Genomic DNA, 144,179 nt, shown 5'->3' on the forward strand with positions numbered 1-144,179 from the left:
TGAGGTAATGGACTAAGTCATTTAAAACTCTTCCTAGGGACTTTTCTGATGGCACAGTGGTTAAGAGTCTGCGCTCCCAATGCAGGGGACCCAGGTTTGATTCCTGGTTGGGGAACTAGATCCCACATGCATGCCACAACTAAGAGTGCCCATGCTACAACTAAGGAGCCCACGAGCCGCAACTAAGACCTGGCACAACCAAATAAATAATAAATAAATATTTTTTAAAACCCCAAAAAACAAAAAAAAACCTCTTCCTTACCCCACCAAAGAGCTCTACACAAATAGAGTATATTATTAAATTAAATTAACCTCATATTTTGAATAGGTACAAAATATGGTACATGGTACACAATTCAAATTATAGCAAAAGGTGAGCAGGGAAGGGCTAATTCTCCTCTCACATCTCTTCCCCAGCCGCCTACCCAGTTTCCTTCCTAGGAGACAAACAATGCTAACAGCTTCTCCTATATCCTTCTGGAGAGGTCTTCTCTATACACATGCAAGCAAGAACTTGTGTATATACATTATTCTCAAACGGTGGCATGCTTTACACACAGTTCTACAACTTATTGTTACACTTATTAATGTACTAGTTTGATCGATGTGAAATTACCGATATTCTACAATTTTGACCTACAAAATTTATTGGAAGTCTTTCAATACCAGCCCATAAGGAACTCCTTCAGTCTTTTTCTTTTTTAAAATAAAGTGTAACATACATAAGACTTCACAAATCTTAAGTGTACTCACCCCTGTGGAACCAGCATCCAGATGAATAATTAGAATATTACCAGCACCCAGAAGGTCCTTTGTGCCCCCTCCCAGTCACTACCTCATTTTGAATTCTATATCAAAGGTGTCATCCAGTATGTACTCTTATATGTCCACTTTTTTGTATTGGTTGCACAATAGTCTATTTTTGGAAGTCCCTTACTTTAACCCTATCGATGCCTAGTTGATGGATGATAAGGCTCTTTATACTCTTTTTGCTATTCCAAGCAATGGGAGCAAGGAATAACCTTGTAAATATAATATATTTTTAAAATATTTTATTATGGGAAATGTACAACACATATAAAGTAAATAGAATAGTATAATGGTCACTCAGCTTCAACAACTATCAACATTTTGCCTTTCTCGTTGAATGTATTTTCATAAGTAGGATTCCGTTTACTTACAAAAAAAAAATGCCCTTTAAAAAGGCTATATATGCAGACTTTGGAGTCTCAGCGGTATCAACGAATAGCTGTGTGGCCATGGGGAAGTTACCTAACCTGTCTTAACCCCCTCCAATACAATGGAGGTAATAATTCCTACTGCACAGAGTTATCATGAGGAGAAAGGACCTCATCAGTGCTTTCCCAGCTGGAGGTAGGGCTGTGTTGAGGAGCCCAAGGGAAGATGCAGGTGGGGAAGCAGGGGCTTGGACTACTGCCAATCCATTTTCGTCTTTTAAAGAATAGTGTCTTCGGTAAGATTTCATTTGATAAAAAGGGATCTAATGCTTAAAAAAAAAAAAAAAAAGGGAAAAGAAAGAAGGAAAAAGAAACAGTGTGAAACCACCAATACAACAAATGTAAAGGACTTAGCAAAGAGCTTTTGTTATTATTATTATCCATCATTCTGCTTTCCCTGACTGTCCTTTTGTCTTTTCAAATCACCTTGTTACTTGTTAAAATCACTTTCAAGCCAAGGGACACTTTTTTTTTTCAATTAAAAATGTTTGTCCAGCTTTATTGAGATATCATTGACATATAACATTGTGTAAGTTTAAGGTGTACAACATGTTGATTGGGTCCATGGACAATTCTTAAAGCAAGAACAGGCCCCTGAGAATCAGGGGATGAGGGCGGGCCGGGGAGAGTGTCCTCCCCAAGGTTTGCGTTGCACAAGCTGACGTCTTGAATAAGTGTCAGCCAATTTCCATCCTCCTCCTCTTTCCCACCCCCTCAGGCTCTCCACCCCTTCTTCTGGAAAACCGTGTCTCCTGCCGCTTACCCCAAGCCTCTGCTTCATTGGGTCTGGTTTCCCAATAAATCAAAAGACTCTAGACCCTGTCGCTGTGTTTGTCATGAGTTCAAGTCCTTCCTCTCCCAGAGGGGAATAACTTTCATGGGTGTCCCAATGCCACGACCAAGTGCAGATGCTCTGGATCCCCGCCCCCGCCTCAGCCACGACCGCCCAGCCTGGGGACCTCCTCCCCGGGTGGGAAGTAAAGGGTCAACAGGTCCTCCCAGCACCCCACCCCACAGCGCACCCCACCCTCCTGCACTTGCCCGCCAATCGCCTCCCGTAGAGATGCTGGGAGCCCGAGAGTGGCTGCTCTGCCGCCCGGGAAAGGGCTCTCCTCCCAGCGCTGAGCACTTGGTCCTGGCAGACGCCCCAAGATTGTTGTGAGGAGTCTAGCCAGTTGGTGAGTGCTGTAATCTGAACCAGCTGTGTCCAGACTGAGGCCCCATTTGCATTGTTTAACATACTTAGAAAATGAAGTGTTCATTTTTAACATTCCTCCTCCAATTGGTTTAATGCTGAATTACTGAAGAGGGCTAAGCAAAACCAGGTGCTTTCTCTGTCAGCTCTCCAGTGGCTCGGAGGACCCAGGCTCTCCCCTTGTCCTCTCCTCGCCTCGCTCGTCCCCCCCGGAATAAAAGTATCGGCGAGCCCCACAGGCCCAGAGGAGGCCGAAGTTCAGGAACTGCTCCGAGGGTCCCGCGCTGAGAGCTCTCCCTCTTTTCCCCCTTGCTTCTCCTGCCCACGCATCTTGGACATGCCAGGATTAAAAAGGTACGTTCTCTGCTCCGGACTTTTTCCTCCAGGGTCTGGAAACCTTACTGAAAACCCGATGGGTGGAAAATGGCTATGGCCGTGATTCAGGCTGTGTCAGGATGTTGGAAAAGACATTAGCTAGTGATGCAATGATATTGTTAATTGTAAAAAGCTGCGCCTCTGTAATTTCCATCTTGAAGCCTTCTTTTGGGAGTGGGTATTTTATAAGACAGTTTCAGAAGCCAGCATCCGACAGAGGTCGGCAAAAATCTCAGAGCCTGATTCTTTCTTTCTTTTCCGAAAGGGCAGCAAATTTGTGTGCCGTTTAAATTTTTTTTTTAAGGTTTTTTTTTTTTTTTTTTTTTTTTTAATTTGAGAGATCAATTACTAGTTCACTAGCAATTATTTTGCTGCATCGGCTGTTGGACAAGCGAACGGGCTAGCTGCACATCCCGGGGCTGGATTTGCTCTATGTCTGTGTGGGATTCTCAAAGGGCATGCGACCCAGAAGTCTCGAGCCAATGAAAAGTGGGGACTGCAGACAGAAATGCATGTAAGCAAACATTTTGATATTCCTTAAGGAAATTGAAGTGCCAGTCAAGTGATCGTTAAAGCTTGAAGAATTTTATCTAGATTACATCTGCAGTTTTTATCCAGCGCACTCTTGAAAACGTAGCTGCTTTAGACAAAGTGTGTGCGTGCGTGCGCGCGTGCATTCGTGCGTGTGTGTGTGTGTGTGTGTGTGCTGAAAACGAAGCTGTAATCCTGTCATCCTGGATCGGGGACCAGCACTTCTCTGACAGACAGCCCTGTGAGATTCAGTTGGTCCCCCACCTCCATCCCCACGCCCACCCCTGCCCAGCTTTCCTCCCACTTGAGGATGGAGCCCAAAATAGGTGGACCCACCTGCTTTTGAAAGTTCCGGGGACCAGTTATGAGCATCAAAGGATCCCCAAAATTCTTATAGTTAATTTATTTTGGAGTTTTCTAGAGTTTTTCATGACAAAGTGCAGCTATGGGTGACGCTGTGAGAGCAGCAATGCCTGAATGTTATGTCATTTTCGGGAAGCCGTCTCAGTTAGGCCTGGAGTTTACTTGGCCCCCAGGCCCCAGCTGTGGCCCTTGCAGGAGGCCGGGCTTGAGATGGGGTTTCTCAGAGGAGACCTGTCCCAGGACTGCCCTCTAGCCAAAGGGAGTAGGGGAGGCGGGGTAGGGGGAGAAATGGGTTAGCATGCCTTTTCCACTAGGTCTTGAAGTCCACTGCGTTCAGTCAGCCTGTCCTGTCTCCAACAAAAACGAGACAGGGTTTTATAACCAACCAAAAGGAAACTTCATGTGAAGAAACAGGAAAACGTTGAAATTCATAATATACAGCCTGGAAAATAAATTTGTTATTGTTCTTTCATTCCTTCCAGATATAAATCTGGCTGTTGCAAATATCAAAAAGCCCTGGGATTTGGCTCTGCACTTTATAAGGTCAGAGCTGTCTCCAGTGTTCTAGAATCTGGCTCACGCAGGCACTCAGATGAAAGGAAAACTTGTGGGCTTCCAGGGTCTTTATTCTTTGGATTGAGGACTAGATGAAGGAAGTGGGCTTGCCTCTCCCAACACCACATTAGGGTCCTGTTTCCTCTGGATGTCGCCTTGATTCTGGGGCCCTCCAAGTACCCCGGGGTTGCTGATTCATATGAGCCTTCTGTCATGGACTGAGTGAGTTTTGCAGTCTATTGAACGCTCTTTTTCTGAAGGGAGGGATTGTAAAGTGAAGGTGTACATTGACAGTAACAGGTCACTAAATCCAACCAGGTCCCAGGTCCACTGAATTACTGAAGAAGGCTTTGAGATCACCTCCTCCAGGAAGCCTTCCCTGACCTTCCATTCCCTACCCCCTGCCTGGCTCCCCTGGCACTCAGTGGGCATTTCTATCAGTGCCCTAACCAAAGGGTGTAGACATTATTGGTTCATGTGGCTCCCCCACCAGCTCTCCAGGGCAGCATCTGGGTCATAGTTTTGTAGTTTTTCTGCCTACCTAGGGTCCATGCTCGCAGCTAGGAATTACTCAGATAAACCCCTGTTTAACTCAATAATAACAGCACAAAATAAAGCTCTGTGTTTGCATAGATTTTTTTAACCACCTTAACAATTTTCAAGGGTCCAGTTCAGTAGTGTTAAGTACATTCACAGTGTTGCGCAAGCAATCTCCAGAACTCTTTTCATCTTGAAAAATTGAAATTCTATACCCATAAACACCTCCCTAATCCCTCCTCCCCCTGCCCCTGACACCCACCATTCTGCTTTCTGTCTGTAATTTTGATTGCTGTCAGTCCTTCATATAAGTGGAATCAAACAGTATCTGTCTTTTTGTGGCTGGCTTATTTCACTTAGCATAATGTCCTCAAGGTTCATCCATGTTGTAGCACTTGTCAGAGTTTCTTTCCTTTTTAAGGCTGAATAGTATTCCATTGCATGTATATAACACATTGTTTATTCATTTGTTGATGGACACTTGGGTTGCTTCCACCCTTTGGCTATTGTGAATAATGCTGCTATGAACACGGGTGTACAAATATCTCTTTGAGACCCTGTTTTCAAGTCTTTTGTATATATACCCAGAAGTGGGATTGCTGGATCATATAGTAGATCCATTTTTAATTTTTTGAGGAACCTCCAGACTGTTTTCCATAGTGGCTGCACCAACGTACATTCCCACCAACAGTGCACAAGGGTTCCCAGTTTCTCCACACCCTCACCAGCTTTTGGCTCTTTTGGTTGTAGCCATCCTGTTGGATGTGAGGTGGTATTGATTTTGTATCTTTAAAGCTAATTGGCGACCACGATTTTGTTGGATAGCAGCTTGTGAATGATGAAGAGTAGAAATCGCAGGTTCAGGGGCTGGTGGCTTATGCAGAAGCACAGTTTCTTGACACCTCCTCCTAAGTGTCAGCTGTGCTCCTTCTTGGGGCTGCCCAGGACCCCGCGTCCTCTCCTCCATCAGGGTCTGTGTGAGGCGCGCCCTGGGAGCACGTGCATTCTTTCCCCGTGACACCTCTGTTCCGTGGAACTCACGTGCTTCACGTTTGTACTTTCCTTTCCTCTCATCATCCGAGGGCACGACGGCTCCTTCACACTGTAGTCATTTCAGAATGAAGACGTTCAAAACTCAGGCAGGTCCGCTTGTGTCAGGAGTAAAGGCCAAGCAGCTGGTGAATACATTGTTAATACCATGGCGGTGGGCGTTAGATTTGTTCTTTGAAGCAGCAAGACCCTTTATCTAAAAATATGCCCCCTAACACATTATCCCAACATATGAAACCAGTGGAGGGGGCACGGTTCTGTTTGGGGTGGTTGGGGCATCTGGAGTTTCCCCGGCCTCTCTGGAGCGTCGCCCGCCATCCCCCTGCCCAAAGACAAGCACAAGGTGAAGTCATCATTGTAAACACACAGGCAGCGCGAGAGGCACATGTTACCCCAGACCTGGGTCCAGGGAGTGTCCTGAGCATTTATATTGACTTCTTGCTCCTCCACAGGATACTCACTGTGACCATTCTGGCTCTCTGTCTTCCGAGTCCTGGGAATGCACAGGTAAGACTTTTATTTTGTTACTTATCAGGAAGTGTGTTAAAAACCAGGGCGAGGGTGTCCAGCCACGCATTGTGTTGTTTACCTAAACCGAGCTCTTCACTGTACAGAGATTAAAGCTGGGGCTCAGGGAAGTTGAGACTTGCCCCAGGTGACGTAGTATATAAGCGGCAGGGCTGGACCTCGGTGTCCTGGTTCCCAATCCAAGACTCTTATAATCAGATCATGCTGCCTCATTGCTGTCCCTTTGGTGGGGCTGGGGGGTCTTGACTTAGTGTAAGTGTTAAAAAGTCAAGCGTGTTCTAATGTTTCTGGGCAATGGTGCCCCTTCGGTGCCTGCATGTGGCCCACGTGGGTGTGTGTGGCCGACATGCAGTTGTGAGGCATCTCAGCGCCCAACCCGTGAGGACCCACCTCTGGCCCGGGCCCCTGGGAGGAGTGTGTAGGGGGAGCTTGGGCTCCTGGGAGGCTGTGCAGAGAAGCCTGCACCGTCCCTGACTTTACAAAGTGACGGTTGTGTCAGCCCTTGAGAAATGTGGACAGATCCCTCCTGAGGAGCCCAGGGCAGCCCCTCTGCATCTCTAGCTCAGAAATGAGAGAAGCCCCACCTCTGAGCAGGGCTGAGGGGCCATGTAGTCAAATGGAAACGCACATTCATTTGCATGAACATATAGAAGACATTACAAAGTCACCAACACAGCCTCTCTAACAGTGGGTTACAGCTCAACAGTTCAGAGCCCTGAAATGGAACCAACAAAAATCTCACTAGGTAGACTGATGGTCTCCCAAACTTTCAGGGTATAAGAGGGAAATCTTAGAATTTCAATTCATATTTATTTTGATCACACCCTTTAAATGTTTTTTCCCTTCATATTAAGAATTTTGAAATATATTTCATTGGAGGTGGAAAGAATCTTGGGAAGAGTACCAAAGACTTTTAGACCTTGGAAGGACCTTGGCGTCCTCTGATCTAGCTCTGTGGTGACAGTTAACATCTAGATCCAGAGAGGGCGCGGGTTATAGTATAGTGTTTTTTGCACTATAGGCACTTTACGGGCACTAACAATTTACTCCTTACAACCACTCTGAAGTAAGTAGTATCCTCTCCATTTTACAGGTGAGGAAACCGAGGCATAGAAAAGTTATGCAGTGAGTAGGGGCTAGAGTGAGAATTTGAAGCCAGGCAGTGGACTTGAACCCACACCTGCACTTAGTTGGTGAGCCAGGGCTGCAACTCGAGTCTCTTGGTTTCCTGAACTTTATGGCACCACCTCCTGGCTCATCCGCTCCATTTCTTTTGCCCCAAGGTCCTAAGGTGCCTGAACCCACTCCCAGGAATGCAGGCTAAATCTATCATCTCCACAAACCAGCGCATAGCTCAAGGAAGTTGAACCCCATAAACCATAGGGAAGGCCAGGGAAGGGACCCCCACAGGCAAAACCACACCTCCTTGACTTATTCCTAAAACATGTCAGCTCTAGGGGTGATTGTTGATCCCATGAGATTTTTTTAAATGCATGAAGTTGTAACTCAAGTTGTATGTGAAGCCTGAAGCCCTCAGGGACTTTTGAGACCTGGCAGTCTCTGGAAGCATCTCATCTTTGTGTAATTGTCTTCCTGAGGTTAAAATGGAAGAATTTCCCCAATTCTATTTTTCTTAGAAAACTGACTACATCACTGTGCAGATTTATTTTATACACAGACCTCGTAATCAGGTCGAGGATTTCATAGGGGGCAAAGAATTCATGCCGGGCGCTGAAAAGGGGTTAAATAGCACCCAAAGAAAGAGAGTGGTTGCCCTTAAAAGCAGTCCTATCCTCTCTCAGAAAGGGCTGAGCACAGGGCAAGCCTCACTGGGCAGATCAGATGCGATTAATATTGCTCTTCATGACCAGAGCAGGAAGAAGTCCCCATAACCATCTGCTAAAAATGGGCGTTTTGAAGCAATGATGCAGGGGCTTAAAAAGTAATGCTAAAGTGTAAAATGATTGTAAGAAAATACCCAAAAAAGGGACAAATAGGGGTTATAACACAGATGTTGGTATTATAAATGCCTTGTTTCTTTAACCATTTTCCGTACCTCCTGTGATGCAGTTAGAATACTTTTATAGTGAAAGAAAAAAAAAAAAGGTAAGTAAGCAAAATGACCTCTCCTGTTTCTCTCTCTCCCTTCCTGCAGCAACAATGCACTAACGGCTTTGACCTGGACCGCTCGTCAGGACAGTGTTTAGGTAGGAGGCCACTGAAGATCCTTCTCTGGGTGGGGTGCAGGGACAGCCCGATCACAGGACCATTTCTGTCTCAGCCGTCATTCAGTATTGTCAAATCTGTATCAGCCTTGCCCGTGGAAGAAAACAGTGCCACGGGATGGTTGAAATCAACGACACCCTTCCGTTGATCACCTTCTTTGTGCCTGGCACTGGGTAAGCCCTGCGACAGGGCAAAGATGAGGAAGAATTGATCCCCAGCCTCAAGGAGCTCTCCATCTGTATCAGTTTCCTAGGGCTGCCTTTACAAATTGCCACAAGCCTTAGTGGCTTAAACAACACAAATATATGATCTCACAGGTGCGCAGGTCAAAAGCCCGATGGGAGTTCTACCAGGCTAACATTGAGGTGATGGCAGGGCGGTGTTCTTTTCTGGAGGCTTGAGGGAAGAATCCATTTTCTTGCTCATGCATATTGTTGGCAGAATTCAGTTTCTGTTTTTAAAAAATTGAGATGTAATTGACATACAACACTGTGTAAGTTTAAGGTGTGCAATGTGTTGACTTGATACACTTATGTATTACAATGTGATGACCACTGTAGCTTAGCTCACACCTCCCTCACATCACATAATTACCATTTCTTTTTTGTGTTGAGAACATTCAGGATTTACTCTCTTAGCATTTTTCAAGTATGCAATACAGTGTTGTTCATTATAATCACAATACTGTGCATTATTTCCTTAGAAGTTATCTTCTAACTGGAAGTTTGTACCCTTTACATCTCCCCATTTCCCCCACCCCCCAGCCCCTGATAACCACCATTCTATTCTCTATTTCTGTAAGTTTGGCTTTTTGGATTCCACACATAAGTGATATCGTGTAGCATTTGTCTTTCTCTGTCTGCCTTATTTCACGTAGCATAATGCCCTCAAGGTCCTTCCATGTTGCTGCAAATGGCAGGTTTTCCTTCTTTCTCATGGCTGAGTAATATTCATATGATTATTATTAATATTATATTATTCATATGATGATAATATTAATATCACATCTATCTATCTATCTATCTATCTATCTATCTATCTATCTATCTATCCGTCCCAAATCTTTATCCACTGATGCACATTTAGCTTGTTTCCATATTTTGGCTATTGTGAATAGTGCTTCAATCAACATGGCAGTACAGATATCCCTTCAAGATTCTGTTTTCATTTCCTTTGGATATATACCCAGAAGTGGAATTGCTGGATCATATGGTATTTCTAGGTTTAATTTTTGGAGGGACCTCCACACTGTCTTCCATAGTGGCTGCATGGATTTACATTCCCACAGAACTCAGTTTCTTGTGGTTGTAGGACTAAGGCCCCTGGTTCCTTGCTGGCTATCGGCTGAAGACCTTTCGCAGTTTCTAGAGGCCACCCTCTTCCTTGGCTCATGGCCCCCTCCTCCATCTTCAAAGCCAGCAAGTTAAGTCCCTCACATGTTTCTGTTATCTCATCTCTCTGACCAGTCCTTCTGCCTCTTCTTCTATTTTTAAGGATTTGTGTGATTTCACTGGGCCCACTCAGATAATCCCAGATAATTCCCCCATCTCAAGCTCTTCTTTTTTTTTTTTTAAGATTATTATTATTATTTTTAAGAGAACCCTTTTTAAAAAAATTTTGTTTATTTTTGGCTGTGTTGGGTCTTCGTTGCAGCCCGCCGGCTTTCTCTAGTTGTGGCTACTCTTTGTTGCAGTGCGCGGGCTTCTCAGTGCGGTGGCTTCTCGTTGCGGAGCACAGGCTCTAGGCGTGCGGGCTTCAGTAGATGTGGCACGCAGGCTCATAGTTGTGGCTCACGGGCTCTAGAGCACAGGCTCTGTAGCTGTGGCGCACGGGCTTAGTCGCTCCGTGGCAGGTGGGATCTTCCCAGACCAGGGCTCGAACCTGTGTCCCCTGCATTGGCAGGCAGATTCTTAACCACTGTGCCACCAGGGAAGTCCCCATCTCAGGGTCTTCTGATTAGCAACTTTAATTCCATTCCATCCATACCTAATTCCCCTTTGCCATGTAACCTAATGTAGCCACAGTTTCCAAGGAAGAGGACAGACATTTTGGGGCTGTTCTCCTAGCTCTCCATCTAGTGTGAGAGGTAGGTCTAGATGGAGTAAACTGTACAGGGTAGAATAAAGTCACTGTCAAGATGAGGTAAAAGCAATCAGCCCTGCAGAAGTAGGGGAGAGAGTGATGCCTTATGTCTGAGGTCAATAAAGAAAGCCTTCACAGAGGTCACATTTGAATTGGGTATTGAAGGATGAATAGGATCCTGAGAAATAGCGTTCCAGGTAGTAGGAACAACATAAGCAAAGACCAGGGCATTGAACAGACATTCAGAGTATAGACTAGTTTGTTGTGGATGGAGCATAGGGTATAGAAAAGGAATAAGGCTGTCCCCTCGGGGATATATTTACCTTTTTAATGATATTTGATTTAGGCCAAATCATTTGTAGTCTCTGAGCTTAGTTAGGGTTGAAAAGAATGATGGGTGGTGGGGAAAAAAGCCTCGCCTTGGAAGCTCTAGGCTCGCACTTTGACTTAAGGTGAAGGGGGTTGAGATTGTGCCAAGGGATGCAGAGAGGGGCGGCAGCCGTCTTTTGTGGCCCACCAGTTTTAATGACGCTTTCAGGCTTACAGCTGGAAAATGGGACTCCACGCTTCCCTTTCCCGAGGCGGGAGTTGGCACGAGTCTCAGATGAGGTGGCTGGGGTGAGCGGTCAGGGTTCCGGCCTCTCTCTCCCAGCCTCCAGCCCCGCATGGAGCAGACCCCAAGGCTGGTGGGAGGCCCCGGTGCGGGGGGTCAGGGCAGCTGCTCATGCTGGCGCCTCAGTTCAGGCCTCCCCTGTCCCTGGCCCCGCAAGGCTGATTTTCTAGAGAACCTACCCCCCTGCCACTCCCACACCCCACTCTAGACACAACAAGCAGAGCACCAGCCTGGCTGGAAACGGGCCCTGTTTGTTGGCACGGTGTGAGTCGACTCTCAAGTAAGCCTCTGCTTTCCTAATAAGAAACTAGCTCTCGGCCAAGCCTTGTCTTTCTGGATGCAGCGGACTCTTTCTCCCTGCCCAGCCGTTATTTGGAGTAGAAGTGGGTACAATTATTAGGTCCATCCCAGCGTTTCCCGAGTGTCATATGGACACAGAAGAGTACCTGAGATGTTTTTAGGTGATACATCCACAGGTAAACAATCTTTGTTTTGATAGTTATATATTTATTTTTACCTACCTTCTATTTTTGATCATTGATAGGGTTTTTTTCATTTGCTGTCGTGATGTAAGATGAACAAAATACGTTTACTTGGGTTTTCTTTTTCTTTCTTTTTTTTTTTATGTGGCCCATTTTTAAAGTCTTTATTGAATTTGTTACAATATTGCTTCTGTTTTATGTTTTGGTTTTGGGGCCCCGAGGCCTGTGGGATCTTAGCTCCCTGACCAGGGGATTGAACCCACACCCCCTGCACTGGAAGGCGATGTCGTAACCACTGGACCGTCAGGGAAGTCCCAACTTGGGTTTTCAATGTGGGTTCATTTAAGAGAAAAGTATTAAGCATGTGACAGTACAGGTTTTGGTAGCTATGGCCCAAACGTCATGATGATGGTATTTGATGGCTGATGTCTGGGTGACACTTGTCAATTTGATTCAGTTCAGCCAGTATTTGGGGAGTAGCTGCCAGGCACAGCCCTACATGTTCGGGAGCAGATTCTGGTAAAGAGTGTTTTGGGGTCCTTCATGGCGTTCTTGGTACAGAGATCTGCTGAAATTTGCACAATGTGGCCAAGGGGCCATTAACGCCTGTCCTTTCTGTGGCCCTTGCAGATATTGATGAGTGCCGGACCATCCCCGAGGCCTGCCGAGGAGACATGATGTGTGTTAACCAAAACGGCGGGTATTTATGCATCCCCCGAACAAACCCAGTGTATCGAGGGCCCTACTCCAACCCCTACTCCAACCCCTACTCAGGTCCGTACCCAGCAGCTGCACCCCCGCTGTCAGCTCCAAACTACCCCACGGTTTCGAGACCTCTCATGTGTCGCCTTGGATACCAGATGGATGAAGGCAACCAGTGTGTAGGTGAGTAGCCCAGCGTCCTAGGCTTCCTCTCCATTGGTGAAGGCATCGTCCTAGTGTAGCAGGTCAACCCCAAATGGGAAGTCAGTTCCCATGCAGTGAACCAGTGAAACAACCTACGTTCTACATGGTTCTTTCACTCTTAGCAGCCTGTGTCTCTGGGTACCCTCCCACCTAGGGAGGAGTTTAGTTTGCTGTCTCATTGACAGTCCTCCAGAAAGCCAATTTGTTTTTTCTTTATTTTCATCTATCTATCTGTCTATCATCTATGTATCTATCTATCGATCTATCTACCTATCATCTATCATCTATCTGTCATCTATCTATCAATCATTCATCTATGTATCTGTCTATCTGCCTTTAGATCATATCTATCATCTATCTGTTTGAAGACCAAGGTCATGTTTTCTCTCTTCGATAACAAATATATCTGGTCAGATGTAGTAAGTGAATCCCAGAGAGAAGATCTAGAAAGGACCAGCTTTCTAGGGTCTTCAGCATCACTCACCCTCGACTGGAACGTTTGCTCCTGAAACAAAAGAAGACTTGAGGGCCAAGGCCAACTGTTCTGGAAAGAAAGTGGGTTCCTTGGGTGGGGACCAGGGTTCTTTTGACCAAAAGGAACCTCGCTGATGGGAGCTCGTAGCAAGAGTGGACCTTGGGGAGGAAGGAGACGCCATATGCCATGATGTCCCCAGGCTGTTGGCAAGTGGTGTGACAGGTGCCCTGGTATGCACTGGTGCTCTGTTGGCCAGTGTGGCCTTGGTGGAGGTTTACCTGGGATCCTCCCTTGTTGCTTCAGCTTTGGTTGGACCAAAACTTTGCAACTGTCTCCAGCTTTGGGAGATGGTCTAGAGTGATGATGGCTCCAAAGTTTTTTGATCATGCACCCCATCTGCAAAATCTTTCTGAGCCTGGACCCTTACTATATGCATGTTTATAAATTACATGCATATCCTGTTATTCTGATATGGTTGGAGGAGTGTAAAGTATATGTAAGAGACAGAAAAATTTAAAGGATGTGATCAAAATAAATATGAATTGAAATTCTAAGATTTCCTTCCTATACCCTGAAAGTTTGGTAGACCATCAGTCTACTTAGTGAGATTTTTGTTGGTCCCATTTCAGGGCTCTGAAGTGTTGAGCTGTAACCCACTGTTAGAGAGGCTGTGTTGGTGATTTTGTAATGTCTTCTATATGTTCATGCAAATGAGTGCATTTCCATTTGACTACATGGAAATAATGTGCAAACAAGTGTCATTCAGAGCTAAAAGGGAAATTGGATACACCTTAACTAAACTTCTCTATTCTTACTGGTCTCAAGGGGTGTGTGTGTGTGTGTGTGTGTGTGTGTGTGTGTGTGTGTGTGTGTGTGTGTGTGTGTGTATATGTGTGTGGGGGGGGGTGGGCAGGGAGCTGGCCGATGGTCACTTTGAACATATATGAGTGTTCACGGGAAAGAGTAGACTGAATCAAGCCGTGGACTGAAGTGCTGGTGGGGAAGATAGTAACGTACTTCCTTACAACCAGTAGGACAATAGACCACTGTAACTGGCAGGGACTTTAACAGTCTTTAACTGCAGCCTCTTCCTTTTATAAAAAAGGGAATGTGAGCTCCACCAAGTTAGGTAATTACGGGAGTCCAGCTCTCCTGACAACCAGCCTACATTTTCCTAACTCGCCCATGTGACCTCTCTCGTTTGGTAGAAAAGAAATGATCCCGAAGCAAATGCAGAGAAAGAGAGGTGGGAGGTGGGGTGATGCTCTTCCAAGATGTCCTGTGGGGCTGGATAAGCTGAGTGACCATGTGCACGTCTTGAAGTGAGGAAGGGGGTGGAGTGACCCGCCGAGTCACCCCAGGGTTTCGGGAGGGGCTTCGGGTGGCTGTAGGGCTCCCTGATGTCTTGGGCAGTCCTGCAGGCCCCTTTTGGGGAACAGCCTGGTGTGGCCACGGAGCTCTCTGAAACACCCCCTCCCTCCCACAGCCCTCTTTCCAGGATCCCAGTGCCCTCGAGAATAAGATGCGGCTGGGAACCCTGTTCATCTCCTGGTCCCTGTGACATCATGCACTTTTACAGGCCCCCAACCTGTCACACGGGAGATGTGGAGTCTTCATAATGGCCCTTTTGTAAGGAGAATACGATCCAGGAACCCTAGGAGTTCTGGCACCCGGCCCGTCCACTTCCAAAAAGTTCAGCCTTATGCATTCATAAGTCCCGGGTTCCTTCCAACCTCCCTTCACCCCACCCTGCCTTTTCTGGTTTACACAGGTCCTTCTGGGCATTATGAGAGGGGAAGTCATGGGGAGGGGGCCCCAGAAGGGCGGGAACAGGGATGAGAGAGGTGGGCCTGGGAACAGGCCACAAGGAAGCAGGGCTCAGAGACGGAGGAAGAGGGGGGAGGAACCAAAGGAACCGAGAGGGGGACATTGTTGAGAAAGGAGAAGGAGGTGATTGGGGTTGTCACTGCCAGAGAAGGAGTGTCCCTGTTTCCCAGAATGTAGGTCTGATCCTGGGGAGGAAGCTGGAGTGAGCAGCTCCAGTGTGATGGGGAGAATTGGGAAACGCTTCTAAAACTTGGGTGCTCTGCGAGAGGAGGACCACATCTCCAGGGGGCCTTCTCCTCCTCCTTCTCCTCAATGTAGAAAATAATCAACAACAGTAATGATGCCAGCAGTAGGAATAAAACCAAACACGTAGTGCTGCATGCCAGGATCTTTACCTGAATGAACATGTTGAATCCTCACCACAACCCCTGCGGTAGGACTATTGTTGTTCCTGTTGGCCCTGAAGCACAGAGAGGTTAAGAATCTGTCCAAAGTCACACAGCAAATGAGGGCCGAGCCAGGATTTGAACCCATTCAGGCTCTGGATGAGGAAACTGAGGCTCAGCGAGGTAAAAGTTTGTTCAAGCCTCTCAAGAGTTAGTCCTGGAGCCATGATGAAAAACTAGGGCCTTCTCTTGCCTTCTTTTTTTTTTGTAAATAAATTTTTGTTCTGTAAAACTTTGAACCTAGACAAAAGCAGAGAGATCATAATGAACACTTGTCTACTTTTCACCCAGTTTGGTAATTGTCAACACAGACCCACTCTCATTTCTTCTTTACTCTGACCCAGTGGATCAATTTAAAGCAAATCTCAGGCATCAGATCATTTTATCCTTAAATACTTCAGAATGTATCTCTAAGAGATAAAGCTTCTTCAAAAAATCATAGTCACAATACCGTTATCAAACCTACAGAAATCAACAATAATTCCTTTTTATCGTTAAATATCTGGGTGGGATTCAACTTTCCTTGCTCATTTCATAAATGTCCCCTTTCTATTGTTTTCTTTTAGAATCAGATCCAAACAAGGTCTACAGATTGCATTTAGTTGACAAATCTCTTAACTATCTCTTAATCTTCTTTGTCTCTCTTACCACGTGTTTGTTGAAGAGGCTGAGTCGTTTGTCCTGTAGAATTTCCTACATTTGGGATATTGCTGCTTGTGTTCTTGGGGTGGTATTTAACGTATTCCTTCAACCCCTCTATTCTTCCGTAAACTGGTAATAGTTAAATCTAGAGACTTGATCCAATTGAAGTTTAAATTTTTGGGCCAACTGTTTCCTACGTAGTGCCCTTGCTCTTTTGTCCTATCCATGCCCTGGTTTCTTCCCATAAACTGTAAGTAAGTCTGCCTTAAAAAAACCAAGTGGACACTTTTCACTGAGGCTTACTCTTTCTGGGTTTTGGACCCACTTTCAAGGCAGCAACTTCCTGCCTTGTCCCCTGCCTCTGCAGGCTGGGCAGGGCCAGGCTCAGAGCCCGGGTCCCCTGAAGCCCTGAGCTTCCTTCTTGACCTCTCTGTTTGGTGTTCCACTTGGGAGGTGACTAGACCCTGCTCTTTCTGGAACAAAGTCTGGCCTCAGATTTGAGTCCACAAGCCCCAGGATGTAAATCTGGATCACTCAGGACCTTTGCAGGCAGAGTGATGCAGGCAGTAATCCAAGAATTACAGTTCAGGAACCAAGAAAATCTTTGTCATCAAGAAAACTGGCATCTTGGCTTGGGGTTGCTCAGCACCAGGGCAACTTCCATGAGGGTGGTGGACTCATGGCTGGTTAGAATGTGTCCCCCAGATGCTGGCCCCTTGGGAGATCTGGTGGTCAGCATCTCAGAGGATGGAGAGCCAGATAGACATGGTTACTGGCAACCAGGAAAGGGCTGATGCAGGAAAAGCAGAATGCTGTGGAGTTAACAGTGTTGGTGCTGAAGACTCGGGGAAGGGCGAGCTGAGCAATTGGGGCACCTGGGATTTGAACCCCTGTTAAGGAACCTTTCTATTATCGTACTGCCTCTGAGAATAGGACCTTTGACTAGGGTCCCTGAATGTTGATGCCACTTGTTTATGCGTATTTGTCCCGTTTGGGGCTCAACTCGTCACCACTCTGGGTGGACATTCTTCGTTCTGGCTTTGCTAATCAGCTTGGCTCAGTGTCAAATCTAAGGGACTCCACCAATAACTAATGCTCGTGAAATGTTTCACAACTGAGAAAGCAGCCTTTTACTAGAGCCGCGCTACCCCAGGGACTGAAGGAATTCCTCTGGTCATTTGTGAAGTTACAAGCAATATCTTTATACTCCCTCCTGGCCTGGGGTTTTCTCATTGATCAAAGCGCCTGGGCGGGCAGAGAGGAACACAAATGGATCCTTTTGGAAAATGAATGGCATTGGCCTGAGGCTTTCTCTTGAGTTATTTTTCCTGAAAGCCTGCCAACGTGTATTCAGTCACTGTTTATAGAGCACCTCTTTGGTGCCAGGCTCTGGCTTAGGCACTGAGGGGGCAGGGAGTCTGGGCACAGCCGTGGGGCTGTCTTCAGAGCTTTCCGTCAAGGAAAGGAGATTAGTCATGGAACAAGCAGCTGAACTACTAGGCGGCCTCTGATTGATTCCTGAGAAGTTCGAAGAGAAGGCAGAGATGGGAAGGCTGTGTGTGCTGGAGTGGAGAGGGCTGGAACTGGGAAGCCAGCCAGGCCTTGATTCTCACCTTGGTTTGGCCACTTCCTGGCTGTGAGACTGGAGCCTCAGTTTCCTCATCTGTAAAATGGGTACAACAATGCCTACCTCACAGATAACACGTGAAAATATCTCGCCCGGTGTCTGCACGGAATATCACGTGGTAAATGTTAATTGAGAAAGATTCTAGGGTCTTGAGATAACCTGTAGAGAGTCATCGAGTCTGAAAATGTATTGAGGGCCTAGTTCTTGAAAACTTTTGAAATGACCTAAAACCGAGCGTGGTACTCACCCACCTTGCAGACCTTGCTGGGCTTTGCCCAGTTCAGTGCTTAATGAGACTTCAGTCAGATGCTTCGAGATGCCAGCAAAGGCTAGGTTTATTTAATTGTGGAACAAAACAATTAACTACCCAGCAGGTAAGACAAGGGCAAGAGTGTTTGGATGGGGCAGCCGCCTGCAGGCTTTTCTTCTTACTTTTTTAATACAGGTTTGAAACCAAGTCCTCCGGATGAGACTGGAAAGAGAGTACAGGAAGCAGAAACCACTCGGTTCTTTAGCTGCTACAGGCATCGGGACCAGGCAGGCCTGGTGAGGAGGGGGACCCAGGATTGAGGTGGGACACAGTCAGGTTTGCTCAGATGTCCTTGTGAACTGGGCCTCAGCAAGCCTGTTCACATGCGGCACCCCCACTCAGGTTGTCCCATCTTGCTTCAGGTCTCTCCCAATCATTGGCTGGGACGGTGAGCAAGCAGCTCAGCCTCTCTGAACCTCAGTTTTTCCATCTGTAAATAGGGATGACAGCATTAACTATTAGTGTAGGATATTTGTGAGAATTCAATGAGATAGTCCATGTGCCTGGTCTAGTATGGAGTCTGGCTCTCAGTAGGGGTTAATAACAGTTAGTTGTTATAATGTTATTTTTACTGTGTCAGATCTCATCATTCCGTGATGAATTCTCCTACTCTAAACGCCTAGTCCTGTTATTCTGTTATTGTTTATTCTTTCCTCTGGGAATTAGACTTAAGAATGCAAGGCTTTTAGAGGGTTGAGGGTTGAATTCTTGCCGCTTTCAGTGGCAGGGGTTGGGGTTACTTGTGCTTCCAAGGAGAATGCAGCAGAGAAGGGGCTCCAGGAGGTTGTTCAGAGCAGCTCTTCTTAGACGTGAATGTGCCCCTGAGTCACCTGGGGAAATGCAGAATCTGACTCTGCAGGTCTGGTCTGGGGCCTGAGGTTCTGCATTTTGCAGAAGCTCCTGGATGGTGTGACGCTGCTGGTCCAGGAAGGCTCTTGTCCATCTGTCTACTCTTAGATAGGCCTGCATGTAAAGAAAGGGAGAAACTTTATTTTTTAAATGAAATTCCCATATTATATGAATCTGTTAGAAGAATGTATTACTTTTGTTTAAAAACAAAACCAAAAAAATCCAAAAGAAATGTTTTTAAAGCCTAAATTGAAGCAGCATGCTGTAGTGGTAAAGACAGGACATCAGTAAGGGCTGAACTCTGATCCCAGATTAGCTGTGTGCCGTTAAGAAAGTCACTTGGCTTCTCTGGCCTAAGGTTTATTATCTGTAAAAAGAAGGGATTAGGGGTCTTAATATGGGGTCTGTGGATGGAATTTAGGGGATCCATTTTCGTCTTTTTTCTCTACTAACTTCTAATGAAATTTAGTATTATTTTTCTTTATAGAGGCAGTTAAGCCACAGGACTCTTAGCAATACCTGTGGCAGTATTAACAAGAGAAACACAGATATTTATACATCACATTACAGCTCTACCAGTTATTCTGACACATTTTGAAGTTTTTGATGTATTTTGAAATATTATTTTGAGGTATTCTCACTTACCGTTACTTCAAAATTGTAGGAGATATTAGACCTGCTGTCCAATCTTGTCATTTCTAATTTTTGTCACTGATAAAGAAGCGTGTATATTACTATACATATTACACATTTGTTTAAAAAATATTTTGATAACTGTCTTTCAGTGTAGTTGGGTTCTTTCATAATCCTGTGAATTTAATGTATGCAATTAAAAGCATTATTCTGAGAAAGGGTCCATGGCTTCATCGGTCTGCAAAACACATTCCCTGGACCAGATGATTTCTTCAATTCCCAGTCCTTAGGAAAGATAATGTTTGTTTCCAGACAGCCTGGGTTTTCTGTTAACTCGTGCTCACCTGGATCACTCGTGATGTCGTCCTTCTCTACTTGTGTGTTTCAACCAGCCCACGTGCTTGGTGACATCTTCGGCTAGGACCATGTCAGTCCTCCACTTATGAGGAAGCCCGAACCACCCACAGTTGGAGCCGCCCATGGGGACTGGCCCAGGCCTGTGGTGAGGTCCAGGACACTGGCCAGCCTCCGCGCTGGGTGGGAACCCACCGTGGGGCACGCCCGGCCCTGGGTGCCTTTGTGTGTGGAATAGGCACTTCCCCACTGCTTAGCGTGGCAGTTTTCTCAATGAACCACAACTTTTTCTTGGCTCTCACCTTATGTTCCTTGGTCTGGTCGTGTTCCTTTTCAATATGTTCCATTCTGGGATTAGCCAGTTGTGTGTGAAGAGCAAGTGTGGGTGTTGCAAGAGGATGGAGAAGTGGGAACTTTGAGCAGCAGCACGATCCAGCTTTGCTTTTGATGGTTCCAGTGAAGGCAGGTGTTAAGGCCACATCTCCAGAGAGCCCCTCCTGGAGGACCGTTGCAGCCCGTTTAGCCACGTGTGCTTGAAATTAGTGGGAGGTTCATGTTACGATGCTTCTCAGAGAGGCGCAGTGGTTCTGGATGTGTGGGAAGGCGTCTGTACCTCCTCCTCTGTTGTCGAGACTGGTTGTAGATTTCTTTTCAAAGACCCTTTTGATGAAGGGGGGTGAGCACACCACAGGCAAACTTGAGAGCAGAACTGCTCGCATAGGTTCTGTGCCCGCCTTGGCAGCTTCTGCAGGAGCTCTGCATGGCTCTGATCTGCGTGTGTGCATGGTGTCTGCGGCTCCTGCTCCCACCCCAGCGTGATGCAAGAAACAGAGTGATTTGGGAACTCTCTGTGCTATTAGGAAAGGATTAAATGAAATAAAGAAGTAAAAATACCATATGAAAGCAAAGTATTAGTGTCATGGAGAGTGTGTGCATGCGTACTGATTGAAAACCATATGAAACTGATCAGTATGGTCAGTTTCAAAATCAGTATGAAACTGATTAAAACCATAAATTAGGAATCATATTTAATGTTGCCAACAACAGCCTCAAGTAAATATCGTCTGCGAGACGCAAGTTATATCTGCTGTTACCCAAAGAAAGGGGATCTTTGTTTTCTCAAAGGCCTGGAGGGAGTCGGTGACTAGGCCAGGGAGTGGTGGAAGGCAGTTGGATGCGTGGGGAGAGCGTGGGCTCTCGATTCAGAGATGCTGGGGTTTGAACCCCATCCCCGCACAGGTGCCTGGCTCCGAGCGGTAAACCCTTTGAGTGGCCTGTCTACCAGATGGGATGATAGTACTTACCTTGTGGGGTTGTTTTTAGCAAAGGATGTGCCGAGTGTCTGATAGTCCTGTCTGCAACCCCTAAGCAATTGCTGCTGTCACTCTCCCTACCCCTTCCCAGAGGGGCAGCAACTCTGTTGCGTCATATCTTACCAATCCCTGCCCAGCCACAGTGGCAGACAGGGGGCAGGTGCTTGCTGGCAGCTTATCCCTGGTGGGGAGGTTTGAGGCGGGAGAGGGAAAGGGGAGGAATTCCCTGGCGGCCCAGTGGTTAGGACTCTGTGCTTCCACTGCAGGGGGCACGGGTTCGATCCCTGGTCAGGGAACTAAGATCCCGCATGCCAAGCGGTGTGGCCAAAAAGAAAAAGATGGCGAGGGAAAGGCACTGCCTTTGGGTTTGTGACGACGTGCTGATTCTTCTCCCCGGCTCCACTCAGCCAGAGGGCCTGCCTTTGAGCTGTTCTCTGGGGCCCTCTTACCCCTGGGGGTGCCTAGGAGGCAGATGGGTACATTCATTCTCTTCCTTTGGCTGCCATCCTCTTTGGACACATGGACACGCAGACAGACAGAAAGACAGACTCCAGGCCACGCTGGCCAGGCAGGCAGTGACTGGGAAGTGCTGGTGAGCTGGTCTGACCCGTCATCAGAGAGACCCCTGAGTCAGATGACCCCCGAGCAGTCTGGCTGGTCTCCTGCTTGGAGGCAGAAAGGCCGCGGCTTCCCGGCAGCCCCCAGGTGTGTGACAGAGGGCAGGCAGGTGCCCACGTGCTCTCACCAGGACGTGGGTGTTGGGAGTTGGGACTGTGGCAGGAGGGTTCCTTGGATGCAGCCACTGTGCCGGCATCCGCCGTTTATCCTCAGCATCTGGCAGCGTGAATTCTCAATAAGCTATTGACAACTAATGAATGAATGAGTGAAGGGATGAATGGAAGGAGAGTGTGGGCACCGTTCAACTCAGGCGAGTGGAGGTACCTTCACTCACTTCCACACTCGGTCTCTCATCACCCCTCAGAGCCCACCCCTGACCGGCCCCCGCTGTGCTGGGTGCCGAGGGAGGACCAAGATGACCAAGTGTCTCTCTGTTCCTTGAACGCCAGGGCCGTGGTTACTGTGTGTGCCCCCGCACCTGGCATGCTTCCTTGGACCACCGGCACTCGGTGGGTGTTGAACTGAATTGAATTTACACTGTAGCTGAGGGGCTGATGGGAAAAGATGCTTGTGAAGAACCATCTGTTCAGACTGATTTACGAAGAGACCCACCTCCACCACCCTTTCCGCTTTGGGCTGTGCCACAGGGGAAATCTGTGGTAGGCTGTGTTCTTTCCACCTTGGACCTGGGACTTTGTTTCTCTGCCCTGGGAGGGATTGGCTCTCAGGGATCCGCCTCCAGCCAGGGTCAGCTCCTCACAAAACTCCAAGGGGCGCCATTCAATTGTATGACATGCCGTTGGCATCCCCTGGAGCCCAGCAACCAGCAGGAGACTCCTGTTTGTCTTGGAAACAGAGGTGCATGCTTGGGGAAGGGTCCCCGGGCCATCTCCTTGGGGGCTGGCAGGGAAAGGACATTCACAGGATTCCTTCCCTCCAGAGGGACTCAGACATCAGACTGGATGTTAAGGACTGACCTCCCATTCCCCTCGGCTTGTCGGAGCCGGGCCAGAGGGGAGATGGGGACAGCCAGCGCTGGGCCCTGCCCCAGGCAGCCAGCATCCACAGGCTCCAGGGGACGCGGGCGGGTTGGGGCTGGGAGGCGGTGAGGCGTGGGGGACTTGTCAGTGTGAACTGACTTTCCTTCAAGCTAAAACATTTGCAGAAACCCAGCCAGAGTTGATTTATGAGCCCCACATATTTCACAGGTCTTAACGCATCCCCCAGGAATCAATGAGGTCAGACAGAACAGACTTTGCATCCGGAATCAGTATGAAATTGGCATCTTCAACAGTTCCCATGGGAAGCAAGGGATAATAATTTAAGGGAGATTATATTAAATATTGCAAAGACACAAAAAACCTGGACTCTGCTTCATTCCCGTTGGGGAGAAAGACAAGTCATCTGTTTTCTGCATCTGAGCTGGATGAGGGGTGGCCATTTCTGCTGAAGCCACTGTGACCAAAATGAAGCATGATGGGAGGGGGGCGCTAGGGCGGGCGATGAACTCAGAGCCAATTCAGCAGTGACCACAGCATCCTGTACTGTGTCCTCTGCTGCATGCTCTGTAACTGTGATAAATAGACATTTGTGATTATTTATTTAATGTCTCGCTGTCCAGCAGGAACTTTCTGTCTTGTTCACCATTGTATTTTTAGCACCTGATAAATATTTGTTGAACAAGCAGGAAAGCGACATGCGGTGAATTGTATGTATAGTGTTCAGATGAGTGAGAGAAACTGATTACATCTCAGGTACAGTTGTCCACGTAGATTAATTTATTACCATTAATGGACTTCATTCATTTATCATTTCCATGCTGGGGTCTGTGCTGTGCACACAAAGATAAATCAGGCATCATCACCACCTTCGGGAATTCACACTCTCTTGCCAGGAGTTGAGGTAGGTTGGTAGGACGTAGGGAACCCAACGCATACGTAGTTACAGCCCAAGGTAATGGGACAGCAGCCAAAGCAGGTATGAGGCTCTGTGTTGGCCCTGGCTGGAGTGATCATAGGATCCTTCCATAAGGACAGGTGTTACACATCTGTGCATCCATTTGATTATTACAGATATTCACTGAGCACGTCGCTGTGTCAGACACTGCCAAGTCCTGGGAGGGGATCTAAAGATGAATAAGAGTTGGTCCCTGCCTTCAAGATCTCACAGCTGAGCAGATGTGAGTGGGAGTTGGGGAAGGGTGCGTGCACATAACTCATCAGTGTCTTTACATGAGCCAGAGTGTGAGAGGTGGTGAGAGCAGTGTGGCCGGGTGCTGTAGGGGTGCCCGCAAGGAATAGGGATTCTGCTCTGGCAATGGATATGATGGCCTCTAAGTCGATGTTCGGAGGCTTGAGTAGAATTTTCATGTGGGAGGTGGGGAAGGGCTTTCTGGGTTGAGGGAACAGCCTGGGCAAAGACATGGAGGCCAGAAACTTCACGGCACATTGAGGACTACCGGTGAGGACCAGCTTTGGTCATGAGCCCATTGGTCACCTGCCCATTTACGACAGCCAGTGCGTGGCTGCAGCATGGACATGGGGTGGGGTCGGGGCAGCCATAGAGTGAGAGATAAGGCTAAGGAACTTGGCAGGAACTTGGCATGGCCTTGAATGCCATGCCAATCTCTTGGGCTCTGTTCTGTAAACACTGGTTTTTAAGTGGTGTCTTGACATCTGTTTGAAGAAGATTCCTGGTTTAGGAGCCCAGGAATTAAATCAAGACTGGGGTCTTGATTTAATCTCATCACTGCAACAAGCTCAGTGGGGGGTCGTGGCTCCTGTTCCCTCTCTTTCGGGGTTCCGTTTCCCCATCTATACAAGAGGGGCTGGACCAGTCTCCAAGGCTCCCTCCAGCCCTGACCACTCAGGATATGGACATGCTTGTGACAACTAGGTGAGGGTACCTTCTGGAGGCAGGTAGATTCTAGAGATAGTATCTTTTCACTGGAGGCAGTGATTTTGCAGTAAGTCTAAACTAATGATTGGACCACCTCTAATGATATCGCCTCCATGCTCTCTAAGAGTCCTGGTTGGAGCCTTCTTTTAAGCTTGAGGCAGAGATGAGCCCTTTTTTTGAGTCTCTCCAGGAAAGGGGCATCAGTGGATGATGATGAAATTAGCTCTGACTGTGATGATAGCACATGGCCTGGTCCTGTTAGAAATCTGGCATTGCCTTTATAACACCTGGGGAGAGTTTGCAAGCAGCTGGAGCAAAACACAAATTCCTTGCAGAGCCAAGAATCTCCTTAGATTGACCAACGGGCTAAGAATGTAAGAGTTCCACAATCAGAACTTTCTGGGAAATCCCCACCTCAGACCTTCTAAACAGACCCTTTTTAAAGGATCGTCTCAATCTCATTTAGCTCTAGAGAGCAAGAGCTGGCCCAGGACCAGGTGGCGCTGGCCTGTGGTCTGATGGCTACTCACTGTGGGAAGCTGGATCCTATAGTTACATCCTTAAGGGACTCCCTTAATTATAATAATTCCCACTTGAACACTGCCTCTCGCTTTTCCAAATGCTTTCGCATCCACTGAATTCTCAGACAGCCCAGTAGGCAGGCTCAGGATCGTTTTCCCCATTTTAGAGAATACTTGGAAGGGCTCTGTGACTGTCCCAATATCCCACAGTTTGTCCGTGGGAGAGGCCGACCAGAGTGTAGACTTGCTGACTTTCAGACCCTCCTCCTCTGGTGAGATGGGCCAGATGCTCTTTACTGATCACAGGCTACACTGGCCTCCTTTGTCTTCTCAAACAGAGCGTCCCTACCCCAGGGCCTTTGCACTTTCAAGTCCCTCTGTTTGGAACTCTCTCTGGTTCATTCTCCTCTTTCAGGCTTCAGCTCGGTAGATGAAACCTTCTTAAAGAGCCTGTCCCTGACCAACCTGTCCAAAGTCACCCTGCAATCATTCTCCGTCACAGCCCGTATCATTATTATTTGTCCCAAACTTGAGAGTGTGTAAAATCATCTGGAGGGCTTCAAACACAGATTGCTGGTGCCCACCCCCAGAACTTCTGATTCAGTTGGTCTGGGGTGAGGCCTGGGCTTTCAAGTGATGCTAATCCTTCTGGTCCGGGACCTTACTTTGAGAACCACCGATTGATGACTATCTTTTAGTTAATTAGTTTCACTGAGGCATAAGTGACATGTAACATATTAGTTTCAGGTGCACAGTATAATGATTCAGTGTATATATTGTATCCCCACAATAAGTCTAGTTAACATCCATCACCACACATAGTTAAACATTTTTTTTTTCTTGTGATGAGAACTTTTAAGATCTACTGTCTACATGAAAATGCAGTATTATTAACTATAGTCACCATGAGATATATTACATCCCTATGACTTATTTATTTTATAACTGGGTATTTGTACCTTTTGACTCACTTCACCCATTTTGTCTGCCCCTACCCCCTACCTCTGGCAACCACCGATCTGTTCTCTGTATCTATGAGCTTTTTTTCCCTTAAGATTCCACATATAAGTGAGGTCTGAGGAGCTGGTCTTTCTCTGACTTATTTCATTTAGCATAATGCCCTCAAGGTCCATCCATGTTGTAGCAAATAGAAAGATTCCCCCGCCCCCCTTTTTTTCTAAATTTATTTGTTTTATTTATTTATTTTTGGCTGTGTTGGGTCTTCTTTGCTACGTGCGGGCTTTCTTGAGTTGCAGCGAGCGGGGGCTACTCTTCGTTGCGGTGCGTGGCCTTCTCATTGCAGTGGATTCTCTTGTAGCAGAGCACGGGCTCTAGGCGCGGGGGCTTCACTAATTGTGGCACGCGGGCTCAGTAGTTGTGGCTCGTGGGCTCTAGAGCACAGGCTCAGTAGTTGTGGTGCATGGACTCAGTTGCTCCGCGGAATGTGGGATCTTCCTGAACCAGGGCTCGAACCTGTGTCCCCTGCACTGGCAGGCGGATTCTTAACCACTGCACCACTGGGGAAGCCCAAGATTTCCCTTTTTTATGGCTGAATAGTATTCTATATTATGTATATACCACATTTTCTTTATCCATTCATCCACAGATGGACATGTGAGTTGTTTCCATATCTTGGCTGTACTTATTTGTTTATTGTCTATTCCATCTCTTATCTTGTTTCTGCTCTATCCCTAGTGCCTGGTCCATCATTTGTATTTGCCAAATGAGTACTGACTGAAGACTCAGTCGGACTCCTTGCTTTATAATCATCCCACACCTAAGAAGGAAGGTCAAACATTGACAGAAACCCTGGGATTTATTTGGTCTGATCTCTTCTCCCCACTACCTTTTTCTTTAACTTTTTTCACACTCAAGTTTTTTCTAAGGGTCATTATTATTATTATTATTTTTATTGAAGTATAGTTGATGTACAAAATTATATGTTACAGGCGTACAACACAGTGATTCACAACTTTAAAGGTTATACTCCATTTATAATAATTATAAAATATTGGCTATATTCCCTGTGTTGTACAATATATTTTTATAGTTTATTTTATACATAATAGCTTGTACCTCTTGATCCCCTATCTCTGTCTTGCCCTTGCCCTCCTTCTCCCCACCGGTAACCACTAGTTTGCTCTTTATATCTGTGCGTCTGTTTATTTTTTTGTTATGTTCACTAGTTTGTTGTTCTAAGGGTCATTATTAAATTTATGTATAGATTTCATGGACGATTTTTATAAAATTCCAATGAATTGCGCTGTCTGGGTTCAAGGAGGGCTGTCCCAAATCCAACCAAGCCATAGGGCATCCGGCCAAGTGTGGCTCCCTGAGTCTGCCGTGTCTCTGTGCTGTACTTACACCTTGATACTCACCTCACCTGTCAGCAGGGGGGAAGAGCCCACACATCCTCCCTCTTCCCCCTTGGAACAAATTACAGGCGAGCTAGCTGCGACTGGGGTGGGAGGGAGGACACAGGTTAGGACTATGACTCAGGCTTTTCCCTTTGTGACGAGCCGATTGGCCCTAAGGGAAGAAACCTTGATCTTCGGCTTGTCAGCACTTTGTTCAAACAAACTGCAACCCAGCCCAGATGCCACAGCTGTAAACCTCTTGGGAACTTTCTGGGTAAATGAATTAGAATTTTATGACTGGCTTGCGTAGAACACTTCTCCTAACTCCCAAAGTGGTACTTTCAGAACCCTCAAGTGTCTGACGCCTCTCCTACCCTGACATTTCAGAAGAACAAAGTTGAGATTTTGCCAGACTGGAATTGGGTTATTTTGTTGTGTTTTTTTTTCACTAGTGCATTTTATTTTATTTTATTTTTAACATCTTTATTGGAGTATAATTGCTTTACAATGGTGTGTTAGTCTCTGCTGTATAACAAAGTGAATCAGTTATACATATACACATGTCCCCATATCTCTTCCCTCTTGTGTCTCCCTCCCTCCCACCCTCCCTATCCCACCCCTCTAGGTGGTCACAAAGCACCGAGCTGATCTCCCTGCGCTATGCGGCTGCTTCCCACTAGCTAGCTATTTTACATTTGGAATTGGGTTTTAAATGTAAAATTTGATCTTCCCTGTCTAAGGGGAGTTGAAGATGAGGTCTGAGGTGTTCATGGATCCTCCCAAGGTAGCACTGTGGTTGGGGGAGTGCTGAGAATGGGCTGGGGCCAAGCTGGCCCAGGCTTCGTCCTTTAGTTGGGGGCAGGGCTCCTTTGAGGACCCAAGGGAAATGGAGTGTGTGTGTGTGTGTGTGTGTGTGTGTGTGTGTGTGTGTGTATCCGCGGGATGGGGGGTTGCCAACTCTTTTGGAGACCACCACATGGCTGCCCTGGAATAAGTATCGTGGGGACAACTAACTCTGCCCAAGAGAGTCAAGGAAGTCTACCCAGAGAAGGGACGGTCATAGTTGAGTTGGGAATCTGGAGACCAGGGATGGGAAATAATTTGTCCAAAGTCACCTTTCCTGTCATTTGCAGAGCTGGGATAAAGCCCAAAGTCGCAGGATTCCTAATCTCAGGAAACTGTGTTGTACTGTGGAAAGAGACTGGATTTGGAAGCTGAGTGACCTTGAACAAGTCCCTTCTTCTCCGTGGGCCTCACAGAGGAGCGTGATCTGTAGGATTAGTTAGGTGCACTCACTCACTGTGGGGATAACAAATGAACAACACAGGATCTCAGATGGACAATTGCGGGAGCTCTGAGTCTGGTGCCCGTGTTAACTTTTATATTCTAAGCAGTTTGGTCAGGCTAGTGTTTGTCAGGATAAGGTGAGTCAGGGCATTAAATTGAACTGTCTTTCTAAAGTGGGCTCATTGCATCAGCCTCAGTTCCTTTCACTAGAGTTTGGTTTCACAGGAATTCTGCCTCAACTCAGCTGCATGGGCAGGCCAAGCCAAATCTGCTTTGTAAGTCATACAGCTCTGTTCTTGCCACATTCAAGCTCCGTAGAGTTGTAAATGGAATAAATTTGGCTGTTAGCATGATCTCTCTCTGAAGATGAAAAAAAAATTAAAAGGAGGCAGGAGACCCTGGTACTTCAGAAGCGGACGAATCACAGAAGGGTTAATAAAATAGAAAGCGATTAAGACAGTAGGAGATAGTGTGACTTGGGTTTTAGCTCTCATGAGGAGGACAGGCTTGCCAGGATCGCGTTCCACGGCAGCCTACTGACCGCGAGGAAGAATGTGTGCGGTTCCAGAGTTGAGCCCAGCGAGCCACAGCCACACTGAGAACCCTGAGACCAGGCGGGGGAGGGAGGAGGGCAAGCCGGTCATGTCCCTCTGGGAGGCTGGGGACAGTCTCCAAGGTGGGAGGTGTTCAGGGCCAGGGCGAAGCACACAGAAAGTCCGAGTGTACTCGGGTTGCCATAACAAGTACCACAGACTAGGGGGCTAGGACAACAGACATCTATTTTCTCACAGTTCCAAAGGCTGGAAGTCCAAGATCAAGGTGTAGGCAGAGCTGGATCCTGCTGAGGGCCTCAAGGGAGAGGTCTGTTCTAGGCTTCTCTCCTTGGCTTATAAAAAGTCATCTTCACGTCGTCTTCCTTCTCTGTGTATCTCTGGGTCCAAACTCCCCCGTCTTATGCGGATGCCAGTCACATTGGGTTAAGATCCACCCTAATGACTTCAGTTTAATTTAATCACTTTGAAAGACCCTATCTTCAAAGACAGTCGCATTCTGAGGTACTGGGGGTTAAAACTTCAACATATGAATTTTAAGGGACACAATTTGACTTCAACGTATGAATTTTGGGGGGACACAATTCAGCCCAAAACACAGGACACAGTCCCTTTTCTTCCGGGAGGGGGACCCATGTGACATCAGAAGCCACTGGGAATGCCATTTTTTGCTCTTATCCTTAACGACCCAGGCCTTAGGTGATTTCCCTTAGGAAGCCTTCTTAGATGTTTACCGCCCTGTCCAAGCCCATTGGACTCCCTCCCCACCTCCCCTCGAGTTCTCCAGACACTTAGCTGGTACCTCTATTGGGGCATTTATCATCATCTACCTTAGACTTAATTAGAAATGTGTCTATGCCCCTGACTTATTGAAGCCTCATGTCTTAGGCATCTTTGTGTCTCTCTCATATCCCCTGCCTCCTGTCTTGCATATAGAGCAGGTTTGATAATATTTGTTGGCTTGTTGATGGGCCGGCTGTCCAAGAAAGTTGGGTAATAAGTGCTGGATAAACAGGAAGATGCAGCTATTAATAAAACAGCAACAGCAACGTGCCTTTCCTTAGAGTCTTTGCACTCGCGGACAAAGTCAAGCTCCTGGATTTATAAAGAAAAGAAGCTCCTTCCACCCTTCTAACCTTGTTTGACCTAAAGGGTCAACAGAAGAATCTGCCAACTGGGTGCTCAGCGTTCTTAAACCCCCAGAGTTCAAAGAGGATGACTCCTGTGGCCAGTCTTGAAGAAACTCTTCAATCATTTCTTGAATAATGGCATTCGTTTGGCCCGGCTCTATGGATACTCCTCCTTCCACCCCCAGTTCAGTGACCTTCTGTCCCCTTGTTTCTTGGCTGAACGTCTGGGTCTGCTGTAGAGAGCAGAAGCAGTTTCATCAGAGCGAGGGTCCTTCCCACGAATCCAGAGCCACACAGCCCAGAAAGCCTGACTGTGTGGAAACAGCTGGGTTTTGGCAGGCTGGTTTTGAAAAACAGTGCTAATAATTGAAAATCACTTTGTTTCAGAATGGTGTATGGAGGATGAAGAATGTACTGTTAGATAAGGCAGGTCACCCATCTTGTTAAGAGAAGACTCATTTGAGGATTTGCTCTGAAATCCCTACCTTTACTTTCCCTCACCTCCTACCTTTACTTTTTTCTAGTAGAGCTTCCCACCTGGTCCCTGGGAGGTAGGTGTGCCTGGGGATCGGTCCCTTCAGCTCTTGGGATGGTTGGCAAGGGCTTGGGATGCTTGAGTCTTTGGGCCAATTGCCTTTGCTTTCTCCATTGTGCCTTACACACTTCTAGAATTTTCTGTGTGTGCCCCCAAATGGAAAAGGTTGGGGAGGACTGCTTTAGACTGATGTATTCTGCAGAGATTTCTAGGATCACAGAGCAGGTTTCTCAATATTTACCTTTTCAAATGAAACACATTCACTTATTACTCTTGGTGCTCTGGCTTTGGACAAAATGAATGCCAATATTAGGACTCTGTGGTTCAGTAAAGTTGTAGGGAAATTGGATTACGTTCAATGTATTAATCATCGGGACTCTTGTGGTTGCAAGTAACAGAAACCCAGCTCAGAGTGGCTTAAGCAAAAAAATAAATAAAACAACAACAACACACACACAAATACAACTGCATGACCACATAATTTATTTTTTCATAACTGAGAAGTCCACGAGTAGAATGAGCCCTGGATGACTGGATCATATCATATGGACTTGGTTTTTTTCTCTCTCCATCTCCTGTCTCCAATACAGAGGCTTCTTCATTCTCAGGGCAGGCTCTCTCAAGAGGTAGCCCCTGGCAGCTGCAGGCTTTTCTCTTACCAGGTTAGCAACACAGAGATTGCCTCAATCTTTAGAGCTCTTTTAAAAGGATGAAGTCAGACTCTGTTAGCTAGTTTGGGTCACGTGCCCATTCCTAAACTCATCACTGTGACCAGACACATGTGGGGTTTTGATTTACCAAACCTCCATCACAGGTCCAACGCCGGAGCCAGTAGTGGATGTAAAGCTATCTGGAACACACTTTCCATGCTAAAGGTGAGGAAATATGGTTTCTCAAAGGAAAATCGGAATGCTGTTACCTCCTGAAGGGAGTTTGGATGTTGAGTGGGCAAGAGCTACACCTGGGATCCCGGCTTCCACGTGGAAAAAGAGGAAATGGAAGGACTCTTGTTTGCTCTGAGCCAACAGTGACAGATAATGGACAATGTGCTCCCCCAGCTGATTCAGTGTCCTTCATACATGCACTCTTCTGTGACACTGGGGGATGGTCACCAGTAAAGAAGGCAGGGGCCCGGAACTGTTATTTATGCTGCCCATCTGTCCTCATGTAGGCAGCTATCCACACTGTCCCTCAGAGACAACTAACTCTCTTGTTCATTAAAAATTGTCAGGGAGATAATACCATGAAGTCTCTTTATAGAAATATCAGGCTGTTATAATTCTTCGAGTCAAGAAGAAATGCCTAGTACCTTGCTTGAATCACTTGTGCTATTGTCTTTCTTATCCTGCCCTTAGGAAAGACAAAAAATAAAAAAACAAAGAATGGTAGATTAGTACTGTGTATAACCATCATCATCATTATCATCATCATTATGATCATAATCATCTCCACCATCCCACATCAAAGCACCTATGTGTCCCTGATTCCATTTTTATTTTAATGGTGGTGATACGTTAATTGGTCATGTACGGTAACTGCCAACACTCACATGTGCAGAGCTGTTGGTCATTCTTTTATCTCCTGGCCCCTTATCATAGTAAATCTTGGCAATGGCCTTGGTTTTCTTATCTATAAAATGAGGATAATACCTATCTCATAAGTTTTTCCGTGAGGATTAAAAGAATATATATAAAGCACGTGATGTTAAAATAAGTAAGATGCATAGCTATATGTAGCCATATGTTCCCTAAGACATGCTTCATTATAGTAATTAACTTCTGCCCTTAAAGAAAAACCCCACTGGTCACTTACAAAGTGCGGATAGCTTCTAAGAGCTTTTGAACTGGAATGATGGCCCAGGGATGCACCACTGCCCCACGACCAAGAAAGAAAATCTGAAGAAATTGAATAATGCTTTTCTGGAAAAGGATCAGAGTTATGCTCAGGGCATAGTACTGAGATGTCAGAAATAGACTAGAATATTCCCTCCAAGTGTTTAATGGAGAAGCATCCATAGGAAGACCTCAGGGTCAGGGCCAGGATATCTGGACATGATTCCAGTTCTGCCCTGCACTAGCTGTGTGACCTTGGATATGTGTCTTAAACTCTCTGAATCTGTTTTCTCTTCTGTAAAATGGGGATAACAATTCCTGACCTGCCTACCTCACAGCATTATTAGTGAAACAGTAGAGACTTTAGTTCCTATAAAATCTGCAGAATTGTTTCCAGAGCATTAAAATAAATTGCTCCATTATATTTATCAGAATGCAGTGTACTTGTTGTCATGCTGTCTCAGTAAACCGTGAACTAAACTGGGAAAGGACTTATGCAATATTTGATATACCCACAGAATTATATGTAACATATGTAAGCCAGATGTTTATTAACTATGCATATGGGAGAACCCAGCACCCAACCTAAGAACCTGTGGGCTTCTCCACCATCACAACTTGTATCTCCTTTCAAGGTCTTCTGAGACTTGCTTATTTCATTCAATGTTATATTTCTAAGATTCCCATCCATGTTGTTGAGTGTAGCTGCAGTTTATTTTTTGCTTTTGTATACTTTTCCACAATGAGACTCTACTGTATCACAGTTTATTAATTAATTCTTTCATTAAAAGACATTTGGGTTGTTTTTAGTTTTTTGTTATTACAAAGGATGATACTATGAACATTCTTCTGAGTGCCATACACCTGTGCTGTAAGGTATGGAAATTTCAACTTTACAAAACAATGCTTTGTTGTTTCCCAAAATAGTTATACTGGTTTACACACTAAGCAGTGATTAAGATTTTCTGTTGCTCTTCAGTCTCACCAACACTTGTTATTGATAGACTTCTTAATTTTTTGCCAATCCAGTAGTTGTAAAATGGTAGTTTTCGTGTTCTTAATTGCATTTCCCAGGTTACTAATGAGGATAATCATATTTTAGTATATTTATTGGTCATTTGTGTTTCCTCTTTTGTGAAATTGTCTGATCATATCTTTTGCCTGTTTTCCTATTGAATTTTCTTTCCTTTTTGTACTTGTGATTTGTATGAATTTCTTTATATATCTAGATACTAATCCTTTTTCAATTGTATGGGTTGCAAATATCTTCTCCCAATTTATGGCTTATCTTTTCAGTATCTTCATGGTGTTTTTTGAGCTACAGACATTCCCAGTTTTTTTTTTTTTTTTTTTATGTTTATTTTTGGCTGTGTTGGGTCTTCGTTTCCGTGCGAGGGCTTTCTCTAGTTGCGGCAAGCAGGGGCCACTCTTCCTTGTGGTGCGCAGGCCTCTTCACTATCGCGGCCTCTCTTGTTGCGGAGCACAGGCTCCAGACGCGCAGGCTCAGTAATTGTGGCTCACGGGCCTAGTTGCTCCGCGGCATGTGGGATCTTCCCAGACCAGGGCTCGAACCCGTGTCCCCTGCATTAGCAGGCGGACTCTCAACCACTGCGCCACCAGGGAAGCCCGACATTCCCAGTTTTAATGTAGTTGAATGTTTTTGTGGAGGCTTGCTTGAAAAATCCTTCGCTACCCTAAGATCATAAATATGTTTTCTTATATTGCCTTTTAAAAGTTTTAAGACTTTGCTTTTCACATATAACTCTTGAATCTATTTGGAATTTGTGTATATGGTGAAAAGTATAGATCCAGTTTCACTTTTCTCCATATGGACAATCACCTACCCTAACACCCTTTATTGAGTAGCTCCTCCCCTCCCCATTGCTCTGTAATGTCCCCTCATTTACTTATCAAGTGTCTACACCTGTGCTGTATCTGTGTTCTTGCTACTTTCTTCCATTGTTAGTTTTTGCACCAATACTCCTCAGTGTTTATTATTATAGCTCATTAATAAGTCTTACTATCTAATAAGACAGACTCCTTTTACTTTCTTTTTCAGGAGTGTCTTGGCTATTCTTGGGCCAAGTGCCTTAAAAAAAAAATTGTTGAAGTCTCATTCTATTGAAAATGGGCACTGTTTTTCATGGGGCCCATAAGTTGTTAATGTGGCTACATTGAGAACACAGGTTTTGCTTCCATCACTGTAATGTTATTGCAGTGGTGACAGTGAGACCTGTAACATTTTTTTTTTTAAAGAAAAAACTTGTTGAAATTTTGGTTGCAATTCAGTGAGTTCTTAGATAAATTTGAAGAGAACTGACATCTTCATTTTATTGAATCTTTTTATCCATGGACATTAAATCTCTTCCCTTTTTGCACATCTTTGTCTAGATTCATTCCTAGGAAGTGTTGTATATATATGTGTATATATATATATATATTTTTTTTGCTATGTTTATGATATCTAAAAATTCAGTGTTTCTTTTGTTGCTAGTATACAGAAACACAACTTATTTTAATATATTGAGCTTATATCTAGATGGCTTGTGAAATTCTCATAGTCTTTCCAATACTTTGTAGAGTCTTTTGGGTGATTCTGACAAACACACTATCTGTGAATAATGAGAATTTTGTTTCTTTTCTTCTCTAATTTTTATACCTTTTATTTATTTTTCATGTCTTACAGCACTGGCTGGTACCTTTAGAAATATGTTGAATATAGGTGTTGACAGTGGAATCCTTGTCTCTTTTCTGGTGGTAAAAAGACTGTGTCTAATGTTTCCTCACTAAGAATGAGTTTTGCTGAGTTTTCTTTTTTTTTTTTTTAATAATTAATGGGTATTGAATTTTATCAAATGCTTTTCTACAACTATGAGATAATTATAGGCTTTAAAAATCTGCTTTTATGGGGAATTACAATGATGGATTTTCTTATTAAACCACCTTTCATTCATTCCTAGTATAACCAACTTAGTCATGATATAGTATAATTTGTTTAAAGTAAACTGCTGGATTTGTTTGGCTCATATTTTGCTTAGGATTTTTTTCATCACTGTCTATATATTAAAATGACACATCACTTTTCTTTTTTAAAATTACTCTTGCTGGGTTTGGTGTCAACATATTAGCTTGATACAGTGAGATATTCTTCCTTTTCTATTCTCTGGAAGGCTAGAATGATCTATTCATGGAAGGTTTATTGGAATCTTTCTGTAAGATCATTGAGGTCTGATTTTGTGTGTGTGTGTGAGAGAGAGAGAGAGAGAGAGAGGGAAGATTTTTAGCTACTGATATAATTTCTTTAACAGTTATGGACTGTTAGGACTTTTTACTGCTTCTTAAGTCTGTTTTGCAAAGTTATATTTTTCTTGGAATTTGTCCATTTAAGTTTTCAAATTAATTTGCATGAGCTTTTTCATAGCATTCTTTGCATTATCTTTTAAATCTCTACTGAATCTGTAGTTCTATTGCTATTCTCATTTCTAATATTTTTGTGCTCTTTAAAAATATGCTAAAGTCATATCTTTTATTAGTCATTTTCGAAGAACCAGTTTTTGGCTTTGTTGATATTTATTTCTTTTTTTTTACTTTTTGCTTTTTATTTCATTAATTTCTGCTCTTATCTTTATTATCTTCTTTCTAATTTTTTTTTTTTTTTTTGGATTTCTTTGTTCCTTTTCTAATTTCTTATGCTGGATGCTTAGCTCATTAATTTTAAACCTTTCTTCTTTCCTAATATTTAAGACTATATATTTTTCTTTGTGTTTTGCAAATTTGGATATGTAGTGTTTTCATTGCTATTAAGTTCTAAGGATTTTCTGATTTATTGTGACCACTTCTTGTGGTCCATGATTTATTTAGTGATGAGTTTTTAAATTTTACATATTTATGGGGGTTTATCTTTTTTGTTGTTGTTGATTTCTATTTAATTGCATTGTCATCAAGGAATATGATTTGTGTGATACTGATTCTGTGAAATTTGTCTGGAACATGATTTATTCACTTTGTATCCACAATACCTAGCATAATGCCAAGAATGTGGAAGTTGTTTGGTAAATGCCGATCTAATGAATGACAGATGAATCAATGTCTAGTGACCAGGCATTAGAGGAATTATCTCTTTATACTCAACCAAGATGTCCAATCCTGCCAGCTACATCTTATTCCAAAATACCCTTGCAAGTGCACACTAGGAATATAACGGCCCGCCAAAATTGTCTTCTGTCCTGCTCACACCCTTCCTCCTTTGGCCCAGGAAGCAGACACTGAGTGGCTGGGTGAGAGGTTGCTTTCAAAACCGATAGTGTGAGACTATCAGACCCAGTCTTAAATGTAATAGAATTAGATAATTGCTTTGCATGTATTTCTGGAGAAAAATATTTCTTCTATATAACAGTAATAGTTGAAAATATGTGTAAGGTGGCATTTCCTCCAAAGGAAACTCCTATCTCATTGAGTCCCTGAAAGTAGTTAGACATAATACCCCCATTTTAAAAAAAGGGAAAACTGACATAAACCTAGTTAGTGGAGAAGCTGGCATATGAGTTAGTGGAGAAAAGAATTAATTATTAGCTTCTCTGTCTTTTCCTAAGACCCTGAGAAAGGCCTTTTGAAGATGCCTATTCAACAAGTCTTGAAAGAGGTCCAGAGGGAAATATGAGAACTTCCTTATTTCAGGGTAAATCTCAGGAAAGATGCCAATGTTTATACATTACATGAGCATTCGTATATTGTAACAATATTTGCATCATATTATGATAATGTTCATATGCTATAACAATAGTCATACATGATAATAATGTTTATATATTATAATAGACACTTGACATGGGGCCAAAAAAAAGTAGAAGATAACTCAGTTGTGCTCCCCAAGAGCATCAGATAAGAAGCCCTTCCCCATTCAGGTTACTCTCTTACCCTACGTTTTCTCCCTACTTTGTAATAGTCTGTTCTACAAGGTCATGTCCTAATTTTGTATGCTGAGTCAAATTGTGAGCAGCTCCTGGCCACGTTTATGTCTTTTCCTCTTGCGTCCTCCAGAGGGCCTCCGCAGCCCTGCATAGGTAAGAGGTATAGACAGTGAGTGATGAGAGTAGGAAACTCGTCTGGAGCAGAGAGGACTCAGATTTATCAACCTTTCCAGATGGAGGGGACCTCAGACCTTGTTTTTCAGAGGAGGAAACAGGGTGAGAAGAACTTGCCTGGGGCCACCATTGAGCTAGTGGGAGGTTCTGGACTAGGACCTGGCTTTGAATTCCTAGTTTTTTCTCTTCTTTTAGGAGGCGGGCTCCCCTCCTTCTCCCATCCCTCTCCTCCCCTTCTTCTTCCTCTTACTTTCTGACATGAAGCTGGAGCAATCAACCTTGACTGAGGGCCATTTCTGTGTCGGGCACTGATTTACAGGTTTTACTTACATAGGATCCTCACAAAACCCCTTGAGTAATGTACCATCACTAGCTCCTTTTACAGATGAGGAAACCAAGGCTTTTAGGGGCTAAGAAATAAACAAACAAAAAACAAGAAAAATACTTGTTTAAAATCACACAGCTAAAAAACTGGGGGTGGCAGGATTTGAAACAGGTCTGACTCCAAAGCCCATATTCTCACCAACCTCTGTTGTCCTTTGAACCTAGTTCACAGAAGTATGAGATGCCCCATGTCATAGTCCAGACCTCTTTTTTCCTGCTTCCCTGCTTACCTCCCCATCTCTCTATGCCTTCATCTTTCTCCCCCTCCATCCTTGTTCTCCTGATTCTCTACTCCCATCCAGGGATACTCAAGTCTTAATTCCGTTGTGGAGAAGGGAGCTACAAAGGGGATGCGGGCTGTTTGGGCAGAGAGTTAAGCTCCTCAGAAGCACAGGATGCTGCCATATGCGTATTCTCTGGGATTTTATTTCAGACCACAGGTCAAGTATGTCTTCAGGTAGGAAAAATTGATACAATTTAGAATGGAATTCAATGAATATGCTTTGATTTACAGATATTAACTTTATTGGGGTAAAAATACATAACATGAAATTTACCATCTTAACCATTTTTAAGTGTATAGTTGAATGGTGTTAAGTATATTCATATTGTTGTGAAACAGAACGCCAGAACTTTTTCATCCTGCAAATCTAGAACTCTATACCCATTAAACACTAACTCCCTTTTTACCGCTCCCCTCAACCCCTGGTAACCACCATTCTGCCTTCTGTTCTCTATGAATTAGACTACATTTAGATACTTCATATAAGTGGAATCATCAATATTTGTCTTTTTGTGACTGGCTTATTTCACTTAGTATAATGTCTTCAAGGGTCGTTCATGTTGTGGCACGTGTCAGAACTTCTTTCCTTTTAAATGCTGAGTAATATTCCATTGTATGTGTAGACTACATTTTGTTTATTCATTCATCCATCAATGGACAGTAGGGTTGCTTCCACTTCTTGGATACTATGAATAATGCTGTAACCACCCACCCATAATGACTACCCATAATGTGTCCTGACCCACCCATACTGACTACCAGGATACCCTTAGGGAAGACCCCAAACCAGGGGAGGGTGGGATCATGGAAGCCTAATGAAGAAAGTCTTTAAAGAAGAAGGGAGAGGATGACTGCACCAAATGTTGCTGAGAAGTAACAAAGGATAAAGACTAAACCATTGGATTTGACCTTGTGGAAATCATTGGTGACCTTGACCAGAGAGGCTTTAGTAAAATCAAAGGGATAGAAGTCTGATTGGAGCAGGTTAAAGAGAGAGTGGGAGGTGTGGAGGCAGAGCAGCGACTGTAGACAACTACTTCCAGGAAGTCTGTGGCAGAGGGACCCAGAAAAATGCGGTGGTTATGGGGAGAGTTACATTGGGCCATTTGTTTTCATTATTTTTTGTTAGCACTTCCTCCACTACTGCTACTAACTCTTATCAAAAAACCTGATTAAGAATGCAGTTGAAGAAAACCCACAGAATGGGAGAAAATATATGCAAACGAGGTGACAAACAAGGGGTTAATCTCCAAAATATGCAAACATCTCATGCAGCTCAATATCCAAAAAACAAACAACCCAATCAAAAAATGGGCAGAAGATCTAAATAGACATTTCTCCAAAGAAGACATACAGATGGCTAAGAGGCACATAAAAAGATGCTCAACATCACTAATTATTAGAGAAATGCAAATCAAAACTACAATGAGATATCACCTCACAGAGGTTAGAATGACCATCATCAAAACATCTACAAACAATAAATGTGAGAGAGGGTGTGGAGAAAAGGGAACCCTCCTACACTGTTGGTGGGAACGTAAATCGGTACGGCCACTACAGAGAAAGTATGGAGGTTCCTTAAAAAACTAAAAATAAAGCTATCATATGATCCAGGAATCCCACTCCTGGGCATATATCAGGAGAAGACCATAATTTGAAAGGATATATGCACCCTGATGTTCATTGCAGTGGTATTTATAATAGCCAGGACATGGAAACAACCTAAATGTCCATCGACAGAGGAATGGATAAAGAAGATGTGGTACGTATATACAACGGAATATTACTCAGCTGTAAAAAATAATGAAATAATGCCATTTGCAGCAACATGGATGGACCTAGAGATTGTCATACTGAGTGAAGTAAGTCAGACAAAGACAAATATCATATGATATCGTTTATATGTGGAATCTAAAAAAATGGTACAAATGAACCTACTTACAAAACAGAAATTGAGTCACAGATGTAGAAAACAAACTTATGGTTACTAAGGGGGAAAGTTGGCAGGAGGGATAAACTGGGAGATTGGGATTGACATAGACACACTACTATATATAAAATAGATAACTAATAAGAACCTACTGTATAGCACAGGGAAGTCTACTCAATACTCTGTAATGGCCTATATGGGAAAAGACTCTAAAAAAGAGAGGATATATATATATATATATGTATGTATAACTGATTCACTTTGCTGTACAGTGGAAACTAACACAACATTGTAAATCAACTATATTCCAATTAAAAAAAAAAAAAAACCAACTGAGCAGACTCTTGACCCAACCATTTAGCATCAGAAACTAAATTTTTTTTGGCAGGGGGCAGCAGGGCTCAGCTTATTGTGGCTTTAAAAAAAATATGTACATTAATATTTTCTGATCAAACCTAACTCAGCTCATCAAGACATAAAACTTGATGCTAATTGCTGCAGAACTGCAAAGGGCTAGGACTTTTGTGGGGGTTGACTAAGAACCAATACAAGTTCCCACATGCAGGAGAGGATGACTGGATTTATCCTCCCCTCTCTCCGCCTTTGCCCTCCTCATCATCTCTTCATTTTTTTCTTTTCTTTTACCCTTTCCTGTTCTTTCTGCTCCCCTTCTCTTCTTCTTCCTCCAGTATCCTTAGCTTGGCACATGATCCTTTTACAAATGGGCTCCGATTCCTCCTTCCCTCCCTTTCACTCACCCACATATGTCTGCTTGTGTTAACTGCTGTTGGCTTTCTGAATGTGCTATGCCTCTCATGCCTCAGTGCCTTTGCACATGCCATTCCCAACCTACTTGTTTTGGCTAACTCCTACTCATTTGTATTAGGGTGCAAGCTAAGCTACTATAACAAAGAGACCTTCAACACACTGGTTTAGATAGGAGGAATTAAAATTCTCTCTCATGGTACAGTCCAGAGGCAGGTGGTTCAGGGATGGTAGGGTGGCTAGACCAAACTCAATGTGTGGCTTTCACCTCTGGATCCAAGACAGCTGCTCCAGCTCTCACCATCACACCTACATCCCAGCCAGAGGGAGGAGAGAAGCGACAAGGGAACCACACAGTCATTCTTTTAAAGCATGACCCAGAAGCTGTAACACATTATTTTTACTTACATCCCACTGGCCAGAATTTAGTCACATAGCCACACTTCACTGTAAGGGAAGCTGAAAAATTCAGTCTTTAGTTGGGAGAATGGATATTGGAGGGCAATATCCAATTGTGGCAGCCTCTGCCACATCATCTGTCTAGATTCACCCAAATATCTTCTATTCCAGAAAGTCTCTTCTTCCTGGAAATGCCCTCATTCTTTTCTCCGGGTGACACTTACCATACTGAATTGGGATTATCTGGTCCCTTATCTGTTGCCTGCTAGACTGTAAACAGACATGGCCCACGTGTCATTTATCTTTGAATCCCTAGTACCTACCGCAGTGTTGACTCCCAGTGAATGGGTGTGGCGTAAATGAATCCTGAATAGCTGTGTTATTGGCCCTGGGATTTGGGTGCTGTGCTCTTTATGGTGGGAGGGAGAGCTAGACTGGTCGGTAGGTCAGCTAGTTGGCTGGCCCTGCATGTAGCTCCTTCACCTCCTTGCCGTCTGAACTAGAGAAATCCAGATGTCTGCTAGTGACCACAGAGTGGGGGATGGAAGAGGGCAGCCCCTACTCCATCAGCTAGATAAACATGCAATCCTGAAAAGTGTTTAATCAGTTCAAATATTTATTTTAGGTTTAAGTGATACAGTCCAACTCTTACCAAGTCCAAAGAGTGGTGGGGAGCATGTGTGGCTCTTTCAGTTCTGTACCATTTGGGGTGGGGCCCTCACTTCCAGACTCTCAGGACATGTGGCCCCGTCAGCCGGCAGACAGTATCCCTCAGACTCTCTCTCTCTCTGGCATCCTCTCCCCTACCTTCAGGGTCCCTACCTGCTTTTCGCCTCTTCCTCCCATCCCCTGAAGTTTCACCTCCTCTTCAGTTGTAGCCTCAACAGTTATTCTCTGATATGCTGAGGTCATCGGCTAGTGATGGGGAGCTGGGAGCTTTGGACCATAGCAGGGTAGAGGGATGGGGTGCAGGAGAGACCAGCAGAGGGTGTTGGTCGCAGGATGAAATATCTATATTCTTTTATTTTTTTGGACCATTTTATTTTATTTTATTTATTTTTAACATCTTTATTGGAGTATAATTGCTTTACAATGTTGTGTTAGTTTCTGCTGTATAAGAAAGTGAATCAGCTTTATGTATACATATATCCCAATACCTCCTCCCTCTTATGTCTCCCTCCCACCCCTCTAGGTGGTCACAAAGCACCGAGCTGATCTCCCTGTGCTATGCGGCTGCTTCCCACTAGCTATCTATTTTATATTTGGTAGCGTATATATGTCCATGCCACTCTCTCACTTTGTCCCAGCTTACCCTTCCCCCTCCCCATGTCCTCAAGTCCATTCTCTACGTCTGTGTCTTTATTCCTGTCCTGCCCCTGGGTTCTTCAGAACCTTTTTTTTTTTTTTTAGATTCCATATATATGTGTTAGCATACGGTATTTGTTTTTCTCTTTCTGACTTACTTCACTCTGTATGACAGACTTTAGGTCCATCCACCTCACTACAAATAACTCAATTTCGGTTCTTTTTATGGCTGAGTAATATTCCATTGTATATATGTGCCACATCTTCTTTTTTTTTTTTTTTTTTTGAGGATACAAGAAAAAAATGACCTAATTTTATTGCATAGAGTTACAGAGATAAGCAATAATAAGCAAGAATAATAATATAGATGTCAAAAATAAAAGAAGTAGGTTGGGGTGGGGGGACCATAATAGAGAGAAACCCTCCTCTCATAGCAAGAATCTACAGAAAATGCCCAAGTTCTCAGATCAAGAAGTGAATATAAAAGAATATCATTAACTATTATAGTGATAATCACAAGAACTAAAAACAGAAACGATTTAAAGTTTTACATGTTTTGGGGGAGGCTTGATTGTAAGCAGAAATATTGGTTAAGTACTTTTTAACATGCATTTCTGTATTATATTTTGCATCATTATATGAATGTACAGTTTCAGTTTTAAGAATTGAATTGAAAGAATTTATGTCTATTTTGCAATGAACAAAACTAGGTATTATATATACTTGAATAGACAAAAAAATATGACTTTCAAAATATAAATAAAATGCAATGTTCCAGTAGGAAATAAATACCATTCAATAAAATAGCACTGTTTTAGAAATCAATCATAAGGAATAAACAGACAGAAATGCAGACAAATATGTATATATAGTAATGTTGTTTGCTCTAACAAATATTAAACTAAATGTTCAACAGTGAGGAAATTGTTATACTATGAAATACTGTGCAGATCTTTAAAGTTACATTTTTTTATCACATTTTTTTTTATTCAAACAGAAAGTCACAAATATTATAATCATCCTCATCAGTTCACTGAGTCCCATGTAATTAATCTTTTTTTGTCTTGATCTTTTGTTAGCACTTTTATGAATTCATCAGTTTTCCATTAGAGTTCTGAAAATGCTTATTCACTCAGTTCAGCAGTATAGTCAGTTACCAGAAACCTGTACTTGTCAGAGTCTTTTCCATGAATTCCTTGAAGATGAAACCCTTTTATAGGAACATTTTTGCAAAAGCATCAGAGTACACCCAGAACTGTCTGTAAATGACAAAAGACTTAAAAATGACCATGGTTAAAGATTTGATGAAAGTTCATAATAATGCAATTGACAAGGAAATTTAGTTATTTCTGAGATATACATTTTAAAGTAATAACTAGAATTATGACTTATAACATTATACCAGAACATATAAGATTTTTAGGAATTTCATGTAATGTCTGAAACATTTATATTAACATATTTCCATACAAATAATGCAAAGAAAGTTTAGTATTAGTTTTTTTTCTAATTTTTGAATTTTATTTTATTTATTTTTTTATACAGCAGGTTCTTATTAGTCATCAGTTTTATACACATCAGTGTATACATGTCAATCCCAATCGCCCAATTCAGCACACCACCATCCCCACCCCCCCGTGGCTTTACACCCCTTGGTGTCCATACATTTGTTCTCTACATCTGTGTCTCAACTTCTGCCCTACAAACCGGTTCATCTGTACCATTTTTCTAGGTTCCACATACATGTGTTAATATACAATATTTGTTTTTCTCTTTCTGACTTACTTCACTCTGTATGACAGTCTCTAGATCCAACCATGTCTCAACAAATGACTCAATTTCGTTCCTTTTTATGGCTGAGTAATATTCCATTGTATATATGTACCACATCTTCTTTATCCATTCTTCTGTTGATGGACACTTAGGTTACTTCCATGTCCTGGCTATTGTAAATAGAGCTGCAGTGAACATTGTGGTACATGACTCTTTTTGAATTATGGTTTTCTCAGGGTATATGCCCAGTCGTGGGATTGCTGGGTCATATGGTAGTTCTATTTTTAGTTTTTTAAGGAACCTCCATACTGTTCTCCATAGTGGCTGTATCAATTTACATTCCCACCAACAGTGCACATCCTCTTTTCTCCACATCCTCTCCAGCATTTATTGTTTGTAGATTTTTTGATGATGGCCATTCTGACTGGTGTGAGGTGATACCTTATTGTAGTTTTGATTTGCATTTCTCTAATGATTAGTGATGTTGAGCATCCATTCATGTGTTTGTTGGCAATCTGTATATCTTCATTGGAGAAATGTCTATTTAGGTCTTCTGCCAATTTTTGGATTGGGTTGTTTGTTTTTTGGATATTGAGCTGCATGAGCTGCTTGTACATTTTGGAGATTAATCCTTTGTCAGTTGCTTCATTTGCAAATATTTTCTGCCATTCTGAGGGTTGTCTTTTGGTCTTATTTATGGTTTCCTTTGCTGTGCAAAAGCTTTTAAGTTTCATTAGGTCCCATTTGTTTATTTTTGGTTTTATTTCCATTACTCTAGGAGTTGGGTCAAAAAGGATCTTGCTGTGATTTATGTCATAGAGTGTTCTGCCTATGTTTTCCTCTAAGAGTTTTATAGTGTCTGGTCTTACATTTAGGGCTTTAATCCATTTTGAGTTTATTTTTGTGTATGGTGTTAGGAAGTGTTCTAATTTCATTCTTTTATATGTAGCTGTCCAGTTTTCCCAGCACCACTTATTGAAGAGGCTGTCTTTTCTCCATTGTATATTCTTGCCTCATTTATCAGAAATAAGGTGACCATATATGCATGGGTTTATCTCTGGGCTTTCTCTCCTGTTCTCCATTGATCTATATTTCTGTTTTTGTGCCAGACCCGTACTGTCTTGATTACTGTAGCTTTGTAGTATAGTCTGAAGTCCAGGAGCCTGATTCCTCCAGCTCCATTTTTCTTTCTCAAGATTGCTTTGGCTATTCGGGGTCTTTTGTGTTTCCACACAAATTATGAAATTTTTTGTTCTAGTTCTGTGAAAAATGCCATTGGTAGTTTGATAGGGATTGCATTGAATCTGTAGATTGCTTTGGGTAGTATAGTCATTTTCACAATGTTGATTCTTCCAATCCAAGAACATGGTATATCTCCCCATCTGTTTGTATCATCTTTAATTTCTTTCATCAGTGTCTTATAGTTTTCTGCATACAGGTCTGTTTTCTCCTTAAGTAGGTTTATTCCTAGGTATTTTATTCTTTTTGTTGCAGTGGTAAATGGGAGTGTTTACTTAATTTCTCTTTCAGATTTTTCATTGTTAGTGTATAGGAATGCAAGAGATTTCTCTGAATTAATTTTGTATCCTGCTACTTTACCAAAATCATTGATTAGCTCTAGTAGTTTTCTGGTAGCATCTTTAGGATTCTCTGTGTATAGTATCATGTCATCTGCAAACAGTGACAGCTTTACTTCTTCTTTTCTGATTTGGATTCCTTTTATTTCTTTTTCTTCTCTTATTGCTGTGCCTAAAACTTCCAAAACTATGTTGAATAATAGTGGTGAGAGTGGACAACCTTTTCTTGTTCCTGATCTTAGAGGAAATGGTTTCAGTTTTTCACCATTGAGAACAATGTTGGCTGTAGGGTTGTCATATATGGCCTTTATTATGTTGAGGTAAGTTCCCTCTATGCCTAATTTCTGGAGGGTTTTTTTTTTATCATAAATAGGTGTTGAATTTTGTCAAAAGCTTTTTCTGCATCTATTGAGATGATCATATGGTTTTTCTCTTTCAATTTGTTAATATGGTTTATCAGGTTGATTGATTTGCATATATTGAAGAATCCTTGCATTCCTGGGAAAAACCCCATTTGATCATGGTGTATGATCCTTTTAATGTGTTGTTGGATTCTGTTTGCTAGTATTTTGTGGAGGATTTTTGCATCTATGTTCATCAGTGATATTGACCTGTAGTTTTCTTTCTTTGTGACATCTTTGTCTGGTTTTGGTGATGGTGGCCTCATAGAATGAGTTTGGGAGTGTTCCTCCCTCTGCTATATTTTGGAAGAGTTTGAGAAGGATAGCTGTTAGCTCTTCTCTAAATATTTGATAGAATTCACCTGTGAAGCCATCTGGTCCTGGGCTTTTGTTTTTTGGAAGATTTTTAAGCACAGTCTGAATTTCAATGCTTGTGATTGGTCTGTTTATATTTTCTATTTCTTCCTGGTTCAGTCTCAGAAGGTTGTGCTTTTCTAAGAATTTGTCCATTTCTTCCAGGTTGTCCATTTTATTGGCATATAGTTGCTTGCAGTAATCTCTCATGATCCTTTGTATTTCTGCAGTGTCAGTTACTACTTCCCCTTTTTCATTTCTAATTCTATTGATTTGAGTCTTCTCCCTCTTTTTCTTGATGAGTCTAGCTAATGGTTTATCAATTTTGTTTATCTTCTCAAAGAACCAGCTTTTAGTTTTATTGATCTTTGCTATTGTTTCCTTCATTTCTTTTTCATTTATTTCTGATCTGATGTTTATGATTTCTTTCCTTCTACTAACTTTGGGGGTTTTTTGTTCTTCTTTCTCTAATTGCTTTAGGTGTCAGGTTAGGTTGTTTATCTGAGATACTTCATGTTTCTTGAAGTAGGATTGTATTACTATAAACTTCCCTCTTAGAACTGCTTTTGCTGCATCCCATAGGTTTTGGGTCATCGTGTTTGCATTGTCATTTGTTTCTAGGTATTTTTTTATTTCCTCTTTGATTTCGTCAGTGATCTCTTGGTTCTTTAGTAGTGTATTGTTCAACCTCCATGTGTTTGTGTTTTTTACAGATTTTTTCCTGTAATTGATATATAGTCTCATAGTGTTGTGGTTGGAAAAGATACTTGATATGATTCAATTTTCTTAAATTTACCAAGGCATGATTTGTGACCCAAGGTATGATCTATCCTGGAGAATGTTCCATGAGCACTTCAGAAGAAAGTGTATTCTGTTGTTTTTGGATGGAATGTCCTATAAATATCAATTTTGTCCATCTTGTTTAATGTGTCATTTATAGCTTGTGTTTCCTTATTTATTCTCATTTTGGATGATCTGTCCATTGGTGAAAGTGGGGTGTTAAAGTTCCCTACTATGATGGTGTTACTGTTGATTTTCCCCTTTTATGCCTGTTAGCATTTGCCTTATGTATTGAGGTGCTCCTATGTTGGGTGCATAAATATTTACAATTGTTATATCTTCTTCTTGGATTGATTCCTTGATCATTATGTAGTGTCCTTCTTTGTCTCTTGTAACATTCTTTATTTTAAAGTCTATTTTGTCTGATGTGAGAATTGCTGCTCCATCTTTCTTTTGATTTCCATTTGCATGGAATATCTTTTTCCATCCCCTCACTTTCAGTCTGTATGTGTCCCTAGGTCTGAAGTGGGTCTCTTGTAGACAGCATATATATGTGTCTTGTTTTTGTATCCATTCATTCAGTCTATGTCTTTTGGTTGGAACATTTAATCCATTTACATTTAAGGTAATTATCGATATGTATGTTCCTATGACCATTTTCTTAATTGTTTTCGGTTAGTTATTGTAGCTCTTTTCCTTCTCTTGTGTTTCCTGCCTAGAGAAGTTCCTTTAGCATTTGTTGTAAAGCTAGTTTGGTGGTGCTGAATTCTCTTAGCTTTTGCTTGTCTGTAAAGGTTTTAATTTCTCCGTCGAATCTGAATGAGATCCTTGCTGGGTAGAGTAATCTTGGTTGTAGGTTTTTCCCTTTCATCACTTTAAATATGTCCTGCCACTCCCTTCTGGCTTGCAGAGTTTTTGCTGAGAGATCAGCTGTTAACCTTATGGGAATTCCCTTGTGTGTTATTTGTTGTTTTTCCCTTGCTGCTTTTAATATTTTTTCTTTGTATTTAATTTTTGATAGTTTGATTAATATGTGTCTTGGCATGTTTCTCCTTGGATTTATCCTGTATGGGACTCTCTGTGCTTCCTGGACTTGATTAGCTATTTCCTTTCCCATATTAGGGAAATTTTCAACTATAATCTCTTTAAATATTTTCTCAGTCCCTTTCTTTTTCTCTTCTTCTTCTGGGACCCCTATAATTCGAATGTTGGTGCGTTTAATGTTGTCCCAGATCTCTCTAAGACTGTCCTCAATTCTTTTCATTCTTTTTTCTTTATTCTGCTCTGCAGTAGTTATTTCCACTATTTTACCTTCCAGGTCACTTATCCGTTCTTCTGCCTCTGTTATTCTGCAATTGATTCCTCCTAGAGAATTTTTAATTTCATTTATTGTGTTGTTCATCATTGTTTGTTTGCTGTTTAGTTCTTCTAGGTCCTTGTTAAACGTTTCTTGTGTTTTCTCCATTCTATTTCCAAGATTTTGGATCATCTTTACTATCATTACTCTGAATTATTTTTCGTGTAGACTGCCCATTTCCTTTTCATTTGTTTGGTCTGGTGGGTTTTTACCTTGCTCCTTCATCTGCTGTGTATTTCTCTGTCTTCTCATTTTGCTTATCTTACTGTGTTTGGGGTCTCCTTTTCGCAGGCTGAATGTTTGTGGTTCCCGTTGTTTTTGGTGTCTGCCCCCAGTGGCTAGGGTTGGTTCAGTAGGCTGTGTAGGCTTCCTGGTAGAGGGGGCTGGTACCTGTGTTCTGGTGGATGAGGCTGGACCTTGTCTTTCTGTTGGGCAGGACCATGTCTGGTGGTGTGTTTTGGGGTGTCTGTGACCTTATTATGATTTTAGGCAGCCTCTCTGCTAATGGGTGGGGTTGTGTTTCTCTCTTACTACTTGTTTGGCATAGGGTGACCAGCACTATAGCTTGCTGGTCATTGAGTGGAGCTGGGTCTAAGCGTTGAGATGGAGATCTCTGGGATAGCTTTCGCTGTTTGATATTACATGGAGCCAGGAGGTCTCTGGTGGACCAATGTCCTGAACTCGGCTCTCCCACCTCAGAGGCACAGGCCTGACACCCAGCTGGATCACCAAGACTCTGTCTGCCACATGGCTCAGAAGAAAAGGGAGAAAAAAAGAAAGAAAGAAAGAAGAAATAAATAACTAAAAATAAAATGAAGTTATTAAAATAAAAAATTATTAAAAATAAAAATAATTAAGAAGTAATTAAAAAAAAGAAAGAAGAGAGCAACCAAACCAAAAAACAAATCCACTGATGATAACAAGCACTAAAAAGTATACTAAAAAAAACCCAAAACACGGACAGGCAGAACCCTATCAAAAATGGTAAAAGCACAGCTATACAGACAAAATCACACAAAGTAGCGTACATATACACACTCACAACAAGAGAAAAAGGAAAATATATATATATATCTATACATAAAAATAAAGGAAGAGAGCAACCAAATCAATAAACAAATCTACCAATGATAATAAACTCTAAATACTAAACGAAAATAAACATAAAACCAGAAACAAATTAGATGCAGAAAGCAAACCCCAAGTCTACAGTTGCTCCCAAATTCCACTGCCTCCATTTTGGGATGATTCGTTGTCTATTCAGGTATTCCAGAGATGCAGGGTACATCACGTTGATTGTGGAGATTTAATCTGCTGCTCCGGAGGCTGCTGGGAGAGATTTCCCTTTGTCTTCTTTCTTTGCACAGCTCCTGGGGTTCAGCTTTGGATTTGGACCCATCTCTGCGTGTAGGTCGCCTGAGGGCGTCTGTTCCCGCTCAAACAGGACGGGGTTAAAGGAGCCGCTGATTCGGGGGCTCTGGCTCACTCAGGCTGGGGGGAGAGAGGGGTACGGATGGGGGGTGAGCCTGCGGCCGCAGAGGCCAGCATGACGTTGCACCAGCCTGAGGCGCGCCGTGCGTTCTCCAGGAGAAGTTGTCCCTGGATCACGGGACCCTGGCAGTGGCGGGCTGCACAGGCTCCCAGGAGGGGCGGTGTGGAGAGTGACCTGTGCTCGCACACAGGCTTCTTGGTGGTGGCAGCAGCAGCCTTAGCGTCTCATGCTCGTCTCTGGGGTCCGCGCGGATAGCCGCGGCTTGCGCCCGTCTCTGGAGCTCGTTTAGGTGTGCTCTGATTCCCCTCTCCTTGCGCACCCCGAAGCAATGGTCTCTTGCCTCTTCGACAGCTCCAGACTTTTTCCTGGACTCCCTCCCAGCTAGCCGTGGCGCACTAGCCCCCTTCAGGCTGTGTTCATACAGCCAACCCCAGTCCTCTCCCTGGGATCTGACCTCTGAAGCCGGAGCCTCAGCTCCCAGCACACCCCCACCCTGGCGGGTGAGCAGACAAGCCTCTCAGGCTGGTGAGTGCTGGTCGGCACCGATCCTCTGTGCGGGCATCTCTCCACTGTGCCCTCCGCACCCCTGTTGCTGTGCTCTCCTCCGTGGCTCCAAAGCTTCCCCACCGCCCACCCCTCCCCCGTCTCCACCCACGAAGGGGCTTCCTAGTGTGTGGAAACCTTTCCTCCTTCACGGCTCCCTCCCAGAGGTGCAGGTCCTGTCCCTATTCTTTTGTCTCTGTTTTTTCTTTTTTCTTTTGCCCTACCCAGGTATGTGGGGAGTTTCTTGCCTTTTGGGAAGTCTGAGGTCTTCTGCCAGCGTTCAGTAGGTGTTCTATAGGAGTTGTTCCACATGTTGATGTATTTCTCATGTATTTGTGGGGAGGAAGGTGATCTCCATGTCTTATTCCTCCACCATCTTGAAGGTCTCTCGAAATATTTATATTTATAAATATTTATATTTTATTTATAAGCAGCTGGCCTGCTGCTTGTAACTTGTTATGTTGAAAGAGCCATCTGTCACTCCCCTCCCTTGTCCTGGGGTTCCAGGAATGGGTGTATGTGAAGGAAGTGTTCCCCTATGTCACTGTCCATGGGCAAGACCTGGCCTCACCTCCCAGATGTGGGACACTCGCTGTTATGTGTTCCCATAGCCTCTGCAGTGCCCTCCACACTGGTTTCTGTTCACCGCCTGCCTTCCCCACTAGCCTGCAAGTCCTAGGAGGGCAGGTGATGGTGGCCCCATTTCAGAGGCAGGGGAGCAAATGCAGGCCAATGACATACACATGGGTGCCCTGGTTAGTTAGTGATGGAGTCAGAAGTGGTAGCAGAGTCTCTGACCCTGGCGTGGGGAGGAGAACACGTGCAGATTCCGTTCTCGTGCTCTGAGAGGGACTGGCGGGGAGTGTTTGCTGCTGACGACAGGCTGATTGATTCCTTGGGGTGAATTTGCATACCCGGGTAATCTCCCAGCCCCCACCAGGCCAAGGGTTTGGTCCTGAGCCTGCAAAAAGGATTGGGCTGGTTGTGCCCTAAGGGATCCTGCTGGTGCCCATTTTCAGGCCAGGGAAAGGTGTTTTTTTTCTCTCCTCCGATGTTCCTCCCTCCTGTGATTGTTGAGAATAAAATTCTTCCTCGTCTGAGATGTACGGCTCTTTAGGAGGAAAGAGGAAACATAATTCACTCCATCAGGCCAAGCACATGGCGTGTCAAAGCCTCTGGAGGTTGAGGACACTCTCAAATCAGCCCTGGGCAAAGGCTGGGGCGGGGATGAGGCCCCGGGCACTACAGGTGGGGGCCTGAGGCTCTGCTGGGCAGGCGCTGTTCCCAGACATCCTCCCTCCCACGGCGTGAGACGTGGGGCCACCCAAGAGGTGGTTGGCCGAACTGCCTTCCTCTCCTGTCCTGTGGTGTAACTGACTTCCCCCTCTTGCCTTCAGAAAAGTCCAAGGACAAAGTATCTTCATTTCCAGTCTCATTCACTTCCATGCTCTCCATCACACCAGGCACTATGTTAGGTGCTTAGGACACAAATGTGAATGAGACCCATTTCTCGTTTTCCAGGAACTTGCGGTTTGGTGGAGGGAGATGGAGCCCTGCACAGCTAATTCTGTCATACAGTGTGAAATGCTATAAAACCAGATGTGTTTAATTAGCACATGTGTGAGTATAAAATTAGGCTTGACGTGCTCTGTTGCCGAGGTGTAAAAAGAAAGCTGTGTGGTTTCTAAGGAGGGGAGTGAAGTGTTGAGCAGTGAGACCATATGATCGTTTCCATGTCTTGGATGATTCTGGAGGTTGTGTTTCATTTGCTTCCAGCGGGAGAGGCTGGAGACCGGCAGCCTAGTACGGAGTTATTCCAACCGTTTAGAGAAAAGACAGCAAGGCCTTGGAATATTGGGGGGTAAGGGATGGAAGGAAAGAATTTACAAAATTTCCAGAAGGCAAATTGTGTGAGAGTAGGAGGTGGGGGGAAGGACTTAAGGATGACTGAGTTTCTAGCCCCAGGTTCAGGAAAACGGTGACACCGTGAACTGAGACAGCATCAGGAGAGAAGGGTATGGGGGAGAAATATGCTCAGAGGGAACCGGGAGCCGGAGCCTATGGGGAGATGCAATGGAGATGACGTGATTTAAGAGCTATAGTATTTATAGACTGCGTTCCTGAACAAGGGATGGTCTGTATTGAAGGAAAAACATTGTCTTTGCTCCTAATTGGAATCTTTTGCAGTTTTTGTCATCACTTTGGGGACAGTATTGCCAAAATCTTAGTTAAGATTCAGGGAACTGAGTTAACTCTTAGGAAATCAAAACACCACCAGCAAACTGAAAGGAAGAGAACCTTCTGAAGGTATACAGTGCTCTGGGCCCAGCCACTGCAGGTGGACATGAGTAATGGCTGGGTATGTAGCCCCAGGAAAGCATTTTTTAGACTGTGGTTTAGGCTGCGCTGAGAACTTCTTGAATAAGACTAAAAATCACAATACTATTGTAACCAGCAGGTTTGATCTTAGAGAAGAATCTGGTTAGGGATTGCCAGCTTGATTTTTGAACACTTAATTCCCTCCTAGACTCTCCTGAACAGCTTCTTAAACTCTGAGTAGGTTGCATGGGTACAGAACCAAACATCACCCACAATAATCTAGCACCTTGCCTCTCGAAGTGTGGTTCCTGGGCCAGCAGACTTGGAACTTAGAAATGCAGAATTGACCAAATTAGTGCCTGCATTTCAACAAGATCCCCACTGATTCATATGCACATTAAAGTTTAAGAAGTACTGGTCTGGCACAGCAAGTTCCAGATATGGTTTTGCATTGGAATCATTTAGGTAACTTCAAACAGCTTTCCAAGCCTCCACCCTAGACTTTCTGATTTAGCCCAGCGATTCTCTTGTGTAGCTAGGTTTGGGAACCACTGACTTGTATAGTTTCAAAAATCCTTCTCTGTTCATGGACAAATGGCAGGACTTTTGGTAAATGGAAATCTAGTTTGAGCTCCATGTTTGTCTGGTTTATAATCACAATAATGGCTAAAGCCTCATGCCCTTTAAAAAAATACCATGTCTACACTGGCAATAAGCAGCCTTGTCCCCTTACTCTCAGGACAATTTGATGCATGATGCTCAAGAAGGAACACATATGTCACTACCCCCTCGCTCCCACCCCACCCCTGGCACTGCAGTGACAATTCATACGTTGTCAAAAGTTGAATGAGCAAAAAACTTAAAAAAAAAAAAAAAGTTGAATGAGCTTAGCCAACTCCCTGCCCAGTTTGATATCAGCTAAAGTCAGCTGATGTTTACCAAGCGCTCTGGATGAAAATAATTACCCAAGAACCAAGCAATGTGACCCCCATTAGCTGCATACTTTGTTTCTGTAGAAGGTCACAGCTAGAAGGGCCTTTCAGAGCTCTCCTCCAAGTTCTCGCTTTATGGATAGAAAGATAGACTCCATGGAGAGGTTGGAAGCTACAGTCCAGCTGGTTTCATCCAGAAGGAGAGGATTTTTTGTTGTTTGGAAAATGGACCACATATTTGTTGCCTAATTAGAGGCACAAAACGAGCAAGCTTTGTATTCTAAGCTTGATATCAAGGATTGGGAAAAATGCTGTAAACACAGAAAAATCTGGCTCCTGATGACTGCCCAGGACCCATAAGACACATGGAATGCAGATGTCCTGGGAATTCAACAAGCAAGTTCTCAAATGCTGAGAACTTTAATTAAGCAGGTGTTTGGGAAGTCTGTCCTGTCTGTGTAGCTTCCAGCCTTCACTGAGGTCGTCTTGCTGAGAAATGGCCCCGATCCAGCCCAGCAGCAGGCCTAAAACTGACTTCAATTGGAGGCGTTGGAATGTGCCTTGTTATTTTCTTCTTTCTTATCAAGCCCCATTAGCTTGAGCGAGGAAGGAACAAAAACGGGCTGGGAAAACATGTTGTTTCACTGGGTAAAAATTTACTACCAAGGAAGTGATTCGGCCATGTCCAAAAAAGGACTCGTGGAGGCCTTTGGAAAGGTGCAGTCTTCCAAACGTTTTTCGACAGTTTCTCCCAGTGTCACCCAATGAGAATGTTTCCCTTTGGCTGATGGCCATTCTCACTCAAGAACGGAGACATTCAGCCGAGGGTGTGTACACAGGCTCACAAAGTCAGCCCTGCCTTATTGACAGTATTGGAGAAGAGAAGATACAGGAGGAGGGAAGAATTGTGGTGTTAAGGTTGATCGCATTTGGCTGTGGAATTCAGGAAGACACACGTACCCTTAGGCTTTCGGACGTCTACAATTACAGAATCATAGCTGGATTTATAGATGCCAAAGTGCATAGGTGGAGCCTGAGACCCCACAAAGGAATGTACCCTCCTCTTTTCACCTCTTGTCTCAATCTCCTGTCACATTTCCCGGGCTCTGGGGGGAGAAGGCTCTAACTGTGTTGGAACCGTAGAACTAACCATGTCTCACAGCCCACTGCGTGCTGTCATCGTGGTGTCTTCTGAATCCCAGGGCAAAGCCTGCAGCAGGCAGAAACCAAGCTTCCCCTATCTTTCTCAGATGTTAGAAACAGCACCTCACTGGGGAAGGGAACTATAATTTCCTGGGCACCTCCTATGTGCCAGGCAATGGCGATGGGACCTGCAAACACGTTGATTTGTGAACTCTCATGGCAGCCTAGGAGGCAGGCTGCTGAAGGTCTATTTTGCAGAGCATCTGAGCATCCCTGAGATCAATCAACTTGTCAGTAATATTCAGTTATTAAGTGCAGGAGCCTGGATTCACACCCAGCTCCGCCTGCCTCTCAAAGTTCTTATTTTTTTTACCCAGTAGCCCTTTCTGGGGAAGTCTCAGCCCTTTGGTCTTTTTTTCTCTTAAGCTTTAGTGCTGGCAGAATGGCTTAGGAAATGTTCTCCCTGTGGGCATGGGGGAACCATTAGTTTTTGTTTTGTTTTGCTTTGTTTTACCGTTTTTAAAGGATATTTATTTCAATGAGAATTTGTGTTATGAAAACAGTTTAACTATTTTCCCTTGAACTTTTAGGAATGCTGAAATGTAAATGCGTGTAGGTATATTATATATACATTCAAATATAATAAGTAGCTGGCATACATATGCATATTATTTGTATTCAGACATATTCATGCATATTTATAGCAGTACGTTGTCCATTATACCTGCCAGTAGAGATTTTTATATAACAACCTGTGAGTTAACCCTAAGATCATACTTGGAACCATTAGTTTTACGGGGGACAGAAAAGTGGGTTGTATGCTGAGAACTAATCCACTCCCAAGGAAGGACATATAATAGGCATAAACCAATAGCGTGATAGTCACAATGCCCTGTGAGAACTCCGTCTGACAAGAGAGAGGGGGGACCTGCCAATCACCACTTGCCTCCATCACAGACTCCTGCTCCAAGGGCTAAACCTAGCAGCTTTGTAGGCTGTGGCCTTTTCTCATGCTGTCCCTTAAGTCAGCCTGGAAAGTGGCAGTGGGGGGGTGGGGTGGTGATGGTCGTGGGATGAAGTGGGAGATTGGGATTGACATGTATACACTAACATGTATAAAATAGATAACTAATAAGAACCTGCTGTATAAAAAAAAATTAAATTAAAAAATTAAAAAAAAATTCTAATTTTATTTTTTTTACTGTAGTTGATTTACAATGTTATGCCCATCTCTGCTGTACAGCAAAGTGACTCAGTTATACACATATAGACATTCCTTTTTAAATTTCCTTTTCCATTATGGTTTATCACAGGATATTGAATATAGTTCCCAGTGCTATGCAGTAGGACCTTGTTGTTTATCCATCCTATATATACTAGTCTGAATCTGCTAACCCCACACCCCCGGTCCTTCCCTCCCCCAGCCCCCTCCTCCTTGGCAACCACAAGTCTGTTCTGTTCTCTATGTCCGTGAGTCTGTTTCTGTTTTGTAGATAGGTTCATTTGTGCCATAGTTTAGATTTCACATGTAAGTGATACCATATGGTATTTGTCTTTCTCTTTCTGACTTCACTTAGTATGATAATCTGTAGTTGCATCCATGTTGCTGCAAATGGCGTTATTTCATTCTTTTCTATGGCTGAGTAGTATTCCATTGTATACGTGTACCACATCTTCTTTACCCATTCATCTGTCGATGGACATTTAGGTTGTTTCCATGTTTTAGCTATTGTGAATAGTGCTGTATGAACATAGGGGGTGCATGTATCTTTTTGAATTATAGTTTGGTCTGGGTATATGCCCGAGAGTGGGATTGCTGGGTCATATGCTAATTCTATTTTTAGTTTTCTGAGAAACATCCACACTGTTCTCCATAGTGGCTGCACCAACTTACATTGCCATCAACAGTGTGGAAGTGTTCCCTTTTCTCCACACCCTCTCCAGCATTTGTTATTTGTAGACTTTTTAGTGATGGCCATTCTGATCCCTGTGAGGTGATACCATATTGTAGTTTTGATTTGCATTTCTCTAATAATTAGTGATGTTGAGCATCTTTTCATGTGCCTACTGGTCATCTGTATGTCTTCTTTGGAGAAATGTCTATTAAGGTCTCAGCCTGGAAGATTCTGTTCCTTTAGTTGTTCCAGTTTGTTGGGCAGGTGTAGTCTGAAGTCTGAGCCCAGTTCCTCCATCTGGCACCCCTGTGAGATCTTGACTGGAGGAAGGGTGTTCTTCACTCACACTGCCTTAGCACACCTGCTGGGGACATGGGACACAGCTATCGGTATGACATCCTATATGAGTATCCCTGCCGTGCAGGCTGCTGTCCCAAGGCCGGGAGCTCACTTCTGCCTTCTGGAAGGGTGTCAAGGAAATGAGGTTGACTGCTTTGAGGACTTTCCTAAGTGAGCAGTTGTTGTTTGAGATTGAGAGTGTAATTGAAGGCCACCCTGGGGATGTCTGAAGGGAGGGCTGACAGCTCAGAGCTGCGTGGGGCAGCAGAGCTGAGCTGGTCAACATGGAGGATGATTTCTTCCCGGGCAGGCACAGAGCTGGCCTTTGATCTGGTTCTGGAGATGTCAGTGAGCACTTTCCTTCAGTTGCCAGGGTGCTGGTCGCCTGGCCGGTGGGGGAATGTTGTCCCAGCTGGGGAGAGACGAGCCATGGCTGCTGTGCTGGAATCCTCGAAGGGCCCAGGCAGCAGCCCAGGGCTACAGCCCCCTGGAGGGACTCTCTGCTTCCGGGAACCATACAGCTAGAGGGACTGCACTCGACACCAGCTTTCCCACTGGCCTAGAAATTTAGGAGGACACACACACACACACACACACACACACAGTAGAACATAAAGAATTAATAAGTGAATGAGTACATGAATGATTGCATGAACCCAGCATTCTTTTCTCTTAAGGGACGTTTCCTAAACATCCCACAGAAAAGGAAAGGAGTAACAGGCATGGTTTGCGTCCAAGGATAATGACACTTACTCAGGTTGCCGTAACTTGCACTTTTCCACTGATGCAGAAAAGGCCCCTTTGCCAAAGAATGTCCTTGGAGTGGTTTGACGTACTTTTCCTTCTGTTATTTAAGTCAAATGTATTTAATGTAAGCAATTCAGCTGTGAGCTGGAATGTGTGATGAGTCTTTTAGCCTCGTGTGGAACCCACAGCATGAACTTTCCCAGTTTCAGCCCCACAGGTGTGCAAGCTGATGGGGTTTTTCTGTGGGGTGGTGGTTTTCAAAATCCACGCACTTGTCAGAAAGTTGGCTGGGAAAAGCTTGTCTGGGGGCTCAAAGGCCTTAATGTTTGTTGCCCGTGTGTTCATTCATTCATTCATTCACCAAATAGTTATTAAACATTTACTATGGACCCAGGTTAAACCAGGTTTGTTTTTAATTTTTAATTTTTGACTGTGTTGGGTCTTTGTTGCTGTGCGCGGGCTTTCTCTAGTTGCGGCGAGCGGGGGCTACTCTTCGTTGAGGTGCGCGGGCTTCTCGTTGCAGTGACTTCTCGTTGCAGAGCACGGGCTCTAGGTGCGCGGGCTTCAGTAGTTGTGGCGCGTGGGATTCAGTAGTTGCGGCTCACAGGCTCTAGAGCGCAGGCTCAGTATTTGTGGCGCATGGGCTTAGTTGCTCCGCGGCATGTGGGATCTTCCCGGACCAGGGCTTGAACTCGTGTTTCCTGCATTGGCAGGTGGATTCTTAACGACTGCGCCACCAGGGAAGCCCCAGGTATGTTTTGAGGATATAAAGATAGGACTTACATCCCCCAAAGACTCCAAACTTATTGAGTTCTCAAAATATATTTATGTTGACAATCCAATGTCAGTTGATTGATTCAACCCATTCAATCATTCAATCAATCAATTTAAGTAGTTTTTTGAACGTACATCAACAGAAATGTGGTATAACTGAGTTAATTCTTTAACTCAGTGAAAGTGGTGGAGTTTTTTTGTTTTTAAAAAAAACTTTAGAGATTTTGTTTCTGTATTTGAATAGTTTGCACGTGCCTGTGTGTGCACATGTGCAAACACATTTAGACTTCACATGCCCTTCTGAGCCCAGTCTGGTCCCCTCGTGAGCGTTTGGTTCCTCTGTGCAGGGCTTTGGGGGCATGTCGTGTGCACCCAGTTTACACAAACACAGAGCCTTGGGAACTTGCTATCACCAAGTCTCTCTAACAGCTCTGTTGCCCCTTAAGTCTCCCTCACCCTGCGTTCCCCTTGTAGCAGGAAAAAGAGCACAAATTCCTAAGGCAATGTTGTTCCCAGGGTACAATTGCCATCTATCACTTCCCGCTGAAAAAATGTAAATATGTGCTGGCCAATAGTGGTGTCATTTATTATCAGAGGCTTCAGTATGGATTTGAGCAGGAGAGGCTGCTGGCCAAGCATTATTTGCCGCTTCCCCTGGGAGGCTTTGCCGGGTGGGCAGACCTGGGGCTGGAAGCGAGGCCCAGGGCAAAGGCAGGAGCTCTTGCAGCTGAGAACGGCGGCGGGTCTTTGCCGCTGAGGCTGCACGTCGTCACGTGTCAGGCTGGAGCAGAGGCTGCTGCCACCCTGGAAGCGGGTTCTTGGAGGTGGCCCATGTTTCGCGGGCTGGAGCCTGGTTCCACACGATGCCCAGACACCTGGTCATTGGGGGTGGGATGGGAACTGACCAGTGTCGTTGGTGTTGACCCGTGATGCCGGTGGTGGTGGATTGTGGTGGTGTCGCTTGGAGCCTGGAGACCATCACTTACCTGGCTGAACGTTTCACTGGACCAGTTGTGCTTGCTTCCTGAGTGCACACCTGTGCTACCCAAGGAACTTACACTTTGGAATCCTAGGTGCCCCCCCGCCCCACCACAGTCTTCCATCGGTGATGTCAAGAGGCAGACAATTTTCCAGGTGGGGCAGGAAAAGGCAGCAAAAGCTCAGCCCTCTCTCCTCTGCTTGACCTGCCTGCTCCACGCAGTGTGACCTCCGTCACTCCTGCACAGAGGGGGTTGGGAGGCAGGCAGGTGGGGAAGCCTGGACTTGGCTCTGGCCTTGGTGATTCAGCATCTTCACTGTTTTCCCATCTGTAAGTGGGGGTCACCAGCTCACCGCATGGAGCGATTGTGAGAAAAAATGAGGAGTCGGGCGCACTGCCCAGGCTCAGTGAAGTGCAGTTTTTAATGTTATTTCCAATGGCACGACGGTCCGTTCTGGAGAGGCGGGGAGAAGGGGTAGATGAGCAAACCCTGCCTGCAGTGAGGAGGAGGCAAAAGGCAGGAGCCCTAAAGTACAGGCAGGTGAGGGCAGGAGTGATGAGGAGAGGCGGGACCTGGCCAGGCGGATCCAGGGCGCTGGGTGAATCCCTTCATAGCCAAAGGTTTAGGGGGTCTTGTCCTTTAGGTCAAAGTGAGAGCGTGGCGTCAGGAGGACCGCTTATAGGATTGAACACTCTTTCTAAAGTGCAGTGTGGGGAGAAAGGGAAGAAGGATTCGTTTCAGCTGAAACAGTGTTCTGAGTGCTGTGTACACCAGATGAGAAATGTGGCCATGAAAACAACTTGGTCTCTGTGCTCTGAGATCCCAGCTAAGGAAACGGGACCAACCGACTTGGACATAAGTACCTGCACACTGTCATGGCAGGCAGATGGGGACGCAGCAGCTTGGAGAAACCCAGTGTCAGCAGCGGGCAGCAAGAGATCAGCCCTCGGCGCTCTGGCGTGGGAGGAAGACCGGAGGGCTCTGGGGAGCTTCACGAAGCAGCAGGAGCTCTACGTTGAAAGATTTTCGCGCATGGATGCAGTCAAGTGACTTGACTACAACATTCTGCTGGCCAGGGACGTTTCTTTTTCTTCTGTTATGTTCTCAGTGGTATTTATCATAGCTCTGTGCACACAGCAGGTACACAACAGACCGGTTTAATATGTGAATGGGTAAGCCTAATACAAAATGCATTTCTAAACCAAGTAATGGTCAAACTTGCTTTCAGAGAATGATGGGCTAGGATGGCAGAAACGTGCTTAAGGATGTGTGTTCTCTCTTTGGCCATTTCCCTTGTGGATTTCCAGGGAGCAGATTAGCTCTGCCCCCTCCGAAAAGGTCAGGGCCTCCTAGTGGTACCTGTTAGGGAGGTGCTTCCGTCTCCTTGGATATAACCCAGGGACATTATCAACTGCCTCCCAGCCAGACAAGCAAGCAGCTGGCACCTCTAGTGGCTGCAGGGCTCTAAACATGTAAGTGACATTCTTTGGAACATGTCTGTGTTACAGATGTGGACGAGTGTGCAACGGATTCCCACCAGTGCAACCCTACCCAGATTTGCATCAACACAGAAGGAGGGTATACCTGCTCCTGCACTGACGGCTACTGGCTGCTCGAAGGCCAGTGCTTAGGTAACAGCTCTGTGGGCTACACAGAAACTCTTGAGAGTTAATGCTTGTGTTGGGTATAGTGAAATGTGGGCATGGCTGGTGGTCTAAGGGCAGCGGGCTTTTCTCTGGGGGTGGGGGAGGCAGAAGGCTGTTGAGCTTATGCGTAGTACCACCCTTTAAAATCAGTTGTCACCATCACCACATCACTGCATGTCGTCATCAGAGTTTATGAAAGTACTTTTTAAGGGTTCATGTTTGATTCTACCTAGACTTTCTGCCTTCAGGAAGTTGATAACCAAGGCAGGAAGTGATAGAGATGAGGGTTATTCTGTCCCAATTAGAAATCATACCAATAGAAGGGGATTCTTGCTTAGTCACGGAAATGTCGCAAGTCTCAAATGTGGATCAGCGGATTCTGGTCTAATATCATCTCCTCCTAATACCCCATCACAGCCCCCACCCCACGCCCACCCCACTAACTGTGGTCTTTTTTTAAGGAGTCAGTCAGCACCAATTGAGAATTTTGTCCCTTGCAGTTGGCATCGGCTATATGATCTCTCTGTTTATTTTTACTGGAGGGCTATTTTCCTTTCTTCTCCTCTAGTTTTTGGTTTAGCCAAGTGAATGAATTCATAGCAATCTCTAGCTGTCACTTCACTTTCCCTTTGTAGGGTGAGATTTCTTTGCTGTTTTCTTGGAAAAGCCCTACTAGTTTAAATTCTCTAAGACACTATTCTGTCTCCTGAAAGTCAGTCCTGGAGGAGCTGAGAAACAAATCCAAACAACATCATGGAAACAAACAAACAAAAAGGTTCTTCTTTCCAGGTCTTTCTTGATTGAGACTGAGCTGAGGTCTCCTCTAGAGCCCTGTCCAAAGCGTCCTGGGGTCTGACAAGCCAGCCTAGCCTTGACTTGGTTCTCCTTTGCAGGCACCAAAGAGCTGGCTGCACGTGGACATTTGTAAATATGATGATTGCTTTGCATTTTAACCAGCCTCAGCTATTATGGAAAATTTGATGCCACTGATTTGAACATAAGCAAACCAGTGTGAATTATTTGTATGGGAAGTCAGTATGTAGAATTTCAGAGCTGGAAGGGATGTTAGATATTATGTCATCCAACTTTTATAGAGTTGGAAACTGAGACTCAAAGAAGAGGAACGTGTTGGACAAAGTCAGAGTGAGTTGGTCTAAAATCTGTCTCCTGTTTCTCAGTCCAGTTTTTTCCACCACAAGAAGGTGCTAGAGAGAACCAGGTGACCAGGACATACAGGCCAGATTACAGAGACCTTGGGGCCAGGAAACCTCTCCCCATCTGAGTGGGGGCAGTAATTGGGACATTCCTCTACCAGGGGCGTTGTTCTCTTCCGCAGAGCACGAAGCTTTGGGAGGGATGCTCCTGGAGGCCTGACGTGGTGCTACATGCATGGCCTGCTTACACTGTACATCCAAAGTGAAGACCTTTCCTCAGCATGGGCTAAACTCATGCCTTCTCTCAGCCAAACTCTTCTTTCTCTTTCAAAATGCAAATTCCATAGCCGTCCACCACCCCCTCTGTGCGACTTTGGAGGCATTGCTTTTGCAGAAAAATAAGGGGCTGGGAATCGCCTTTCTTCCAAGGTACCCCTAGGCAGAAGATGCCCTCTTTTCCCCCTGCTGCCTCCCTGGCTTGGGGACGTGCCCAACTGCACCCACGTAAGAGGTCAGGATCAGCAGCTGCACAAGTCAATGTGCTTTATAAGCAGGAGCTGCGTGGCACTTGGTGGGCAGTGGGGTGAGCCAGGTTAGAAGTAGCTGCGACTCAGAGATAAAACAGAATGACAAGGGCAGGGCACGGTTTCTGAGGAGGGCTGAACAATGAGTGAGGTGGAGATGGGGTCCTTTTTGGCAGTAGGTGGTGGAAACCAGGCACAGAGACAAGTTCTGAGCTGGCCTTCAGAGCCCTTGGTGGACCCTGGTTCCAGAGGAAGTGGGGTACCAGAGGGGGAACGTTTAGGGGGAGGTGAGGATGAAATAAGGACCAGTTATAGCTATAGTCAGGTGAGACTTGGTCCCCACCTGGAGGCTTCATTCGAAACACTCTATCCTGCAGGAGTGAATTCTCCAGCTGTCAGCCCGTCAGCCCATCAGCTTGGGGTATTGAGAAGTGCTTTCCCAATGACGTCAGCCTCCCTGTTGACTGGTACATGTCAGCCTGGCTCTGCTAGAAGGAACCATTCACCCACATAGCTGCTTGCTCAGGAAAGGCCAATCATGGCTTGGAAGAGGAGTGTTTATCCAGAGTTTTATGTCCACTCTGCTACAAGGAGGAGATGCAAGGCCAACTCCGGCATCCTTGTGTTCCTGGATTCATAGGTCTCCAGACCGCAGTGCTACCCAGTCTGACCTGGCCTACACTCACTCTTGTTCCTGACAGCTGGACATATTCATTATTAGTGGAGCTGGCAAAGAGCCTACAGGAGCCAGGCTATGGATTCCTCTTACACTTTAAGCCAACTTGTCCCTTTCCAGGGCAATGACACGCTTAAGTAGGATCTTAGAGTGACTCTTGGTGTTGGATAAATCTTAGCGTTAAACCTTAGATTTGTATAAAATCTTAGAGGCCATCTTGACCAATGTTCCGCTCTAAGCAGAAATTTCTTCTACAACTTTCAGTATAGGTTCAGGTGTTGATAGCACTGAGATGGGTCAGGGAGGATGGTAGAGAGACTGAGCCCGGAATCCAGAGGGTGTCACCATCCCTGACACTTAGTAGGTGCTGTTGTTGTGTTAGTTCCCCTGTGCTTCCCTTTTTGATCCTACTGCAGTAGTGATGCTGGGGTGGCATCGGTGATTGAGAAGGAAGAATATCTTACCGCGCTTGCAATTCTGTTTCCAGACATTGACGAATGTCGCTATGGCTACTGCCAGCAGCTGTGTGCGAATGTTCCTGGATCTTATTCCTGCACGTGCAACCCTGGTTTCACCCTCAACGAGGATGGAAGGTCTTGCCAAGGTATGTGATGTGAATGATAGCTTGAACACAATGTGAAACCCTAGATGCTGTCTTCTTCAGAGCCTGACAGTTTATGTTGGTGGGAAACGCTGTTGTTAAAGTGTATTTCCACTCATTGTCACTGCCTGCCCATCCCATTGTTTACGGAAACCTGAGATCCTAACTGAGGTTATGTGAAACATGTCAGAATGTCCTCTGAGTATTGCTGAAATTAGAACCACAGTCATCCACCAGCTGGGAGCTTATGATTTCATGGATTTGCTTCTCTCTATGTATCTGCTGTCCACAAGTAGCCTTGCCAGCTTTTTTGGCCAACCAGAAATGTTGTCACATGTCCTATAGCCTGAGTTCAATTCCTGAGGCCCAAAGAGAGATGAGGAGAGAGGGCTCCTGATTCTTGATGAATTGCAAAATATTCAGGTACACTCTACGCGGGGTTTTCACGGGCAACTTTGACGCCTCTCCTTACAGTTTCCCCTCACCCGTGTTAGGAGGGCCTGTTATTTAGCAGAGCGTCCGGAGGTGGTGGTAACTTCCCCTACAACCCAGCATTCCCCGCAGTAACAGAATGAAAGAAACAAAGGCATTTTCTGACTTTCACGTGATCGCTTCAAATACTGATAAGTAAGAAAAACAAGTTCCAGGCCTATTGCAGTTTCCATCTGAAGGCTTCTTCTGCTCAGGAAGTGAGTGGGGGACTTAAGACCCAAGAATCAGTGCAATTCCTGCCTGGCCTCAAGCTCCCCGCCCCCCAGCCCGCTGCCCGGGCCTCCAGGTCCTGGCAGCTGCCCCATCCAGGGTGGAGGCAGCGCCGGAGACTCAGAATGAGGTCTTTGTTTGGAGCCTGTCACCAGGTTTTGCAGGATCCATTTCCTTGTCACACCATTCGAGGTCTGGCTGGCAGGCTCCTGGCCAGCTACTTGGAGGATATTATGTCTCCGTTAGTTTAATCGTATCTAAATCATTGGGTAAACAGGAAGGCATCAGCGTTAAAGAGTTGGATCCTGGATTCTTTCTAAGTCTCTCTTCCAAAGTTGGTTCTGCTGCTTTTTCCAAGAAGTCTCGACTGTGTTCCTCTCTCCAGGAGAACTCATTTTCTTTTGAGAGCAGAGCCTGGGCTGGGAGGTTGAGGGAGCTGATAGAGCAGGGAGCAGGCGCCTGGCTCCTTTGCTGCTGTGATAAGCGGCTTAGAGCAGATGCAGGCTTCTCTGTGCCAGGGCTGGATGCTCGAGTTGCCAGCCCAGGTTTTCCCCCAGCGCCCACTAAGGAACAGCCATGCGCAGAAGAGCCAAAAGGCCCATGTGTCCTTCAGGGACTGGCCTTTGACAAGGAACAGTTGACACACCTGGCAGTGCCAAGGCCAGCAGTGTGATAAAGCAGCAGGCACGGCATCCAGGCCTGGACACTGGGCACTTGGCCACTGGGATATTGCATCACCAGGGCCCGTGGCAACACAGGATGTTACATACTCCGGCGAGCTTTTGTATTCCTAACACCTCAAGCAAGGAAGAGTGCTTTGCCCTCCCTCTTCAAAGCATTGTCACATTTGTTCATTTCACTGAACTCCAACAATAACCTTATGAGGTAGGCAGGGCAGATGAGGAAATCGAGGCTCAGAAAGGTTAAGCAACTTGGCCAGAGTCACACAGCTAGGTGGTTGCAGAGATGAGTGTAGGACCAAGGGTCCAGCCTTCCTGTCCAGCAAGTAGGAGTGGGATGCGGTCTGCTCCCAAAGGACTCTGAAGGGCATTTGGGCACGTGTGCGTGCCAGGGATGGCAGGAGAGGGCGGCCAGGGCCCCAGGGGACAGAAGCACAAGCAGCTGAGAGCTGTGAGCGGGTGGGCCGTAAGCTCATTCACCTTGCATGGCAGGCATCCGGCCGGAAGCCGAGGACTGCAGCCCTTAATGCTCATTAGTGCTGTTCTGCCTGAACTTGCACTCGACGGCCTGGCACCACGACATTTTCCTGGCCTCCTGGGTGGACAGCCTCTAGACTCCCATTGGGCACCAGCGGAGACTGGTATCTCACTGGACCCTCCATGCATGGCCATCTGTTTTTTCTTTTTCTAAGCCACTTACCTTTTACTCTGAAAGCCCTCAAATCTCTGTTAAGAGTCTTCAGAGGTTAACCTGGACTTTGAAGGGGATAGAAATTCTCTCAGCTGGAACTTTGGTCATTGCCCTATGGAGCGTGGCAGCGGGATGGGGGAGCTCAGAACGGGTCAGCTGATGCCATTGTACAAAGGGGCTCCCTCCTTCCCTCCCCCTTCTCCGAGCTGTGCGGAATGAATCTTGGGTATTGTGGAAAGACCACTGACTTACGTCCCAGTTTCAACTGTGCCCTTGTTAGCTTGGGGACTTGGGCACATCTCTCAACCTCAAAACAGAGGTAAACATCTTTGTTGATGTATAATTGACGTAAAATGAACTGCACTCTTAAAAGTACATGATTTCACGCACTTTGACTTATGTATACCCCCATGAAACCATCACCAACTCAAGATAATGAATATTCCATCACTCCTTAAAGTTTCCTTGTGCCCCTTTGTGGTCTTCTCCTTATTCTACTGAACTTGTAACATGGGGTGATGGTCCTGAAACAGGGCTGTAAGTATCCCGTGAGTGTGAGATCCTTTTGTAATAATCAGTGACATTATTTCTGTCTAACTGTCTTAGTCAGCTCAGGCTGCCATGACAAAATACCATAAGCTGGGTGGCTTAAACAACAGACATTTATTTTCTCACAGGCGGGGAGGCTGAAAGTCCAAGGTTAAGGTGCCAGCATGGTCGGGTGCTTGTGAGGCTTCTCCTCCTGGCTTGTAGGTGGCCACCTTCTCCCTATGTCTCACATGGCAGAAAGAACAAGAGCAAGCTCTCTGGTGCTTCTTTTTTATAGGGGCATTAATCCCATCATGAGGGCCCCACCCTATGAGTTCATTTAACCTAAATCACCTCCTAAAGGCCCCATCTCCAAATATCATCACATTTGGGGGTGAGGGTTTCAGCATATGAATTTTGGAGGGGACACAATTCAGTCCACAGCAATAATGAATAGAGTTATTATTTAAATTGTCATGATTATTTACCTCTTTACCTGAAACTTCAAAGTCAATGGAGGTGAGGGAAGAGCTAATTGGGGATGAATTCAATCGGTGATGGGAAAGATCAGATGTTGCCTAGAAATTCCTGTTGGTGAGCCTTGGAGAGTGGACTTCTCGAAGGTGTATACGTGTACATGTGTATACATGTATATGATAGTATACATGCCATTTCCACCCTTCCCAGCTTGCAACCCCAGAAGGGACGTACAAATGGAGGCCCTGGTTCTTCCATGAACACTTTGGGGTCTGAGCTGTCTATCTGATTGGTCCTAGATGCAGATCCTTGGTGCCTGTGGATCTGGTCTCCTAGTGGTAGTAATTTTGTTGCTGGTGCATTTTACTGCCTGGTTAGTACAAATGTTCTGTTGTGGGAATGGTCAGTGATGTGCTTTGGTTGTCCACAGACGTGAACGAGTGTACAACTGAGAACCCCTGCGTGCAGACCTGCGTCAACACCTATGGCTCTTTCATCTGCCGCTGCGACCCGGGATATGAACTTGAGGATGATGGAGTTCATTGCAGTGGTAATGGGCTTGGCGTTGGAGGCTTCCACCTGTATTAGGGGCACAGGGGCGGGGACTTTCTTCACAGGTGTTTCCTCTCATTTCCCAGACACATCTCCAGTTTGGGACATTTTCCAGTGCAGTGGGTCACAACCACACAAAACAGAGATGAGTCACTTCCCAAAAGGTGGAGTGCAGTCCCATGTCCTTGTCATTTGACCCTTAGTGCAAAAATCAGTGGAGCTACCTTTTAGGGTCTGACATGACGTTGAAGAGGAAAAGGAGTTGCCTAATATTGCATGTGGGGTTGAGTTATCTGTCCTCACCCAGCACTGAGTCAAGTCTTGGGGATAGTGCAGATAGTACTAATAGAATAATAGCAGGAATAAGAGCAAGTCTCACAGGGTAGGGTTGGGAGGGGGAGTGTTGAATGAATGAGACTGTGTATGTAAACTATTAAGATCTCTGCAATCAGTGCCTAGCTCCAGGCCTGGCACACTGCGAGCATGCAATAACTAGTTTGCAAATCAACTAATGAATGATTGGATGTTGAATGAGTAAAATCTTAATTTGTTGTGAAAACATAGATGGCTCAGTTGACCTTTCGCAAATTCCTTCCAAGCCCAAGAAGCTATGACTCTGCCCAAGCTAGCGTATGGACACTATTATAACTTTCTTAGAAACGTGTAAACTCTTGTAAACTCCTTGAGAATAGAGACAGCATCTTACTCACATTTGTTCCTGTGGCATCCTGCACAGAGCCATGTACAGCTCAACCTTTGCTTAATTTTTCCTTCTTTTCTTTCCCTATTTTTTGTAAATGTTGAATTAAACTCTGTTCCATCCACTTTTAGCATCATCAGGAATTGTAAACGAGCACAGTACAAATTAATGATGCTTCCCAGTATTTTTCAAAATGAGTGGGCCATACCCGAGGGTGTGAAAATCTTTCTGTCCTCCAGAATGGAAAGTTTCCTAATCCTAGGGTTTCATGAATGGGACTTGTGTAATAGCTTCACGTAGGACCGGAGTGTTCTAGGGACAGAATTCTCTGAAACAAATGAGCACTTCTCCCCAGGGCCAGGAAAGCCAGAGCCGAAAGTAGGCAGTTACAGAGAGCCTTAGATCGATTAAATGTCAGTCCCAGAAACAGCCATAAAATACCCTCAGTCATGAAAAGCTACTTTCTTCCTAGATTTCACCGCCCACCCCCCTTCCTCCTGCATGGCACTCCTTTGGGGAATCTGGGCCAAGGAACTAAGAGGTGGAAAGCTTAGCCTTATGAGATGGGATTATTCGTTTCTGGAGAATTGTCTGCCCATCCACAGATGGTTACTGGCCTCCTGCGCAGGAGGTATGGGAGAGCGACTGCGGAGTCAGAGGGAGCCAAGGTCAAAGTCTGGTTCTCCTGTTTAGTACTTTCCCTGGCCAAGTCACTGCCTGAGCCTCAGTTTCCCCATTTGTTACAAAACAAACCAACAAACAAACAGCTTCACAGGGTGCTCATATAGATTAAATGAGCTGTGGTAACTGAGTGTCATTATGTGTTAACTTACTTTCTCTAAGTGAAGGTGTAAGGGACTTTTGGCTTTTCAAGAAGCCATCCTCGGTGGTTTGACAAAGATTTTCAGTTGACTCACTTTAACCAAAATGGCCGTCTTCTCCACGTTCACCACGATGCCCACTTTCTTGTCCACTGCGGGCTTTAGGGCTGGCCCAAGAGTAGGCAGGGATGTTTTCAGGGAGTTTGCTGTCTATCCCCTCCTACTTACTGCCTTTCTGTGCTGCTTGTTTCACCCCCAGGAACTGTTTCCTTCACTGTGTTATCCCAGCTGGTGGGGCCCCTCCGTGCAGCCCCAGACCCTTCCTAGCCGTGTCCCTTAGAGATTTGCTAAGTGAGCTGACCCTGGAAACCATGGTGGGTTCTCATGTGGATGCGTGAAAATGGCCTCATGTGGGCTCCCTGCCAGAAGCAGCCTTGTATTTCAGCTTTTGTATTTCAAGTGGAGGATGGAGCCACAGCCCTTAGTAACGTCTGGGGATTGTGACCGAGATAAACTGAGCAGGTCTGTTAGGTGGAGGTGGGTGCTACCCTCTCCATCTGCACTGGGGCTAGCCCCGCTCAGGGGATTTCCCGACCCTAGGACTCCCCAGATCCACCAGTCTGAAGTCCTGAGCATGATTTACATTTAGGGAGACATTATGGCACTGTGCTGACGAGTGTAGGATCTGGAGGACCTCTGGCTGGGTTCAAATCCCAGCTTTCCTGCTTACTCAGTATCAGGAGATTTAGTTAAGTTACCTAACTTCTGTGAGCCTCCGTTTTCTCTCTGTAAGGTGTGGTTAGTAATTGCACCTCCTTCTAGGGCCGAGGTGAGGATTAAATAAAATGAGGCATGTAAAGCATCTAACCCAGGGCTTGGTACATAGCGAGCTCTCAGGAAATGACAGGTTTTACCACTGCTTCTACTAAAGGTATGAATGGAATCTACAAGTTTAACAGAAATAAGCAGGACACTCTCTGTTAGGTTGGCTGGAGCCAAGACCAGACTCTCTGAGGCTCCCGGGAAGCGGGAGGCGGGCAGGACAGAGCAGATCTGACTCACTGAGTGTGATTTTTTTTTTTTTAACATATTTATTGGAGTATAATTGCTTTACAGTGTTGTGTTAGTTTCTGCTTTATAACAAAGTGAATCAGCTATACATATATCCCCGTATCTCCTCCCTCTTGCGTCTCCCTCCCATCCTCACTATCACTTAAATTTTCAAATCAGCCTCCCAATTCTGCTGGCTCATAACCTGTCGCCCAAAGGCCCCTGGGAGAAAAGGGAAGGAGTTTTTCCCTCTCGAATGTGAGAGACATCAGGCATGTAACACCTGGAATTATCAGATGGTGGAGAAGGAGCCTCACGTGCGCTGACACCCTCTCTGGGTGATTCCAGAGAGCAATCCGAGGACATGTCACATGGGGAAAACAGAGAAAGCAAGTTTTCGGGAAACAACAAATGAAAGAAAAACATGTTTTCTTTGGCGTGCTTATCGCATGAGGCTCAAATGGGGGCTCTGTTGCCAAACGCTGTGTGTGATGAAGAGTTGGCTTTCCTGGAACGCCCGCTTCTGCATCAGCGGCCACAGTCTAAAAGTTCAGTGGCTCCCCCTTCACGTCCCCACCTCTGCGGCTGGAGAGCTGGCCCAGCGCCAGGTCCCACGTCCCAGGGATCACCTGAGGCAGGAGGGCCACCCCATGCCGCTCTAGTTTTCTCTTTCAAGGAGGTTTTTGGACACAATGAAGTTGTTTTTGTTTGGTTGGTTTTTTGTTTGCTTTTTTAAAAGACTTTTTTGATGTGGACCATTTCTAAAGGCTTTATTGAATTTGTTACAATATTGCTTCTGTTTTATGTTTTGGTTTTTTGGCCGGGAGGCATGTGGGATCTTAGCTCCCCGACCAGGGATCAAACCCGTACCCCCTGCATTGGAAGGCGAAGCCTTAACCACTGGACCACCAAGGAAGTCCCTGAAGTTTTAATATAATTCACACCGCCTGGCCTTCTGGAGATGTCCCTTTTAGTTGTGATTTTAGGAATAATATTGTTTCTCAACTTGCAGGAGATTAGAGGGGAGTTAGCACTAGTAAAGTTGCCCTTTCGGAAGACTGGGGCCAGCGAATGTTTTTAGGTCTGGGGGAAGAGCTCTGCACCCAGAAAACTCCAGCAGGCAAACAAATCTCACCTCCAGAGGTGGAGGGTGGATTCACCTATACAGCAAAAATGAGCCAGTGATGAGTAGATGTAGCTGAGCCAGAGGCAAAGGGTGTTATAAGCTTGATGGAGACAGATTTCAGCTCCATGTAGGAGAGAATTTTCTAACAATTAGAGCTGTTCAAATATCAATGGGCAGCCTTGATAGGTAGTGAGCTCCCCATCATCAGAAGTGTTCAAGAAGTGAATTGGCAACTTCTTGGCAGTAAAGCTATCCTATGTGTCAGGAGAGTGTGGAAGCTGGAATAAATAAAGCTGGAATAGCACTAAGCTCCCATCCCTGGGTAGTCTGTGATTATAAACAGCAGGTGTAACTTGTCTCCCCCAGATATGGACGAGTGCAGCTTCTCTGAGTTCCTCTGCCAACATGAGTGTGTGAACCAGCCTGGCACGTACTTCTGCTCCTGCCCAGCTGGCTACATCCTGCTGGATGACAACCGAAGCTGCCAGGGTAAGGCTGTTCAGAGGGGAGGTGTGAGGTGGGGCTGGCTCGGGGGGGGGGGGGGTTACCTGGATGCCTTTACCCGGGGAAGGTGGCACAGGTGAGGGTGTGAGTGGGTGCTGGTGACTCCCAGAGTGGCAGGCTCTGGGCAGGATGCCTGGGCTGGTGCCTTCCTGCCCTGCAATCCATCCTGTGGCCTCAGAAAGGACAAGGCCACTCTTGCTTCTGGAATGAACTCTGGAGATACAGGTGGCTGGTCATGCCTTCCCAGGCAGATCTCTGCGGCCCCTCTGAGGACTGCTCCAGACCCGACCAGGACATCTTATGGCCTGGCCCTGGTCCATGAGCAGGTTTTCTCATGGCCTCTGGAGAGAAGCCTGGTCAGTTTTTCTCTACTGACTTCCTAGAGAATGGATGCTGGAGATACCTCTCACCTCTGACTGCTGTGTCCCTCCAAGGGTCAGGACCCCAGGCTGTGAAAGGGGTGGGTCTCCTCCAGATTGGCTGTTTGAGATGATTTCCCTCCCATGCTCCACTCGCTGGGGCAAGGGGAGGAGGCTGGTAGCTGAGTAGCAGACTCATTTTCAGCTCCTTGAACCTGCCTAACCCAAACACTAAGCAAAAATTCTCCACACAGCAGTGCCGGGCAGTAGAAATATATTGTGAGCTACAAATGTGAGCCACATATGTAATTTAAAATGTCCTAGTAACATGTCCTAGTCACATTAAAACAGTAAAAAGAAACAGGTAAAATTAATTTTAAGAACATATTTTATTTATGCAATATATCCAAAATATTACCATTCCACTATGTACTCAATATAAAAATTACTGATAAGATATTTCACATTCTTTGGTTTTACTAAGTCGTCGAAATCTGGTATATAGTTTCCACTTAACAGCACATCTCGGTTTGGACTAGCCACATTTCAAGGGCTCAGTGACCACGTGTGGCCAGTGGCTGCCATATTGGCTAGCATAGCTCTATAGAAAGACCCAGCCAGCCCCCCCCCCATTCCCACCCATCTGGCCTGTGACCATCACCTTGGAGGTGCTGCCTGGCTTCAGCCTCTTGTCTACCGTGCATTTTAGACATCAACGAGTGTGAGCACAGAAACCACACGTGCATCCTGCAGCAGACTTGCTACAACTTGCAAGGGGGCTTCAAGTGCATTGACCCCATCCGCTGCGAGGAGCCTTATCTGCGGATCAGCGATAAGTAAGTCATGGCTTCCCCTGGGAAATGGGAACATGGTGAGGGGCCTGGTTCAGAAGGCTGCCAGTGTGGTGTAAAGGAGAGTGTACCTCCAGGACATTGGGAGACCTGGCCTAGTGCCTACTACACAACACACACACACACACACACACACACACACACACACTGTTCTCTACCACTCCCCCACTCATGCCAGAGCTATATGAAGATTTTCTAGAAAGCTAACCAAAAGGAGAGGCAGGGTTCATGAACCTCCTTTTCTCTTTAGTGACTTTGTTCTGGATACACAGGGTCTTTTAGAGCTGGACTTCTCAAAGGTCACGTGCACAGGAACCACCCAGGATCTTGTTAGCAGGGAGATTCTGATTCTGTGGGCCTGGGGTGATGCGAGACTCAGCCTTGCAGACAAAGCCCCCAGGTGAAACAGATGCTTCCAGTCTCCCTGGACCTTGCTGGAAGTAGTGAGGGGTTAGAGAGGTCGCTAGAGAGTTCTCAATAACCGAGGTTACCTAGCTTGCTCTAATCAAGTTTTTGATGTCACAATAGTGATTTTTAAAATTTATTTATTTATTTTTGGTTGAGTTGGGTTTTTGTTGCTGCGCGCGGGCTTTCTCTAGTGGCGGTGCGCGGGCTTCTCATTGCGGTGGCTTCTCTTGTTGCAGAGCACGGGCTCTAGGCACGCGGGCTTCAGTAGTTGCAGCACACAGGCTCAGTAGTTGTGGCACATGGGCTCAGTAGTTGTGGCTCGCAGGCTCTAGAACGCAGGCTCAGTAGTTGTGGCACGTGGGCTTAGTTGCTCTGTGGCCTCTGGGATCTTCCTGGACCAGGAATCAAACCTGCATTGGCAGGCGGATTCTTAACCACTGCACCACCAGGGAAGTCCCACAATAGTGATTTTACAAAGTCACCAGATGGCAAATATTAGCGTTGAGGAGAGAAAAAAATTGAAGACAACCTCTACAAGGTGAATGCCCTAGGACAGTGTTTTTCTGCCCCTGGTGTATTAGGAATTCCTTTTCCTTCTCTTTAGCTCCTATTTAACCATCTGAGTTCCTCCTCAGCCCACGTGCACGTGCGTGCACACACACACACACTCACATGCACACATGCAGGGGTGTCTTCTGCCCTTCTCTCTTCCAGTCAAACGCCCTGAGCATCGCCCAGCCCTCCCACTGGAGACAAAGAGATGAATGGACGTGCCTATCATTCATGCCCTCTAGGGATGCAGTTTCTAAGAGAAATCCACAGCTTACCAGTGTGCTTCCTGCTCTGATCAAAAGCTGGACAGAAGAGGACAAAGCAGGGACAGGCTGGTCCCTTAGAGACGTCTTCACTTGTTGCTAAGAGCTGTGCTTCTAAGTAGCCTTTAGAATAGGGTTCTTTGATTTCTGGTTCCAGGGCCCTTTGGAGCAGAGCAGAGCTTCAGGCTGCCCTCATCAGCTCCCATTCCTGGTTCTCCCTGGGTTTCTCCAGGCCACTCTTGTCTGTGGTGGGGACCTGACCCGGTGCAGCTTGCAGCACTGAGCTGGTGTTACTGGCGAGGTCCCCAACTAGCCACTGAGAACGCTGGGAGACTCCCTGTCTCCAGGCCCCATTCCAGTTTCACTCCAGCCACCCCCATCCAGCTCATTTCCTCGTTCAGGTGTCCTGCACTCCTGCCAACCTGAACAGGACCTGCTCTCACCTTCACCCATGCCGCAGAATGTCCAGCCTTCTGGCTTCCATGCGCACATTTTCTGTCATATGGAAGGCATTCCTGCCATTGCCACATGGACAGATTTGCCCCATCTTTCAGATCTGAGCTCCAGTGTCACCTCTCCCAGCTATCTGTGATCCTCTTCAGCTAGGAGCCATCTCTCCCTCCTCCAAGCTTCTTTTAGGAAACAATTCTTTTCTGTGTGACACGTGACATTTTAATGCAGCCATTTTGGCACCCGGGACATTTTGACTTGGATATTTTGATGGAGCCTTAAAAAACAAAACTTTAAAAATTCTTTTTATACATTCGCTTATGAAATGTTAGTTGAGCTCCTGTTCTGTGCCACATCTGCTCCCAGGTGCTGTGGTGTTTGCTCTTATGCTAGTGGAGGAGAAGACAGTAAACAAATTGTCATATAATCAATCCATGATCATAGATGGTAATAGGGGCTGTGAACAGGAAGAACAGAAATTTACAAAATAAAAGACTAGGCTGGACCTGGTCTAGCCTGGGGAATCTGAAGGCCCCTCCGAGGAAATGACCCTTGGGCTGGAATGGAAAGGTGAGTCGATGTTAACAGAGGTGGATGAGCAAAGGGAACAGTGTGTGCAAAGACTGTGAGACAAGAGCGACCTTGATGTCTTCAGGGACCGGAAGAAACTGCAGCCTCATGAATGACATGGACGGTGACCCAAGAGGAGGTTAGAGAAACTGACAGAGACCAGACCCCATGAGGTTTTAGAGGCTAAAATGGGTGTGTCGTTTTTGTCCAAGTTGCGATGGGTGCCACCGTAGAACCTTGAAGTAGGATAGAGACATAATCTGATTTATGTTCCACAAGGGGCACTCTGCCTGTGGTGTAACAGACTGGAGTGGGGGCGCCCTCTACTCCATCACAGGAGGCCGTCACAGAGGTCCAGGTGAGACAGTGAGTGAGACAGTGCACTGACAGTGGAGATGGAGTGGTTGGATTTGGACTACATTTTAGAAGTAGAACTGCTAGGTTTTGAAGATAGATTGGAAGTTAGGGAAAGTGACAGAAGCACAGCAAGGCTTACTCCCAGTTTTGGCCACCAAGGCATAGATCAACAGATGTTCTCATCTTGTTATGCACTCTGACCCCCTAGGGGGTGTCTCAGGGATGAGGTGAGAGATGGGGGTGCTTACGGATAAATCAAGGGGTGTCTATAACAGGCATACCTTGGTAATGAGTCAACTTCATACTATGATAATGCTATTACTAGTGTTTCAAATTAGATGCTTTGTATTAGAGATATTTGTGTCTGTGATTTATTTCACCTGTTAGAGAGTGAATTTAAGATCAGGATCTTATTTATTGTTGCAATTAATATCCTAACATCTTAAAGTCATGTCCTAATATTGTATCTTATACATAGTGAGTTCTGAGTGCTTGTTTAGAGAAAGAAAATATTGAATTATATTCCACACAGACTGGGGTAAGTGCAATAGAAAATGTAGAGGGACCACTCAAGACCTGTCAGTCTAATGTACTTTCTCACTTTTAAAATCTCTCAGTGAGTATGCATGGCTGGGGAAGTGAAGGCCTATGCAGCACATTTTTCTGACTAAATATGTGACAAATGTGAAGTGCATTAGAGGATGTCCCCAGTGTTCTGAAAACCAGACATCTCAGGTTTATGCTCTAGTAGCAAGAATAGCTGACTGGCCAGAACAGGCCATTCTCTAGGAAACAGGGAGCTCACCTACATGCTAGAGAGCTTTTAGACCGGAGCTGGGAGTAGAGAGCCTCTACAGTTACAGCATTTGGATGGTAAAAATGCGGTGGCCTCCTTTTCAGTGTTTTAAACAAGGAAGTAGGTACATCCAGCATCTGGAAAGGATTTCCCGAGTTCTCACATGATTTCCCTTTCCGACAGCCGCTGTATGTGTCCCGCTGAGAATCCTGGCTGCAGAGACCAGCCCTTCACCATCTTGTACCGGGATATGGACGTGGTGTCTGGACGCTCTGTTCCTGCTGATATCTTCCAAATGCAAGCAACGACCCGCTACCCCGGGGCTTATTACATTTTCCAGATCAAGTCTGGGAATGAGGGCAGAGAATTCTATATGCGGGTAAGAGGGGGTGCTGAGTGATGGTCACCATCTTCAACAAGGTGTTCTGTTGTCTAGCCTGGAGCATGCTTCTAGAAATAGGCCAGAGTGGAGCCAGGAGGGGCAGGTGTAAAGACAGGAGAGGGAAGTGAATGCGAGTCAGGACTCCAATGTCCTGGTTCCTCTCACTTTCTGTGTGGTCTTGCGAAAGTTGCTTCTCCTCTGTGAGCCTCAGAATCCTCAACTGCAATGAGAAATCAGGCCAAGATGCAATTGTAGGTCTCTTTCCTCCTGAATTCTTCTTTTTTTTTTTTTTTAACCATTTAAAAAAAAATTGTAGTATGGTTAATTTACAATGTTGTGTTAGTTTCAGGTGTACAGCAAAGTGATTCAGTTATATTTATATAGATATATCTATACCTGTATCTGTATCTATCTACATATGTATATTCTTCTTCAGATTCCTCCTGCAATCCTGTGGGAGAGGAATTCACATATCCATCTTTTCCATCCACTCATTTGACAAATACTCATCAAGTACCTACTATAGACTTCTAGAAACTAGAAGGACTTCTAGTGAACAAAACAGTCCTGAATCCCTGCTCTCATGGCACATACATGGCAGTGAACTTAAAGGCATTCCTCACAGAAGTGGGCTCTAACCTGCGTTGTCCAACACAGTAGCCGCGTGGCTCTTTAAATTTAAACTAATGAAAATGAAGTAAATTAAAAATTAGGTTCTTCTGTTGCACTATCCACATTTCAAGGGCTCAGTAGCCACACGTGGCTGCTGTATTAGCTCAGATATAGAATAATTCTGTCATCATAGAAAGTTTGATTGGACAGCACCAGCTTATCCGTATCGGGAAAAAAAGTTAGAGCACACATCCTAAAATATATTTGCTTCTCTGTAAATTACATACACCCAATACTGTACCATTTCTATTATTGAGCTTCATCTCCTGCAACCTCCGGGGTGATCACCTGTCTTTAGAGCCCCCTGGCTTAGAGCGATGTTTTTCACATTTCAGTGTGAATTTGGGTACTTGTTGAAAAAATGAATTCCAGAGCGTCCTCTCTAGAGAATCTATTTCAGAAGATGGTGGCTAAGGCCTAGTGTATCAGTTTCCAGTGGCTGCTGTAACAGATTGCCATTAACTTGGTGGCTTAAGACAACAGAAATTTATTCTGGAAGCCAAAAGTCTGAAATCATTCTCACTGCCCTGGAATCAAGATGTCAGCAGGGCCATGCTCCTTCTGGAGGCTCCAGGGGAGGATCCACTCCTTATCTCTTCCAGTTTCTGGTGACTGCCAGCATTTCTTGGCTTGTGACCACATCACTCACTCCAATCTCTGCATCCTTTGTCACGTTGTGACTGAGCCTCCTCCTCTTCTGTGGGTATCAAATCTCCCTCTGTCTCTTCGAATTGACACGTGATTGGATTTAGGGCCTATCCAGGTAATCCAGGATAATCTCCCCATGTCCAGATCCTTAACTTAATCATGTCTGCAAAGATCCCTTTTCCTTATAAGGTAACATTTACAGGTTCCAGGGATTAAGACCTGATACTTTTGGGGGCCATGATTCAGCCTAGGAATCTGCATTACTAACGAATACAGTATGTGGTCTTCCGGGGTCGCTGTGGGGCGTTATACTCAGAAGTTTACACACTTTCATGGGACACAGCCCACTGGCCTGTGAGGGAACCACATACCTGAGCTCTTTCCCTGCCCTCTCCCCAGCCCCTGGCAGAATCTTCCAGTCCTTGCCTCTGGTGCTGGGACTGTCTGAAAACAGAGAGGTCTCAGAAGCAGGATTAGAACAGATTAGAAAAGGCCCCAGGAGTTGGTATCGGGCCTGTTTCCTCACTAATACGTTTTTGGCAAGACCCTACAGGGCTGGGTCATGTGTGATAACACACCTGCAGACCCAGCCTCTGTAGATCAGTGTAGTGAGGTCAAGGGCTTTGGGAGAAGATGGAATGAGTTGAGGGTAGGGGAACTTCTCAAGATGAAAAAGTTGAGCTGCGCCTCTGTCAGTCCTTTCTCCAAACCCGTAAGCCATGGCCACCCAGCACAGCCCACCTGCCTGAGCCTCTGGGGGCTTTCCACCCACCGACGCACCCCCACACCCCCCCCCGAGCATAAGCCTAGCCCACCAGGATTCTCCAATCTGGCCTCTGTCATCTGTACAGACACAGCGGGTCCCAATCACAGGGCACAGAGATGCCCCTCTTGGGGATTTAAAATACCATCACCCACATTACCTGCTTCAGGTTACCCCCCTCCCCCACCCAGCAGACTAGAAGATCTGCAGGAAGCGGCCTTGTCTTGGCAAGATTTCACTCCCAGGTCACCACCTCCTAAAATCCCCTAGACCCAAATGTTCCCTGTGAGGCTGACTTGTAAGAGCTACCCCGCAATGGTGGGGTGGGGGTGGGGGGCGGTGGGAGGGGTGGGAAGAAGACTGTCTTCTTCTACAGGTGGAGTGAACACGTGGGAGGGCCCCTTCCTGGGAGCTTCCTCTAGTGCCTGGATTGTCACAGCGACTAGGGGACCCTTGAAACTCACAAAACTTTGAGCTGTATGTGGTTTGCTCTCTCTCTGAGAACATTGAGAAGAGCTCTAATTCTTTAGTATTTATTCAGATGAGGATGTCAGGACACGAAGGGGATGAGGGAACATAGACCTGCCCTGGGAATGGCTGAAGGAACTTAGGGATGGGGAGGTGGATCCTGGCTGGAAAGATCTCGAAGGCTGCCCCTGGGAAGAGAAAACAGGCTCGGTGTAGGGGCCCTGTGAAGCCACAGGGCATGGGGCCAGGAAGACAGAAATCTGTTGGAGGAAGCAGGGCTTTCCCTTTCCAAGCTGTGCAAAGCTGCAGTGCCCTCCTCAGGAGGCCCCACGGAGTCATTCCAATGTCGGCTCTGGAGACAGGCTGACCTGCCTCGTTGGCATTCTATAACTTACCAACCGTATGACCTTGGGCAGGTTACCTAACTTCTCTGAGCCTCAGTTTCCTCATCTGTAAAGAGGGGATAATGACAGTATCTACTTTAGGATTGGATGAGATCATCTACTTAGCGCAGTGCCTGGAGCACAGAACGGCTGTTTTTATCAAACCAGCAGGATGGAACATTCAATAACTTTCTTTTTCTCACTCTGCGGTCTTGAACCTGCACACACCTGGATGAGCTCTCAGGTGGGTCCCATCAGATTCGCAGGCACTTTCAGTTACTATTGAATTGTCTTTTTTCCCATATCAGAAGTCCCAGCTGCTTTACGTGGAAACTTCAACTGCCCAGTCTCTCCTTCAGTGTAAAGTTCCACCCCGCCCCCCCCAACCCCCGCCAGCTTGGCCTCTGTACTGCCTTCCTCTTCCCCTCCCCCCACTGACCGTGCTGCTCTGGCTCCTCCTCCAGGGTTTTGGGGATACAGATGGTGGAAGGGGAGTGGTTAGGAGGGATGGGGTCTTACTCGATTGTTGCCATTGTAGGCAGGCCTTCTTGCTGTCTCTGGGGCAGAGCCCAAATGCTCTTGCTTTCATGGGATGCTTTGTGGGTTCTTTGGAGATTTCCCTGAGGACTGACTTTGCACTGACCATTCCCAGATGTGGGCGAGAGCCTCTAGTTGGCCGCTTGTCACCGCAAACCTCTCTCTCAGAAAGTCTGTGTGTGTGGGTGTTGCCTCACCCTGGCGGGCAGACCTTACACTGGGCCTTCAGGACACCCGCAGCCAGCTCCCCTGCAGCCCCGTCTCCTCCCCGTGGTGCAGGGCAGCTCTGGGGCTCTCTTCCCTAGACTTCTCCAGGAAAGTCCGGTGCTGCTCTCTGCTTCCTTTCATGTCAAGGGACCCACAGTGAAAGCCCCTCTTGCTTGATTTTGGGGCTGGTAAGTGTGTTTAGTACACTTACATCGTATAACAACAGCAACAGGAACTACACAGACAGCACTGGCAGCAAATCCTGTACGGTGTGGACATACGCCAAGTACTTTCCATGTGTCACTCCTTTCATCTTCACCACAATCCTGTGCTCTGGGGCCTGCTTGACCTTCCCGACTTTACAGATGAGAGCGCTGGGGCACAGAGAGGCGAAGTAACTTGCCGGATCTCACAGCCTGGAAGCCCCAGAGCAGGATTCGAACCCAGGCAGTCTGCCACCAGTATCTGTACATACTCTCACATTTCTCTTTAGGATGCAGGGTATTTTCACCTACTTTTCTAGCTTTGGGGTCTCAGCCGAGATTGAGATAACAAGAAAAGTCTACCTTAACATCTAATCACAATAGAAAGTGTCCAATAAGCATTAGTTATGATTGTATCGATAGCGTCGTTTCTGCTGCTGCTGCTACTGTTGTTAAGAGTTTGTGGGCTGCTGGGCCCTGGGGAGGTCAGAGATGCTCAAGGGACTACAGCATCCCATGAGGGGTGGGGCTTGATGGCTCTTCAGGCTCTGCCACCCTGAGAGTCACTGACTGTATTACGAGCACCTGGGAAGAGCTTCATTTTACACAGCAGGCAAGCCACATGCATACCAACCCACACATGCATGCACACGTGTGCACACACACACACACAGGTATGCACAGCCACACCCACCAAATGCACACTCACTCATGCACACACACTCTCTCATGCACACACACACTCACATGCACACACTTGCTTGTATGCATAGGTACAGGTATGCACACGTGTGCACACACTCACGTGCACACAAATGCACAGGTGCATACGCAGGCACATGTCCCTTTCATGAGCCCCGTTGGCAATCTGTCTCACACTGAGCCCTGGACGGAGGACTGGTGATTGGCTTTGGCCAGGTGACTTAGGGACACAAGTAGGGCCAGAAGAAGGAGCACGGTCACAGGGTACAGACTGTGGCCAAGTGCACGGGGATCACGTGGCCGGGCCAAGGGAAGCTGACTTGCTGTGGCCCGGCTGCTTGCCCCGTGTCAGACAATGCCATCCCGTGAGTTGACTCAGAACAGACCCGAGCGTGTGTAGGAGCAGGGCCACGAAGACAGACAGCCAGACAGCGGGTGGGCTGTTTGTAAGCTACTCCCATGCGGGCAGCTTCACAGGCATTCAGTCACTCACTCCTTCTTCTGTCATGGAGGTTAATTCAGCACCGCTGCATATGCAGCTCTGAGTCAGGCATTGAGAGTGTAGGGACAAACAGGATGTGCCTCTGCCCCCAGGAATCCACACTATGGTAGGGAGGGGAAAACAACCAGGCAAACATTTACAGTGCAAAGGAGTGATTCTCAACTAGAGTAAGTGCCATGGGACGTCAGGAAACTGAGAGATACTTGAGACCTTATCGTACAGCTTCGTGGCTAGAAGCTTGATTTTTGGAGTCAGATGCTCTAGTACCATGTGCTAGTGTACTTAACCTACTTACTTTGTAGGGTTATGAGGATTAAATAAGGGATGTATGCAAGGTCATAACCAAATGCCTAGTATCAACCACCATCACCGTCACCATCCTCATTTTGTACCAGTGACCACCAAGTCCACCAATGACGAGAGCCTCTTGGGAGGCCTATTTCATTAATGCCCTGGCTCTGCCCTAAAAGCCCAGTGAAGAGTGGAGATGTCGGTCCTTAGCTCTCTTGGCAGGCACCTGAGTCCTCCGTGTGCTTGTGGGCAGGCCTTTCTCAGGCTGCTGTAGATCTGACCCTGGTGGGGATCAGACTGTCTGAGCTCTAAGATTACTTCCAAATAGGAGAGGCAACGATGCTGTCACACTCTGGAGACATTTACAAGGACAGAAAGGGATAACTGGGAAGTTTCCAGCTGTTCCATTCCCCGTCCCAGCCTCTGCAGCTCTCCCTCCAGAGGCCTGCCGTCAGCTCAGGGTCCTCAGCTCCTGGCCTTTGTTCATGCAAACAGCGAAAGCTGGTGAGATATTTGTATATGTAAATGTCCTGGGCATTTCCCCGTTTGGCTGTACCCTCTGAAGTCCTGGCCCAGGGCTCCGAGGTTTTGCAAGAGTTGACAAGGAAGTGCTAGCGATCCTCTGCATGAGAGGGTGTCAATTGCGCAGATGCTGACGGGAATGGAGGGAGCTGATGCCAAGAGGAAATGGCCTGGCTGTAAAGCTGCTGATAGCCCAGAGGACAGGGGAGGTCCCACCCCCTGGGTGGCACCTGTCTGCCTGCCCCACCCTTGTCCTACCTGTGGCAGCTCTTGGCGATGTCCAGAACTTTATGGGGAGCCCTCCCTTCAAGGAGACAGATAAGATGCCTGGCGTGGCTTTAAACAAGCCAAGTTTCTTGATTTTGCAGAGCTTGTTGCTTTCAGTTTCTGGGCACAGCATTGGACTCTGCAGCTTGTAGGAAGTGATTATCCAGCATGCCCTGTTCCCTTGTGCTATTTCCTTTCCAGGGACCCACTCTCTGGCCGTTACACTGACCCCCGAGCATCTGTCCTTCAGGGCAGTGCTAGGAAGAAGTAAAACACACATCAGTCTTTTCTGATAATTGTTGTGCAGTAAAAAAGGCCTGGGGTTTGGGGTCAGACAAAAGCACCGGAATGGTATCCCTTGTCTCTGCCCCTGACTGGTCTAGTGACCCTAAGCAATGACTTAACTCATGGCGCCTCAGTTCACAAGGAACAGTGAAAAAAAGAAATAATGAGACATACCTTTAGTATGGCAGTTAGGTTCCCCAGCCTGGGTCCTGTGCTTTTAGATGAGCACCTTTCAATTGTTAATGTCGCATGAATCACCTGCAGGTTGTGTTAAGCTCCAGATTCTGGCTCAGTAGGTCCTAGGGGGGCCTGGGAGCCTGCATTTCTCATAAGCACCCTGATGATGCTGACGCTGCTGGTCCAGGGACCACACTTTGAGTAGCCAGGACTCTCAGAGCTTTTACGGGGATTAAATAAGCACATACACATAAAAGTGGCCGGAAGAGCGCCTCACACATGGCGGAAGCTCAATTATGTCAGTCCTCTCTCCTTACCTCCTTGAAAGCTTTAGAAAAAGATTCAGAGGAGGAAGAAAGCTCACATGAAGTTATCAGGACCACAGCGATAGGGTCACAGAGTGGTGAAGCTGTAGGTGAGTGCAGAGTGCCCAGCTGGGACCTGCAGCAGGGGCTCCGCTCAGAACCACCTGGAGGCTGGTAAACAAGTCACACTTCTCCGGGCATCATCGAAAAATCCACTGAAGCAGAAAATCTTGGAATTGGCCCCTGGAATTGTTAGTTTAAAAAGTGTCCCAGGTGCTTTGGAGCTGTTTACTCGGGAACTACTGATCTGGTACAAACCCTCATTTTAGAGAGGAGGCACAGAGACGTGAAGTGACAGCCCTGAGTCACGTAGTTAGTTTGGACAATTATTCATTCTTTCACTCAAGATACAGTCACTGAACACTTACCACATGCTAGACACCATGCTGGGTGCTGGGGGGGGCGGTTCAGGGGTGGAAAACCTGCCCCCGGTCCTTGCTCTTACAGAGTTCGTAGTCTAGTGTGGACCAAGTAAATAGGGTGGACGATGGCACACGGTAACGAATACCTTCCTTCCTGGGCGAAGTAGAGGGTGCCCTGGCAGAGGGTCATAGGGACCTGAATTAGACTGGGGAAAGCACAGAAGCTCCTCCGAGGAGGTGATAGTTCAGGTGAGACCTGAAGGGCCAGCAGGGAGAAGCCAGGAGGAGCACGCTCAGAGGCGGGGGGAGAGCGTGGCATGGAGGAGTGGCTGTCCGCCAGCAGTGGGCAAGGAGGAGCGCCCCGACTGGGGCTGCAGAGGCCGGCTGTGGCCAGACCGCCTGGCCTTCTGCTTTGGTGACTGTCCCAGGGGCCACGTCTCCTGACGGACAGCTTTCCTCACCCTCTCTGCCGTTGTTCAACAGCTTCTGGGGTCAAGCTCACCCTGGTTCCTTAAGCCAGTCAGACTTTTCTCTAACTGGTATCCCCGGTTCCGTCCACAGCAAACAGGCCCCATCAGTGCCACCCTGGTGATGACACGCCCCATCAAAGGGCCCCGGGACGTACAGCTGGACTTGGAAATGATCACCGTCAACACCGTCATCAACTTCAGAGGCAGCTCCGTGATCCGACTGCGGATATACGTGTCTCAGTACCCATTCTGAGCCCTGGGCTGGAGCCTCTGACACTGCCTCTCAACAGCACCAAGGGACAGGAGAAGCAAAGAAACCAGAGAGAGAATGAGAGCGAGAAAGACGTGACGCCCTTCCTGCTGAACGTCTCCTGGGGAGTCAGCCCCGAGTCCCGACCACGCCTGTATTATTATAAACCCCATCACTTTGAAGGACATGCTTCCCCAGTTGCTATGACACAGTTATCAAAAAGCTTTATCATTGGCACCCTAACCTGAGATCGACGGTGATTTTTCAAGGCCTTCAGTTTATTTCCATATTTTTCAAAGAAAATAGATTAGGTTGGCTGGGGTCTGAGTGCACGTTCAAAAACTGTGAACCGCTTCCTCGCACCTCCTCCAGGCCTTCTTTCTATCTCTCGCTGATTGCTTCTTTGCCAAGGCCCAAAATGCTCCTGGGGATGCTGGGTGTAGCTAGCTTGCTTCTTGCATGTACAGAGAAGGCTATGGAAAGAAACCACAGCAGGATCTAAGGGTTTTTAAAGAGTCTATTTCAAAGCCATGTCTGGTATTTTCAGCCATAAAAGAAGTTTTAGTTGTCCTTAAATCTGTATAACTGTTTAATCTTTTCTTGTTCATTTGAGTATTTTTTTTTTTAATCCGCGGTAGAATTCCTTCAAAAGACCTTAAGGCACATGTTCTGTTCTGTCTTCCCAAACCCAGTCTCCTCTCCATTTTAGCCCAACGTTTTGAGGACCCCTTCATCATGCTTTTTTAAGAATTTTTACACAACTGGGTTGGAAGGCAGAGGTCTCCAAACTGATTAAATATTTGAAGAGATCTTGTGTTTGGTTCATTCTGACATCGTAGATCATTCAGCCTTTGGGGTTGGTTCTCGTTCTCTTTAGTTTATTGTGTACTGGCTTGAAAAGCTCTCCGGAGAGTGAGATCATCGTTAACAACATGATAAGGAGTGAGGGTGGGGAGAGAAATGGTGGTGGAGGAGGGAGGGGAATGCATCAAGCCTGAAATCTTATTCCGTTCAATTGGAAGACAACAAACAATCCCCCTTGATGTAGATTATTTCCAGGTACTTTTCCAGAATAGGAATGTATCAAGTTACTTTAAATCAGTGGCCCTTATTCCTGACTGCATAGTAGATAACCAGTGGAGCTTTCTAGAAAAAAACCTGACTTCCTGGGCCTCACCCCCAGAGATTCTGATTTAGTCGGTCTTAGGTAGGGCCCAGGCATGGGGAAACTTAAAACCTTTAATAAATAGGTGGAGTTGAGAGCTCATTGCATAAAGAGAGGGAGACAAATGTGGCCCAAGCCCTGGTCACCTTGCCCTCAACATCTTTTCTTACTTGTAGGGTTCATTTTTCTTTTCCTGGTCAGGGACCTGAATTCCCTTCAATCTTGGTACCCCAGGCAGGGACAAAGAGAGTCAACAGTGCAAGTCACAGATGGGAGAACAGGTGGGGACAGCTACCTTTGTGTCCCATCCCAGGAGTCAACCCTGTTACCGAGTGCAAGGTCGTACTGCTTGCTGCACGACAGGCCAATCAATTGAGCAACTAATTGTTGAGGCAAGGAATAGCAACTTTATTTGGAAAGCCAGCAGACTGAGAAGACGGTGGATTCATGTCCGAAAGAACCATCTTGCCCGAGTTAGACCTCAGGCTTCTTTTATACTAAAAGGGGAAGGAGTAAAGTCAAACATTTCCTGGTTCCGGTCAGCCTCCAGAGGGGATATATTAATTCTTCCTTCCTAAAACAAAGCTCTTCCAAACCATTTCCCACTGTGCCCTCTCCGTCAGGTTCAAGTGATATTAACAGTAACACCAGCAACAAATTAACAACACACCGCCCCAGTTTCATAGCTCAGAAGAGAAAGGACAGTTTCCTACAGATTTGCCAGTGTGCGGGCCCAGATCCACAGAGCAGAGAGCAGAGGTGGCCCTGAGCCCTGGGCTCCCCCTGGGTGGGGAGGCTTAGGTGTCAGGACTGGGTGTGGAGTTAGAATGCTGAAGGCTTATGTGAGCTCTGCACCGAGCTGCTCCGAATGACTGACCCAGGCTCAACACAACTCGAGGGTAAGGTTTCCTTTAACTTCTGAAAAAGAAGGAGGGGCAGCCTTGTCTTGGTGATTTGAGGACCCATGGGTTTCAGAGGTGCCACATTTGGAACCAGACCTGTGTCTCTAGGACTTGCATTTTATTTGTTCATGTCAAGACGTGGCTTCCTACTTCTAAGAAAAAAGGCACAGAAAGACTCATAAAAGCAGCCTCAAAGGGCTTCTTGGCCGGCAGAGTGTTCTTTCCAAACATAGTCTGATGAGTTCAGTGTAAATGAATCAGAAGCATGTGGGATCAATTTACCTTAAAATACCCTTGGGCCTAAAACTTAAGGGAAAAATGCCCTGGGGCTAAGCGTGTATGTACTGTAGGGCCAAACCCCAGACATTTGGGAAACACAGAGGCTCACAGAACCCAAAAAGCTGTTGCCTTCGGCCACCCCTTGGGAATAGTCGGGTGTTATTATTTTCACAAGACTGGGGATAAGCCTGCTCTTCGAATCTCAGCATTGTGCCCCCTCCGCTGGAGTCTGCTGGGGCTGGCTGTCCCCTTGGACCCTGAGGTATCAGGCTGTTCCACACCATCCCCCTCATCAGCGTTGCCCCATCTCCGAGCTGGGCTGAGAGCTTGTCACATGAACCCCACTCTGTTCTGTTCCATCAGGGCTGGAAGAATGAAGGACTCTGTGGTGGAAGAGGTGCCAGATTAAGAGCTGGGACACCTGCAAAAGTTCTTGTGTTACCACCTAATCTTCTGGGTTCAATGTGGATGAAACCTTCCATTCAGCTGCCTTTAATTCTAAAGTTTTGTGACTTCTTGAAATGTACTTTGGGGATGACAGCCAGCATTTCCATTAAACTGCAATTTGAGAGTTTCACAGCCATTTGCCAATCATAACACTTTCTAACTGGCACAGAATCCACCTACCTGTAGTCTCTCAGGCCTGGAAAACATACTTCGAAATTTTCTTAGGTAACTGTCTTGGCCCTTGGGGTGTTATTTTCCCAGATGGTGAAAACATTTCAGCAGGTCTGATTACTTCATTTTTGGTGGTTTCAATGTATTCTTGTGGACTGTTTACTGTAATATGTACAAACTCTTCATCTGGGTGAGCCAAGAGGGTCACCCAGAGAGAGATGACACGATAAAGGAGCAACTATTCTTTCCTCTCCTCTCAGCACATTAAATCCTGTTTGTAGAAGGTTTTCATTGTAAGAGGAGAACACACTTTGGTTAAGCACCTACCCACCCCACTTTGGTTGGGCCAGTTTCTGGATTCAGAGAGATGAACAAGATAGATACAAGCCCCTGATAAGATATTTATCTAAGGGTTTATGCAGCTTCTGAGACAAAACTGGAATACAGCATGGTGCGTACATTTTAGCAGTGTGAACAAAATGATTTTGGTTAGATTTTCATAATTATTAAGACATGTCTATTTCACACAACAAAAATTCTTATGAATATCCTCAGAAACATGTTTGAAATTTAGAGTAAGATGTCTCTGCTCGGGCTTCCCTGGTGGCGCAGTGGTTGAGAATCTGCCTGCCAATGCAGGGGACACGGGTTCGAGCCCTGGTCTGGGAAGATCCCACATGCCACGGAGCAACTGGGCCCGTGAGCCACAATCACTGAGCCTGCGCGTCTGGAGCCTGTGCTCCGCAACAAGAGAGGCCGCGATAGGGAGAGGCCCACGCACAGCGATGAAGAGTGGCCCCCACTTGCCGCAACAAGAGAAAGCCCTCGCACAGAAACGGAGACCCAACACAGCCAAAAATAAATAAATAAATAAATAAATAAATAAATAAATAAATAAATAAATAAATAAAAATTAAAAAAAAAAAGAAAGATGTCTCTGCTTAGGCTGACTAAATACACGGAAAGGAAACACAAAATCAATGTTAGCTGAAAATTTTCTTTCTTTTGGATACTGTTTGTATGTACCTTGAAATGCAATGTTTTAATCTCTATGGAAAAAGAAAAGCAAACTTTTAGTAAAGCTCTTCATTATTTTGAAATTGGCCAATGCTCATCAACTATCATACAGATATACAGATTGTTCTTTCCTGTTGATATTTTTGTTCTCAATTTTCTTAGTGCCTTTACTTAGCAGATGGCTGATAGCTTCATTAGAATCCCTAACATAAGTAACTAAAAGATGTTTTTTAAAAAAATAATCAAGAAGTTTCAGGACAAAAAGGAGTGCACTGGGGCAAGATTTATCACTTTGGTAGGTTTTTTTTGCCAGGGGTGGGGGGGGGGGGCGGGGGAAGTGACAGCATCCAGTTAGAATCTTTGACTTGCTAATGCTTCCTAGTAATGAATCTTCACCAGCATCCATCAGTGAAACAGACCATTAGGGTGAGAAAATAGGTGTCAACACAGGAATGATCGATTATATTGTCATTGTTAGTGTTCTCTCAAAGAGGCAATGACATGTTGACAGGCAGTGACTAGCAACATTTTTTTCAGGAATTTGGAGTATTCTTGAGCAATAATGTAAGATGAATGTAGGAGTAAATTGTGCATGGATGCAAACACCAAGGTCCTTATGATACCTATTTATCAAGATTTGATGTTTTTAATTTATTAATGCTGATTTAGGGCTACCAGAGAGTCATTGGATAGCTGGATGCCACTTAAAAGTAGTTTTTGTTTGGGGAGGATTGTTTTGGTTTCTACCTAGCCTTTTTTCCAATTCTTGCTATCCTACTTTCTACTGAGAATGCATTTGATGTTGCAGAACTGGCTTCTATCACAAGGTAGCTACTATACTTCAAACACATGCCTTGAGTTCTTCTGAGCTTTAATGTACAAACCACTTATAATTTGTCCATAAAGAGGAGCATGGATTGCTCTTATATTTGTTAATGTCCTCCATCCTCTGCTCTTAAAAATTTTACCAAAAAAAAAAAAAAAAGTTATTGAAACCAAGCTGTGGTATTTGCAAATAACTTAGCTCTTTACAGTGATTCTGTAGTCTTTTACAATTTTGTGTTGTCTTATTTTGTTTCATTTTCTTCTAGTTCCACTTTGAAAAAGACCCCCACAGAGATGTCCACCCCAAGCTTGGCATTTCCACACAGCATTTTCCCAGTCTTTCGGAAAAGCAGATGTGTGGGCCAATAACACTGCTGCAAAGGCAGCATTTTTAAGTGCAAAGGCACTATTGAAATCATAATTGACTTTTTTTCAGTAAAACCACAGTTAGTCAAGAGGATCCTTTCAGCTCAGAATCTATGCACACTGGGGGAGAGCTAGGCCCTCTTGCTTCCTGCTTTTTTCCTGTTGGAACTTTCAATGTATAACCTCTTAGGGCCCTCAGTACAACTTTTAAAAGACTCGTGGCATCATTTTCCATCATAAAAGCCAGAACTTTTCTCAAGTAGGGGGTGAAGAGCTCCCAGGTGTACTGCAAGAATTTTGTGACGATAAGGCAAGTGGAAAAGGAGCTGGTTGCCTCATTTGGAGCAGCTGCAGAGAAGGGGCAGGCTCTGGAAGGAAAGGATGTTGCTTCCTCCAGCTAATACTGAGCCAGTACTCTGCTAATACTCAGCTAATAAATATTCTGCTCTTTACACTTATTCCCTCCAGCTGCAAGCTTCCATCTTGGGAGATTGCCTCAAGGCTACTCTGGTTCTTAATTTTTACCAGATTTCACTTAGCCCCACTCCATTCCTTTGCTGATTCCTCAACAACCTGCTGAAAGCTGAGGTGGGAAAGCAGAGGACGAGGATAGAGATGGAGCTTCTCTTGATCCTCCTCGGGAGTGTGAACGCCGTTTCCTTGCTTTACTTCTGAGTAAGGTTGTGGGCTTGGGGTTAGGAACCTCCTTCATTCTCCTCCTCTTCCTCCTCTCATTTCTTCCCTTTATTCTCTTCTCTCTCGTCTTTCCGTTTCTGCACTGTCCTCTGACCCCTGCTGCCTGATCTCCATCCCAAAGTTGCGAGTTGGTGGTCGGGTCCGGTCCAGTGAAAGCACAGCTGGGTCTGAGGGGCAAAGTACAAGACTATGGATGCATTTTGACCTCTTCTCCCTCCACCTCCTCTTCTCTTCTTTCCCAAGTACACAGAACCTCTCCCCAGTCTCCAGAACATCCCTTCCTGAGCAAAGACACGACTTCCCTTTTCTCATTTTTCTCCTGTCATTCCTGCTCAAAAAAGAAAGAATCTTTATCCAGTGATCTGACTCTGGGTCTTCCCTGTGGCTGTTCTTCCTGAGGACTCACTCTCAGAGTCCTTTCTGACCTCACAATCTCTCCTTTCCAGGCTCGACTTCCTTCGTTCCAACACCCCTTCGTCAGGGGCCAGGCTACCCCCACTCATTACCAGAAATGCACTTTAAAAAATCTTTCCAATACTCTTTGTCCCTAGTCCATTGTGACATCTAGCAGCTTGACATGGTGCCTATAGTCTTCGTATAATCTGGAGCAGAGGCTGGGAAAAACTGGAGTCCGTTTAAACTCAGGACCGTGCACAGTCTCTAAAGACCAGGGTTTCTCTGCCAGTAACAAATCACCCTTAACTTTCTTTGTAAAATGTAGTCTAGCACTTTTCATAAATTCACAGATTATAGAATTATTCATCCAAACTATTCCCAAATAGAACATACTGTGGTTTTATGAACAGTAACCTTTACTCAGATCCACCTATATGTTTGCAACCTTCACCCGTACACCCCTTTTTCACAGTGGAATTGAGATTTAGCTGCGACTTAAAGGATAACCATGAAGTCCTCAAGCATAGGAAGGAAAGGACACTGAGAAGACCAATGCGGTTGGAGCAGAGGATTCAAGGGTGTGTGTATGGCAGGGAGCAATGGAATTCTTTACATTATTGATGGCCCTATTCATCTAAATGAGTTTGGACTTTATTGTAGAGACCAGAATTTCACAGAACACTAGCCCATGGAGATGCCAACCCGTGCTCCAAGACTGAAGAGTTCGCTTGTTTTTTGGTTTTTGTTTTTTTTAATTTATCTATTTATTCATTTTTGGCTGTGTTGGGTGTTCGTTTCTGCGCGAGGGCTTTCTCCAGTTGCGGCGAGCGGGGGCCACTCTTCATCGCGGTGCGCGGGCCTCTCACCGTCGCGGCCTCTCTTGTTGCGGAGCACAGGCTCCAGACGCGCAGGATCAGCAGCTGTGGCTCACGGGCCCAGTTGCTCCGCGGCATGTGGGATCCTCCCAGACCAGGGCTCGAACCCGTGTCCCCTGCACCGGCAGGCGGATTCCCAACCACTGCGCCACCAGGGAAGCCCCGAGTTCACTTGTTTACTAGACTGGGGAATCTGAATTCTGAGTCCCTTTTTGAAAGATTCACAATTGATATTAGAAAATTAAAGCCTCTGAGAAGTCCTACAATGAAAAGGATACCTGGTTAATTTTTGTATAAAGGTGAATCAAACTTATTTGCAAGGGAAATGTTTTTTTCCCCAGAACAACTATCAACATCTCCAGCAATAATTTTCCTTAGAGTTTGGGAATTGCTGCTGTCCGCTATGGGGGCGACTATGGTAGGGTTTGTATTTTATTTTGTTTTGTGTTTTAATTAGGGAAGGGACTTGGTCTTATTTTTAGGAAGATCACTTTGGAAGTGGTGTATGGAGATGGGAGAAATGGGAGTCAAGCAAAATACTGCAGGTTGTTCACATAAAAGATCATTACCTCTAAGTTGATCTTTCTGAAGAGAAGGCTGACTAGTTCCTTGCTTAAAAGTCTTTACTGACACCCAGCCCCCCCCACCTCTGCCCATGGGGTAAAGTTCAAACTCCTGAACGTGATTGACAAAGCCTTCCATGTTCTGGTTCCTGCCTTCTTCTCCAGTTCCATCTCCAATCACTTTCCCCTCCTTCATAACAAATTCTCAAACAACACCCCTCTCCCCCAACCTGAAAGGCTTATATATTCCCTCCAGCTGCTCTTGCTAGAGCTCCTCTCATTGGCAACGCTTCTCTTTGTCCACTTGCCAGATGCCTCTTCATCTGTCAGTATTCCCCTCAGAGGTCAGCTCCTCCCTGAGCTTTCCAGACCCACCCCTGAAACCCTACAACTACACTGCCAACTCCACCCTCTACTCCTGTGTAGAATGAAACACTCCTGTTACCTGTGTTCCTGTGGTTGTGATTACCGTGCGGAGTTCTAAACTGCAAGCTCCTTCAAGACACCATTTACATGTTGCTCATCACTGTAGGCTTAAGGGCTAGCATAGCACGTGGCACAAAGTAAGGGGTCAGGGTCATTCAAGTGAATATGATGATGGGAATTGACAAGAGAAAATGGAGAGAAGGGGAAAGAGTCAGGAGAACTGTAGTAGATGGAATCAATAGGTCTTGCTGATTTACTGGGTGTGGAGGCTTACGGAGCTAAGGCACACCCTGAACCAAGCCGAGAAGTACCTCAGGAGGAGAGGTTTGGGAAGTAGGGGAAGATGAACTCCATTTTAAACTTGCTCTGTTATTTTTATTTTTGTGTGGAGGTATAATTTACATACAGGGAAGTGCATAGGTCTTAATTGCACAGTTAGATAGCCTTGGACAGGTAGAATCTGCTGGCTTTGAGGTGACTGTAACACATCCAGGTGGAGATATTCTGAAGATGGTCAGAAGTATGTGTTGGAGGAGAGAGTTTGACGCTAGAGATTGAGTTCTGGGGGTCCTTTGAGAAGTGGTCCCGGGGATGCAGATGAGGTGGCTCCTTGAGGATGAGAAACCCAAGGATCCATTTTTTGATCTAAAAGACCAAATACGCTCATGAAAGCAGTCATCCACTCCCTGAGAGTCCGTCAATTGCTTCCTGAGTGAGTGACGGGGGCTCCTACTCCCAGTAATTATGGTCAGTACATACCGTACCTGAGGAAAGAATGCTAAGATAAACAAAAATGACTCATGGCCCAATATCAAAACTGAAAATTACATTAACCATGCCATCTATTAGCTTCCGAAACAGCAGAGTCATTTTCTTATTAATCCATTAGGCAAATAAATGTTCTTGGCTGGAGGTTAGCATTCATTTCCCCCTAAAGTATACTGCATTTAATTAAAGGTATAGGAAAAATTCTATTGGCCTTAGGAGTTATGGTGATGTGGTGGGAATATCTCTAGTCTGGAAGTCTAGACATCTTTGGTTCTTTTTCCAGCTCTCTCTGGAAAAAGAGAGAACTTTTCTAGGTCTCTCTTGACCTAGGGCAAGACACTTGGCCTCTCTGAGCCTCAGATTTTCCTTGTAACCTGAAAAAATGTTAACCCTGAACCCTGTATTCACTTGACTCCTCAACATATATTTTTCAAGTTTCTACTCTGTTCTTGGATTTGACCTGCTTAAGAATCCCTGCTCAAACAGTTCTTTGCTCTGGCCTCTGGCCAGGTAGCCATCCCTCTCAATTCGAAAGCATGCCTGTGTTCTTTACACTAGAGGATGAAAAAGTGAGGTATGCACAACTCAGGTTCTTTACAGGAATTTTGTTCTGGTTCAGACAACTGGGTATAATAGTGTCAATCTGGGGAGGCAGAGAGAACACTGAGATTGGAGTTGAATAGACCTGGGTTTGGGTCCCAATTCTGCCACTTATCAGTTTGTGACCTGGAATAAGTTGCCTGGGTTCTCTGAGCCTTACTTTCCTCATCTGTGAAATGGGGTTAATGATACTCACCTCCTTGTTGTTTTGAGAAATAAGATGATGAATGTGGAAATGCCTGGTGATTTTCTTCCCTATTATCCTAGCAAGCAGCAATTGCCCCATGCCTTTCTTCACCTCAAATATTCCAAATATCCAAGCCATTCACCCAAGCAACGACTCAGTTTATAAACAGTTCTTGGAACTTGAAGGACCAAAGTGGCCTCACTTCTCTCATCATACTCTTAGCAGTTTCCTTCTCATTTCATTTCAACTTGAAATCAGGTCCATTTCATCTCAACTTTGTACCAAGTGGGAATGTGGTTTCCAGCAACATTTTCACTCTTCCAATACACTGTTGATGTCCTAAGGAGGTCATTTTAATTGGACTTTATTGATAATGCCTCCCTATAGACCATGACAGCCGAAAGGATCTAGAAATCATGTCATGAGGTCCAATTGCCTTATAATGAAGATTCCAAGGCTGAGAATAGGGGATTGACTTGTTCCAGGTAACCTGGTGGTAGATTGGCATATAGGTCTCCTGATTCCTGGTCTAGTAGTTCTCTTTCCCCTAAACCACAGAATCTTTCCAATCCTGAGCTATTTAAACTGTTTGTATCTCAAGTGATCTGAAAGCTATTTGCTTAATCCACAAGGGTTCTCCTTGCCCTTCTGTGCTGAAGGACATTCACTAATTTAGACCACTGTCATGTCCTTTCACGGGAACTCAGTAAGGTAAACTGTGGCACAATGAGGGACAGCAAAAACCACAAGGAGACCACAAGTATGTGGCAACTCAAATTAGAGTTGAGACAGAATATGCGTTATCGGAAAAAAAGACTTCAGGGCCCTTGGGTGGAGAATGGACCGTGACCTCTTTAGTCCACAGAACACTGATACAGAGAGAGAAGCAATAAGCGTTCCCACATGGTGCGTTCGTCTTTGAAATTGATCAGGGTCATGAGCAAGCCACCACGATATGGACAGCTCTGGGTGACAGTGGAGGCAATTTTGGTGACACTGTATGAGGCCTCCCATGCACATCTCTTCCTCCCTCCCTCTCTTTCTCCTTTTCTTTCTTCTCCAAACTTATCTTGAGCACTTTTAATATACCAGGTCTTACATTAGCTCCTTAACCCTGCTTTCTTTTTCCTTGGTCTCCCTTTAAAAACTCATCTGTCTTTCTTATTCATCTCCTCACCTTTTTTCCTCTTCTTCCTTCTCTTCCACTTGTTCTCCCCTCTTCCAGGTGTCTTTGTTTCATTGATAACCCGGAAGTCAGCTGGGGTCTCCTGGTCCATGAGATCTAGATAGTATTGCCTTGAACTCCTCATTCCATGCCCTGTAGAATTCCAAAGCCTTTCCAGATTTCTGAACGGTCTCATGGGAGGTGGTCACCTCTGACTTCAAACTCTGAACTTCTCTGAATTTACTTGGTTCATAGGCCATTTCACCACCAACACGGTCCCCTGACCCCCAGTCCCTTGCCAGTTGATTCTGACATGAAACTCTGATTTTTACACAAAAAAAGATGAAACAACACTGTAGTGGATTGAATAGTGTCCCCCCCAAATTCATACCCGTCCAGAACATCAGAGTTGGCCTTATTTGGAAATAGGGTCTTTGCACAGATAATCAATCAAATTAAGATGAGGTCACACTGGAGTAGGGTGATCCCCAAATCCAATGACTAACGTCCTTATAGGAAGAGGAGAGGGCATATCAAAGATATACAGAGAGAAAAAAACCACGTGAATATGGAGGCAGAAGTGTAGTGATGTAGCTATAAGCCAAAGAATGTCAAGGATTTCCAGGAGCCACCAGAAGCTGGGAGAGAGGCAAGGAAGGATTCTTCCCTAGAGCCTCAGAGGGAGCATGGTCCTGCTGAAACCTTGATTTGGGAATTCTAGCCTCCAGACTTGGGAGAGAATAAATTTCTGTTGTTTTAAGCCACCCAGTTTGTGGTACTTTGTTACAGCAGTCCTAGGAAACTAATACAAACACTGTTTTCATTTGTGTATGGAGTCAAAATTTACTGAGGATTTGAGAGTGGAGGGTGGGACAGAGAGTAATTTACATTTCAGCTCTCCATCCCTGCTGTTTCAGTAGGTCCTCTGCCACCCCCCATTCTTCCTCTTCCATTCAACTTGCCTCTTTGTCCCTCCTTCCCATGAAGTCTACAAACTCCAAATGCATCTGGCTCTAGGATGCAGAATGCCTACTCTCAAACTCAGCTCCCAGCTCACCATTCAGGCCAAAACCCCTCCAGATGCTCAGCTGCACAAAATACTTTGCAGGGACTAGCGGTCCCTCTTAAAAGGGAAAGGTGGGTTTTAAGAACGATTTCTGTCCCCCTTTCAGAAGACATGTTCTTGCTTTACTTCCATCCTTCTGCCTGCCAGACACAATGGGGTAGGTTGTTGGCCTTAACCCTAACCCTCACCCCACCCTTTAGAATGTCAGGATGTAGATGGTGGAAGCTGAGAGGGATGTGATGGTCTCTCAGTCAGTGGATGCTGCCCTGGGCACTTTGGGGAGATACTAAAAGAATACAAGCCTGCCCTGAAGAACACTCCGGAAGACCACCCTTGGCTTCTCTTCTTTAAAAGCGTTGTTCAGCTTGTTTGATCTCTCCCATCTTCTACTAATAATCTCTTGCATTCTATTTCCTCCTGCCAATATTTCCTCTTCTCCTGTGTACCTATATGTATAGAGCTTTTAAATGTTCTGTCACCCTTATTATTCTATTTTTTTATGCTTGTAAATTTCTAAGACCCATGGGGTGATTGTTCTTTCCAATTTTTATAGGATATACAGGAAACTTAAGTCTAGAGGTAAGGTAAATTGCCCAAGGTCATCTGTGTTTAAGTGACAGAGCTTGCCCAAAACTGCAGACTGGTGCCCTTCCTGCAAATGTCATGGACTTTCTTCAACTGGTTGTGAACTGCAGCCTTTAGTCTAGAAAAATCCACTTAATTCAGACTAGCCATCTTCTTGTTGTAGCAAGAGTTCTGGATATGTCAGCTTGATTCCCTTTAGACACCGCTCTGTGTTTTAAGAACTGATTTCTAGCCTGATTTTAAATTAAGTTTATTAGTTGGTTTGAAGAACTCTGTATTTTGACTCGGGCTTCAGAGAAATAGTTTTACTAGGTTACACGAATATTTTGAAAGTCAGTCCTTACTTCTTTTTCAATTCAATAAAAGTTTGCCCAAACAAAGCATCCCACAGGCGAAACTTGTGCCAGATCCCAGATGTTTAACACGTTTGCTTCAGATATTGGAGTTCATGGCCTCTTATGCTTGTTAAGCCAAAAAATGTAAGACCATGGAAAGGATTTTTAATAGCTAGGAGTGCTGCAAGGTTAGGCTGGATTCTGGGCAATGGCAGCAACTCAACAACCATTTTGACCACAGATTTTTCGATTTTGTGTGTGTGTGTGTATGTATGTAATTTAAAAAAACAATCCAAGCAGACAATTCAATGAGGGGGAGCATGAACTCTTTAGGTTTGATTCAATTCCAGTTCATTTTGGTTGATCTATGCCGAAATGTTTAAAAAAAAAAAAAAGTTCCTTTTCTAATCCTGCTATTGACTCCCTAATTTGTAATCACTCACCTGGCTCTGCCATTCAATCAACCAACCATTTACTGATGAGTCATGGGGTTCAGAATGATGTAATACTAATACTAGCCAGTGTCTACTGGGCACTGACTGTGCCAATCATGATGCTGTTTTCTGTGCATGTTTTGTATCATTTAATCCTCACATCTTCACTACAGCCATATTACCACCTTGGTCCCAGCGACCCATCTCCCTCACCTCTATTCTAGTTCATCAGTGAGCAGTTTCTCTGCTTCCACCTTTCCTCCTGCCCCCTAGTCTATTCTCAACCCAGCAGCTGATCTTTATAAATGTTAAATCAGTTCATGTCATTCCTCTACTCCAAATCCTCCAATGGCTTCTCAGTCTATTCAGAGTAAAAGCAAATGTCTTTACAATGGCCCACGCTATCTCCTTTACCCCGAGTCCCACCCCATATTCCTCTGTCCCCAGTTTCTACCCTTCTTCCTCTCTTCTCTCACCCAGTCCCTCTGGCCCTCTCACTGTTCTGAGAGAACAGTGAGAAATGCAAACATGCATTTCTTCTGTATGGCTTACATATTATATTACATCTATTAAGGTAAGAAAGTGGGAGATGATTTGTTTCAAACAATTAACAACAATTCAGTGATCTATTGGTGGGGATAAAAGAAAAATCCAAAGCCCACGATAATTCATTTTTTTCAACAATCTTTAACTGTAGGAAATTTGACCAAAGACAGATTTCCCTTACAAATTAAAAGTCAAGGTTAGTGAGGCAAAACATTTTTATCCCAATCGAATATACTTATTATTGTTGGGAGATCGTTCATTTTCACCTACTGTACAATGTTAAGGGTTGGGATTTTTATGTTATGGGCATCTAATGCTTACAATTAACTTACTGAACCATTGGATAAACAATGATACCCAAAAACTAAGGCTCTTTTGAATAATTAACAAATGAATCATTTTGGGAAATGTGTTTCAGATAATTCAGAACATACTTTCTGAAGCAATAAACCTTTAAAATAATTTTAGTCATATTGATGGATTTTTTTTTTTTAAATTAATTTATTTAATTTATTTATTTTTGGCTGTGTTGGATCTTCGTTTCTGTGCAAGGGCTTTCTCCAGTTGCGGCAAGCGGGGGCCACTCTTCATCGCGGTGCGCGGGCCTCTCACTATCGCGGCCTCTCTTGTTGCCGAGCACAGGCTCCAGACGCGCAGCTCAGTAGTTGTGGCTCACGGGCCCAGTTGCTCCGCGGCATGTGGGATCTTCCCAGACCAGGGCTCGAACCCGTGTCCCCTGCATTGGTAGGCGGATTCTCAACCACTGCACCACCAGGGAAGCCCATATTGATGGATTTTTAAAATGAAGTATTGACTACTTTCTTGCCTCAGTAGCCAGACTATGCTACGTGTAAAGTTTTACTTGATGATGATTCAGAATTATCATTATAAACCTTGGTGGCTACACTTTGCTATATTTTAATACAGTGTGTAGGTCTGTTTGTCCCTACACTGAATGATGGCCCCGGGCAACTGTGCTTCTTGAGTCCCTGTGTCTTCTTTGTAAAGTTCTACATGAGTGACTCGGAAGGGAAAAAGGAGTCACAAATGGGCAATTTGCATCCTGAGACTTTTGTGGGAGCCTTAGCTGTGTTGATGCTTTAAATGGAGAAGTAAGGTTACATAATTACTTATGTAATTACTTACTTCACTAATTATAAGTGAAAGGGCCTTAGATCATTTTAATAACCTCTTTCTTCACCATCGCCTCCATCTTCATGCTTCAGCAACAGCATCCAGCAGCTGCAGAGCATTGGCTACTTTTAGAACCTGGGATCAGAGACACTCTGACACATTATCTGGACCAGAGGGAGCATAACGAAAGAGAGGATGGAGGGATGGTGGACAAAAGTTCCATTCACTTCACATCTTGTTTACAGGAAGTTTTGTCCACAACACTGAAATTGTCATTCAGCCCAAGATCAACTCAACCTGCCAATGAAAATATTTATATATATACTCTGCTGTTGTGGTCTTAATCATATTAATTTACATTTAAATAGTGTTTTGAAATGTACAAAATGCTTTCATTTGTTTTTCTTTTGTTCATCAAGTATTTGTTCAGTATCTACACCACTGTTCCATGCCTTATGGTAGACATTAGGAGTGCAAAGATGAGTATGGCCCCATCCCTACTCGTTTTCTTATTTTGATTCTCATAATGACCCCAAGAGGTTGCTAGGGCAAAGATTATTTTTATCCCCACTTTATAGAAAAGAGATTGAGGCTCAGAGAGGCCCTTGCACTGTCACTAAAAAGGGTTAAAGCCAGAATTTAAACTCAGATTTTCCGTCTCTAAAGACCATATTTTTTTTTCCAGTACTCCATGTCATAAACAAAATACTGAGAGGTGAGCACTTAAAGCAAATGAAAATGTATGCAAATCACAATGGGATGAAAATGCCAAAGACCCAGTTTCAAAGAATCTTGCAGGGACCTAGTTTTTTGAGAACTCATATCAAGTCTCTTGTGTTTTTAAGGGTCAGAAACTAAACATGCATTAACTTAGGCAAAAGATGCCATTTATGGGTTTATAACTGATGTGGCTTATGTACTAGTACAAAGGAAGAACAGGGTGCATCTTCCCTCAGGACTGAATGGAACCAAGAAGTCTAATGCCTTTGGAAGCATATCAACTTCACTCTCTTTTATTATATACTGACTTCTTCCTAGGAGACATGGCCACCGAAGTGTCTTCTATTGCTAAAAAGAAGGCTAACTGTTCTTTCCTGGCTATAGTTTGAAAAAAAGATTCTAGAGAAAGAGTGTGATTGACACTGCTCAGGTGAGATGCCTTCTCATGAACCAATCAACTGATTAGTGGAGTGAAATCATGGGAAGATATAGTAGCTTCTCCTAGGAGTACAAATTTGGAGTGGAAGGAGGTGTGGTTCTCATGATCAGACTCTGAATAGATGTCTACTCTGGACATCCTAAACTTAATCCACAAAGTTATTTTTTTCCAGAACTATCCTATTCAATTTTGGGAAACGAAATATTTGCTGAACTCCATCACAATGTTGTGCTGTGTTCAAAGGGGTCAGCACAATGTCAAAAGTGATGAGCAGGAAAACTCCAGGTAGAAAAGTTGAGTCCTCATTACTTTTAGCCAGTCCAGGAAGTGAAGAAGGAAGGTGGAATCTGGAGATGGTCCAGAGCAGTGAAAGGAAACTAGTGAAGGATGGGGAGATAGTGACTAAGAAGGGCTAAGCAAGGGCTTCCCTGGTGGTGCAGTGGTTAAGAATCCATCTGCCAATGCAGGGTACACGGGTTCAAGCCCTGGTCTAGGAAGATGCCACGTGCCGCAGAGCAACTAAGCCCGTGCGCCACAACTACTGAGCCGGTGCTCTAGAGCCTGCGAGCCACAACTACTGAAGCCCGTGTGCCTAGAGCCCGTGCTCCACAACAAGAGACTCCAATGCAATGAGCAGCCCATGCACTGCAACAAAGAGTAGCCCCTGTTCGCCGCAACTAGAGAAAGCCCGCGTGCAGCAAAGGCCCAACGCAGCCATAAATAAATAAATAAATAAATAAATAAATAAATAAATAAAATTTTAAAAAAAAGAAAGAAAGAGGAAGGTCTAATTGTTCCTGGCAGCCATTCTATAAACATGAGGGAACTAGATTTAGGATGATGTTCACATAATCTAGAACAGACAAAAGGGAAGAAAAACAGTCAATGATAAATGATTGAATTGTTGAATCAATGACTCTGAAATCTGATCTACCTTTGGGCTTCCTTTTAGGTTAGACATATCAATTACCTATTGCTGTGTAACAAACCTTCCCCAAACTTAGTGACTTAAAACAACATGTTATCATTATTTACTTCATGTATCTGCAATGTCAGCTGGGCTCAGTGGGGAAGGCTTGTCTCTGCTCCATGAGGTATCAGCTGGAGCAGCTCAACTAGGGGCTGGAGAATACACTTCTAGATGGCTCACCACATAGCTGGAGATTTGGTGCTGGCTCCATCAATGTGAGAGTCATGGCCCTTGTCATGTGGACCTCTCCATGTGGGTCTCTCCACAAACTGCTTGGGCTTCCTCAAATCATGGTGGCTGGTTTCCAAGAGTAAGCGAATAGAGAGAACCAAGCAGAAATTGTATTGCTTTTATGACCTAGCCTTGGTTGTCATATTCTGTTATCTCCACATTCTGTCATTTCCACTGTAGTCTCTTGGTCAATCAGTCACTATGGTTACCCTAGACATAGGGGAGAGGACATAGATCCCAACCTTGATGAGAGGAATTTCAAAGAATTACGAGCATGATTTAAGCCACCACACCAGCTAATACGTTTCCTTATGTTTATGACTCTTCAAGTTGGGTTTTCTGTTATTAAGGGCAGAAAACACTCTTATTGATAGAATTAGTGTCATCTCAGCTGTGGGCAGCAGAATGTCTTATATTAACCACTCTCAATCACAATACCAATTGTAAAATGTTTACTAATAATTAGTTACTAGTAATTTAATACTTAAGTTTTGAAACTAATTTTTTTTGCAAAGCAGAGCAGAATCAAGCTTACCACTATAATAGTGTAAGAGTCACTCATTTTAATTCTAGTAGACTTCTCTGAATGGGTGATAAGAGGATGGCATCAGAGCAAGGATATAGTTCATGGGAGCATTACTCCAGGTTGAGAGCTATTGGCCTAGATACCTCTTTGAGCAAGATTTGGAAGGAGATTTGGAGTTTGTGTACTAGTGTCAAATTCATTTCCTTCTCTGCATATGCTGTAGCTAAGCCAGTGAGGTGAAAGACTTGGGATCATATTTGATACTCTCTTTCTAATTCCAGTGATCTTTTTGGGGCAAAGGAAGGAATAAAGGAATTCTTCTTGATCATCTGCATTGTTCTACCCCACAATGAACTCTAATAAAACAAATCATTTTTAAGTGTCCACTGTGTTCTTAGCACTCTGCTAGGTGTTGCAGATATAATGATGATAAGATGTGGTTCTCTAGAAACCTAGAAAATAAATAGAAGGCAATAGAAGGCAATTGGAGAGCATCAGGAGGCTATTTAAAATTAAGTGCTAAACCAGGTGTGTAAACCAGCCTTATAAAGAAAAAGGGAGTGAAGAAGACCCGAGCATTTACGGGATTTCAGGGTGCTTCCCTACCAGAAGGTACAGTCCCAGATCACGTGGTCCTCCCTTCCTCAGCCAGCTATGACTAGACCAGGGTGAACATTTGACCCAGGGATGCCCAACCAGAGACCAGCCAATAACCTGTGCCTTGTGTGGAAACTGGCTGGAAAATATGAGCTGAGACCATCAGATTCCTCTCCCAGGAATCTGGAAAAGGAGAAGCAGTTACTTGTCTTAGGTGGTAGGCCCTGAGCTCAAAGACCTGGTAGATTTGCCAACAAGGAAGTCATTGTGGAATTGTGTGCACACTGAAGCTTTGAGGGACTGGAGACTCAGAGAAGCTGGACAGGATGTGTAGGTGTGAGAGAGAAGCAATCTCCTTGAGGCGGGGGGCTGAGGGGTGTTGGGCTGCTTCACCTCCTGACCTTTCTGAGGTCCACTTGTTCAGATCCTGAATTCCTTTATGTTTCCATTGTTCCCTTACCAGGATAGGGCTGGGACTAGGATCCCATCCACTTTCAGTTGAATGAATTTGAGTGGATTTCTGTTACTTATAACCATCAGAGCTTTGTCTAGAACAAGTCAAGTATTTATAGATGAGGTGGTAATTTCCATGGGCCTTGAGGGATGGCTTGGGTTTATGTGAAAACAACTACGTCTGGGCTTCACAGTTTACCAATCAAGCCTGTGATTTCATAAAATAAGCTTGACTTTTAGCATCACACACAACCTTGGGTTAAATCCTGGCTCCTTGATCACTTCTTTGTGATCTTGGAAAGGCTACTTATCTGTAAAGTTTAGATATCTTCTCTGCAGGGTTTTTGCAAGAATTAAAAAAAGTGTATGTATATGAACCATTAGCACAGTGCTTGGCACATGATAAGTCAATGAAGAATGGCAGCTGTTATCATTCCAAACATATTTGGATGGGAGATGAGAAGTAATTTTCAACCTTGTTTCCAGTAACGTAAAGTGGTTTTGACTGAGTCATTTTGTATTTCTCGACATTTTGAAAGTGACTTTCTATGTTTGGGGGGGTGTGAGCCTGTGTGCACATGTGTTTGTTTGGCGAGGGCACTGTTTATCTCCTGTTTCCCCCTTTCCTATTGAAGTTGTAGTCACTCTGTTCTTGGACTAGTTATTGTTATTAATCAGACAGGCTGTATGTGATGAACAGGGGCGATAAGTTGGTCAGACTGCCAAGCAAGTTCATGTTTTGCAGGAAACGCCAAGTTGTTTCCTGAGGGGATGTTTTTGAGGAATGGAAGGGTATGCTTCACTGGCCTTCACAGACCCTGTTCTGTCCCCTGAGTGCTGTCACCTCGCGGGGTGATAGGATAGCTCTTTAAAAGCCAGTGCACGGTGCTGCCGTCCAGCTGTGCTGGAAGTGCGCTTGCATTGCTGTTGTTGTTTCTCCTTCTGGTAAGTGAAACCCACGTCAAGTAGGAAATGGATTGCCAACCTCCCACATTTCCTCAAAAAATATCCCAACATTTTCAGTCCCATCATAAACTAGCAGGGTGGGAGAGGCTAGTGAAAGGCAGGGAGTAGTGGGGAAGGAAGGAATGTCTGAAAAAATGGGATTGTAAAGTGTTTTGAGACCCCCCCACACACACACACATTACTAATTCGTATAAAGACTAATGCATATTTCAAACTAACAGATTGAGAGGCAATTATCATAAAAATATGGTTCCTCTGCCAACCACGTTTATTCATGAAGTCTCCTTATGGACTTGGAGTGGATTTAAAGAGAGGGGAAGAAAGTCTTGGCATTCTAAGCTGCCTGGGGATTTTGCTGGGCGTATGAGTTTTCCTAAAACTCTGATGAAAGCAAAACTCACAAATGATAGGTTTTCAATTTTATTTCAAATAATGATTTTGAGTTGCATTTGTAAACAACCATTAATATTCAGAAGTAGCCTTCTGAAGAGTTAAAAATCTTTCTCTCCTCTGCTGTGGCAAATATTTAGATTTTACATCTAACCGGAAGAACAGAAAAAGTCAAACAGGATTTTACTGAGGCTGGGAAACTGAATCCTCTGACTTACCATTGGTCCAGTTGGTGACCCCAAGTGACTTGGGAGGGGAATCCTGGGCATGCTGGTCTGGAACTCTGGGGCCACAGTAGGGTAAGAGCACCTCCTCCACCCCATCCCAGAAAATCATGGCTGGAAGGTATGTCAGGCAATTATTGCTGTGTAACAAATAGTCCCCAAATGCCATAATATAAAATGACAATCATCTATTATTTCTCACCTGTCTGCTTGTCAGCTAGGGATTAGCTCCTCTAGTCTGGGCTTATCTGGGATGCTCTGTGTCCCTCATCCTCCTTGGACCAGCTGGCTGGCCCAGGCAAAATCTTCTCACAGCATTGGCAGAAGCACAAGAAGGCAAGCAGAAACATCTGAGGCCTCTTTAGGCCTAGGCTCAGAACTTGAACACTATTCCATCTCATTTTATTGGTCAAAGCAAGTGACATGGCTGAACCTATAATCAAGGGGTAGGGAAATATATTCCACTCCTTGAGTGGAAGGAACTTCAAAGTCATGGCAAAGAGTATGGATACAGTGAGGGCTGAAGCCAGTACTGTAATCTACTACAGAGAAGAAGGCCTGTGACTCTGACTGTACACTTGGTGAGTGGAATCACACAGCTTATCTGCAACTGTGACAGACCACTCTGTTCTGTGGTATTGATGATGGCGATCATAACTTGATGCTATTAATCAATCAATATTCCTCCTAACTCTTCTAATTTTGCTTCCATATCCCTCCCCAGACAACCTTCTGATTATCATTTAGCTTCCTGTATGGCTGTTTCTGCAGGGTGTAGTATTTTCACCTTTAGATACAGATGTCTGGGACCTAAAATAATTCTATTTCTTATGTTATTTTAATAGACAGGCCCTATTAATATTAATAGGCCCTATTGTCTAGTTCAACCTCTAGTGAGCCTGGCTGAATCTTCTTCTTTAACAGAGTTTAACTTAGTAAGCTGCAGGGGAAGAGAAACAAGTTTCTGAGCTTGAAAAGCTGAAAGTCAGTTTCCATACTATGATAAATTCACACTATGAAACCAGTGGGCAAGTAACCACCTTTCTGGGGAGACCTCTACCATGGTGTAATTTTTTGCCCAGATTTCCGTAGTTCCTACATATAACCCCAGCACTTTGCCTTTAATAATGGAAGGAAAAAAAGGTCCAATTCACATAATCCTCCTGTTGGGCAGCCAAGCACATGCATGGTGAACCAGAGGGCTTCAATCAGGGGAGCAGAACCACTAGATATTATTGATATAGGAATAAGATCTCACAGAATTATGGGAGAAACTGGGAAGTAAAGGAGAAAAAAAGAAAAAAACTCATCCCACCACAAATAGTCCCTAGTTTATTCAACTATGTGTCCTGTAGATTAATATACAGTCTCCTTGGTAAGATATTCAAGAGCTTTCAGAGCCTATCTTTGTATTCCTATCTTCCATCACTCCTTAGTACATACTCTGAGTAACACTGAATTTCCTGAGGCTCACAGGGAAACCCTTCAGAGTGCATGAAAGTGACTGACAAGGGCTGATAAAGATGATGATGATGTGATGGTGACGCCATGCTTGTTTTCATGTCAGGATGTCAGCATTTGGATCGGGTGGCCATCAGAGAGAGAGAAAAGAGCTGCGTATCCATAAAGATTTTTCGTTATCCATTTGGGACAAACTTAAAGTCTCTATGACCTTAATACCTTCTCTGATCAATTTTCGTATTTCATGTTTCCCATGCAATGCCTAGAGCAGAAGAAGATGTTTTCTAGCGTTTTGTGTAATCTCTATGTCATCATTTACGGCAATGTTAATCAAGGTAAGTAAAGCTAGCTGTTGGGGAAAAAAATGCCCCAGTATTAGTAGTTTACACAAAAAAGTTTGTTTTTCATTCACAACACAATCCAACCAAGATTAGTGGGTAGTGGGTGGTGGTTGGAGTCAATCAGAAACCAGGACATCTTCCATCTGGTTGCATTCTTAGCTTTAGCAATGGTTAACATGGTTTAGCAATGGTCCAAGGTGGTCAAGGGATGGGAAGAGGGAGAGAGACTCCAAGTTTTTAATTGCATAGGTCCAGAAGTGAAACGCTACTCATGCTCATATTCCACTGATGAGAACTGGTCACACAGCTTTACCTAGATACAAGGCGAATGGACAATGTAGTTTAGCTTTGAGGCCGGAAAAAGGAATTAAGGTTTGGTGGGCATCCATGACTCTGTTGAAATGTCACTTTCTCTCTGAGCAGGTGCTTGATATACTACAGGCACTCAAAAATTTTGTTGAACAAGTGAATAAATGAATGAATGAATGACTATATATAGGCTAGGCTTCTGCTGTTCTGTTTTTCTAAGCCAGAAAATGAGAAGGAAATCATTTGGAGGGAAGCCAAAATCGGTATGCCACACCCACTGTGTTCATATGACCATATATATTTGTAAAATTATTTCACAAGCACTCTAGGAATTCGTATTCTTTTAAAGATTTGTTTTTCGTTCATTCAACAAATATTTGAGTGCAGCTACATGTCAGGGGCTATGGTATGTGCTCAGAGAACAGGTGGAAGTCATAATTCCTGTTTATTGGTAACTCACATGGAATGAGTTTAGTAGAAAGAGGGAAAAAAAGCCAATAATCGCAGTTATTGAGTAGGTGCCATGATGGAGATATGGGTGGATTATGGCAGGAATGCTGAGGAAGGGCACCTCATTCACTTTCGGCTGGGTGTTGTGGAGTTTCATCTTCCAGAAGAGGTGATACTGCAGCTGAATGAACATGAACTTGCCAGTTGATATGCATAAAATGGAGGTAAAGAGAACAGTAGTGCAAATTTGGCACCTTTGGGAATTGCAATTAATTCAGAAGGTCAAAAATGTGTGGTGGTGGGTAGTTGCAGGGGAGGCTGGAGAGGTAGGGCTGGATAAGTCACAAAGCATTTACAAACTGTACTAAATGAGGGAAGAATGAAAAGGGATTAGGACAGGGATTAAGTGATTTGTCTCCATCAAATGAAATAATACACACAGCAAAATCTAAGCAGCAGTGTTACCCACATCAACCCAAATTTCTTTTTCTCCTTAGATCTGCCTCAAGTAATGACACTAAACATTAAAAACACTAATGTTTAACATTAAAAAACAAACAATGAACAAACAAAAACCCACTCAGAATGTTGCAACAACCATCATTCTATGGGAAGAGGGAACACAAGGGCACAAAGAAAGGTGTACAATATCCTCCATTCGTATCAATGTAGCCTTGCCTCTGAACGTGGAACAGGAAGGAGGGACATTTCGAAGAAAACAAAGGAAGTGGTTTCATTGTTTTCAAAGAACTATATCTGTCAGCAGAGTAGATTCTTCTAAGAAGCCTTTTTATTTTTTAAATATTTATTTATTTATTTATGGGCTCCTTTTTGTCGGATTCTTTTTTTTTATAAATTTATTTATTTATTTTTGGCTGCGTTGGGTCTTCGTTGCTGCGCGTGTGCTTTCTCTAGTTGCGGCGAGCAGGGGTACTCTTCGATGCGGTGCCGCGGGCTTCTCATCGCAGTGGCTTCTCTTTGTTGCGGAGCACGGGCTCGACGTGCGTGCGCTTCAGTAGTTGTGGCACACGGGCTCAGTAGTTGTGGCTCACGGGCTCTAGAGCGCAGGCTCGGTAGTTGTGGCACACGGACTTAGTTGCTCCGCGGCATGTGGGATCTTCCCGGACCAGGGCTCGAACCCGTGTCCCCTGCATTGGCAGGCAGATTCTTAACCACTGCTCCACCAGGGCAGTCCAAGAAGCCTTTTTAGATGGAAGAAAATTAGGAACAATTGGGAAGCTCTTGTTTGGGGACTTCTGCATCAGTGAGGAGGTTGTTAAGGCTGTTCAGTCAGGGAACCAAGCACCCGGTCCAGTTCAATAAGGACTACTGAGCGTTCATTCACTCTGTTCCTCCAGCACATCTGAGTGACACTTTTGTGCCCTACACTATGATGTCAGGTGCTGCAGGGAGTAAAAGATAGGTAAAGGTCCTTGCCCTGGAGAAATAATACAGGAATCTAGAGGTTGCTAACCAAGGATGTGCTGTACTTAAGGGTCAATGAGAGAGAGAGAGAGAAAGTATATATATATATATATATATATGTGTGTAACAGGGAAGAGCTAAATCGGACTACATGTTGGATCTGTTTCTTTTACTTTAACCTTTGCATTCCACTGCTTTTGTTCACTAAAAGTATACTGTCTATACATAATGGCCTGCCTAGGGGAACCCTGCCCTTCTGCCTGAGGGAAACATCCGGAACCTGTCCACCTGTGGATGGCTACAGGAAAGAAGAAATTAACACATCCCTTCCCCGAGGCTGGCCATTCCAGGGGATATTTGCAAAACTTATGGCCCTTTTACTTTACTTCCTCATCTCCTTCCCCTCTCTGTGCTATAAAAGAAACTGGTATCCAAACCCCAGTAAGATGGTTATTTTGAGACTTTAGACCGCCATCTTCTTGGTCTGCGGGCTTTCCGAATAAAGTCGTATTCCTTGTCTCAACACCTTATCTCCGATTTATTGGCCTGTCGTGTGGCGAGCAGAGCAAGCTTGGACTTGGTAACATATATATATATCACACAGAGTCATTTGACCCTTAAATAAAGTACATTATCTACATACTTTATATAATATATATTTTTAAAGCCTTGGAGTCTTAAGTCCAGAGTCAATCTTGATTCTATACTTGGGTAACCACTGTTTGTTTGACCCTCAATATTTTCAACTGTAAAATGAGGATAAGAACAACATCACAATTGTGAGGCTTAAATGAGATGACTCATGTGAAAGCTCTGTGTAAACAGTACAGAACTTTGCAAACATTTGTAATAGAGTGAAAAATTATTGAAGGTGAATATATTAGGACTTAAAGCAGTGTTTATCAAAGTGTGTTAGTTGAAACATTAAGGCCCCAGGATGGTAACTGGCATTTCTCAAGAAGAGAGTTGTATGGTCTGGAGGAGAGGCAAAAACTTTACCCTCTTAGGGGTTCTGCCTGGAACTGAGAATTAAATTGACATAGACAGATTAACAGCAGCAACACATAAAGATTTTTTACATGTACATGGGAGCACCCACAAGACAATGAAGACCAAAGAAGCAGTTAGAGCTGAGCACATACTAAGTTGGACAAAGTAGTAAGTAGTGAAAATGGGACAAAACAAAGGGGCTTGAGCTAGGGCAGTTAATAGTGGAGAAGTGGCTATGAAGATAAGGGTTAGTTTAACAAGGTTTGTTTGTATAGATTTCCCTCATCCTTGACTCCCATCTCTGGTGATAAGACTGTTTCTTTCCTCAGGGTAGCGGGAGGACATCGTTCACTTGGGAGTTCCATCTCCTGCTTTTCGGAAGAAAAAGGAAGATCAGAGGTCCTTCTTCCATCTGATTCTCAAGTGCCTTTAACTCAAAATAATCTTTATGCCAAAGTGGCATATTTTGGGGTGGCATATTCTGTCACTCCTCAGGTCCAGTAAATTTGAGAAATACAGGATGATACAAAGTAAAACACAGTTCTTAGGCCTTGAATGCCTTGTCAACTCAAGGAGTAACTATATTGTGCCTCTTTCCCCAGATTAATTTGTTCTCAGGATCTAGGCCTCCTCTCCACCTCCCAACCATCCCAACTCCCACTGCAGCATCTAGGGCCTGGAGATTAACAGAACCCATTTTGGGAAAGACTACTCTCCAGGAAGAAAATTATCACCTTCAATTTACAATCCAGCAGCCTCTCAAAAGCTTAGCCATTCATCAACAGATAACCTAGGAATTCACTCAACAGCTTTCCAAGTACAGTGTTGAGATTTCCAGCAACGAAGGCAAAAAAGGGCCAGTCAGCTCCTTGCCAGGGTGCCAGAGGGGATTCCAGCATAGAATGGGGGTGGGGCAGGTAGCGGATACCTTTGGGATTCCTTCCAACGTACCTGCTGCTAGCAAAGCAGTAGGAAATGTAAAGTCACAACAGTGAAGAGTTGCGAGCTGATTCTCAAAGACTTTATAATTAGGATGTAAACACTAAAGACCAGTAACACAACTAAGAAAAGTTTCTCTGCTTCCAAGAAGTTTCTCTGCGTGCAGAAATATCTTCTGGCAAGAGAAACTGCTCCTTCCTTCCCTATTCAAGGAGGTTCATCAGGTCAGCTGCTTTCCCACTATACCCCTCTCTATCTTTTATCTCCCGTCTGACCCCTCAACACACTCCAAACTCTGCCTGGCTTCATTTTATTCCTTTCCAGAGGGAGCACCCGAGAATCGCGGCTGGGAGAGGCGAGGAGGGGAGGAGCCGAGGGCGCAGGCGCCTGGCGCTCAGGTACACTGACGGACGGCCCCTCCCCGTCCCGCCCCTCGGCTTGCACCTCCCGACGGGCGGGGCGGACCTGGGGAGGGCGGGGCGGACCTGGGGAGGGCGGGGCGGACCTGGGGAGGGCGGGGCGGACCTGGGGAGGGCGGGGCGGACCTGGGGAGGGCGGGGCGGGGCGGACCTGGGGAGGGCGGGGCGGGGCGGACCTGGGGAGGGCGGGGCGGGGGGAAACCTGGAGAGGGTGCGGGGCCTCGGGGCGCGGCCGCGCGAGGTGACCGGATCGCTGTTCCCGCGGGCGGCAACGCCAGAACGCTCACTGCCTCGAGCAGGTAACTGGCCACCTCAGCGCGGTGTGAGGCGGGGGCTCCCCGAGAGCGGCGCGTGGAGATCCCGGGGACACGGCGGGGGAGGGGGACGGGGGGTGGGGGGCTCAGGTGTGGGGTCGCGGGTGCTTCCCTGGGCGAGCAGCGTGGCGCGGGCCTCGAGCGGCTGCTTCCCTACCCTCCCGGTGGGACTCGCGGACGGCAGAGTAGCCTCGTCGCCCCCAGCCTCGCGGGGCCGAGTCTCCTCAGCGACGCCTGCTCTCCGGAGGCCTGAGGGAGGTTTGGGGCCCCTCGACAGCCGCGATTTCCGAGGCCGGGAGGGCAGGGACTCGTTTTGTGGGAGCACGGTGGGCTGTAGGTCCGCTGGGCTCACCGGTCGGCTCGTTGGGACCCGCGGGCCGGACGGAGGGGAGACCCCAGCCCCGGCGGGGCCGGCCGCGCGCCGTGCTCCCTGCCCTGGGCGCGCGCTTGCGACCGTCGGCCCCAGGTGGGCTCTGGCCTCTGGGTTAAGAAGAAAGCGAACGCATTTCCTTTGCCTGGAGAGTCTGATGAGAACCGGTTAGCGGATGGTTTTTATCTCTGAAGTTTCTGAAACTTTTTGAAGCGGCGAAGGGCTGGTAAACATCACTTTGTTTTGGTTTTTGCAAAACATGAATTATCTACTCAGCTAGGTTTTTAGATTCGGTTTGTATCTATCTCCTCCAATTTTTTTTTCCTTCTTCTTTTTTTACTATGGTTTTCTTTAAATCAAGGAAGTACTGTGCGTGAATCGTGGGTATGTCGCACACAGGTGGACGTGCAGGTATAGGCAAGATAGATGCCAAGCCAAAAACATTGATTCCTTTAGAGTGCTTAAAATACAGCAGGTAAAAGGATTGCTTTCGTATTTAAAATATACTGATTCTCACTCCAGGTAGGCAGTTAATAGAGGTGTTTTCCCGGACTGATACTGTTATAAATAGCCTGGAAATATTAAGAGTTAATAGCAACACCACCGCCTACTTACCAATTTAATATTTCCATATGGAACTTTACCATGGCTAAAAATTGCTCTTTCTGGAAGGAGAGATTTATATTGCTTGCCTCTGAGAGCTGGGATTCGAGGAGGTTTGGTTTTTTATCATATATTTTGTATTTTGTGGTTTTTGCTAATGACTTTGAGTGTCTTCATAACTGGAAGAAAAAGCCTTCATAAAAATTTGCTTTTTTTTTTAACCCTTGAAGAAGAAACAATTTTAAGTTCCTCTTGTATTTTATTGGCTCCACTTGAGTTATAATTGTGTATTCACAAATAAAACTAACAAATTGAGGGGCTAATTCAGGTTGAGAAAAAATGAGTTTGTGATTCTTGTAGGACATCTGGCTGAGCTGCCTAGTTGGCAGTTAGATATGTTGGTAGCGGGATTTTCTGAAGTCAGGATCAGAGTTGTGAATGTTGGAACCACCCATGGATTTGTGATAGTTAATCTTGTGAGAGTGGAAGAAAACATTCCAGTAAGTAGAGGAAGACCAAGGATGGAAAACAGCAGGACTTAAATGATGGGTAGAGACAGCCAAGGAGACCAAGGCAGAACATTCAGGAAAGAAGGAAGCAAACTAATAGACAATGGTGTCCTAGAAGCCAGGAGACGGAAGAGTTTTCATAAGGATAGAAATCTGTTTTAGGGTCAAATGAATCAGAGGAATCAGGAAGATTGGGGCTGATAAAGTGCCTGTTGGTTTTGGTAGTTAGGAGTATGTCATTGAACTCAACAAACATAATTTAAGTAAAATGATAAGGTTGGAAGCCAAATTTGAAGGACTTTGAGGAGTAAATAGAGGATGAAGAAATAAAGATAGTCAGTGTAGAATCCTTATTTTGAGACACAAAGATTTGAAGGAGGAGTGATAGGGTGGTAGAGTGATAGGGGAGTTTATAGTCAGATTGGAAAGAATATAAGGCCAATAGAATACTTTTATGTTAAAGTGCATCACCCAGCATGGGAAGCTGACTGCAAGTTGCTGCGCATATTGACAAAACTATAAGTGTTTAATCTCCCCAATTCAAATTATGAACACTATTTTAGTGGTATTTTGGTCTATTGGGTTCAGGTGTTTTTATCAGTGTCAAAGTCACACTTTAACAAACTGTTGGATTGTGTTTCACCTGAGTTCCAGTACTTGGATACTTCCAACTTACTTTTGTCATGTGATTTTTCTAGTGTGTATCTCAATGACTCTTCTAAAAATCTTATGTAGGTATCAGACATTTTGGCTAAATCAGAATTCATGAGGCATACATCAGTTAGGGCCTTTGCTTCAATTATTATTATGCATTTAAGGGAAAATGCTCTTAGATGAAAAGTTCTTTATGAGTTTCACTCCAGTCTTCATTGAGAGTTTAATTTTTGTTGTTGTTCAGGCAGTAGTTTTATGTGTATGTTCCTTAGGGTATGAAAAGAATGGCTAAAAATGGAAAAGGCAAACAATCAAGTGTTGTTAAGGATGTGGAACAACTGGAACTCTTGTACTCTGCTGGTAAAAGTGTAAATTGGTGGCAGTATGTACTAAAGTGAAACATATGAATAAATTATGCCCAGACTATACCTGAAAAAATTCTAGAAACTGCAAGCTAAAGTAACAGAAGACAGATAAGTGGTTACCTGAGGCGGGGAGTGGCAAGGGAAAGAAAAGGGGGATGGATTCAAAGGGGGTATGAGGAAACTTTTAGGGATGGTGGATGTATTCATTGGTATATTAGTTTTCTTGATTGTGAAGATGCTTTCACCACTGTATACATATGTCTGACTCATGTAATTGCACATTTTAAATATGTGCAATTCACTGTAAGTCAATACCTCAATAAAGCTGTAAAAAAAAAAAAGAGTAAATAAAAGTAGAGAGTAAAATGTGAATTCCCTGGCGGTCCAGTGGTTAGGACTCCACACTTCCACTACAGGGGGCATGGGTTCGATCCCTGGTCTGGGAACTAAGACGCTGCACGGCCGAGGCCAAAACCAAAACCAAACCAAAACAAAATAGAGAGTAGAAGAAGACATACCATTTAAGTATATTTATTTCTTTTAAGTATTATAGTTATTTCAGGATGATGGGGTTATTGATAATTTTAATTTTCTTCCTATAGTTTTATGTATTTTTCATATTTTCTACCACAACATGTATTTGCTTAATTTTTATTTTTAATTTTTTTTAATTTATTTTTTTAACTTTTTATTTTATATTGGAGTATAGTTGATTAACAATATTGTGATAGTTTCAGAGTGATTCAGTTATACGTGTATCTATTCTTATTCAAATTCTTTTCCCATTTAGGTTGTTACTGTGTTTGGTTAATTTTTAAGTTAAAAATTATTTCATATGTGCAGAATAGTACTTTTGACACGTCTACAGATTTAGAGAATAAAAATAAAATAAATGCCCGGTACCTATATCATGCATTAGAAATAGTACATAATATTTTTGAAGCCCTAATTATATCTTTCTCCCTGATTGTGTCTTTCTCTTTCCATGTTCCTTGATTTTCTGTAGAGTTTTACTACATACATAGGTATTCATAAGTAATGTAGTGTTTAGTTTTGTTTACTCCTTGACTTTTTTGGGGCACAAATTATATTTATGAGATTCATCTGTGTTGCTGTGTTATAGTTCATTTGCTTTTTTTGCTATTCTGTTATATGAATTAACAGCTGTTTATCCATCCTCCTGTTAATGGATATTTAGGGTGTTTTCAGTCTTCTTTTTTTAAATTTAGTTTTACTTTTTGCCATTGAAAGCTGTTTTGTTATTACTGTCGAATCTGTGTTTCTCTGTGTCCATGTACAAGAATTTCCTATGTTTTTTGCCTAGGAGTAGAGTTGTGGATCTTCAGTTTTGCTAGGTAATGCTGAATTGCTTTGTAAAGTGGTTGTACCAGTTTATACTATCACAAGCAGCGTATAAGTGTTCACTTTGTTCCCTTTCTCAACAACATTTGAGACATTTGTACATTTGTAATTATCTGAATTTTTTCTTTTCAACAATCTGGTAGATGAGAAATGGTAAGGTTTAATTTACATTTCTTTAATTACTGATGATGTTGAATCTTTCATAGTTCCTATTCAGTGGGATGGCTGTTTATATTTTTTGCCCATTCTTAATTTTTTTGTCTTTTTGAAATTGATTTCTAGAAAAAAAAAATATATATATATATATTTTTTTTTCTGGGTACTAATCCCTTGTCAATTATGCATGTGACAAATATCTTTTTCCCAGTAAGTAGCTTGTCTTTCACTTTCTTTATAGTGGTTTTTGATAGACCCATTCTGTAGTTTAATGTAGTTGAATATGTCAGCCTTTTCCTTATGGTTTGTTCTTTTGACATCTTGTTTAACAAATCTTTCCCTTCCCTGAGGTCATAAAGATATAGTCTGATATTTTCTTCTAAAAGCTTTAAAATGTTGCCTTTCATATTTGTGTCCTTAGTCCATGTGAAATTGATTTTTGTGTGGTGTGAAGTGGGGATCCAGTTTCATTTTTTTTTTTCATATAGGTTGTCAGTTTTTCTCAGCATAGTTTATTGAATATTCTGTTTTTCCTCTCAGTAATCTATAAGTATCATATATCAAGTTTCCATACATATGTTCATATGTTTCTGGGCTGTCCTTTCTTTGGTCTCTTTGTGTATCCTTGCTGCAATCTTACTTTTACTTTAGTTGTAAAAGAGCCTCCATACCTAAGAGACAGGTCACCCACCCATGCTTCTTTTAAAACTCAAATTAAAGTTTAATTTTTTTCTAAAGTAAACTTTTCATCTTAGTATACAGGAGTATGTTATCTAAGTCTTAAATATCTACTGTATTCATCCGAGGTCACAAGTACTTCTTCTTTTTTTTTTTATTAATTAATTAATTTATTTTTGATCTTCGTTTCTGTGCGAGGGCTTTCTCTAGTTGTGGCGAGCGGGGGCCACTCTTCATTGTGGTGCACGGGCCTCTCACTGTCACGGCCTCTCGTTGTTGCGGAGCTCAGGCTCCAGACGCGCAGGCTCAGTAGTTGTGGCTCACGGACCTAGTTGCTCCGCGGCATGTGGGATCTTCCCAGACCAGGGCTCGAACCCGTGTCCCCTGCATTGGCAGGCAGATTCTCAACCACTGCGCCACCAGGGAAGCCCCACAAGTACTTCTATAGCTACTTTATTGTGGTTTATATTAGGCTGTCTTTAGTTTTTGCAAATCCTGTCCTAACTCGCTAGAGTTAACTTTAACTTGAAAAGTAAATATTGGATTTGCACTTTTGGAATATAGTTAAGACATTTGGAAAAACCTTCACACTGACTATAGCTGTATTTAAAAAAAGAATACCTGTATTTAAAAAAATTTTTAAGGTACTTAGGATTTAATATGTCAAAATCTAAGAGAAAGCTGAAAATCTGAGAGACTATAGGAGCCCTTAAGTCTTATTTGCTTTGAGGGTATTTGCTAAACTGAGCGAACTTGATTGGATTTGAATAAGAATTTGGTAGATTTGTAGGACCAGAGGTATAGTTAGAAGTCAGCCCAGGGCTCATTCAAGGTTAGCTAACAAGAGACTTTCTGCCCATAATTCTGGGATCCCAAAGGTCTTTGATGTCATGGAAAGGATGAAAACTCAACCTTCTTCAAGGATCTGCAAGGAAAATTGTCTTGAGGCCAAGTAAAGCAAAAGGGAAAAAAAACCTGTCCCTGGGCAGTCGTAACTACCAGATCATGAGGGAAGTACACATCACCTTGGTGGTCTAAAAAAATTTCAAGATGTGAATTTTAAAAAAATCTTTTATTTTTTAGATATAATTCATATGCCATAAAATTCACTCTTGAGAGTGTATAATTCAGTGGGTTTTCATATGTTCATAAAGTTGTACAACCATCATCACTATTTAATTCCAGAACATTTTTATTACCCCCAGAAAAAAACCTTATACCCATTAACAGTCATTCCCCATTTCCCCTTTTTCCCTCAACCCCTGGCAGACTCTAATCTACTTTTGTCTGTATGATTTGCTTATTTTGAGCATTTCATATGAATGAAATCATACAATATGTCTTTTGTGTCTTATTTCACTTAGCATAATCTTTTCAAGGACTATTCATGTTTACCATGAATCAGTACTTCATTCTTTTTAATGGCTGAATAATATTCCATTGTATGGTTAATACCACGTTTTGTTTTCCCATTCCTTAGTTGATGGTTATATCCACTTTTTGGCTATTACGAATAATGCTGCTATGAACATTTGCATACAAGTTTTTGTGTGGAAATGTATTTTCCATTTTTATAGGAAATATATTTTCATTCTCCATTTACCTACAAATGGAATTGCTGGGTCATATGGTAATTCTGTGTTTGTTTTGAGGAACTGCCAAACTGTTTTCCAAAGCAGCTACACCAGTTTTCATTCCTACCAGCAATGTATGAGGGTTCTAGTTTCTCCATCCTCATCAACATTTATTTTTGTCTGTCTTTTTGATTATAGCTATCCTACTGTGGGTGGAGTGGTATCTCATTGAGGTTTTGATTTGTATTTCCCTAATAACTGATGCTGTTGAGCGCCTTTTCATGTCTTTATTGGCCAATTGTCTATTTTTTTTGGGGGGGAGGGGAAATGTCTGTTTGCATCCTTTGCTCATTTTTAAATTGGGTTATATGTCAAGGAATGAATTTAAAATGATATAGTAAACAAAGGCAAATATTCTCTGTAGGAGTATACTTTCATCTTTGGCTTAAAAAAAGTCCTACCAGTAAAGTTTTGAGGTCAATGGATAATTTGTCAAAGATAACCAAGTGCACAAGGAAATAAGACAACCTGAACAAGAATCAGCAGAAACAATAGACATTTAGAAGAAAACTTGCAAAGGCTTATATATTGTAATTACTAGTTATTATTAAAATAACCATGATGGGCTCTATTTAAGTAAGTAAAAGGCACGTTTGAAAATATATGCAGGGAGCAGGAGTCTGAAAAGTGACAGAGGTACAAAGCTGGCTGAAAAGAGGAACTGAATGTAATTTCTATTAATGAAAAATGCAGTAATAAAAACTCAAAACTCATTTGTTAAGTTTAACCACAGATAAGGCAATTAGGCAAACCTCAAGGGAGAATGAATTAACTGGAATATAGATCAGAATAAATCATTCAGAATACAGCTCAAAGATACAGAAATGGAAATATAAAAGAAATGAAGATACATGAAAATTAGAATGATCAGAATGAGAAGTTATAGTGAGAAAGTCTAGTAAGTGGAGTTCCTGAAAGAAAAGAGATAGAGAATGGGCAAAAGCAATATTTAAAGAGATAATGAATGAGAATTTTTTAGTACTGGAAAATCTACCAGTACAGGTGGAAAGACACTAATCACAGATTGGTTATTCAGGTATACCACAATTTGTTTATTCACCTGTTGATGGACATTTGATAGTTTCTGGCTTTTGGCTTTTGCAAATAGAGTTGCTATGAACACTAATGCACCAGTCTTTGTATGGACATAAGATTTCTTTTTTCTTGAGTAAATACCTAGGAATGAAATGTCTGGATCATAGGGTAGGTGTATGTTTAACTTAAACTGCCAAACTATTTTATATTCCCACCAGTTGAATATGAGAGTTCTACTTGTTCTACGTGCTTGTAAACACTTGGAATGGTCAGTCTTTGCAATTTCATCATTTCTAATAAGTGTGTAGTATTATCTCATTGTAGTTTAAATTTGCATTTCCTTAATGAATAATGGTTTTGAATATGTTTTTATGTACTTTTTATGTACTTTTTTTGCCACTTGGAGAAGTGTCTGTTCAAATCCTTTTAAAATTGTGTTATTTTTCTTTTTATTATTGAGTTGTAATAGTTTTTTTATATTCTGGATATAAGCCCCTTATTGGATGTATGATTTGCACATATTTTCTCCCATACTCTAAGTTGTCTTTTCACTTTTTTTTTTTTAAATTAAAAAAAAAAATTTAAATTTATTTTTTGGCTGCGTTGGGTCTTGGTTGCTGCACGCGGGCTTTCTCTAGTTTTGGCAAGCGGGGCCTACTGTTCATTGCGGTGCACGGGCTTAGTTGCTCTGCGGCATGTGGGATCTTCCCAGACCAGGGCTCACCCTTGCATTGGCAGGCGGATTCTTAACCACTGTGCTACCAGGGAAGCCCGATGGTGTCTTTTGAAGCACAACATTTTTACTTTTGATTAAGTCTAATATATCAAATTTTTCTTTCTTTTTAATAAATTTATTTTATTTATTTATTTTTGGCTGTGTTGGGTCTTCATTGCTGTGCACGGGCTTTCTCTAGTTGTAACGAGCAGAGGCTCCTCTTCGTTGTGGTGCGTGGGCTTCTCCTTGCGGTGGCTTCTCTTGTTGCGGAGCATGGGCTCTAGGCGCAGGGGCTTCAGTAGTTGCAGCATGCGGGCTCAGTAGTTGTGGCTTGTGGGCTTAGTTGCTCCACAGCATGTGGGATCTTCCCAGACCAGGGCTCAAACCTGTGCCCCCTGCATTGGCAGGAGGATTCTCAGTCACTGCACCACCAGGGGAGCCCTCAAATTTTTCTTTCATTGCTTGTGCTTTTGGTGTCTTATCTAAGAAATCATTGCCAAGTTCAAGAAGAATTACTCCTATGTTTTCTTCTAGCAATTTTGTAGTTTTAGCTCTTACATATAGATTTGGATCAATTTTTACTTAGTTTTTGTGTACAGTGTGAGATAGTTGTCCAAATTCTTTTTTTTTTTTTTTTTTGCGTGTGGATATCAGTTGTCCCAGCATCCCTTGTTTGAAAAGACTGTTCGTTTCCCTTTAAAGTTTTTTGGCACCTTTGTAAAAATCAACTGACCATACATGTAAGGATTTATTTCTGGGTTCTCAATTTTATTGCATTGACCTATATGTCTGTCCTTATGGTGATACCAGTCTTGATTACTGTAGCTTTGCAGTAAATTTTCAGGTCAGGAAGTATGACTTGCAACTTTGTTCTTCTTTTTCAAGATTGTTTTGGCTATTCTGTGTCTTTTCCATTTCCATGAGTTTTAGGATTACCTTATCAGTTTCTGTAAAGGAGCTGGAAGGGATTTTTATATGGATTGTGTTGAATCTGTAGACCAGTTTGGGGAGTATTGAAATCTTAACAATATTATGTCTTACAATCCATGACCATGGAACGTCTTTTCATTTATTGATGTCTCCTTTTTTTTTTTTTTTTTTGAAGACTTTATTTTATTTTTTTAAATTTTCTTTATTTTTTTGGCTGTGTTGGATCTTAGTTGCAGCACGCGGGATCTTCATTGAGGCATGCGGGATCTTTATCGTTGCAGTGCGTGGGCTCCTTGTTGCAGTGCGCGGGCTTCTCTCTAGTTGTTGTGTGTGAGTTTTCTCTCTCTAGTTGTGGTGCATGGGCTCCAGGGCACGTGGGCTCTGTAGTTGTGGCGCGTCGGTTCCAGAGTGCATGGGCTCTGTAGTTTGCAGCACGCGGGCTCTCTAGTTGAGGTGTGTGAGTTCAGTAGTTGTGGTGTGTGGGCTTAGTTGCCCTGTGGCATATGGGATCGAACCCACATCCCTTGCATTTGACCAGGTATCGAACCTGCATCCCCAGCATTGGAAGGTGGATTCTTTACCACTGGACCACCGGGGAAGTCCCTATTGATGTCTTCTTTAATATCTTTTAGTAATGTTTTGTAGTTTTCAGTGTACAAGTCTTGCATTTCTTTGTTAAAGTATTCCTAGGTATGTTAGGGTTGTTTTTTGTTTTGTTTTGTTATGTTTTTGCCTGTTATTATGAATGGAATGGATTTCTTAATTTCATTTTTAGGCTGTTCATTGTTAGTATAGAAACATAACTGATTTTGTGTATTGATCTTATATCCTGCTACTGTACTCAACTTGTGTATTACTTCTAGTAGGTTTTTAGTGTATTCCTTTGACTCTTTTTATTTACAAGACCATGTTGGTCTGTAAATAGAGTTTTACACCTTCATTTCCAATATGGATGCCTTTTATATCTTTCTAGTCTAGTTGCCCTGGCTAGAATATCTATTACGTGTTGAACAGAAGTGGTGAGAGTGGATCCTTATCTTTTGCCTGGGTTGAGAGGGAAAGCATTCAGTCTTTTAGCAATTACTATGATGTTAGCAGTAGATTTTTCATAGATGCTCTTTATTATGTTGAGAAGATTCTCTTCTATTCCTAGTTTGCTCAGCTTTTTAAAATCATGAATAAGTGTTGGATTTTCAAATCTTTTTTTGGTATCTATTGAGATGATCATATAGTTTTTGTCCCTTATTCTACAATATAATGTATTATGTGAATTGATTTTCAGATGTTAAACCAATGTTGCAATCCTGGGATAGATCTCACTTGTTTATGATATATAATTCTTTTTATAATTTTCTGGATTCAGTTTGCTAGTATTTTGTTGAGGATTTTTGTGTCTATATTCATGAAGGGTATTCATCCTTTTACTTTTAACTTATTTGTGTGTTTATATTTAAAGTATGTTTAAGTAGCATATACTTGGGCCATGCTTTTTTTTATCCAATCTAACAATCTCTAACTTTTTTTTTTTTAATTAATTAATTTATTTATTTTTGGCTGTGTTGGGTCTTCGTTTCTGTGCGAGGGCTTTCTCTAGTTGTGGCGAGCGGGGTCTACTCTTCATCGCGGTGTGCGGGCCTCTCACTATCGCGGCCTCTCATGTTGCGGAGCACAGGCTCCAGACACGCAGGCTCAGTAGTTGTGGCTCACAGGCCTAGTTGCTCTGCGACATGTGGGATCTTCCCGGACCAGGGCTCGAACCCGTGTCCCCTGCATTGGCAGGCAGATTCTCAACCACTGCGCCACCAGGGAAGCCCCAATCTCTAACTTTTAATTGGCATACGTAGAGCATTCACACTTAGTGTGGTTATTGATATGGTTAGGTTTAAATCAATCATCTTGCTTTTTTTCTGTTCATCCCATCTGTTCTTTGTTTACCCTTTCTTCTTTTTATGCTTTTATATCAATTGAGTATTTTAAAGGTATGATTCCATTTGATCTCCTTTGTTGGCTTATTAATTGCACCTCTGTTTTCTTACTTTAGTGGTTACTATAGAGTTTATAGTACATATTTTTAACTTCCCACAGTCTACCTTCAAATGGTGTTACATATACCGCATCACATCTTCTACAAGGACCTTACAATAGAATACTCTATTCTTCCCTGCTGGCCTTTGTGCTATTGATGTTATGCATTTTACTTTTACATATGCTATAAACCCCACAACACCATGTTGTTATTTTTGTCTAAGCATCAATAATCTTTTATAATAAATCTTACATATTTATCTGTGGTACTCTCAATTCTTTGTGTGTGGGTTTATATTTCATCTGGTATTATTCTTCTACCTGAAGGATGTCCTTGAACACTTCTTGTAGTATGGATCTGCTGGTGGTGCATTCATTCAATTTTTTATGTCCAAAAAACTCTTCTTGTCGCTTCCTTCTTTGAAAGATTTTCTTCAGGTATCAAATTAGATGTTGACAGTTTTTTTTTTTTTTCCTTTCAATACTTTAAAGATTTTTGCTCCACTGTTTCCTTACTTGTATTGTTCCCAATGATAACTATGCTGGTATTATCACTGTTCCTATGTATATAACATGTCTTTTTTTCCCAACTGCTTTTAAGATTTCCTCTTCATCACCGGTTTTGAGCCATGTTAATATGATGTGCCTTGGCATAGTTTTCTTCATACTTCCTGAGCTTAGTGTTTGTTGAGTTTCTTAGACCTGAGCTTTGTAGGTATCATATTTGGAAAATTTTAGTATTATTTCTTCAAATATTTTTCCTGCCTCCCCCCATCTTCATGAATTTCAATTACATGTATATTAGGCTGCTTGAAATTGTCCCATGGGTCACAGATGCTCTTTTCATTTTGTTTTATTCTTTTTCTCTCTGTATTTCATTTTGGGTCTCTTATTACTGTACTTTATTGTTTCTTTTGCAATATCTAATCTGCTATTAATCCCATCCAGTGTATGTTCCATCTCAGACATTATAGTTTTCATCTTTAGAAGTTGGATTTGCATCTTTTTTTGTATCTTCCAAGTTTCTATTTAACTTTTTGAACATATAGAATCACTTATAACTATTTTGATGTCCTTAACTGTTCATTTCATTGCTGTGTTGGTTTCAATAGATTGATTTTTCTCCTCATAATTTTTTCCCCTTCTTTGAATGTCTGGTAATTTTTTATTGGCTGCTACCAGACAATGTAAATTTTACCTTGCATGCTGTATATTTTTAGATTTCTGTAATTATTTTTTACTTTGGGCATAGTTAAGTTTCTTAGAAATAGTTTGATCCTTTTGAGTCTTGATTTTAAGATTTATTAGGTCAGACTAGTCTTTAGTTTAGGGCTATTTATTCCCCACCACTGAGGCAAGACTCTCTGAGTCCTCTACTCAATATCCTGTGTGAGGTTTTTCCAGTTTTGTTGGTGGGGACAGACATTATTACTGACCTTGGTGAGTGTTGTTATGGTCTTTTAACCTTTTCTGGTGGTCTTCCCCCAGTCTTGTGTAGTTTTCTTGCATGCATTCTCTGATCAACACTCTGCTGAATACTTAAGTGGGACCCTCTACTGATGTCTGTGCTTCTCTCTGTGTACACATCTCTACTCTCCAGTAATCCGTGCAAACTCTAGCTCCCTTATTCTTATTTATATAAACTTGTTTCCTTTTATGCATCCCTCTCCCATCTTCTCCAATTCATTTTGGATGACTCAAGGCCGTCAGCTTTGAAAGCTTTACCCCCAGAAGTAGTAATCATTTTTAACCAGTCCTCTCACATTCCCCTCATGATTAATGTTAAGTATTTGCAAGCTTACTGAGGTCAGAAATGTTGTTTGATGAGTATGTTAGGAGTTTTTATATAAGCTAGTTATTATACTTTGTTTCCTTATCTATCAACTACATATTTGCTGAGTTCCTGCAAAATTCCCAGCATCAGACAAGGTTCTGAGTTTTAAGTAGAAAGTGAGTACAACATTGTTTCTGAAAAGTTTTTATTCTAGTAGGGGAGATAGAACAGGTGTCATGAAATGTCATGAAAAATGTAAAACTTTTTTTTTTTAATGCACTAGATGTTTAAAGATGAGAGAAATTAGTATGATCTGGGTGGTCAGGGAATGCATCCTCTAAACTGAGACTGAAAAGGGCCTTTGAAAAATGTATAAATTTAAAAAACCCCAGAAATCAGTTACAAGGTATAATGGAAGAAAAGGTGCCATTTAGCCAAACATTTCATAGGCATACACTAAACAAGAAAAGTTCAAAATTTACGAGGAAAATTGTAAAAAAAACTCCCAAAGATACAAACATAAACTTGACTTGAACAAATTCTGAATAGGAAGAATCAACATCCTAAAGATGTCAGGTTTTTCTAAAATAATTTCTAAATGTAACATGATCCCAATAAAAATATCATCAGATTTTTTTCCTCCTAGGTCTGGACAGGTTATAAAGTTTATTTGTAAGAACAGATAAGCAAGCATAGCTAGTAGAACTTGGAAATTGAAGAACAGTAAGGATGGGAGGCTAGCCCTGCTAGATAATGAAACATATTATAAGCCATAATAATTTTTAAAATGTGGTATTGGTTCAGGAATACAGATCAACTGAATAGAAGATGTAAAACCAAAACCCAATGGTGGGACTTCCCTGGTGGTGCAGTGATTAAGAATCCGCCTGCCAATGCAGGGTACAGGGGTTCGATCCCTGGTCCCAGAAGATCCCACATGCCGTGGAGCAGCTAAGCCTGTGCGCCACAACTACCGAGCCCATGTGCCACAACTACTGAGCCCATGCACCACAACTACTACAGCCCACGCGCCTAGAGCCTGTGCCCCACAACAAGAGAAGCCACTGCAATGAGAAGTATGCACACCACAACGAAGAGTAGTCCCCGATCGCCACAACTAGAGAAAGCCCGAGCACAACAACGAAGACCCAACACAGCCAAAAATAAAATAAATGAATTAATTTATTAAAAACCAAAACCAAAAACCCAATGGCATGTAGAAATTTAGTCTATAATAAAAGCAGCATCCTAAAATCAGTGAAGAAAATAGGAATTTTTAATAAGTGGTGTTTGTGATACTGGGATAGTCAATTGAGAAAAGCTAGGATTGGATTCACTTCTCATACTGTACCAGGATGTACAGTATTCACACACATATATGTATGTATATGTGTATATATGCATATTTGTATATACAATACACACTCCCCCTCCTTTTTTGCATAGCAGAAAGCACCATCATCAAAGTAAATCAATTTCACTAGTAAAGTGAAAAGAGGATGACAAACTGGAATAATGTTTGCCGCTTCCATTATGGACATTGTATTAATCTCTCAAATATATAAAAATCCTCTAAAACTGAGGAAGAAAAGGACCAATAACTTTATAGAAAGATGGGCAAGAGATAATGAACAGTGAGTTCATAGAGACAAATACATATTAGCCTTTATATGAAAAGGTGCCCAACCTGATTTATAATAAGAGGTGCAAATTAAAACAGCACAAGATATAATTCCTTTCCTATCATATTGGCAAAAGTCCAGCACTTTGACAAATATTCTCTTGGTGATAGATACAGGTACTCTCATACATTGCTACTGGGAATGCAGAATAGTACAACTTTAGAGAGAAATTTAGCAATATTAAACAAAATTACACATATATTTACCTTTTGACCCAGTAGTCCTATCTCTAAGAATCTGTCTTACAGATATATACTGGGAAATATCTGAAAATATGTGTGTACAAAGTTACTGTGTCACTGTTTCTAACAGCAAAAGACTGGAAACAATCCAAATTTTGATCTTGATTTGAAGAAAACAACTATAAAAAAATATTTCACCATAGGGGAAATTTGAACATTGGGTAGTTGATTATCTTAAACTTTTTAGATGTGATGATGTTATTACGGTTATGTTAAAAGAAAGTACCTTTTAGAAATACTTGACATTTACAACCCATTACAGTTACTGTTTATTTTGATGCTCAAATTGATCCATGTTTAGCCAGTAGAACCCCTTGGATTTAACTCTTGAGTCCTTCAGCCACATCTTTTAGAGATAATTACTTAAATATTTATGAGTGAGATTATATGATTGGAATATTTTTCAAGATAATCTGAAGGACAGGGTTAATAGAGAGATAAAGATGAATTAAGATTTGCCTTGAGTTGATCATTGTTTAGGTGGTAGGGATTTTGTTATACTATTCTATCTTCTTTTGTATGCATTTGAAATTTCCCATGAAAAATGTACAGGTAGTAGGCATAAATGAAAAGAGTGCATTTGGAACAAAGTCATTGAAGCCAAGGTGGGCAATTGGCTTCTTAAACAATTTTATGTTCCTGGTAAATTTAAAACAGACTCTCTTTATTTCCACTATATCTTATTTGTGGTTTAGTTAGCTGGTGTGTGTGTGTGTGTGTGTGTGTGTGTGTGTGTGAGAGAGAGAGAGAGAGAGAGAGAGAGACAGAGAAAGAGTTTAGAGAGAGAGAGACAGAGACAGAGACAGAGAAAGAGAGTTTAAGATAGATTTTTCTGTTAGTGTAATTCTCAGTATTAAACTAACTCATAAAATATGAAGTTGTTTGTTTATTGGCCCTCATTATAGGGCCTTTGGATTACCAAAAGAATCGATTTGGAGGAAGTGAACATTTTCTCACACTTTCTATAAGTGTCATATTTTCTTGCAAATTTTATTTGGACGTTGATTTAGATATATCAGTCGAAAGAGAAAATTGAGGGTGGAATTTTTTTCAGATTTAACATTAAGGTTGTTCATTTAGTAATTTTTAAGCATGTCATTTTAATAGCTTATAAGGAGCTTAGGTTATATAAAATTGCATAAAGGAACAAAAATCTATTTTGCTCTAAACATTTTTGCTTTGGAGCCCTCATTGTGTCTTAGAAAGACAGATAATGTGATTTATTTAATGATATTTAATGACATTAAGCATGATCATGTTAATTTGTTTTCTATTCTACCAACAGATTAATATTAAAATTGGAAATTTGTATCTTTTGCTGGATATTGGAGATTGAATGTAATGGCAACAGAATTTATAAAGAGTTGCTGCAGAGGATGTTTCTATGGTGGAACAGAAAAGCACGACTGTGAGTTTTGCTTTGTTTTGATTTCAACATTTATTTAATGTTTTCTTTATTTGTGACATTTTGTGATATAAATGTAAATGAGACATGTTTCCTAACTTCACGGGGGAGGCAGAAACATAAATATAAGGCACACTAGCTCAGTATGAAAGTACCTTGGAGCATAGGGGAGAGAGAGATGAATTCAACTCAGGAGACACTCTAGGACATCACCACAAAGAAGATGATCTGTGGTATGGAAGTCGGAAGAGGATTTTAGCAAGCTGAGTGGGAAGAAGGGAGTAAGAGAAGGTGAGGATTAGACATGAGTATTACAGGTGGATGAAATAGTATGGGCAAAAGTAGGGAGAGAAGTATTTCGGGGATAACATACTCTGGCAAATGTTTTAATTTAAATACAGAGAATTTCCAATTTACGAACAATGCATTAAAAAGGGCCTTTCATGAATGAATGAATGACCAATAGAGAAGAGACCTGTAACTTTATCAAGACCCACATTTATCAAGGACTCTGGGAGATTTCGCTTTCTATTGCATGGTTTCCTCAGCTCTTCAGGGTTATGACTGGAACTTTATTTTTCTCTGGCTCTTTCTTATATTTCTTTGTCTAAAGCATAGCTTCTTAGTATGTTTTTGAGTATGAAGGCTTCTTTTTTGCAATAAAACATTTCATAAATTCCAACACAATAGTAGTTGTACTTCCATTCAGTCTATAGACGGTACTAACTGTACATGAAGATTAGCTCTAGGTGTCCCTTACCTCCCCATCCTAAGTCATACAGCTTAGGAATCGCGTATCTTTCAAGATAATGGACAAAATAGGTCATAGAAGCTAGTACAGGGAGAGTCGATATTATTCTAGGGTCAAAGTACATTTTATATTGTGGTTTGGTAAAGATTTTTGTAGACTTCGAGACCTTTAGCTTCTTTTCAAAGTAACTTTTGGTATTTAAGACTGAAATTAACCATTAGTATTGACAACAAGAATTGTTTTGTTGACAATATTTTTATTTAAATGACTAGATTATTACTTATTTGAAAGCATTGTGGAATTAACTACAATATAAACTTGTTTTCCATCTATGGGCTCTTTTGTGGAAATGAGACTCTTTAAAAACTGCTTTTACCATTATGATAAGTTAATATACTTTGGCAGTAGTATATTAACTTCTCAAATATTGGCTAGACAAAATTAATGTAGATTCCAGAGTGCTTGATAGGACCTAAGAGTAGTTTCTGTATCAGCAGTTTCTTTTAAAATGATTAAATAAGTACCAAAGCATGTTAGGTTTAGATTATTATATATAAATCTACATACATATTTGTGATTTTTTTTCTCTTTTCTCTTCTTTTCTACGCAGTATCTGTGGAAAGAGACTTTAAAGCAGCAGTATCAAATAGTCAAAATACTGCTATCTGTAAACCTCCATTGACTTCCGTTTCTGTAAAGCCTCAGGTTGGCTGTACTGAGGATTATTTACTTTCCAAATTACCATCTGATGGCAAAGAAGTACCATTTGTGGTGCCCAGGTTTAAGTTATCTTATATTCAGCCCAGGATGCAAGGAACGCCATCACATTTGGAAGAACTTGAAGGTAAACAGTAAAATGGCAGGATTTAAAAATCAACATGCAGCATTTAAATGCTGTTACTGCTGTTATTTTGCTCTTTTACATATGTAAAGATATAAAATATCTTTTACGTACAAATTTTACATTTCATTTTTTATATGTTCTGCTGTTTCTGTAGAGGAACTTACTGTACAGTGTTTTTGAAGTCCATTATGAAATCTGATCACAATCAACACATTTGTGTGTAGATTTGGCCTTTTTAAAGGAATAACATAATTGTAATATGTCAGTTATTCTTCACACATCTAGAAAGAAAAAAAATAGAGGAATTATTCTGTTTTAGATCAGTAAATACAGGAAGTAGTCTTATTATTTTCTAAAATTTAGTGTAAAGAGAAATAAGGAAACAATGAAGTATTCTTTCTTCCTTCCCTTCTTTCTTTATTATTATACTTCTCAGTCTAAATACACTTCCCAGCCTAAACAGCCACTTGAATGAGGTAGATTCATTGGCTGAATTTTGGCTGATGTTGTAGAGGCCAATGGACTAAGGAAGATAAAAGGGAACAACAGGTAACTCTTGTATTTTAGAAATAGTTCATTTTAGTTCACTGAAACACTGTCATTCACAATGGTTTATTCCCCTCAAAATTTTATAATGAAAAATTTCAAACATACAGAATAGTTGAAAGAACTTAATGGTGAATGCCTGAATATCCACCACATAGATTCTATCATTGACATTTTACTGTTATACTTTATCACATAACTATCTATCCATTTTTCTAACCATTATTAATCCTTTTGAGGGTAAGGGGAGAATGCATTTTCACAGTAAATTGCAGACATCAGTACACTTCCCTCTAAATACTTAAGCATATATATCATTTACTAAAGTTCAGTTGTTTACAGTTTTCTTCTTTTGACATAAACTTTAAACACAATGAACTGCCCAAATTTTAAGCGTGTATTTGTTGAGCTTTGACAAATGGATATACCAATGTAATCCAAACTCCTATCAAGATCTACAGTATTTCTCTAAATATTTTTCCTGCCCCATCCTTTCTCTCTTCTCCTTCTGGGATACCAATTACACATATGTTGGACCTTTTGATATTGTCTTACGTGTCTGTGAGGCTTCTTTTTTTTCCACCTCTTTTTCTCCTCTCTATTCTTTTTATTTTTATTTTTTTGTATAAGACATTTAATTTATTGGTCTTTTTGGGGAATTTGATGCATCACCAGTGTATTATAACTGAGCCATTAATCTTGTAGCTTCATCAACATTAACTGGTTCATTTTCATGATACTGCTGAGGAGTCAGCTGTTTTCTGCAGAAGTTCAAGGGAAAGGCCTTTTGAGAAGCTGCAAGTTCTTTTGTATATCTACAGAAGCTTTATTCACTCGTAACATTTTCTTTTCTTTTTTTTTTTAAAGATTTATTTATTCATTCATTTTATATTTTTTAATTTTTGCTGCATTGGGTCTTCGTTGCCGTGCGTGGGCTTTCTCTACTTGTGGCGAGTAGGGGATACTCTTCACTGTGGTGCGCGGACCTCTCACTGTGGTGGCTTCTCTTGTTGCGGAGCGTGAGCTCTAGGCGCATGGGCTTCAGTACTTGTGGCATGTGGGCTCAGTAGTTGTGGCTTGCGGGCTCTAGAGCACAGGCTCAGTAGTTGTGGCGCACAGGCTTAGTTGTTTCGCGGCATGTGGGATCTTCCCAGACCAGGGCTCGAACCCATGTCCCCTGCATTGGCAGGCGGATTCTTAACCATGGCGCCACCAGGGAAGTCCTGTTAACTTTTTCATCACTCATAATGTTTATCTTCTTAAGATTAGTGGTAACTGGTTTTGCTTTAGTTTCAACCTTTTAAGCTTTTTTGGCTGGCTATGTGGAATACATTCCTGGACTTCTGCCCTCTTAGTTTGTTCTTGGCCATTGTCTCTGATACCCTCGTGCAGCTGCTCAAGTTCCAGGTGACGCCATCTGCATGCCTCTCCTTTCTGTTTTTAAGGCTGGATAATAATTACCTAATTTCAAGTTCACTGTCTCTTTCCTCCATTATTTCCATTCAGCTCTTAAGTCCGTCCAGTGAGTTTTTAATTTTAGATGTATTTTCAGTTGTAATATTTACATTTGGTTCTTTGTTTATAGTTTCTATTTCTTTTCTGTGATTTCTTCCCCCCCCACCACCCCCATTATTGTGAACCTATTTTCTTTTAGGTCTTTAACATCTTTGTCTACTATTCTAATATCTGGGTCATCTAAGTTTGGATTCTCTGGATTGTCTTTTTTTGAGAATGAGTCACATTTTCCTGTTTCTTTGTGTGGAGTAATTTTGGATTGTGTTCTGGATGTTAGATGTTATGTTGTGGAGACTCTGGAACCTGTTACATTACTCCGATGGGTTTTTTTTTTTCCTTCCTTCTCTCCCTCCCTCCCTTCCCTACCTCCCTCCTTCCTTTCCACCCTCCCTCCTCCCTTCCCTCCCTCCCTCCTCCCTTCCCTCCCTTCCTCCCTCCTTCCCTAACTTCAGCAGGCAATTAACTTGGTTGTACTGTGCTGCAGATTCTGTGTCTTTGGTGGCAGCTGCTATCTGAGCTTAGTTTTTTTATACTTAGTTGGAGTCTGTCCCACACATGTGTGGTTCAGGGATCAGCCAGACATTTGAGCAGACTTTTAGTCATAGAATTTGAGGTTTTCTCCTTTCCAAGACTCCCACCTTACTTTCTAGCAGCTGTGGTTGCTCTGAACTCTGCCCTCTGTTCTTCAGGCCAGAAAGACTGTGGGTTTTCTACTGGAATTTTATCCACCCTGCACAGTGCCAATTTTGGCCTGCCCACAGGCTAAAAGTCATTAAAAACAGGTGGCCATTCCCCTTTGTCCCAGAGTCAAGTGCTGTTCAGAATCCTCACTACTTTTGTTCACTCTCTGGTACCTTCAGGGTATTTTGTTTGTTTTGGTTTGGTTTTGGTTTAGAGTTTATTGTAGTTATCTACAGGAGAGTTGGGTCTGGTAGGAGTGATAATTTTTTTTTAAGAAGCAAGGAAAGATGAACCCTGAGCCTGGCCTACCACCCTGTTTTGCACATCAGCAGTGTCTCTCCAAAACAGTTTTTAAAAGTTCTGGCTCACAGGATACCCTGATCAATTGATCTTTCTCTTTCTCTCGCACTTGTTAACAACATTGGGGTTAAACCATATAAATGGTCTTGTAATCTGTTTTATTCATATCATATATTGTGACGCTTTTTAATGGCTCCATAGTACTAAATCATATGGATGTACCATAATTTAGTTAATAAATTCTCTATTTTTAGACATATCGGGTATTTTATGTATTATTTTCATTATCAGAAGATAAGTAAGAAATACCTACCTGGCAAATGTTATAGTTTTCTTTTGTCTTTTTTTTTTTTTCATTGTATCACTAGAAAACAGATTACTTTTTGAGTGAGAAATTGGTTTACACTTAAATTATAGGCTCAATAAAGATCTGGTAAAGCCATCTGATTTTTAGCGTATTGGAGAGAAAATTATTTTATTTAATTAGAGTCAGGAAAGTATTCTTGGTGCCTAATTATGGAAGTCAAACATGTGTATCTTGTATGTTTACATGAATGTGTGAGTGATGGGCTGATATGGAGATTTTGAGAAAGTAGAGCAGACCACTATCAATAATGACTAAAATTATGTTTCAGATGTTTTAAATTTGTTAAGTTGCATTGCTTACTTGCTGATGGATCTGATTATAGCTGCAGCTTACTGCTTTGATAACAGATTGTATTATTAACATTTTACTGTTTGCTTCATCCCATATCTATCTACCTATCCATTAAGAGAATGCATTTTGAATAGATATTGAAATTTTTAATTGGGCTTTTGAGAGGTATAAGCAATTGTGCTACTTTACGTTTCGTTTTATAGCACTGTGATTCTGTAAATTGAGAGAAATGCCTCTTGAACTTTAAAAATGATATCTTTTTAAGGGGAAAATTGGAATTCTTTACTGACTGACTTATAAAGGAAAAATGGAATAAGAATATTCGTTTTTAGGGCTAGCCTAGAAAGGTAGAGAGTCATCTTTGGTGCTACTGCTCTTGACAGTGCTACTCTTATTACCATAAACAGACTTTTGTAGCAGTGTTTATGTGCTGAACGATTTAAGAGTTAGCTTATAAGGTGTACAGGCTCCTTATAAGGCTCTCTGGCATCATACCTCCCTCTTGGCATCCCTCTGCCTTTGTACAGGGCTTGGATTGTACACATAGTTATTTGAACCAGAGTGTGAGGATAAGATCTCACTTCATAACCACATATTTTCGTTTTCTTTTCTGAACTCAGTGTGAAGCCACCTGTTTTATTGTTTAGCTTTTTCAGAAAATATTAGTTTATACTGTGGTTTCTATTTTAAATGGGATAAAAAGAATTAAAAGATGGTGATGATTTAAACATTTAAAAAACTTTGTCTATTTATTATTTCTTTTCTTTTTTTTTTTTTTTAAAGATCTTTTTGATGTGGACCATTTTTAACATCTTTATTGAATTTGTTACAATATTGCTTCTTTTTTTATGTTTTGGTTTTTTGGCCACGAGGCATGTGGGATCTTAGCTCCCCAACCAGGGATCGAAACCTCACCCCCTGCATTGGAAGGCAAAGTCTTAACCACTGGACCACCAGGGAAGTCCCCTATTTATTATTTCTAATGTGAGTCTTTGAAAGGAATTTGATCTATTGTTTTACCCTTTAAAAATTGTGAGATATAATACACATGGAAAAAAGGAACAAAACAGAAATTTACAGCCCAGTGATTTACTACAAGCAAAATACGTGTATGGTCACCACTCAAATAAAGAGAGTGTTACTAGTAAAACAAAAGCTTCCATCTTCCCCCTTTTCAGTCACTCTAGAGTAATCAGAATCCCAGTTGTAATAATCATCACTTTCTTGCTATTTTTACTTTTTACCACCTAAGCACATATCCCTAAATGTTGTGGTTTAGTTTTTTTCTGTTTTCTGACCTTTATATAAATGAAATTATATATTCAATATATATTGTTTTGTTATGGGTTTTTTATATAAATGAAATTACATATACAATATATACTCTTTTGTTATGGGTTCTTTATATAAATGAAATTACATGTTCAGTATATATTCTTTTGTTACGAGTTCTTTCATTCAACATTATGAATGAGTGGTATCTCACTGGAGTTTTAACTTGCATTTCCCTCATGACTTATGAGATTGAACACCAGGTCATGTTTATTGGCTATTTGGATAGCCTCTCTTCTGAGGTACCTGCTAAGTCTTAAGCCAGTTTATATTTGGGCTTGCCTGTCTTTTTCTTACTGGTTTGTGGGAGTTCCTCATATATTATGGATATGAGCCCTTTGTCAGTTATATATGTTGCACATATCTTTTCCCACTCTGTGGGTTACCTTTTCAGTCTCTTAAATAGTCTTTTGACAAATGGGAATTTTCAATTGTAATGTAGTTAGGCTTATTAAAATTGTTTTTATGGTTAATACTATGTTCCATTTAAGAAGTGCTTCCCTGGTCTAAGGCCATGAGAACTTTCTTATAAATTTAATTAAATATAGAAGTTTTATTGGTTTGCCTTTAACATTTAATTTAGATCTACAATCCACATGGAATTTATATTTTGTGAATATGTTTTGTTGGGATGAAGGGTTCTTTTTTTCTATATCAATATCCAATTGTCTTATCACCTTTTATTAATTTTTTTTTTTTTGGCCGCACTGTGTGGCTTGTGGGAACTTCCTCCACCAGGGATTGAACCCGTGCCATGGCAGTGAAAGCCCAGAATCCTAACCACTAGGCCACCAGGGAACTCTTATCACCTTTTAATGAAAAGATCATTCTTTCCCACTGTTATGCAGTGCCACATTGATTATAAATCAAGTGTCCATAAAATGGGTTTCTCTTTCTGAGCCTTCTACTCTGTTCCATTGATCTTATGATTGTTCAAATATTCTATTCTTAATACTGAGTAGAGCAAATCTTTCAGTCTTGTTTTTCTTCTTGAAGATTATTTTTTGGTGTTTCTTTGTTCTTTATGTTTACATATAAATCTTTTTTATTCTTCTTTTCGTTATTTGATTTCTAACTTTATTGCATTGTGGGTATGGAACATACTCTGATTTCAGTCCTTTCAAATTTATTGAGACTTGCTCTGTGTATCTCAGCATGTGGTCAGTTTTTATAAATGTTCTGTCTTTGTGAAAAGAGTGCATCTCCAAAAAAATGATTATCTTTTTACTTAAAAGATGTTCTTTCTGCAGTAGAAAAATAAAGGAAACTCAGGTCACAAAATGTAGAATTGTCTGTAGGGCAAAGAGGAATGCCAGACATTTATCAGACTGTCTTGAGAGCAAGGTTCATGGCTGATTCCTGGGAGAATACTCCACACAGTTAGACCTGAATAAACATCTGCTTATTTTTTTAGATACCAAATGCATGTGATTTAGTATTACCTGAGACATTTTTTTCCCTTTGACTTTGGTACACCAGTTGTTGGCTAATAACTCCAAGAAAAGGGTGTTGTAAAACTTTAGAAACACTTGCTTTCAGGATCTGCCAGAGCATCCTTTGGAGCTAGAAAGGTAGAACTTTCCAGTTCATCTCAGCATGGACCCAGCTATGATGTATATAACCCATTCTATATGTATCAGCACGTGTCACCTGATTTGAGTCGGCGCTTTCCTCCGTGTTCAGAAACAACGAAACGATATGGATCGGGTATGAAAAACTTTTTCCTCTTTGTCTTTTCTCTTTAACAAATGTAGAAATCAAATTAAATCTAAATTCTGGAAGAAATGATTCATCTTATGAAAAACAATTTAAAAATAAAAAGAAAAGCAGGCTTCAGAAGTGATATGATAAACATCATAACTTCTCTGTGGTTTATATCTAATGTAAAAATGAAAGATTAATGAGTTATGTATATTGGTAGTTCCAAGTTCCATTTTGTCCTTTTTCGAAAGAAATTTTATTTTTAGATTTTGCACATATCTTATATAACATCTATCCATTCATATTCTACAACAAGTATTTACTAGCTCTATTTATTTTCTGCTCTATTCAGTGAAAATGATGAATTTAGAAACTAATGATGAGATTAGAAATGTAAAGAAAGAAAATAGAAGATGCCTAAATGATTACCAATCTTCGTTAGTTTAATATTTGAAACTATCAATTATAGACTGTACGTATCTGATGCACAAAATTTTCACTGATATTCAGGAAAAATATATAGCTATCTCAACCACTGAATTCAGGCTGAGGTACTGAAATAAAGTAGAAATACTTATTTAAATATGTATTTCAGCACTGTGCTAGACTATACAATTATTATACAGAATTCCATTCTTCAAGGATCTTATAGTTTAGGAAGGAAACTACATATACAGACTAGAAATATAACAGTACATGGAATTCAATATTGTAATAAGTGCTCATTAAATAGTTGAATTGCATTTAGTACAGAGGACTTACATCCTCTTAGATTATTCTTCTGGGATGAAGAATTGGATAATGTAAGCAAAAAGAATGAACTTTTCCTGCTTGATATTTGATGTGGATGTGAAAATGTGTTGTTTGATTTGTGTTGGTTTCTGTTTCAAACAAAAGTAAAATAATTGAAAAGCAATTTTTAAACTTGATTAGAAGGCTTTGTCTCTTAAGTAGATTTGCATATAATATTCATGCTATATTTCCTATAGAGATTTAGTTCATGGTAATTAAGTAGAATTAAGTGTTTCTCCTTTTTTTTAATGTGTGTGTTTTTTTAAAATTTATTTATTTATTGTTTATTTTTGGCTGTGTTGGGTCTTCGTTGCTGTGCGCGGGCTTTCTCTAGTTGCGGCGAGTGGGGGCTCCTCTTCGTTGCGGTGTGTGGGCTTCTCATTACGGTGTCTTCTTTTTGTTGCGGAGCACGGGCTCTAGGCACATGGGCTTCAGTAGTTGTGCCACACAGGCTCAGTAGTTCTGGCTTGCGGGCTCTAGAGTGCAGGCTCAGTAGTTATGGCGCATGGGCTTAGTTGCTCTGCGGCATGTGGGATCCTCCTGGACCAGGGCTCGAACCCGTGTCCCTTGCGTTGACAGGCGGATTCTTAACCACTGCGCCTCCAGGGAAGTCCCTCTTCTTCTTTACTATAAAAATAAGTAATTTTCTCATGTCCCTTTGTAGTTTGTGACTTAAGGACTAATAGACTTCCCAATTCCCCTGGACTAAGCAAGTCTATGTTTGATCTTACAAGTTCATCTCAGCAGTTCATTCAGGTAAATTATTTATATGAATTTAATTATATGCAGTAATTTATTTTCAAGCTAAAAATTCAGAAATGTGTGAATTACATTAGGAACAACATGTTATGTATCTTTTGTAGATGTATCAATCCTAATAGCTAAAGAATAAACGCTTGGCATTTCCCATGTGCGTTATTTCAGGAAGCTCTCAGTTGAATACTAAAAGGCAATAGTTTTTCTCTTGTTCTTTTATGAATCTTACTTTTCTCATGGTATGTAATGAGGCAGTCTTGAGGCAGTTGGAATTTAAAATGGTATACTTAAAAGTGCTTATTGATTTGACTTTCCTTATTGAACATAACTACCTAGTTAGTAAAAATTAGTATTTCTATTGAGATGTAGAACTTTAATTATTCATTAATATTAACACAGTGTTCTCCTATTTTTTGAAATAGAATTGAGTTTTTTGATGTTTAAAAAATGTTTTTTTAAAATAAAGTAAACTGTGATTATTATTTAAAAAGCAGAAAACAGAGTTAAGCAAGGTAAAAAGACAAATCACCTATGTTCCTATAACTGAGAATAAAAGTGCTATGAAAATATTGTTATATGTACCTGTGGACATTTTTCCATGTGAATGTATATGCATACATTTAAATGGAAATGTATTCTTAATAATCCTCAGTTGAGTTAATTTTTTGCAGAATTAATTCTTTATAGCACCATTTTTTTTTACCGTGCATCAGAATTGTTTGAAGAGCATGTTAAAATACAGATTGCCAGGCCTCACCCCCAGAGCTTTTGATTCAATAGCTCTGCATCAGGGCCTGAGTTTGTATTTCTAGCAAGTTCCCAGGTGATGCTGGTACTGCTGGCCCTGGGGACTATGCTTTGATAACTGCTGCTTTATAGGTTTTTAGGTAACAGGGCACTTCCAAATATATTCTGATTTTCATTAGTATTTGCAAGTATGACATATAAACAGTAATCTCTTCCTCCTTATTACAAAACCAAACCAAAAAAAGCAAAGGCTTTCCCATATATTACCTAGTAAGATGTTTACTATTTTCCTGGTAACACACACACAGAAAACCTTTTCCCCCTTTACTATCTAAAAGTGAAAAATTCTGACCAGTAACACTGTCAGAATGATTAGCACTCAGTTTGATACTAGGGTGGGTATTGGGGCATCAGTTTCAGAATCCTTAAAGTCTGATATGCAACATCTGACTAAAGAAGAATTTTATTTGTAGAGACATGATTCATTGTCCAGTATGCCCAGTAGTTCTTCTTCAAGGAAAAATTCTCAGGGGAGTAACAGAAGCCTGGGTAAGGAATAAAGTATTCTACTTTTATATTCTTAAGGGAATTATTTCTACCCAATAGTATTTTGAATGTAGTTATGATAAGGTTAAAAAAAATCTAGATGATTATGTCTGTGTTGTCAGTGTTATCTGCATATGAATACTCAGATCAGATGGTCCATTTTTTAGTGTTCAGGCATAAAGGCATCTTTAAAATTAAATATCTTTCGTTTGTTTTAAAGTATGTTAGTGACAGAATTTCCAGAAGCATACAATATTAAGGCCATATCAGTGTTATTTGGGAAAGTTTTTCTTAGTTTTAACTTAAATTCTTCAGGTTATAATTGGGTTAAGTTTTTAAGCCAGGTACTTTTTATAGTATATCTTCCCCCAGCACTTCAATAAAAGCATTGAAGTGTGATTTTTGTCTTAATAAATTGACAACTTTAAAAAGTAATTAGAGCAGTTTTCAGTTGTGCTCTTAAAATTGGGTTGTATCAAAGCTCAGTTGGATTGGAAGGATTGCATAGTAATTCAACCATCTTTGTTCTTCTACAATTCAGATACAATTACTCTATCAGGAGATGAAAGAGATTTGGGGAGATTAAATGTGAAAATGTTTTATAATTCTTCAGTAGAGCAGATCTGGATCACAGTTTTACAGGTAAGTTAATACAGTTAATACAAACTTTTCTTACATAATTGAATATTTAGACTATAAATTATAAGCATCTACTGTTGCTCTCTTCTAGGGAATGGGTCAATACCTTCTTTGGAATTTAGGGTTCTATAGTATTTTACAGAAAATAGTATTTAATAAAGAATCTAAAGAAAATATAGATATGATGGAAATATGTTTGCTTTTAACCTCAAGAAGGAAATTGATATGATATCTAAAACATTGTCAGATTATTTTAATGTAGATGAAACAGAAGATCTCAGTAGACTAAAGTTTACTTTTATAGTTTTTTTATAAATTTATTTACTTGTTATTTTTGGCTACGTTGGGTCTTCGTTGCTATGCACAAGCTTTCTGTAGTTGCAGCGAGCGGGGGCCACTCTTCATTGTGGTGCGTGGGCTGCTCGTTGTGGGGGCTTCTCTTGTTGCGGAGCATGGGCTCTAGGCATGCTGGCTTCAGTAGTTGCAGCACGCGGGCTCAGTAGTTGTGGCTCACGGGCTTAGTTACTCCGCAGCATGTGGGATCTTCCCGACCAGAGCTCGAACCCATGTCCCCTGTATTGGCAGGCGGATTCTCAACCACTGTGCCACCAGGGAAGCCCTATAGTTTTTATTTAAGTCATTAACTCAAGAAATGTATCAAATATTTGTATTGTCAGAGTCCTTTGTAAAGCTCAAACTGTATTTTTATTTTATCTTTTTAGTGCAGAGATTTAAGTTGGCCCTCTAGTTACGGAGATAATCCTACTATTTCTGTAAAAGGGATACTAACATTGCCCAAACCAGTACATTTCAAATCTTCAGTCAAGGAAGGCTCTAATGTAAGTGTTTGTGTTTGAATATCTTTTTATGTTTTTCTCCTATTTGTCACTTTAACCCATGTAAAGAATTGGAATAAGAAAGTGTTTTATTTTTGGGAAACTACAAATTATGTACCCCTTGCTTTTTTAAAGACCGTTTTGAGCTTCAGAAATACTTGATATTTCGTTGTCCAATATTAAGATGCATTTATTTATTTTTTAAAAAAATTTTTATTTATTTATTTATTTATTTATTTATTTATGGCTGTGTTGGGTCTTCGTTTCTGTGCGAGGGCTTTCTCCAGTTGCGGCAAGTGGGGGCCACTCTTCATCGCAGTGCGTGGGCCTCTCACCATCGCGGCCTCTCTTGTTGCGGAGCACAGGCTCCAGACGCGCAGGCTCAGTAACTGTGGCTCACGGGCCTAGTTGCTCTGCAGCATGTGGGATCTTCCCAGACCAGGGCTCGAACCCGTGTCCCCTGCATTGGCAGGCAGATTCTCAACCACTGTGCCACCAAGGAAGCCCCCATTTATTTATTTTTTTAACATCTTTATTGGAGTATATTTGCTTTACAGTAGTGTGTTAGTTTCTGCTTTATAACAAAGTGAATCAGTTATACATATACATATGTTCCCATATCTCTTCCCTCTTGCGTCTCCCTCCCTCCCACCCTCCCTATCCCACCCCTCTAAGTGGTCACAAAGCACCGAGCTGATCTCCCTGTGCTATGCGGCTGCTTCCCACTAGCTATCTATTTTACATTTGGTAGTGTATATACGTCCATGCCACTCTCTCACTTTGTCACAGCTTACCCTTCCCCCTCCCCATATCCTCAAGTCCATTCTCTAGTAGGTCTGTGTCTTTATTCCCGTCTTGCCCCTAGGTTCTTCATGACCATTTTTTTTTTCTCAGATTCCATATATATGTGTTAGCATACGGTATTTGTTTTTCTCTTTCTGACTTACTTCACTCTGTATGACAGACTCTAGGTCCATCCCCCTCACTACCAGTAACTCAATTTCGTTTCTTTTTATGGCTGAGTAATATTCCATTGTATATAAAAAGAACATCTTAATCACTAAAATATATAGAAGATGAGTAATATCTAATGAAACTATTTACTTTTCTTGTATTTACTTTTCTTATATAAATATATGTGTCTATATTTTCATCCTCTCTCCCCCCACTCCACTTTTGCTTTGAGAAATAATTGCATGATTACAATTAATTTCTTTTAAATACTTTCAATGATCGTAACCAGAAGACTTATGATCCTGAATTTGTTTTATAGATTCTAGATTTCACTTTAAATATATCTTCATTTTTGTCTTCTGATATGGGTTGGATGGTTAGTGTTTTTCCATACAAATGAAACTTCTACAAGAGCATATCATTTAAAAATAAGGTAATTCAAATGACTAATAAACATGAAAAAAATTTACTCTCACTAGTATTCATAGATATACAAATTTAAATTACATATTGCTTTCTCTTTTCTTTCTTTTTTTGCTTATTAAAATTAGGAAAATTTTTCAAGCACTCTAGACCATAACACTTTCTGGAAATTATTTTGGCAATATACATTAAAACTTTAAAATAAGATTACACTAAGAGAAGTAAGTCAGAAGGAGAAAGACAAATATCATATGATATCACTTATATGTGGAATCTAAAATATGATACAAATGAAATTATTTACAAAACAGAAATGGACTCACAGACAGAAAACAAACTTACGGTTACCAAAAGGGAAAGGGGTTGTGGGAGGGATAAATTAGGAGTTTGGGATTAGCAGATACAAACACTATATATAAAATAGATAAACAACAAGTTCCTACTGTTGTATAGCACAGGGAACTATATTCAACATCCTGTAATAAACCATAATGGAAAAGAATATGAAAAAGAATATATATATTTATAACTGAATCACTTTGCTGTACATCAGAAACTAATACAACATTGTGAATCAACTATACTTCAATAAATGATTTTTTTTAAAAAGAAAAAAACCTTAAAATATTTATACTTTTTAACATAGTGTTTCTACTTGGAATCTACTTCATGGCAATAATCTAAGATGCAAACAAAATATATATAAAGTATTCTTGGCAGTTTTGTTCATAGAGGAAAAGTTGGAAACTATCTAAATGTTTCCCATAGGGGAATGGTTGAGAAAACTCTTGGTATATCATGTATTTGTGTATTTGTTTCCTGTGGGTGCTGTTAACAAAGTAACACAAACTGGGTAGCTTAGAACAACAAATATTTCTCTCTCACAGTTTCAGAGGAAGTCTGAAATCAAGGTGTCAGCCGTGTTGGTTCCTTCTCTGAAGGAGAATCTGTTCCGTCTCTTCTATGCCTCT

General features: G+C 43.0%; 2 protein-coding genes, 1 non-coding gene and 1 pseudogene across 5 annotated transcripts in view; 3 read left to right on the forward strand and 1 right to left on the reverse strand.

The window, feature by feature from the left end:
• The first annotated feature begins 2,397 nt into the window (after window positions 1-2,397).
• Window positions 2,398-86,745, forward strand: FBLN5 (fibulin 5). Of its 2 annotated transcripts, XM_068541486.1 has the most exons (12): window positions 2,398-2,416; window positions 2,580-2,787; window positions 6,297-6,351; window positions 8,528-8,579; window positions 12,406-12,660; window positions 61,951-62,073; window positions 64,930-65,046; window positions 68,552-68,671; window positions 72,737-72,859; window positions 73,943-74,069; window positions 77,664-77,859; window positions 85,778-86,745. In XM_068541486.1, exons 2-12 carry the CDS (start codon window positions 2,771-2,773, stop codon window positions 85,937-85,939), a joined length of 1,347 nt encoding a protein of 448 aa, XP_068397587.1. In that variant the 5' UTR covers window positions 2,398-2,416; window positions 2,580-2,770; the 3' UTR covers window positions 85,940-86,745. The 2 variants fall into 2 exon arrangements, with proteins under 2 accessions (XP_068397587.1, XP_068397578.1); XM_068541477.1 differs by lacking the exons at window positions 2,398-2,416; window positions 2,580-2,787 and adding an exon at window positions 3,225-3,322.
• On the forward strand, window positions 34,996-35,130 carry LOC137752613 (small nucleolar RNA SNORA1). Its single transcript, XR_011071220.1, has one exon. It is a non-coding gene; the product is annotated as a small nucleolar RNA SNORA1 (small nucleolar RNA).
• A 26,211-nt stretch (window positions 86,746-112,956) lies between the features above and the next one.
• TC2N (tandem C2 domains, nuclear) overlaps window positions 112,957-144,179 on the forward strand; it is a 43,962-nt gene continuing 12,739 nt past the window's right edge. Inside the window, exons 1-8 of one of the 2 annotated variants that reach the window (XM_068555031.1) lie at window positions 112,957-113,033; window positions 129,068-129,190; window positions 130,549-130,782; window positions 137,354-137,521; window positions 138,972-139,063; window positions 140,284-140,359; window positions 140,898-140,998; window positions 141,718-141,834. In XM_068555031.1, the coding sequence (XP_068411132.1) occupies window positions 129,124-129,190; window positions 130,549-130,782; window positions 137,354-137,521; window positions 138,972-139,063; window positions 140,284-140,359; window positions 140,898-140,998; window positions 141,718-141,834 (855 nt within the window). In that variant the 5' untranslated portion in view covers window positions 112,957-113,033; window positions 129,068-129,123. Of the gene's footprint in view, window positions 113,034-113,562; window positions 113,645-129,067; window positions 129,191-130,548; window positions 130,783-137,353; window positions 137,522-138,971; window positions 139,064-140,283; window positions 140,360-140,897; window positions 140,999-141,717; window positions 141,835-144,179 lie in introns of those variants that run through there. The other variant, XM_068555109.1, reaches the window with a different exon arrangement.
• On the reverse strand, window positions 132,008-132,698 carry LOC137771475 (ribosomal biogenesis factor-like; annotated as a pseudogene).

The sequence above is a fragment of the Eschrichtius robustus genome, chromosome 1, assembly GCF_028021215.1.
Source record: "Eschrichtius robustus isolate mEscRob2 chromosome 1, mEscRob2.pri, whole genome shotgun sequence".
NCBI classification, from domain to species: Eukaryota; Metazoa; Chordata; class Mammalia; order Artiodactyla; family Eschrichtiidae; genus Eschrichtius; species Eschrichtius robustus.

Bases quoted from the DNA above. Each gene is read 5' to 3' on its own strand.
- FBLN5 (XM_068541477.1), top strand. From the start codon at position 3,267: ATGCGACCCAGAAGTCTCGAGCCAATGAAAAGTGGGGACTGCAGACAG. The intron at 72,860-73,942 runs GTAAGGCTGTTC...CGTGCATTTTAG, and splicing joins TGACAACCGAAGCTGCCAGG to ACATCAACGAGTGTGAGCAC. The intron at 74,070-77,663 runs GTAAGTCATGGC...CCTTTCCGACAG, and splicing joins TATCTGCGGATCAGCGATAA to CCGCTGTATGTGTCCCGCTG.